The sequence below is a fragment of the Mesocricetus auratus genome, unplaced genomic scaffold, assembly GCF_017639785.1.
Source record: "Mesocricetus auratus isolate SY011 unplaced genomic scaffold, BCM_Maur_2.0 Super-Scaffold_100055, whole genome shotgun sequence".
Taxonomy (NCBI): domain Eukaryota; kingdom Metazoa; phylum Chordata; class Mammalia; order Rodentia; family Cricetidae; genus Mesocricetus; species Mesocricetus auratus.
Genome location: NW_024429232.1, coordinates 2,199,082 through 2,343,260, shown reverse-complemented (window position 1 = coordinate 2,343,260; position 144,179 = coordinate 2,199,082).

Below are 144,179 nucleotides of genomic sequence, written 5' to 3'. Positions count from 1 at the left end.
GGAGCCACTGAGGGTGTGGCTGCCCATCAAGGGACGGGCCTGCAACTGTGAATGATCTTGGCACCTGGACCCTTGCCCTTCCCAATATTCAATTAACCCCATCCACCCAGAGTTGTGCTATATGTAGCTCCCTGTTTTTAACTAAACTTACACTTTTTCTTTCTTTGTTTTAAAGCTACCACACAATCATATTGTGGAATTGTAAGTTTGATATATGATTGCTTCTCCTTTTCTCCCTTCTTTCAGTTCTTTCTCCTTCCACCACGTAGATACCGAGGACGGAATTCAGACCTTCAGTCTTTGTAGGGAGTCCCTTTTCACCCGAGCATTTCATCATTCGTATCATCTTGTTTTTCGTGTTTATCTATTTACATAGGATCTCTCTATGCACCCAGGCTGTCCACAAGCTGGTGATTCTCCTGCTGTCACTGCCCAATGGCTGTCACTACACCTGGCTGCTACATTTTCTTAATAGACATTAAAATAATCCTTCAACTGGTCACTGCAAAGTGTTCTTGCAACCTGTGGATTGGTAGCATGATGTAGCCTCCTTGAAGAGTCCTGAGATTTTGGAGAAGAGAGCAATGGGGTTCAGAGAGGGAAGCAGCGTTCAGAAGTCACATCTGTGACCTCGGAGCAAGACAGGCAGGCAGCAGGCCCGCTCCGGGTGGCAGAAAGCCAGGCCAGCCGAGGGTTCCCTTTGTCTCTGTCTCATCATCCTCTCTAGAAGTATCCTTGGTTCTACCCAGGCCTGAAACCAAAGCAGCCAGGGAGAAACAACTGCCGTCTTGAGTTGGCCCCTCTGGTTCATGTGTGAGCATATGTGAAATGACATCCGGGAAGGTTCTGGCAGAAGGAGAGGGGAGCCAAGGATGACTGGCTGGGATGAAGAGACCCCACCCTACCCAGACTGCTTCATTAAATTCTTACAGGCCTTGTCTGGGTCGGCTCCAGGCCCTGCCTGCAGTGCACACCTGGCCGCAGGGCACACCTGGCCGCAGGGCACACCTGGCCGCAGGGCACACCTGGCCGCAGTGCACACCTGGCTGCAGGGCACACCTGCCTGCAGTGCACACCTGGCTGCAGGGCACACCTGCCTGCAGTGCACACCTGGCTGCAGGGCACACCTGCCTGCAGTGCACACTTGCCTGCAGTGCACACCGCTCTCATACTACCAGGACACCTGGATCCCAAGTCCAGTCATGGTGGGCAGGATTTGACCCTCTAACAACAGCAGGGCAGTTAGGGTATGGGATGGCTCTGGCAATATACTGCAAGCAGCCTCATCAGCCCTGCTCTGCCACACACCAAGTCCACCTTCTCCAAGCTTGGCTCATCTCCTAGATGCCACCACCAGAGAATGTGAGTTGGTCCTTCTATCTGTGTGCTAGGCTCCCAAGAGAGAGTGCCCAGACTGCCTTGACACTGCTCTCCAGGGATCTCCACCTCCTGCTGGGCTTAGCTCTGAACACTACCCTAGGGATGGAGCCTCCCTTCCCCTGGCTTGTGCCTGGCTGCCTTTCCTGACTCACCTTGGTGCAATGGCCATCAGCCTGAGCAGCCACAGCTGCAATACAATTCTTGTCACTTGGTTTCCACTCTGGCTAGTTCCCTGGTCCCTGCTTTTAGCTGGCAGATTAGAGAAAGAGAGATTTGCATAGCAATAAAAAAGTAATTAAAATCACCAACACATGAAAAGCCCATTATAAGATTCCCTGGGAAAGACGCCTCCCCTGGTCAGGAAAGATACAGTGAGCGGGTGGGGGTGGCGAACCAATTAACCAAGCCTGTTAGCTGTCCATTATCAGCACTGGGTGCTGCACATGTAAATATTAATTGCAGCAGGGCCAAGTTGCTAACAGCCAGTCAAACTCATAAATATCCCAAGCACAATTAATGGTGACCAAGAGCGTGTGTCTCCATGGTGGGGCTTGGTGAAGCGCCCGGGGATGACGCCGGGCATGAAGAAGCTGCGTGCTGCTGCCACAAATCTGTCCCCCGCTCATCCATTTCAGACATGACCATGTTTCCCTCATGTATCTGATTGCATTCTGAGGCCTGAGTTATGATGTGTCTGTTTACTCATTTATTCATTATATACGGCCACTTAGGAAGAGTGTGCAGGCGCCCGTGTGCCTGTTACGAGTACACTTGCGGACTGGTGCCCCGTCAAAGCACCCATGAGTTGCTGATTGAATTAAAGCCGTCTGATGCTTACAGACAGTAGGAAGGGCCATCTCTCTTTGGAGGGGGAGCTTTCTGTGAAGTCACTTCAAGGAATGACACCCATCAGGCATGAATACTGTGGGGAATGCAGAAACGGGCTCCAGGCTTCTTGCTGACATGGTTGTAATCCCAGGAATGTCCTAGAGGTGTGCTGTCTCCAATCCCTCTGTGGTCTATCTACCCTAGGAAACAAATGAAGAGATGAGCCTTGTCCTCTTTCATTCCAAAGACTCCAACCTCAGTGGAGGTCCTGGTCAGATGGCTGTGGTAGGTTATAAGCCAGATCCTCTTTGCTCTTATCCCAAACCTGCCCTCAGGGACAACTGGTTGACCTCTCCCACCCAAATGCCAGCCCATGAGTCCTTGAACTTCATAGTCCTTGAGCTCAGCATCCTTGAACTTCATAGTCCTTGAACTCAGCATCCTTGAACTTCATAGTGTAGACTGTACTAGGAGAACGTGATCTTGAAAAGGCCCCAAGGCAGGGCCCTCCCACTCTGGTGGCTGTCACTCTACTCCTTGTAGTTTTCCAGGGTAAATGGCAGTTATGGAGAGCAGAGTTTACTCTGTGAACTGGAGACAAGAAACACAGACTGACCTGACCACCCTGATTCCTAGAGAAAAGCAGTAATGGCGCATGGCCCGTGTCATCATTCTCTCCTATCCCTTCCGCCCTCTGCGCACAATGTGCACATTTTAGAACAGGGAACAAGATGGGGGGCTCTGCCCCATGCCGCTTCCATGTGTGGAAAGCAGACAGGAAAAGTGGATCAAGTGACAAGATGTGTCAAAGACAAAAGGAACCATTGCAGAAGGCACCTGCTGATGTGACCTTTGAACTGAGAGCTGAAGGCTGAGAGGATTGGAAGGCATTGGGGGAAGAGTCATCCCTGCTGTCAGAGGGCAGCAAGAGAGAAAAAAGCCCTGGGAACACGTCATGGAGTGTGTGTGGTGTGTGCGTGCGTGTTTGTGTGTGTGTGTGCGTGTGCATGTGTGTGTGTGTGTGTGTGTGTGTGTGTGTGTGTGATGCTGAGAGATTGTGAGGGAGTCCTAAGACTTTCTAGGAAGTTCTAAGGACTCAAACTACATTTTTAGAGAGGTGGAGGCCATCACAGGGTGTGATCAGAGAAGGGGCATTGGCCTGTTTGCCAGTACTGTCTTGTAGTTGAACTGAATATAGGAGAAGAGAAGGAGGGAGTAAGGGAGGGAGGGAAGAGAGAAAAGGGGGAGGAAGAGAGATGGAGACAAGAGGAGGAGGAGGAAGAAAGAGGACAGATGAAGAGGGGTGAAGAGAGGCAGCTGGAGAATGTGAGAGGTTGTTAAGGAGACAGGGGGAGCTACAGAGATAGACAGAAATGGAGGATAGAGACAAAGAGAATGGGAGATGGAGGGGACCAGAGAAGGATGGAGAAAGAAGACAGAGAATGAGAGAGGCAAAGACACATAGAATGAGGCAGGGACACATAGAGAAAGGGGCAGGAGCGTGTGGAGATGAGAGCAGGGGACAGAGCGGGGTGGAGAGTGGAGGGGCTAGATGGGGGAGCAGAGAGGAGTATGGGAAGGCGAGAGAGCAGCAGTGGGCCTGAGGAGCCAGCAGGAGGCAGTGAGAGGCAGGCAGGCACCCTAGTTTATTCTGACAGCTTTTCTTGAGTTGTGTGTAGCTGCTGTGACACCAAGAGGCCGGAGTATCTCCAAGGCTTCAAACACAAGAGACCACTGGGAAGATCCACCTTCAGTGAGATGGAGATGATGTGGGGAGGAGCAGCTGCCTGGGACGGCTGGGATTGGACTGGGCTCTCGGGCTTGTCATATCTTTCAGACCTCTGAATGGAGTTGGGGTTCAATATTCGGATACATGAATCAGAAGTTTAGGGGGAAAAACTAGAGCTGGACACTTGTCCCATGTGAGAAGTGAGTTAAGAGAGAAAGGATTGGCCTGACGGTGATTCCCAGGGAGTATGGCCAGCTGGGGGAGAGCCGGGAGTGCAAGGTGTCCTGGGAACAGAGGTGGTGTGGTGGTTTGAATAAAAATGCCCCCCACGGGCCCCGGGGAGTGGTAGTGAGAGACCCGAAGAGCTGCCTGCTCAGAACAAGAATGGCTAGAGGAACCTGACCCCTTGACCTGTGTGCTGACAAGTGGCCTTGTCTAAGCCCTGGAAAAGGAACTCACCCCAGGCTAAGTCAATATCCAAATGCTGGCTCTTTGTTCTCAGAAAATGAGATAGCTACCTGACTGCTGCGAGCACACCTGGTTCAGGAGATGGGGCTATAGAAATCCCCCAGCCTCCTCCCAAGATAAATGACCAACCAACCTGAGACCCCATGTCCCTTGTTCAAACTTTGCTCAACCATATGGTTATTGCTCAACTGTGTGTACCTTCATAGTTTTTGCCTTTATAAACCCCTACAATTGAGGCACAGGACTTTCCCCCACAGCTGTTGTGCCTGTTTGGTGGATGAGGTCTCTGCTGAGGCTTTTATCCAATTAAAGAAACCTTGTGTGCTTGCATGGGTGAGTTGGCTCCTTGGTGGTCTTTCTGGGGGTCTTTCAGACTGGACACAACAGTAGTACTAGGAGGTGTGGCCTTGTTGGAGTAGGTATGGCTTTGTTGGAGGAAATGTGTCATTAGGAGATGGACTTGGAGATTTCAGGAGCTTAAGCCAGTCACTTCCTGCTGCTTGCAGACCAAGGTGTAGAACTCCCAGCTCCTTCTCCAGCGCCATGTCTGCTGGCGCACCACCATGCTTCCTGCCTGGATGATAATGGACTAAACCTCTGAACTGTAAGCCCGCCCCAATGAAATGTTTTCCTCTGCAAGAGTTGCCATGGTCATGGTGTCTCTTCACAACAATAAAACCCTGATGAAGACAGGTGGGCAGGGCGGGTCATCTTGCTACTAAGTACCGAGGTCTGAGAAAGGGCCATCAGTCCTGGCCACAGGGAGTTGCTGACAAGCACTGTCTGTCTGGTAGAATGGAGGGAATTCCCAGATTAATGCTATAGTTGCTAACAGAGGAAGAGGAGGAAGAAGGAAGCAGAGCATCTGCTTGGGGCATGTGATGGCCAGGAGGGTAGTAACAGAAGCATGGGGTCACATTTTGTATGCATGTGCACATACATGTACATATGTACACAAGCATGTATACCACATGTATGTGCAGAAGATAATTATATGTATTTCTGTGTACTAGGTGTGTGTTTATGTGAACATATGTAAGTGTGTACATGTTGCTCGTTTGCTTAAGATTAGAAATTAGGAAGTTAGAAGGGGCGAAAGGTAAAACATGAGCGTGAGCACAGACCCAGGACCTGAGCCATGGGGAGCACGTTAATCACAGTTTATTATAGCAGGGAAAGTGGGGAGGGGGAGACGACACAGGAGAGAGAGAGAGAGAAACAGAGGTGGGTAGGAGAAGATTGAGAGAGTGCATAGAGTCAGAGAGGTAAGAGGACGGGGGTCTGCCCTTTTAAGGGGCCCTTTGCACCTGTGTGCAATCTAGCTCTCATGGAACTCTGGGCTGGCCAGAGAACTGCCTGAGTGCATCCTCCCAGGTAACAGGGGCAGGCAAGTATGATGCCTGAACCCTTCACATGTGAAAGCCAGAGGTGCACCTAGGCTGTTATTCCTAAGTAGCCTTATACCACTTTTTATGAGACAGGGGCTCTCACTGGGATTTGGGGTTCACTGATCAAGTTAGGCTGGTTAGCTGGGAAGCCCTGCAGAGCTACGTGTCTCTGTCTCCCTGTGCTGGCATCACAAATACGTACTACCATATTGCATGGGATGTTAAAGATTAAACTCAAGGTCTCATGCTTATGTAGCAAACGGTTTACTGACCGAGCCATCCTCTGGACCACAGATGACCATATGTATTTCATAGACACTACATAGACTGCTGTATGCAAACATGTACACTACGCATGTGCGAAAGATACTTAAACAGACAATTATAACTCAGGAAGAGTGGAGCAATGTCACAATGCGAGACGTCAAGTGGCCCCACGATGGAATAATGTAAGGTACAAGCTTCTTTGGCTCCAGGTCCTTCCGCTGTAGCCTACTCTGCATGCAATGTTATCCATGGTTCTGAATTCAACTTTCAGTTTAGGTTGCCCTGGGAGCCCAGAGAAGGTGCTCAACGTGCAATTTATGGCTTGGTGTGTGGCTACATCCGCCTGAGTGTTTAATTGCTATTTTATCACCCATTAAATCACAAACATTACATAACTGGTTGGATTCCATCTGTGCGGTGGGGTGGAGACTAGAAGCGAGGGGCTGGCTTGGAGGAAGGAAGCACTGTGGGCACGGAATTTGTCATATGCAGGCACACTGAAGGCCAGCTTTCAAGGCTCCTGTAGCACTTGCTGGCCACCCTACAAAATGGGTTTCACAGTTATTTCTATTCAGAGTGGCTCAGGGAAGCCAACGTACTAGACTATTAACAGTAATGTCAGGGTCGGACACGGCAGCTGACGCACCCTGCTTGCACACACCCTTACACATTTGCAAGGACTTAGCCACCGCCCACAGGACGTCTTATTCCCTGTCTTCATCTCCACATCCACTAACATAGTTTCCACGAAATCATGCCATCAAGATGAGGACAGAGGCCATTGGTGTACTTAAAGTGCGTGGGGCAAGCTTGTGCTCCGTGTGGATTACTACCTGGAGGGAGGGTTAGTTCATCAAGCCGCTACACTCCTCCCACACACTGGACAGTACTGACAGCTGCACCCGCTCTTCTCTTTAGGACAGTCATGCATAGCCTGTGGTGGCCAGGGGGAGGTTCTCAGAATAGACAAGACAGTGGCTCAGATGTACTGCTCAGATGGATAGCCATGGGGGACAGAGTCACCTGAGTGCCCCGTGTGCCTTTGGGGCCCACCCCACTTGTATACTCCTCAAGGTCTCCAGTCTCTTTCTTCCTGGTTCATCAAAAGTGCTGAAAGCCCCTCCCCCATTTCCCTTCTTCACTTTCTTCTCTCTATCGTCGATTGCTCCAAACTAACTTGCACAGAGCTCTGTCACCAAGGGCACACTCAGTGCCATGCTCCTCTAGATCTGTGTGCTCTGGTTCACAGTCCATTTTGCTTGCTTACATGTTTGTTTGTTTGTTGTTTATTTGTTTGAGACAGGGTCTCACCATGTAGCTCTGGCTGTCCTGTCCTGGAATTGACTATGTTGAGCAGGCTGGTCTCAAACTCACAGAGATCTGCCTGCCTCTGTCCCCCAAGCTTTCCAAGTCCCTTTACCACCCTTGAAAGATGGGGGCTCTTATAATATCTATATTTTAAGGTGTTATGGTTTAGTGTGACTTGTCTAAAATCCACTTTTCTCCTAGATTATAATCAGAGTCAATCTACATAGAGAGAGAGGGTCTATCTGTCTATTATTCTTTTTTTAAATTTATTTTTCAGTTTAAATTTAGATAAGAAACAAAGGTGCTTCACAAGTCAGTTCCAGGTCCCTCTCCCTTTCCCTCCCCTCCCCCCCGTGCCCTCCCCCAACCCCCCCCCATTATCCCCTCATTTCCCCAGGGAGGGTGAGTCCCTCCATGGGGTGTCCATAGTCTGTCATTTCATATAGGGCAGGGCCTAGACCCTCCCCCAAGAGTTCAGGGTGAGAGTGCACCTCACACATCTCTATTATTATGTATATCTCTCTGATCACCTATTTGTCTATCCCCTACCTATTATCTCTATATCTATCATATCTATTTAACACATATACCTATTTTTCTCATTCCTACCTATCATGTCTATCTCCTATTCATCTAATCACCTGACATCTATATGTCTCTCACACATTGTATCTACTATATATACCATGTATAGATATAGATATGGATATATACCATATCCATATGATCTATCTGATCATCTATTTACCTACCAACCACCATTGTTCTCTTTTAATATCTATTACACCTATTTGTAATCTGTATATTTATGATAAACACATGTTTATCTACCATTGCTTTATATCTATCATCAACTTGTATCAATTATCTAGTCATCTGTTTATTATCTAATTATCTAGTTGTCTATCATTGGTTTATATCTAGTCATCCACCTTCTATCCATCCGCTTGTTTATATCATTTACATCTATCTATCTATCTATCTATCTATCTATCTATCTATCATCTTCCTGGTATCTATCTCACCCACACATGCATAGAAAACGGTGTCTTGGGTCAGAAGAACCACAGTTGGAGCCCTGTGGTACAGGCGTGTACCCACGCTATTTCCTGGCTCTGAATTTGCTCAGCTTTGCAAAGTGGGAGGAGGATGGACTTCAGTTTGGCATAGAGTCAAACCCTTTCTCCTCTCTCACTGGCGGGGAGAGTCATTAACCCCTAGACTCCTCTCAGCTTCTTATTTGGATGATGAGGACAGCCACCACATTCTGCAGGACTGCTAAGTGAGTTAGGGAGGCACGCCTTTGACAGTCCTGGTCTCTGATCTCAGAGTGCCCCAGTGTCCCGTGTAAAGCAGTAGTGGGTCTTGGATCACACCTCTAGGTATGTATTCATGTTCCTGATAGATGGTGACCTCAGCTTTGCCAGGCAGGGACACATCAGTATGGCTCTCTCAAGTGACTTTCCCAAGCCTTTTCCCGTCAGCTGACCTCTCTCTGATGCGCCATGGTTCTCAGAGGCACGTGCCCTTGCCCTCTTGGGCCCTGGCATCCTAGTTAGAAAGAGCGGCTGATGGCCTTCTCTTACAATTAGCTCTGAGTGTCAGACTGCAAATTGACAAAACTGTCAGACAAGCAACAACAGAAAAAAAAAGTCTTAATTAGTTCTTCATGAAGATCAGGAAACATGGTAAGAGAAAAATGCCTGAATCTGCACGAGGTTCTTTGAACTATAATTAGAATGTGGGATTTAAAAGCCGTGCGGGCCCATTAGCTCTGTGCTTACTGTTCAGAAGCTGAGTGGTGGGGGCAATGGGAGAAGCTGGTGATGGTCATGTCAGCCTAAAGACACGTGTTCATTCTGTTATATGCCTAAGATTTCTCTTTTCATCTGTGCTCCTGAGAGTCCCTGAAGCCGGGAGTCAAGCCTAGAACAGAGATACAGTATCTGCTCATGAGGCACCACATCCAAGCCAGGCACTGGATTCTCCGGCAACAGAATCTGGCAAGGAAGGAAGAGTGGGTGCAGAGTGTACTGGGGTAGCCTGTGGAGCTCAACAGCAGAGACCAGGACCCTCCCAGGTCAGGCAGAACCAACCTGGCCCCTCCCATCTCAGGCTGAACCAACCTGGCCCCACCCACCCATGTCAGGCAGAACCAACCTGGCCCCTCCCATCTCAGGCTGAACCAACCTGGCCCCACCCATCTCAGGCTGAACCAACCTGGTCCCTCCCATGTCAGGCAGAACCAACCTGGCCCCACCCACCCATCTCAGGCCCAACCAACCTGGCTCCTCCCATGTAAGATCCACCCAGAACCTGGAAGGGGTCCCTGTCTCTCCCCCTGGAGATTCCTTCTCAGGAGATGGAAGAGGGTAGCTCAAAGCTGGGCTGCCAGCGTCTATGATTTTCTTGGCAGAGAATCCTACTTGGATCCTGGGGTAGGGGAACAGCGGAGGAAGCCTCAGTTCACCTGAGTTAAGAGCCACAACTCTCATCTACCTGGAGCCACCTGAGGTCTCCTTATCTCCAGCCTCCCTGCAGCGTGCCACCTACAGGGTTTCCTTCCCCAAGCTCTAATTAGAATAATTACCAACACGGAGTTCTGTGTGCTTTCTAAGCCTTAACTAGGGGAATTCTCACATCATTAGGTGCATTTCATAGATGAAGAAGCAGAGAGCAGAGTGTGGAGTAACTTCCAAGGTCAGGCAGCTGCAGACATGGGGCTTAGATTCCCCGGCAGGCAGCTGGATCCAGAGCCTCCACACTCGGCTCAGCCGCAGCCCCGACGCTGGCTTGTGATTTTCTCTCTCTTAGAGTCTGAGTTGTAGACCGGATGCTGACGTGGGGGCATTGGTTGTGTAGCTGTCCTGAGGCCGGAAGATGGGGCCTCTGTAGTGGAGGAAGGGAAATGTTTTCCCTTGATTTATGGCCAGGTGACTGCCAGTCCTGCATTTGAACTCAGAACTCTGTGAAGCATCCAGGCTGCATGGTTCGAATCCTGTTGTTGGCTAGTTCACATAATAGCCACATTTTGTTTAAACGGAATGAGCGATCTAAAGGTGTCAAAGTCGTAAGTGAACAAGCAGGCCGATAAGACATCACAGTGACCTTCCAGCTAGAACCAGGCAGGGCAGCGGGGCCCAAGGCCTCCATGCCTCCTGACATTAAACATCAGAGCCCAGCTCTAACTGCTTAGTACTTCACCCATGCCTTCCTTCTCTACCTGCTACAGAGTAGCTGGGTTTTTGCAACTACTTTGCGTACCGTGTGAACCCATGAAGATTCATGTCCATCTGTGCCATTGCTGACAGGCAGCGTAATTGGCTCTTATTTTCTGGCTCTTACAAATACAGCAGCTACAACTCTTGTGAATGTATCTCTTGGTAGAAAAGAGATGTCACCATGAAGGACCAAGCCCTGAAATACCACGTGCTCAACAGAGTTCTGAGTTCAAATCCCGGACCTTCATGCGCTGAATCCTGACCTGGCAGAGCACATTCAGCCTTCCTCGGTTTTTGCAGTTCCCTCTTGCAGCCCCAGAGCAGGCTTGTTGGGGGCCAAATAGGCAATGTGTCTGAGGGTTTCTATTGGTCACAAAACACCAAGACCACAAACAACTTGGGGAGGAAACGGTTTGTTTCACCTCACAGCTTTCAGGTCATACTCCATTGCTGTGAGGGAGATGAGGGTAGGAACTCAAATAAGGCAGGAACCGGGGGTCAGGAGCTGACACAGAGGCCGTAGAAGAATGCTTGCCCTCGTGGCTTACCCAGCCTGCTTTCTTATACACCATCCAGGACTCCCTGCCCTATGGTGGCACCACCCATAACTGGTGGAACCCTCCACATTAATCATAAATCAAGGCAATACCCCGCAGACTTGCCTACAGACCAGTCTTATGGAGGTCTTTTCTCAATTAAGAGTCCCTCTTTCCAGTTATGTCTAGGTTTATAGCAAGCTGACAAAAAGCTAACCAGAACTGAAGCAACTAATGTACTTAAGTCGACTGATTCCACACATTTGACTTATTGAGAGGACCATCTGTCTCCTCTGACTGGACGTTCTAGTCACATCGCATCTCTGTCATCCCTCCTGGAGACATGGCTCAGTGTGGCAGCACTTGCTTGGCATGTTTGGGGCCATGGGGTTTGGTCTCCAGCACTACAAAGTAAATAAAACACTTTAACGAGGAGGTGTGTGTGAGCATAAGAACCTGAGATTGAGCAATAGCTTGTAAAACAAAAATTACCAGATGTGGTGGTGGGAGGCTATAGGCTGTAATCCTGCCGCTGGGGTTGGGGAGACAGAAGAACCCCCAGGAGCTTGCTGGCTAGCCAGTCAAATATGATCTGAGAGTCCCAGGTCCCAGTGACGGACTGTTTCAAAAATTGATCTGGATAGTTCCCAAAGAATAGCATCAAGGTTGACCTCTGGTCTCTATGCACATGCATGCACTCACACACACATACACACACACACACACACACACACACACACACACACACACACACACTCATTCAAACACTTACCATTCTGGGTAAAACACTGTTCTGTAATCCTAATGTGTGTGCTCCTGATGACTGACAGACCCAGCACTCTGATGACTATCTGGACAGGCACAGCCAAGTCATTTGCCATCAACTAAAAGATGGTTGCCTGGTCTCTCCATTAACTTACAGATGTTTTATTTAAAATATGAGCCTTTTGATCAACATAAAGGATAGATTCTAATATAATACAATGTATGAATCTTTTCCTCCCTGGTGATGCCTTCAAGGTCATGAAGATAGTGGCCTGCTACCTTCTAGAAGCTTCACTGTCTAACTTTTCCCATTTAGGATTAAAATCTGGAACTGGAGTCCCAGCATGAGTTTCAAACAACTTGCAGGCGGTGTGAAGGAAGGAACATTTATTTTTCCCCCATTTAGGCTACTATGGTCTTTAGAAAGGGCCATCTCTCTCCGCTTCCAACTGAATGAGGGAGTCCTTTGTGGGGAGAGCCACTGGGCAAACCCAGCTCCTTTCAACGGGGAAAGGCTGTTTCCCAGGGGGCCTTGGTTGTTTGTAGATTTAAGTGCTCTGGGTTGTTTTTTTCCTGTCAAAGTTGTTGGAGTTCCCAGTATTTCCTGGATATCCCCTCGGAGTCAGGGTACCCAGTCCTGACGTCATCTTTCTGGCTCCTGATGTTTACAGTTCGCTGCTGCTTTTCCCCTGGGTGGTCTGGTTACGTGTTGAAATGGTCTCAAAACAATCAGCTGTGGCTTCATTGATCGCTTCGCTGTTTTTCTGCTCTGTCTCATCGATCCCCCTCTCTTTGTTTCCTCATTTCTGCTTGACACCAGCTGAATCCTCTCCTCTTCACGTGCTTCTTGGAGGGAGAAGCCGCGGGTCCTAATTTGACGCCTTCTTTCTGACCTAGGACTTTCTCTCTGAGATCCCCCCACCTCCACTCCGTGTTTCCTTACACATCAGCTATGCTTGCTGGAAGCCCTGCTCTTCACAGCACTCTGAAATGTCTCTCTGGACTTCCTCCTTGGTGTGTGCGTTATTTACCAATATGTCCTTGGTATTTAAAACATTTGGGGCCTTTCTGGGGATCCTATTGTTACGGGTTTCTGATTTAGCTTTGTTGCAGTCACTGAACGTACGATGTATGGCATCTTTGTCCATTGGTGCAGCCAGAATGAAATACCCGAGTGTGGATAATAGTCTAACAGTCCACCGCTCACAGTTGTGGTGGTTGTGAGGTCCTTGTCAGTGGAGACTAAATCCCCCTCAGGTGAGAGACGCTAGCCACATGCACTGGAAAGCAGAAAGCCATTGGGCAGAACATAGCTTGAGACCCAGCGTTTCCCACCAGCCTGCCTTCCTTCTGTTTTTGGTAGGTTTGTTTCACACACTGTGGTTTCTGTTAGATGCAGAGACACCTGGGATAGTCAAACCGTCTTTGCAAGGTGACCCTCTATCCCTTTAAAAACCTTCTTTAAGTACCTCGTGCCATTCTCTGCTCTGGAAGCCACTTTGTCTGATACTGATGCATTAATGGCCTCTTTGTGGCCTGTGAACCTGGAACACTGTCCCCTAATGTTCCTGGGAGGCAGTGCATAGTGCCTCCTTTAAACTCCTGAAAACCCAAAGCCAGGTCTGACAGCCTGGTTTCACTTTGATATGGATAAGACCTAAATTAAAAGTAACTAAAGCCTGTCTGAAGGTCAGAGAATGGAGCTTGCTACTAGCTAACCATGGACAGAATGTAAGATGGCTGGGCACAGACAGGAAGTGAGGTGGCTGGGCACAGACAGGAAGTGAGGTGGCTGGGCACAGACAGGAAGTGAGGTGGCTGGACACAGAGAGGAAGTGAGGTGGCTGGGCACAGAGAGGAAGTAAGTGGGAAGAAACAGGAACGTGCACTCTTGTCTGCTGAGACACTAAGGCAGTAAGATGTGGCTGTGGCTTGCCCCTTCTCTCTGATCTCTCAGCACTTTGCTCTGTTTCTGACTCTGGGTTTTTATTATGCAGACCGATTAAGAACTTCATTTGGAATAAAGTGACTGATGTATGGAATGGTGGAGATTTTTTATCTTTACAGACATCCTTGACACCCATGATTACTTGAATACAGTAGAACCTTCCCTATCTTCTCTGAAGTCTGGTGAGTGAAGTCAAGTGTTGCTCCAGGGCAAGGTGAGGCCTCTGAACCCTTCAGGCCTTGAGGTTTGAGGTCTTACTGTGGAGAAAGGAATCACTTGTGACAGAAAACTGTCCACCAGAGCCTGAGGGGGTCAAGCTGTGTTCCTTAGGGCCATCCTTTCTGCAGTCCTGCTAGTTCCCTCGTCACATCCAGTCACAGGCCTTTTGTTCATTGTGTGTCAGAGCCCCTGTGATAGTTGGTGTTGTCAAGTTGACAGAGTCAAGACATGGGTACTAGGTTTCTGGCCGTGCCTCTGGAGGCTTCTCCTGGTTATGTTCACTGAGGTGAGCAGAGTCTCCCTCTGTAGGCGGCACCGTTCCATGGCTGGAATCCTGGACTGCATAAGTGTAAGACTGTGGGTGTGATGTGAACAGCTGCTTAGGTTCCTGCCATGACGGACGGTGCATTGTGGGCAAAAATATATTTCCCTCATCACTGTGCTTTAAAAAAAGTAATAATTAAGAAACCAAGACAATCCACATTGCATTGCTATTTATACTTTAAAGTATCCACTTATTTTTATTGTTAATTTTCATTTACATTAAAACAATCTCATTTTACATACCAATCCCAGTTCCATCTCCCTCCTGTCCTCCCATTCCCCCTACCAATCAATCCCCCATCCCTCCCCACAACCTCATCCATTCCTCAGGGAGGGGAAGGTCTCCCACGGGAATCATCAAAATCTGTTGCATCATCTGCGTCAGGACTGAAGTCCTCTGCCATTTTTCTAGTCTGAGAGACTAGAAAAGTCCATTCGTGCACTAGGAATAAATACTGGTTCCACTGTCAGAGGCTCCATAGACTGCCCAGGGCCCCCAACTGTCACCCAGGTTCAGGAGGCCTGATTCGGTCCTATGCTGTTTCCCCAGATTGGGGTCCATGAGTTCCCACCTGCTCAGGTCAGCTGTCTCTGTGGGTTTCCCCAGCATGGTCTTGACCCATATCAGCTTATTTTTAAAACATTATATTGTAGGATAAAACACATACAGAAAACCAAATAAAACAAGCATGTGGTTAACACATTTTTCAACAGCAGACATGAATTCAGGAAACAGCGCTTGCTTACCCAGGAATGAGCCCTGCTGCAGCCACCCCTTCACACTTATGGAAGCATCAGCTGGTCTCTCATGGGGGGTGAGCATCTAAAAGCCTGGTTTTATCATTCAAATGTGGATTCCTGGACATTACAGCTTAGTCCCAAGTGATTTTTGAAAGTCTGACATGTCCTTTCAGTTTCCTCCACCCTGTAAATTCTCCTCTTATTTCTTTCCTCTCACAGCCATTATCTGCAGGGAAGCCTGGCGCCCGCGACTCAGCACCTCCCTTCAGGCTGGATGTTGCCGATAGCATTCTCTACACCCGTCTCTGTCCTTTCTGCCTGCCTGTGCATTGGCGTCTGAGCCAGCGACTGGGTCAGGCCAAGGCTTAAGCCCTCTGTAGAGTCATTATTTGGTGTCTGGCCAAAAGTCGAGTGTATCTCATTTTGCCATACAAATAGCCCTGGGCTGTCAATGCACCCAGCCTCTCCTTCCCTCAGAGTTGCAAAGCATGCCTTTCCGTTTTTGTGTTTCCTCTCTTTTCGCCTTCTGTTTGTCAACCGGCTTTTCAAGAATTTAAGGGGAAAGTCACTGCTCATCTAAGAGGCACCTCTCATTTCTCCTTGGGGGGAAAGAATTTTTATCTTTCCTTCCAGTGTGGGAATCCAGATAGCAGATTATGTTCTCCTATTTATGAAAACATTTTTTTATTTTATCCCTCAGTTTTAAAGGCATTGTGTCTGGGTATGGATGTCTAGGATAAGATTTAAAGACGGCCTGTCTCGTTGTCTTCTGGCCTCACCATTCCTGACAACAAATCAGCTGTGACTTTTGTCTTTGTCACCTCCCCCTTTAACAGTGATGTGTCCCTGGCTTTGCTCCATGCCCTCTGTGCTTTCCCAGAACCCTTCATTTTGTTGACTTTCTTTTGGTTTTTACATTTTATCTGTTATTAATGCATTTGGTGTGTGTGAGCATACACATCAGGACACATGTGGAGGTCTGGGAACAACTTTATTGAGTTGATCCTCTCTCTCCTCCCGTCATGTGGGTTCCCAGGATGCAGCTCAGATTACCAGGCTCCTTTGCACTCCAAGTCACCTCACTGGACCCATGTGATTGAATTCTTAGATTAAAAAATGGGTATCTTAGACACAGTTGGGAAACTTCTGCTACCACGCATAAAAACGGGTGGTCTGCATTCTCTCCTTTGTCTTGTTCAGGAGTGTGTGTGTGTGTGTGTGTGTCTGTGTGTGTGTGTGTGTGTGTGTGTGTGTGATAGACAGCTCCCTGTGGGTCATTGACATCCCTCAGTCTTGACCCACAGTTAAACTTGAGCTCAGACTCTAGTCCTCAGCCACACCACCCTGACCATGCCCGAGCCTGTCTGCCAACACCACTGTTCATTTTAAAGGTTTAGCGGCCTTTCTGAGTTGGTTTTCCCACTCATTTCCAGACACCCCCTGATTGCCTCAGGCTTCCTGCCTCTCCACCCCTTACACACACTCCCCGCTTGACACCCAAAGTCGCTACCCATACATTAAAGTTATTTCCACCTATCTAACATCTGCACCCCGGCTGTCTCTGTTTCTGCCTTTGATTTCTTCTGGTTTGGGCACGGCGGATTCCGCCTGTGTCTGGTACTGTGCGAGCACTGGATTGTAGGGTCTCTGGTTTTCGACACCTCCTCCTGAAGGTGATGACTTTTCTTCTAAAGGGTCTAAAGGTTATTTTGATTGCCAGCTAGACTGGGCTGACTCATGGGTGGAAGGTCTATAAAGCACACCTCTGGGGGTGTCTGTGAGCAGGCCCCCAGAGACGTGAGGCAGGGAAACACCTGCCTGGGTGTGGGCGGCTAGGAACCCAGGCAGAATGAAGGAGGAACCAAGCCCTAGCTGGTGGCGTCCATTGTTTTCTCTCTGCTTCCCCACCACAGGGAGAGCAGCCCTGCTCTCTCACAAGCTCCTCACCGTGAAGCTCTCACTACATCCCAGAGACAAGGCAGCCAGCCAGGGGACACAAGCCTCTGGGAGTATGAGCGGAGAGGAGCTTTCTTTTCAAGTTGTTCTGTCAGGAAGTTTGACTCAGTGATGAAAAGTCAGAATATCCTATTGATCCTTCGGTTAGATGCAGGTTTTAGGATGTAGCTCTTTTTTCTTTCTTTTCTTTTTTTTTTTTTTTTTTGTTACTGTTCTGTTTTTTGAGACAGGGTTTCCCTGTGTAGCCCTGGCCATCCTGGAACTCTGTAGACCACAGGCTGGCCCCCATCTCAGAGAACCGCCCGCCTCTGCCTCCCCAGTGCTGAGATTACAGGTGTGTACCCCACCCCCAGGCCTAGGGTATAGTACTTAATCCTAACTGCTTCCTTGGGGATTTCTGTTGATTGCTCACGGTGCTTAAGGTCCTGGGAATTAGTGGAAATTGAGCTCTCTTGTGAGCACTTTGAAGTGTGTGTGTGTGTGTGTGTGTGTGTGTGTGTGTGTGTGTTAATCCAACAGCACCAGACCTACCATGTGACCTCTTTCACTGCAGGGGATTTTAGTCACCTCCAGCCTCCTGAAGTCCTGATCTTGGCTCCCAACCCCACCCCCCCACCAGCCTGCTGCCACCTAGTTCACACCTGCTGTGGGCTGTGACTGGGGATTCCCCTGGGAGAAAGGCCAGACAAATGCAGAGTTTGCCCAAATTAGATCCCTGATCTCTGGGGCGGCATTGCCTCCAGCTTCTGCCTGCTTTAGTCACTCGCCACTGCCTTCCAACAGTCATTTACATCCTTCCCCGGGGTTTATAATTGCTTTTGGCAAGGAGGTTAGTCTAATATAAGCCTCTTCCCATTCTGGGAGTGGGGAACTTCTCATGTCTTTCTGTTTTACATGTGTGTGCAGCCTGCCAGTTCTGGGCACCGTTACCCACACTCACCCTTCCCCTTACTTCTCCTTTCCCAGTGAGTCACCATGCTTCCCCGACAAAAGCAGAAAGCTGCACAGCCCTCCCTGGGAGTGCTCATCCCACTCTGCAGGCACCAAACTACTGCACCATGGCGGCGTGGCTTCTAGGATCTTTCCCACTTAGGAGTGGCCATGCACCCTCTTCTGTGAGGCTGGACCTGCAGCCGTGGGGTCTCTAGTGCCTTCCTTGATGGGGTGCCATGATCCCCTGGAGGAGGACCTCCCCTGAAGTTTTGGTCCCTGTGTCCCGAGTGGCCCTTTTTTAATAATTCTGTAGTCTTTTGTTATCAGGTCATTGTTCTATTAAAATTCCTCTGTGAGTGATTGTGATCTCCTGCGCGGACCCTGGTGCTCACATGGCCCTCCTCTGCAGTTATTACGTTTCTCAGCAGATGGGCTTTACTGGTTGTCTGATAAAATTCTCAATTTAGTCATGCATTTTCTTGAATGCGTTAATGAAAGTGGTTTTAAAAATCTGTGTCGGCAAACTTCGAAATCTAGATTCTGTGCAGGCCTGTTTCCATTGTCTTGTTTTTCTTTCCAAGTCATTTCACGCCTGATATGTTTTGATCGACTGTTGAGCACTGCGCACGAGCGGCTCCTGGTGAGGTTGCCTTCTCTAGGCATCTGTAGTCTCCGGCCCACGGGGTGTAGTCTCCGGCAGGAGCTGAGGGGTGAAGCGGGCCTGTGGATGCCAGCCAGGCTGCTCTACAGCACCTGGACTTTACTCTGGCCCACAGAGCTCTAGAACATCTTCCAGCGGGGAGGTGATTCCTGGGCCCTTACCCCCTCCCTCCTGTTTGGGTTCTGCAAGCCTCTTGCTCTTTGTGGCTTCCCAACTTTGTGAATTTGTTTCCTGTTTGCTTTCTAAGCCTCTGTGACTCTGAGACAGTGCAGACAGGTTTCTCTTTGGTCCCCTCCGTGTCCCCTGTGCTTGGGAACCAGGTTGGTGCCCTTGGACAGCACCTTCTTTGGCATGCCCAGCTCTCGGGCTGTCAGCTGTGTTGGGCTGGGCTGGTACATGGCACCCTAGCTGCAGTGGGCATCTGTTTCAAGCAATTAGCTTTCCTGTAAGCAGGCTGAGTGTTCCTGTCCTCTGAATTTTCAATTTCACACAACCTAATTTGGTCCTGAGCACACTCTGGGGGTCTGGCAAACATGATTTTTATGCTTAAAAAAATCTGAACTGAGGCAATTACTTGGATTATTTCAGTAAAGTCATCTTTGGTCCTAATTTGTACAGGCTGCTTGTACAGAGTCCAGTCAAAATGAGGAATAATTTGGTGGGGCTTTGAGTACAGACAACACAAACATTTGGATTTCTTAAATAAATATTAGTTGAGATCTACCGTAGCCAATGCTGTAACTCATATGAGCTCAGCTCCACCTGGACTCCTTTTTCCAGGGCAAACGATATAGCCCTGGTGTGACCACCACAGCCTGTCTAAGTCTCTCTCTCTCTCTCTGGTGTGACCACCACAGCCTAAGTCTCCCTGCTCCTGTGCTACAAGGCCTAAGAGGCAGATTTGGGCACAAGCATGTTCTCCAGTTAAAATCTCACCTTCAAAGGAAAGAGAGCACACTCTCAAGTGTCCATCATGTGATACAGAAGACCTACCCTTCTGGAACCATCCATGGCTATCACTTGCTGCTTAGGAGGTGACACAGGCTGGCATTCTAGTTCTAAGCTGATGGCCTAATGAAACTTACTGACTTTCTCCATTTTCTGGCTAGGTGAATGTGGTCTCTGCCACCAGGATTGCTCTTGAAAAATAGAAAAGACGGATGGAATGGTGTGTGAAATCATAGAGAGACCCACCACATATCCTGAGTTTTCCCCTGGTCCCCACAGAAAGCCCTGCCCTTCTGACTCCGACCCTGTAGCTCCTTAGAGATTCAGCCTGGCCGAGTGGGTGTTCATCCAGGTTCTGTGGAGGAAAATGAAGTTTCCTCCTATGCTTGCTTGAGCGGCATTCTCCACACACCTGCTCTATGCTAGAACTTGGGGATAGGAAGAGAGGAGAACCCCCTGGGTCCTCCTGCAGGGGTTAAGTGGTTGTCGTGGAAACACGGAGGCAGCTGCTCTGAGAGTGGGGCTGCTAGATTGGGGGGGAGGGGGACACTCTGCCACACCCAGGTGCAGAGAGGCAGTGGTGGCCGCTCTGGGTGCACGTGGGGATGGAGCAGTGGGAGCTGGCTCTTCCCGAGGAGCAGCAGCTTGAGATGATTGCCGGGGCTGGGGTGTGCAGGAGGAGTCGCTGTCAGAGCTACACCATCTTCGGCGGTCTCAGCATCCTCATTTGTCCAGATAGTTCTGACAACAGTCAACAGGAGACAAGTCTACCTTGAAGCCCGTGGGCACATGAGGTGCCAACCCTGTCACCAGCCAGATGTGCCCCACTGAATGGAGGCCAACCAGATGTGCGCCCGTCAAACGGAGTCTCGGGGCTCTCCTGTCTTCTGCTGATGCAGCCTTTACACGCTCCGTGGTGAACACCCGCTCACCTTGTCTTCATTCTCTGCCCTTTTCCTCCTGAACTCCATACGAGGAGCTTCGTTTACAGACACATGGCCTGGGAATTCCCAGCATGCTCAGGGTCCGGGACACAGCTTTACTGGCTGCCTCATAAGGGTCCGTGGAGGCCACACGCCAGGCAGAGAAGGCTAGGTGAGGGGCCTTTGGTTTGCTGCTGGACGCGGAAGAGTACTCCAGAAAGCGAGTTTATTACCATCTGGACTTTTCAGGGCCCTGGTCCAGGCCTGCCATGCCCAGACCTGTTGGGCCCCAGCCCCATGGGGTCTCTGTGAGTTGCTGGTCAGCCTACAAGTGCAACTTGTTTTCCAGTCCAAGTGCTTTCTGTTTTCTAGTCCTGGCTTACTGCCCTGGCCTTGACCCTCTGACATCAACATCTAGCAGGAGGAAAACAACGATCTCTTCTACCTGGGGTTTTTCCACTGTGCTGTAAACTTGTATAAAAAGCTCCTCCCTCCTACAAGGGAGAGACCTCTTAACACTTACAATGAAGACACACACACACTCACACTCTCCTGGCAATAAAGGTAACATGTGCATTCTCTTAGTACAAACAGCTGGATGTCTGGTCTCTCTTTTCCTGATACCCTGAGACTTGCTAGTGGCGGTGGTGCCACACAGACCAACTGCCTGCAGCAGCCCCAGCTTCACTGCCAAGGGCATCGTAGGAGCCCAGATGCCAAGGGCATCGTAGGAGCCCAGATGGAGCCATTTCCTCCTGGGAAACTCCACAGGGAGAAACATGCTGCTTTGGCTTGAGCTGAGACCTTTTCTCTGTGCTCTGGACATCAGCTACCGGGCTGACATTTGTAGCCCTGCTAGGAGAGGCGGCTCCTTCTGTCCTGTTACTTCCTATAGAAACATGAACACGGTGGACTTCCTTGTATCCCACGTCCCCAAATCACATACAAGCATACATACATGCGCACGCATATACACACGGACCCTGCATTTATGCACCCTGTTTTCATCTGACCCGGTCTGGTGTCACTAAGCCAGGAGAAGGGAGTCAGGGCACATGGATAGTCCTTGAAATCATCAGTGAAGCAACTGAAAGTCTAAGGAACAGTGGGAAAGAAATGACTAAGTAAGATTCTTTTGCCTGGGAGATGGTATACCCATTTTAAACCTCCACTCCTCTCTAAGGGTGTCAGATACCCTGTCCCCCCCACCAAGGAAACTGTGGACCCCAGGGTTGTGATCGCATTGCTTGCTGTTCTAGCTTGTTCGTTTGGCCACCTTCTGTTGGTGACAGTTGACAAAGGCAATGTAACTCACTGCTATACGTGGGCCTTTTCCTGCTCTATTGGTCACTACAGAGCCTTCCCTGCCCAGTCCACTGGCCCAGGAGAAGTGAGGACACTGGGAACAGCTCTTCATTCTCTAGGTGTCTCACCACCAGGCTCACAGCTCCTCTGTCCCACAGGCAGTCTTGTTGTTCGCTGCTGTGAAGCACTGGGCCTGGAGGTTTTGTTACACACCATCAGCACAGCAAGTGCTGACTAGTACAACCGTGTCAGACCCAGGCGACCATTGTGCTTAGGTGTTAGCGTCTCCTCTGATCAGCCAGGCTCGACATTATCTGATCAAACTCGAAGTCAGCATTTTTAGAACTGGAAAAAAATGTATTCCAATTTATGCATAGAAAAATAAAGTCTGTGAATAGCTTAGAACATTTTGAAAAAAGATGTGTAAAATTTGGGGAGAGGGATAGAGAAAGCTCTTTCACTGGACTTCAAAACAGAATGGGAAGCCACAGGCGCTAGGGACCATGGGTTTGTCAAGGAAGACAGCAAGGTCAGGAGAGAAGAGGACATGGAGAGGACACCACAACATGGACAGAAAGGGTAGGCCGTTTATTAAATAGGTTGAGGAAATGTTAGCAAATGTGGAGAAAAATAAAACATTTTATCCCTCATTTCATGCTAACTAGACTCCAGACGAGCACCAGCCACAAAGATAGCCAATAAAGGTATCTCTTTCTTTGCTTGACAAGATCTCATTCTGTAGCTTAGCTAAGGCTGGCCTGGAACTCATGAAATCTAAATTCAAGGGTAACCTTGAATTTGAGGCCATCCTGCCTCAGTTTTCCTAGTGGCTGGAGATATAGGGATGAACCACTTTTCTCATTAAGACCTTTGGTCCACAGAATCTGTCAGAGAAGATGACTTTTTATTCTCAAGGAGAGGACGCCAGAGAGGGCAGACAGAGTGATCACACTTTGCAATGTGTGGACCTCAGGCAGGATCTTCAGCAAGGGCAGGGAGGATGTCCCGCCCACATAGAGGAAGTGGGGATATCCAGCTGACTGCTAGCAGCACTCAGGAAGAGGTCTCTCTTAGAAGGCCCTGTCATCACGTCATGTACAAACCTGTTCAATGTCCCTCCTGGCACAAACAGCCCTTTCCCGCTGACATACCCATGCTCTGTAAAGTGGTTTCTGGCATGGGCAACAATGGGGAGCACACTGCCACACGCCAGTGGGTGGGGGCGGGGCAAGGCCCAGAAAGTCAACTAGCTCCGGGTGCAGGGTCATGGGCCAGACACTAATAAAAAGTGTCCTGGGGGCAGATTGACTGGGGACCTGAGGAATTTTCAAAAGAGTATTGTCTACAGGAAAGTGGCCTTGTGAGGGGGTTGGGGAGCATGGACCCACAGGTTCGCTCGGAGTCCTCAGCTTCTGCTGTGTTTATAGCCAGCTGGTTCTCTGGGGGTATCTCTGGGACCCAGATTGACCTTAGGAGGTCAATGGAGAGAGGTGGGAGCATTAGAGTTGAAAGTACACCTAACTCAACCACCCAACCCACCCCTGAGCTCTGCACTCTGCCATGCTGGTCTTGGCTTTTACCTCAGCTTCCTCACTGAGTCCTCAGAACCCTGCCTGCCTATCTGGGACTGTCGGTCACCGTCCCGAGGTTGGGACACCTGCCTGCCTCACTCCTAGTGCCACCTCAACTGGCCTTGTGACTTCCTAGCGATGGGGCCTTTGATTGTTCTTCTTGTTTGGGGACAAGGTCTCAAAGAGCCTGTGACTGGCCTTGGTCTCTCTATGTGCTAACCCAGTACCATCTCATGGGCACATCCCTTTCATGTACATCACTCATCAGGAAATCCTCATGGGCTAATGACAGCTGCACTCTTCAGTCCCACTAACATGAGCCTGGCTTTCCCTCGGCCTGGCACCATCTGTATCTGGGTTTCCAGAGGGCACCTTAGCACCCAGGAAAGCAGGTTGATCCCAGTACCAGGAATTAGGCGCCTCAGACAGGCAGCCACCATCTCAGTACCCTTAATATCACTGGATGTTTGTTGATAGGAACTCAACATGATGCCCAGCCTGGTCAGTGGTGTGTGACACGTTGCAGATGAGTTTCTCTGGCATGGATCCCGCTCTTCTGCTTCCCCTGATGGTGTGGCCTAGGGCTCTGAGCAGCTGTTCTGAATAGGCTGTAAGGCGTCTTACCTCATCCTCCTACCAAGATCCGTACAGGGTTTGAAACTGCCATTTTGCTCCCCTTGAAGCCAGCACTGGCTCTCCACAGGTATTTATTGGGCCTTAGACTAAACTTGACCTCTGCCCTGTTGCTGCCCAAGGCCTGGGTACATCCTCCGAGCCAATAAGTGAGGCTCAAACTGAAATTTCTGAGACATGTCTTAGGGGTTTTATTGCTACGAAGGGATACTATGACTACGACAACTCTTATAAAGGCAACATTTAATTGGGGTGGCTCACTTACAGTTTCAGAGGTTCAGTCCATTATCATCATGATGGGGAGCATGGTGGCGTACAGGCAGATGTGGTAGCAGCCGAGAGTCCTGCACCTTACAGTCCACCGTGACACTGGGCAGTCTCCTGAGCAGAGGACGCCTCAAAGCCCACCCCTACAGTGATGCACCTCCCCACGGTGCATCACCTCCTCCAACAAGGCCACACCCACCCCAACAAAGCCACACCTCCTAAGAGTGCCATTCCCTAGGAGATTATGGGGCCAATTACATTCAAATGACCACAGGGGCTATCAGTCTTGAGGGCAGGAGTCCAGAATTGCTCACCACACATGGAAGATGCAGTCTGAGAGGGAGTGAGACCAACCTGAGCTGCCAGACCTAATTGTTGAAGTGGAGATGTGCTGTCCTCCCAGCCATGCTTTGATCTGGAACCTTCTTTTCCCTCCTTTCTCCTCCCTTCTCCTCCCACCTCCCCCTCGGCTCCTGTGTGTGTGTGTGTGTGTGTGTGTGTGTGTGTGTGTGTGTGTGTGTGTGATGCATGTTGATGTGTGGTAATTTGGCTATTATTACAGTAGACAGCCATGAGTAATAGAGCTGGGCAATGCATGATTGTCTCTGGTCTCCATGACCTCGGGAGACTTCTATGGGAGGTCTTAGCCAGGCCTTATCCCATGATCAGATATTTCCTGGTCACTTCATGTCCCTCTTGGGTAGCATCCAATGGTCCTCCCTCCATATCTGATGAAGCACTGGAGGGGCATGTAGGGCGCATTTGACTTGAGGCTTGCTCCACAGAGGGACTTTAGGAAGACAAGGCCCCTGGGGAGGCTTTAGTCTGGCCCCTCCTGCAGAAGCCACGGGAGTGAATGGAGTGGGGAGAGTGAGACAGCCTCTGAGCCTGCAGTACTACATAAATGGAGCAACTTGACACGGTGGTGTTTCCCATCTTCCTGTGCACAGGTGAAGCTCCAGTGACCAGAATACATCACTGGATGGCCGGCAGCCACGGCAGACCATGAGGGTCCCTGTTCAGAGCTGGCATTTTCCAAAATGCTGATGTGGCTGAAAATGAGCACACGTGGCTGGCAGCAGAAGGTAGCCCACAGCAGGGCAGATGGTCCTGGCCAGGCCTGGGGTCTTGCCGGCTGCCCCAGGCTCCCCGGTGCCATCTGCTTCCAGGATCTCTCGGCACCGAGAAGCAGGGTCGGGGCCTGGTGGAGTGGCGCTGGGCAGGAGTGAGGCGGAGGAGAGCGGGGCCAGACATCAGCTCGTCTCTGTGAGCAATGGTGAGTAGCTCAGAGGAGTGGGCACTGCCTTTCCTACAAAAGCGTCGCTTCCGAGAGGGTAAAGGACATAAGGAGAAACAGGAGGCAAAGGCTGCTGCAGTCTAGAACTCTCCAAACCTGAGCAGCCTTCCGTCTTTGGAGTTCCAGAGCTACATCACCCAGGGCAACTGCTGGAAGGGGTTTGTGTTTATGGAGGCAGCTGGGGGAGGTCATGAGTCTGGCCAGAGCTGGACTTGGGAGCGGCCTCGGCAGTTTGGGTGTGAAGGTCAAGAGAATGGGGATGGCTGGAAGACCCTGGGCTAGGAGGGAGCATGCGTGTGTATGCGTGTGTGTGCGTGTGCATGCGTGCATGTCTGGTGCGTGTGTGTGTGTGTGTGTGTGTGTGTGTGTGTGTGTGTGTGTGCATCAGCAGGCTCCATCCCCCACCCGGCCCCCAGAGGCCTGTGCTTAGCTCAGGGCATGGAGGGAAGGGAGCTCCGGCAGGGAAAGAGTACAGAAGGGAAAAGCAACCAGAGGGGGAGGGGCCTAAAAGGTGTTCCCAGCACCAGGTGCACCAGACGTTTGCCTGACATCTCGGAAGTTCAGCCCATCTCATGCCAATAAGCAGGTCACCCATGCCACACCCAGGGACTCACATGAACTTGACCAAAAGGCCTGGAAAGCTTTTTCTCAGCCTCTGGCTTTGGTGTCTGACACACACACACACACACACACACTCAGTGTCTTTCCTCTAATTGTTTACTCAGGGCCCCCCATACACACACACACACACACACACACACACACACACACACACACACATACACACACAGTGCCTGACGCTCGCCTAAGTTTTCTGTTCAACCAGTAGTGCTGCTCCCAAAATGTCAGGGCATTTCCCAGGAGCCCAGGCCCAATGTCTAGGACCCCAAGGGGAGACTATAGTACCTACTTAGGGTCCAGGATGCTATCCTCCTGGGTACTCACTACCCCAGCTTCCTGCTGCTCAGTTTGGGTCTGGCTACAGGAACGGGTGTAGGAGGGAACAGAAGTACTCCAACTTCTGCTCCTGTCACATCACCTGTTTAGCTTGGTCACCTGACCCTTCCAGGGTGACTTGTCTGGTGGTCTGAATAAAAAGGGCCCCCATAGGAGCCTAGGGAGTGGCACTATTAGGAGGTGTGGTCTTGTTGGAGTAGGCGTGGCCTTGTTGGAGGAAGTGTGTCACTGTCTCCTCCCACCACCTGCAGATCCAGATGTGGAACTCTCAGCTCCCTCTCCAGCACCACATCTGCCTGCGTGTCACCATGCTTTCCACCATGGTGACAGTGGACGAAACCTCCGAGCTTAAGCCAGCCCCAATTAAAATGTTTTCCTCTGTAAGAGTTGCCGTGGCCATGGTACCTCATCACAGCAATAGAAACACAAACTAAGTCCTCATGGCCTGTTTCTCCAAAGCTGCCCCTTCTTCAAACCCTTGCCCAGTACACGCACCTGCTCCCTGCTCTATCAGTGGCCTGCGGGTGGCCAGGGTGCCCACTGTCAGCGGCGGTGGGTGTGCAGAGTGGGTCAGAGGGTCATCAGCAGACACTCAGCTCCACACCCATAGCAGCTGGGCTTCTTTTCCAAGGTCTTCCCTCGGGTCAAGATGGGATGATTCTTAATCACAGAAGAGATATTTAGGGCATGCCGGTATGAAGCAAGGCTGGAGTTTATTGGGAAGTTTTACCATAGATTTCAGTGTGGGGTCAGAGAAAGAGAGACAGGTGTGTTCCCTAGAGTGCAGGGAGTCCCAAGTGTCTTTACAGCATTCCCATGAACAATCTGGGTGACTGCCAGTGCTTAAATGAGACCACAGGGAGGTCCCTAAGGTGCACTGGGTGGGGTTGCAAAGCAGACAGGCTGAAACCTTGCATTGAAGTCGGAGTTCGGTTTTTTTTTTCTGAAAATAAAAGTTTATAGTCTTGTTTGTGAGACTTACAGAAAATTTTAAGTGTGCATCTGGGGAAAGAACATGGCTGTATATGCAGGAAATATACCTTCAAGCCTTAACCATGGCTCACTGCTAACACTCCATTATGGAACTATCTCTATGTGACAGAAATACTGTCTCCACGTTGGCAACTTTGACAACAAGTGTTCATCGTGTTGGAATCTATGACTTGCGGCTGGTGAGAGACTTCTACTGGGCTCTGGGGTGAAGGCTTCCACGTGTTCGTGATTTTCCCTGTCTTTCCACCCTACCCACTCATCTTGGATTTGGACAGTGGCCCTTCAGCCTTGGTGGATCTGTGGTCTACGTTCAGAGGAAGTCTGTCCTCACTGAGCTGAGCCGTCAGTCTGTGTTGTGAAGCCGGGCAGGTATGTCCGGAACTCAGGACCTCTATCACTGTTACCCCCAATGTTACTCCCTGATGAGCCATGGACCCACCCACCAGGGTGAGTGCTGGGTTCACACTGTCTTGCTCGTTCTCTATGTCTGGTGGGCTGATCCATGGCTGGGGTATGACTGTGACCTTCAGCCACAGGCTAGAGTGGGTTCTGGAGATGGAGCAGTCCCAGCCAGGACCTTGGGATTGACTGGTAACTGTGAGAAGCTTGAATGGAGAGAAATACAGATGGTGTTCCAAGGAGCAATCAGGTCACACACCACCCAACCACCCAGCCCCAGAGGCTAGCACAGGGGTTCCGTGTCTGGGGTCAACTGTCTGAGCCATGACTACAGCACTAGAGACAGCTGGCTTGGTGATCTCATACATGGGCAGGCTGCTGGAATTCAGGTTTGTGGGGATGGCAGAGTATGCACCACATCTCAGCATTGCCTCAGTTTCCCCATAGCTTGCTCGCCAGCTTGCTGCAGCGTGAGGCTAGACTTCCTCTTTTTATCTACTAGAAACAGCCTGGAGGCCTGAACTGGCTTATAGTGGCCACTGTCCTAGCGTGCCTTTGGCAGATGAGACTGGACAGGATGGGTGGGGGCCTGGAATCTGGCAGGTCTGTGTGCACGCCAACCCCTACTGTGGCAGGGCCTTTTAAATTTGCTTCCCCTGTGACACCCTGGTAGCGAGTGACAGCTGTAATTGGATCTGACGACACGGTTGTCAGCTGTCAAGGAAGAGAGAACAGGAGATGACTCGGTGGCTCATGACATCCACGCGGAATGCAACAGCCATCAGAAACGTGGTTGAAGTTGAGGAATGGGGGCCTCAACCCAAGAAGCCTCCATGGGCTCGGGGAGGCAGGAGGGGGCATTCAGGACTATCCTCGGAGTCCTCGGTCTCATTCTTCTCCTAGACCTGTTGTAGATTTGCTGTTAGGAAGCCATAGGAGCGCATGATAGCAGTGGTTACACAATAGGGACAGGAAGAACCCATGCTGTCACAATACACCATGGAACACAATTTTCCACCAACTAGATGGTCCTCTGGGGGCATACTCAGAAAGAGGCCAGGAAAATCCAGCTTACGATTCCTGCTTTGATATGTGTGTCCTACCCTGACGACACTGTGGCACTCCTGGCCAGATCTTCTTGACAAGGGGCCTATCCATCTGTCCAGACAGGGACACTGGCAAGAGCTGAACGATGTTCCCAGTTCTGATGGAGAAGCCCCAGCTCAGTACCTGGGAGCAGACTGTGGTGGCAGGCCCTTCACCAAGAGCATTCAGAGGTCAACAGGGTGGCCTTAACTCTGTGGGCTGTCCGCTTCCAGAAGCATAGAGGTTTGACTGTTTAAGGAGACCGGACAAAGATGGTGGACACAGCCAAGGGTAGGAGTCTCAGGAGGAGCTTGCCTGCCAACCTTTCTCTTGGACTAGAGCCACCAGAATGCTGAGAGTCAAGTGTCTTCTGTATAACCACTCAGTGTGGTATTTTGTCACAGTGACTTTAGTCACACAACACATGAAAGGACAACGCCCTATTCAAAATCCCAGGTCAGGCCAGTACAGTGAATGCACCCTCCTGTATTTTCCCACTGCATGGAAGGTTCTGTGAGCTCAGAGCTCCCTGATGGTTGTAAGATGCTGAAGATGCTGAATATGATAAGGCTGAAGAAAAGTCAGGACCTATTGGGAGGGGACAGCACCTAAGAGGACCCTCCTTTCATCTGACCATGTGGTGTATAGTGTGTATGAATGCACATGCTTGTGCATACATACCCAAGAGTGTAGAATGCACATGAGTACACGCACAGACACACACACACACACACAGACACACACACACACACACACACACACACACAGAGGCTCACACATCTTGTTGAAGCAACCAAGCTAAGTGAGGCCAACCCTCCCCAGGAAGCTCACTGCCCAGCAGTGATAAAGATGTGAGCAGGGGCCCGGCAAGACGCTATTATGCAGCTATTAAAATGGATGAGGCCCAGCGTGGTGCGCTGACCCGAACGATGGCCTCCGCAGATTATTACGTGAGCCAAGAGTCCCTGGGGACAGAGGTTGTGAGATTCCATTCTAGCTAAAAAAAGGAAGGCTGCACACTTACACGGCTAAATGTGCATACATATATACATACATATATATATACTCATATATATTCATATATATGTGTGTGTGTGTATATATATATATTTGTACTGCCCTGTTTGTATGAGATTAAAGAAAACAAGCCAGTGCAATTGGTACCATTGCATCTCTGTGGTGACCTTGGTGGAGCAGGGTGGGGGGAATGGGGGCTTGCTTCTTGTCTATGCACAGTCCTGTGATCTTGGGAATCCTGAGGGCGGTGGCATCTGTTGCAGAAGAAACACACGAAGAGGAGCTGACATGGCCGTAAGGACTGGTGGGGAGGAGCCATGCTAGGGCAGCTCCAGCCTGGGGTGAGGAAGCAGCCCACAAGATGGGCTCTGGGGCTCAGAGGACACTGCCTGGCTGCTGTCTGTGGCGAGGGAGGCCTCAGTATTACACCTCTCGGGTTCTCCATGGAGATCAGAGCCTGGAGGAGATAGGGAAGGAGCCCCGGGGTAGTGGTACTGACAAGGCTACCTGGAAGCATTTCCATGGGGCTCTGCGGATATACGAGTTTGGCACAGGATTCACAGGACACAGAGGGTGATGGGCCTCCAGGAAGCAGCCTCTAAGCCCGGGCTTCCAGTGTGTGATAGCCAAGCTACCAGAAGGGCAGGCAGGGGCTCCTCAGAGGGGTCTTCAGGCTCTGCCCAGTAGCCAGGGGCTCTCTTATTGGAAGGCCCCTCCCTGAGATGACCCCTGTCCATCCACTCTGACTCTGCTACCTGGTTCTCTCTGCGGTCTCTGAGGGTACTAGAGGAATGACAACTGTCAGTGTTCCCCAGGGTGGCTTCTCTTTTCTAACATCCATTGTCCGGCCTGGCTAATGTCTCCGGCCTCTTCTACCTGTCCCTCCTCCTCCTGACCAGGCTTCTCTGGTTCTCACAGATTCTGGTTTCCTAGTGGAGCCTTCCCAGTCGTAGCTACCCTTTCTATGTCAGGTGGCCCTGGCACATTCCCGAATAGCTGTGGTCTGACTATGTCTGGGCAGTAGCCAGGTGGTAAGGGCAATGCTGGCCTGCTATTCCTGCACCTCAGAAAACACACGAAAGGTCACTGCATGCTCTGAAGCCAGTGAGCAACATACAAGGTCACTAGAGCCTCATGAACTCTTGCCCAAGTCTCCAAGGGCTTTTGCGGATACCTGGGAGACAGGAGGCCAGCTGGGCAGCGGGCCAGTTGCACTGTGCAAATCTGACCTGTCTCTGTGAGCATCAAGACCTGGGCAGAAGTAAAACCTCTGCCTTGCTTTGGGCCTTGGTTAGAAGGACACTGTACGGGGTCCACCAGAAGCGAGACCCTAGCAGCCCACGTCCCAGCCCCAGCACGGTGATCAAGGTTTGGTAGCTCCTTGTTGACATAGATGCCCTGCATTATAAGGTGTGGAGCGACAGTCCTGGCCAAGAGATGTAACTCCATCTGTAACAGTGCCACCCGGCACCGACACATGCTGGTGGGGGACAAAACTCCCCAGTGGGGTTCCCTTGCCCCAGAAGTCTCTTGTGATCTATGATTTATGATGCAAACCTAGATTTCAGGGGTCCCTGAATCCCCAGATGTACATGCAAAACACCAAGCATGCAAACTTTTAGAGAAGAGATCTTAGGGGTTAGAGACCCTGAAGGGGTGTGTGAACCCCCAATTGAGAATTGCGGTGTCTTGTGTGCCTGCTCCAGCGTCCACGCGCAGAGAAGCCTGTAGACACGCTTGTTCCTGGAAAGCTGGGCTTCTTCTCAGGCTGTCACATTTCTTGACCCTTGTCATCCTTTGTCTTTCTCTCCCTCCCTTCACCATCCCTCAGTCTCCTTAGAAAAATCTCTTCCGCAAATTGTTCCTTTATCTGAAGTATTCCTACCGGGTTTTTAAAGCCAGTTGATGGAAGAGAGCTATTACATATGCGATCGCCTGCATTTATTTACATATCAGCAGCAAAAGGGGGGCCGATTTTTCATCCGGGTGACACAGCTGTGCTTGTAAAAAGGGCGTCTATTAAAAAGGCCGTCGCTGGGTACAAGCTGCAGAGTCTAATTGGCTTCTTGGGGACATTTTTTTTATTATTATTATTTGCTAGGGGAACTGTTCATTTGAGCAAACGATATTAAACGACTATTGTCTCTGTCTTTAAGGAATTACCAGCTGAAAAACAACGCAGCCATGTCAGCCGTCGCGTAACAAAGGCTGGCTGTGTGCAGGCCTGTCGTTGCCGATCGATAATAAGCTGGTTTCAATGGTGACGCCTCGAACTCTACTTCTGCAGAACCTACAATTAGCTGCACGGGTTTTCCCTCCCCCTTTACTACTCCAAGGAGCAGAGGGATTGGGTGGGAAAGAGGGTGCTCAGGGACGCTCGCTGAGTTGTGTAAAGGTGAAGGGCCCCACAGGGTGGCCAGAGGGCCTCGCTGTGACAGTGCAGCCGTGGCAGACCCCGCCCTTCAGCGGAGTCTCTGGAGCCTCCCCAGCCCTGACAAATGGCAGAGCGGGGCTGAGGGTGAGGCCCACACAGTCAAGCACTTAAAATCCTGTCGCCTACCAAAATTACTCCGGCTTTGGGTTTCCGCGCATGTAAAGTGGGGATGACAGTAATTCCCACCTCGTGGGCTGCTGCGAGTGTTACAGGAACTAATGAGTGTGACAGCCGGGACAGGCTCTGGGACCTGTATTTGCTATCGCTACTCATGGCTTCACTCCTAGAGGCTTGCAAGGATGTGTGTTTCCATAGTAAACGTGAGGCTAGGCCAAGGTTCCCAGTGGCATGGTTTTATCCCCAGGGCACCATCTGGGTTTGGGGACACTTGGCTGTCACACATAGATGGGAGCAAAGGCTTTAGTGTGTGGAGGTCAGGACTGTTGCTGGGCACGGTGAGTGCATTTGCTGGTAGGATGGTCCTCCCACAGTGAGCAGTCAACTGTGGCCAGGTTGGTCCTCCCACAGTGAGCAGTCAACTGTGGCCAGGTTGGTCCTCCCACAGTGAGCAGTCAACTGTGGCCGGGTAGAGCAACCTGAACAGGACATAGCAGATGAGAGTGGATGGCAGGAAAGTGTTTAGAGTCAGGACGGGAGGCTTTGGAGCCCAGGTCTCTTCTCTACAGTCCCACCAGAGTCACATGTGTGAAGACCCCTGGTTACGAATAGTTCCCTATACCTTCCTCAACTCCCCCAGTTAACAATGTCTAAGAACCTAGCACTCCAGGGTTCCGAGAGACATAAGGCTCGGGGTCTATGCTGAGTGTCCTCCATGTTGACCATCGTTCGTCCATCTCCGCCCCCGTGGGGCTCCAGCTGATTCCCTACTGTGGACTTTTGAGCTTGTAGCATCTGTGGGGTGGGGCGCATGAGCAGAACCATTTGAATGGAGCAGCCTAGGCCAAGACACGTGCTCAGAGACAAATTTGGGGTTACTGGGCTGCACGGCCTCCACAACCACAACCTCAGAGTGGAGCGAGACAGTGGCCTTTCTCCAGGGAGTTGACCTGCAAGCCCTCAGCTCCCACCCCCAAGTGCCTCCAACACGGACAAGTAACCCTGGAGTTGCAGCATTGCCCCACTTGATTCAAGCAGACAGGTGCAGCTCACCCTGGCTGAGAGAGAGGCAAGGGGGATGACTGATGAACCCAGTAGACCCACCAGACTCCAGGGGCCTGTCTTGTCACCATCACCACAGCAGAAGTCGGCTACAGTGACCAAGGAGTCAGCCCCGTGGAACTATCCCATGTGTCGCCCGCACCAGGGCTGAGAGGTGAGGTGAGCTTCCTGTGGAGGTGAAGACAGAGCACAGGCCTGGGTGTGCTGTAGGCAGAGCTGGGGTCTGGGCCTCCACGGAGTCCATGTTCTCAGAGCTGCCTCCTGTGAGCGGAGACTTTGGCCTCCTTGGTTCCATCTGTAGGGCTGTCAGCGGGGCTCTAATTAAGCTCAGTGGTGACACATACAGAGTTTCTTGTGACTCCCCACCACCGGCTCCTTCGTGCAGCTCACGAAAAGCCCTGAGGTGGTTTTCATCGCACTCCTGAGCCGCCTCTGGGGAGAAAAATCTGACAAGTGGGATGCACGGCTGGGAAGCAGGTTTGGGTCCTTGAAGGCTCATACACACCTGGAAAGAGGTGGGAGGAGAAGGAAGTCAGCCATCAGCCCGCGGAGGAGCCCACTGCTCCCCTGACACCGCCTGAATCTCACTCCCACCCTGTCGGCTCAGGTCGGAGCCCCTGTCTTTAGAAACTTCCAGAACCATGCACAGGCACACAGTAGTTGGCTGAAACAATTTTGAAGCTCCGGGGAAGGGGGGGAATGACCCCAGAGTGAGCCTCCAGAATGAAAACATAAGGTTTCATCAGACCGATATGCCATTGTGCGGATTTTAATTGCAAGGTTTAAAATAACAATTGCTCTCACATCACTTGGACCAGGGATCTGCAGGCTTCCAAAGAGAGGATATGAATGGCCAAGACAGAATGTTCCTGAACCTCATGTGGAATCTGTAAGGTGGTGGCCCCTGGTGACAAGCTCTCTGTAGCCACTAAATGGGCTTCCTGAGAGAACAGTGGCCTCCAGAGGTTTGTCTGGCTTGTTCCACGTGATGAGCAGGGCCTCTTTCCGGCCGTACCTGACGCGCAGTGAACACAGGCAGGCTGTGAACAGTGTGTGTGGATGGGATGGTGGAGGCTGGCATCTCTCCGTCCTGTTGTGTCCCCATCACTAGGTAGGCAGTTCTCGGTGGGGGCCCATGTAATAACCATGGTCAAAGACGTAGTGCATGCGGTAGATTTTTGGCGAAGATGGCTTTAGCATTCTGCCACGTGCTTCCCATGCCCATTTTGCCCTGTGATAATTGAACCACTTCCCTAACCCCACCCTGGAGTTATTTCTATGTTGAATCCAGGCTGGCTCTGACCCACAGAATTCAGCAGAAAGACATGTCCTGGGGTGTTGTGGCTTTGCTCTGGCCACTGGAAACTCATCCCCAAGTCAGTCGGCACGAGCTCCCATGAGTCTGAGAAGGCTTAGCCAACAGCGAGTGCCAAGTGCCCCCACAGGAGGAAGGCCCGATAACATCAGTGACTGCATAGAGGGGAGCCTGGGAGGGTCCATCCCTGGCTCAAAGGGCATTTGTTAAGCCACAGTGTATAGCAGTGTGTCTCTGAGACACACGTCTCCACCTTGCCTGTGTTTGTGTAGCATCTAGCTCAGAGTCTCCTCTTTATTAAGGTTATTCCCAGTTTGACCCAAAGAGCCCAAGGAAGCCATAGACACTCATCCTGGAGAGAGAGAGAGAGAGAGAGAGAGAGAGAGAGAGAGAGAGAGAGAGAGAGAGAGAGAGAGAGAGAGAGAGAATATTATGTGGCTTCCTTTGCAGCAGTCAGTTCATCTGAGCTGAGCCGAGACTTTAGGACAGGCAGAGGGTACAGGCTAGGAGTGAGGGCTTTGGGTCCACATAGCGGACATTGCTGCTGTCCTCAGACTAAAAGGGCCTTGAGACTCCTCACTGGCCTTGTCTGTTGCCTAGAAACCAAATCCTATTCATTCCCATGGGTAGAGCCTCAGCCAGTCATACTCTTTGGACCCTTCTGTGAAGGGCCCTCTGCTGGGCAGTTGCCTGGGGGCCTGGGCAGGTGGTCAGGAAAGAGCAGAGCCAAATTCCTACAGTCCTCTCTCTTCCCACTTGGAGATGGAACCCCTGCCAGTGGGATACTGGGTCAGCAAGAGCATGGAGTGAGCGCTAGGGGACAAAGAGCCGCAGCCAAGGCAATGTTTCAAACAGTTGTCTAGCCAGTCAGGTCATTCCTCTCTACTCTGTGCTTGGAAACAACCAGCATTTAACGGCCTTCCAAGTGCAGGACATTGGGCCGTGGGGCCACAGCAAGGTCCCTGGGCTCTGTCCTGACATCCAACACAGCAGTGAGAGACCAGACTTATAGGAGTGCCCCACACCAAGTACCCTTCCACACGCTGTGTCGTGATGCCCCCCCCAGCATAGCAACACCATGAGGTGCTGACAGGTCCGTGCCCCCGAGCTTTACCATTTTGCCCATGGTCACTTGGAGGCAAGCCAAAAGCCCTACAATGTGCTAAGTGCCATTTGCAGGCCTTGCTCGGCTTTAGGCAGTGGCAGGAGGCAGTCTGCAGCTCTGGCTACCTTCCATTTTTCCTGGGAACCGCTGGGAGGCCCCAGGGGAGCCATTTCCTCCTGCAAGAGCCCCTTGCCTCCTTCGGAGTGCACATTGAGTCCCGTTCCGCCTTCCCGCAGGGTCCCCCAGAGCATCAAACGAGGTTAGGCAGGTGGAAGCCAATGCGACTGCAGAGCCCTGCACACACGGTGCAGCATAAATCATCATTTAGAGCAGGAAGCCGCATCCCGTGTGGGGTTAGGAGGGGAGGCAGTGCAGGGGAGACGCGCGAAGCAAGGAGCAAAAGAGAAGGCTGCACCAAACTCGGGCACGTGCTCGCATTTATAAAAGCGTGCAGAGGTGGGTATCTGTACGGAGAAACTAAATAACAGCTTTAAATAAATTCGTTAAGCATCTCGAAGGTTCTGTGAGAGGGAGACATTTGGGCAAGTCCCAAGCCTAAAGCCCATGCTCTCCTTCTTACTCCAGAGTACCTTAGGGCAGTGGTGCTGGCACCGTCAGTCCGCGGGGAAGAAGCCGCTCTGACCCACTGGTCACAACAGTACTGTCTTGTTATTTTATTCCCATCTCACTGCACTATATTCAACAAAGACTCTAGGTTGCCTGCTTACCTGAGACTCAAATTCTACCTACAGGCGTCTTGGCACACATGCCACCGAGGAATGCCCAGATGGCAGAAAGAGGGTCCTACTATGGGCTCTACCCACGTGGTCCCTGGCACCTTCCCAGGGGCAAGCTCTCCTCCTTCAGGCATCTGCCCTGAGGTGGAACTGCTGCGGGGCGCTCCTGGGGTTTCCTCCTGATCTCCCTGATATCAATGATCCTTGAATTAGCTCATGAATGACCAGTAGTCACCTCTGTCATCTCCTGCCTGGTCACAGGCAAGCCAAGAGCCTGTATGCATTCCTACCCAGCCTTCACTCTGACCTTTAAAATATGCAAATGTCCCTATCCTTGCAATGGCAGATGGAAGCAGTGATTCCCAGAAGGGAGTCCTCCCCTTTCATGGGCCATTCCTATAGCCTCACATGGGAAGGGGGCGCTGTGGCTGTGTCCCCCTGCTAATCCAGCTCACAGATGTGCTCACTGGGATCTTAAATCTGGCACAGAAGCAAAGAGCTTTAATTGTTCCCTGGGGAATCCAGGCTTCCCTCCCCGCCCCCATCCTGTACAGGGCAGAAGAAAAAAACACAATAAACCTTAGCGAAACATCATCAATCCATCAGCCTGCCCGTGAAGCCACCAAAGGAGCTTGGTGCCGGGAAGTTATTAAGTGTGGAATGACGAGTTCAAATTAATTGGTTCAGCTGTGACCTCTGGTCCCTGGGAAAGGTTGGGAGCGCTGACGACACAGGGTAGAAAAATCCATCCAGGCAGACACAGTGATTGATGGCTAGGAGAGAGCCGGCTGGGTGGTCTGTAACTAGCACTTTCATGCCTGGCTCCTACCCTCTAGGAAGTCTGTGCTGCTGCCAAGTAGGGAGGGAGGCAGGAAATTAGCCCGGAAGAAAGGGGCCACAGGAGGCAGGTGGGAGCTATGGGAGGCAGTAGGGACCACCAGGACAGGTGGGCGCCATGGGGGAACAAGTCAGAGCTACAGGGTGTCAGGTAGAAGCCACACACAGCAAGTGGGAGCCACACAGAACAGTCGGGAGCCATTGAGAAGCAGGAGGGAGGCGCGGGGAGCAGATGGGAGCCACGGAGGACAGGTGAGATGGACTGTTGGTGTGACACATGGCTGTAGTCACAGTGCCTGCTGAAGAAGACGTGGTGCCTTCTCACCCAGACACAGCCACCACTGATTGGTGCTCAGGTTGGGCACACACAGCCTTGTACTGGTCCTAGCTCTCAGCACAAGCATCATGGGCCTCAAGTATGCTCTTGCTGCCCCATTCTTTCCCGCTGCGCTCTGGGGGCTCTCAGTCCCCTGGCACGCGCTGTACTGTGTCATCTCAGCTCCCTCCGGCCATTTCTGGGTTCTCAGGAGCACGCTCAGGGCTTCAGCCCCATTCGTCTGTTTACAGTCTTCAGGCTGGATCCCGCTTGGACCGACTCCTTCCCTCCCCCGGCTTATTTGAAGCTGTCGCCCTTCATTCATCTCCCATGGAGACCTTTCTGGAAGCACAAACTGGACGCCCCTTGAATACCTGCACACCTGGCTCTGACATCGTCTGGCATTTCTCACTGTGGATGAGAAATCAGAGATCTGTGTTATTTTTGTGCCTCTGTCGTATAATTCTTCTCCCTGACAGAATGCTGGAGGATGACATATTCCTTCTTGGAATCTCAGAAATAGAGCAGTAACTGGCAGGCCCCTGGCACTCTTCTGATGGCACTGGGGAAGGACGGGTCCTTTGACCTTCCTGCTCTGTTCTCTTTCTGTCTGGTAATGTTACTTCAGCTGTGCTCTTCGGAATTGTTCCAAGCATCCTCACAAGCATTTCTATACATCGAGCTTCCATTGCTGTTTTCTGTCCATGCTAGCAAAAAAAAACCAAAAAAACAAAAAAAAAACAAAAAAACAAAAAAGCTCTCCACTTAAGATCTGGGATTTTATAATTTTTCCCTTAAGGCTGGAGGATGCAGCGTCGCTACTGACTCGGTTTTATGGCGTATCCCCTTTCCCTCCGTCCCCGGGTACCTTTAACCCACGGTCGCATCCTGCCTTTGCCTGCAGCCTGGGCTTCTCTCCTGTCAACTATCTTTTTTTTTTTTTCATCTTGGCTCACTTTGCAAGTGCTCCTGCACCTGCTTTAGAGAACGGGTGGTGTGGTGGATGACCTAAAGATGCTAGCTTTCTAGAAACTTCTGGTTTACATGTAAACCTCTCCCAGTGTTCAGGGAAATATTGATCATTAATCCCTGTAGGAATTTCAAATGTATCGCATGCCCAGAGCATGTATATCCATGATGACCTGAATGTCCACAGCATCTCTAGGGGACTAACAAGCCTGAGTATTTCTTGCCAAATGAGGTCGTGAAGCCACTCCACTGCCCCTCACAGGCTCTGATAGTCTTCTCATTACAACTCACAAATACAGTCTAGCCCCTGGCCAACCCCTTCACTGACAGCCCTCCCCCCAGCCATGGCCTTCACAAATTGTCTGCATGACCAACATTCTCATTTTATTAAAAACATCTTTCTGGATATTATATTTATTTTTATTTTATGTGTATTGGTGCTCTTGCCCGCATGTATGTCTGTGCAGCACGTGTATGCTTTGCCTGCAGAAGCCAGCAGAGGGCATTAGACCCCAAGACTGCAGAAGCAGATGGTTGAGAACACAGTTGGGTGCTGGGAATTAAACTTTTGTCTCCTGGGAGAGAAGGCAGTTCTCTTAGCCTCTGAGCTATCTCTGCAGCCCCCAAATTCTCATTTTAACAAATGTTTAAAAAAAAACCCAGCTTCGTCCTTCTCTCTTATCTGTTGGTCTCCCATTTCATTAATTTATCTTCTCTTTATTATTAATTTTGCCACTCTATTATTCTGTGTTGGGTTTAATTTGGAAGGTTTTCCTTCCTAACTTCTAATGATTGATGTTTTCATCATGAACTATGGTCTCCCTTTTATCCTCATGGTGGAGTCAAGGCCATCCATTTTTTTCCAGTCTATTGCTTTGGCTGCAGCAAGCTGGGAACATGTTCATTTCAGGCAGTTCTCACTATTCTATTGCCATTGTGGTTTTATATTTGACTCCTGGTGACGGTTTGTCCCCCAGAGGGCCATGAACCTGCTCTGTTGGGGTCTTGAGACTCTGTCATTCCCTTAAATTGAGTTATTGCCTTGATGTCTTCCAGAGCCCACACTGAGTATGAGCTCAGGCTCCAGGCCCACTTCAGGACTGCCTCCTGCTTTAATTTTCTCTGCTGGTGCCGGGGTCTGAGTCAGTTCATTTTCCTTGAAGCCTGCCAGGACAGGGGGTGGGTTGGTACCTGGTTCACAAGATGTGGAAGGTGTGGTCTGGTGCAGGAATGGCTTGTTGGGGAAAGAGCCTAACAGAGCCCACTCACTGGATAAATCTGGCACTCTTCCTATAGACCCCAAGAACTGAGTTCAAGGTCATCCAGTTGCCACCCTCACAGGCTGTCCTTGGTGCTGAAGTTCCTTCCAGCCGTTGGGATGGTGGATGCCATTGAAAAGATCTTTGTGTGTGAGAGCTGGTATCCCCCTCCCCCACAAACCTGCCCCCATGTGAGACCTCAACTAATAGTAGGGTTGTGACTTTTTGGATAAAGGGTTTATCAGTTCTCATCTCTGAGAGTCACATCACACAGCCTCCTTGTGGAGGGACTTCTTTTCTGCTGCATCTAAAGGTTGAGATGGCAGCTTGCAGACCACAGACTGACACCTGGGGAGTCTGCATGGGACCAAGCCTGGCCCCCCGAATGTGGGTGTCAGTTGGGAGATTCGGGCAGTCTATGTGGCTGCTGGCAGTGGAACCAGTATTTATCCCTCGAGCATAAACAGACTTTTGGATCCTGTTCCCTATGGAGGGATACTCTCTCAGCCTAGATACACAGTGGGAAGGCTTGGTCCTGCCCAAAATGATGTGACAGACTTTGATGATCCCCCATGGGAGGCCTCACCCTCCTTGAGGAGTGGATGAGGGTGGAATGGGGAGATGTTGGGGGAGGAATGGGAGGAGGGGAGAGAGAGGGAACTGGGATTGGTATGCAAAATAAGATTTTTAAAAAATTGAACAAAAATAATTTTAAAAATTTGAGATGGCTCAGCAGCTCAGAGCACTTGCTGCTATTCCAGAAGACCCAGGTTCGGTTCCCAGAACCCATAGGTGGTCAATAGCCACCTATAACGAAATCTCAAGGGGCATCCACCATCTCTGAGCTCCATGGGAACCTGTACTCACTCCCACACATGTACACATAATTCAAAAATAAAATACTTTTTAAAGGTTTTCTCTCTTTAATATTTCCCATATCTGTATTCAACAAAACCAGGTCTTCCCCACATAAGAAACAAACCCAGAGCCTTGACTTCGGCTTGCTCCCTTGTGAGCCGTAGCCCTGCTCCTGCATTGGCAAGCCCCTGTCCTACACTGTCCTCTCTCTCTCTCTCTGACCGTCTGCCTAGAGTGCTGCCCAGTGATGCTCGTTTTACACAGAGCTATGGGAGTTCTGGAGTGTGGGACACCGGGCATCTTCCTGACATCTCCCTTGCAGCCTTGCCCTCCCTTCCGGGAAGCACCTGCCCCCGTAAACGTCTCCAGCAGGCACCACGCTGCACCTTTTCCTACGGCTTCCGACCCGCCCCGTCCTCTGCCAGGTTCTGCCTGGGTTACAGCCCGTTGCTGGCCTCCAGAACTGCTATTCTTCAAGCCTAGTTTTCACTGCTCTACCCACCTAGTGCCTTCAACTTTCCCTTCCACCTACCCTTTGTCTGTGCCCCGCCCCTAAACGGGCAATTGGTCCTCAGGAGGAGTGCCCCACGGGATTACTATACTCTTGCCCCACCTGCCCAGCAGGGGCCTGCTCTTGTCCCATGGAGAACCATATGGCATTCTTGCCAGGCCTTTACTCTACGCTCCACCCTCTGTGATGGCCAGCATTGCTCTTTGGACACCCTGGCCAGCAACAGTTCATGCCTACTGTAAAGCTCCGGGTTCCTTCCATACAAACTACATCTCCACGGGAATCTGTCACCACAACACTTCAGGATCATTTGTTCTGGGCTTCCAGATGTCAGGACATAGCTACCCCAGGGTGGGGTCTCCAGACCTGGAGAATGCGGGATGATGCCTGGCTCGTCTCCCTCACTCCAAACCCTGTCCTGAGCGCCTGCCAGGAGCCTCCTGGTTCTTAAAAGGGGCAAGCTTCCTGTTTACCTGTTTACCTGCACTTCCTGCCTTACTCCCCTCTGTTTTCACAACTTCCTCCCTCTTTAAAGGATCCTTGGCCACAGTACCGCCTTGAGCATCTCCAAAGACGGTCCTGAGCTCCTTCTATGTGCTGTCGCTGTCTCCCCACCTCCAAAGTGGAGTCTGGGTCCTTTCCTTTGCCAGGGCAGAACGGTGTTTACTAGTTACCGTGTGAGTGCCTGGATGACCTAGTGATACCGAGCAGCAGGCAGCAGCTTCTATCTACCCTCTGACTCACGGGGCTGGGATACCCGCCTCATCCTTCACGGTTCACGTCTCACTCATGGTATGTCAAAATAACAACGACAACAGAAAAGTTTACTAACCCTACTTATGCATAAGACTCAAGCTGAAGACCTTTACACACAGGGACTCAGTCATTTAATAGTTCCGAGACCCTCCAATCCTTCACCAAAGGGTCAAACGGCCATTTCCTGCAGTCTCAGACACTGCCATGGGCAGAAGGGCTACAGGCAGGACAGGCAGAGTTGCAGCACACCTGACAGGCCCTCCCCAGCTCAGGGTTGTCCTTTCATGTACGCTGAGCCTGGTGGTTTCAGTTTGCTTGTCTCTGAGCTCCTGGCTCCCACTGCAGATACTTTCCACCCAGGGAACACTGTTGCATCTGTCCCCTGAGAAGACTCAATTAAGGGTCTCAAAGATGGCGAGAAAGGGCCAAGGAATAGAAGGAGCATGGCTTGACAAAATTGCTGCAGATCGAAGTGCCTGTGGCCAAGACTCAGTACCAGCAGATCCCATGGCATTGGTCCCTGAAGACCAAGGGCAGCATTAACCCGTGGATGATCCATCAGCCGAGTCTCAGAGATCCAGTGAATCAGGAGAAAGGAAAGGAGAGGAAACCCTTGGGAAAACTAACAGCCAGTGTCCATGTCTCCTTTCAGGGACCCTGAGACAGGACAAACACAGAGGTGCTATGTGGGCATTTTACGTGTCTAGAAAGTGTGATTCCCTTGGGAGCCACTGTTGTGCCCAAGTTCTGAACCCCAAAATCACCAAGAGGCCCATTTTGATGCAAAAGCAAAGAATATTTTATTGTAGAGGTTTAACGAGCTAACCCCATTAGCTCGGACCCTTCACCCCGCCACCATGCGAATGGCTGGAGAAAGACCCCGAGCAACCTCGAGGCAGGGATCTTAAAGGGCAGCATAAGGGGAGTGTCTAGGGGTATGAAACAGTCTCAGGATTGGTGTGCTTCCAGGTTTGGGTGACCCGCCCTGTATTGATTGGTCAGCTGGTTGCTATGGCCCATAGGCCTTCCAGGGCGGTTGCTATGCTCTGTATGTCATTGTTGTGCACTTGTCCATAAAGCACACCCAGAGTCATAAATCACAGCCCTGCCAGCTAACTTCTGATAGGTTCCTTGCCACGAGGAGGGCATCTGACCTCCTAGTGACCAGGACAGGAGCGGCAAGGTCATGCAAGCACATGTTAGCCTGTCATGGCTGCTAAAATGGAGGACTGGTCACTACACTATGACCCGCCTTTACCATTCCTAGAGAGGTGACCATGTATAGGAGGGATGCCCCTGAGCTAGTTTGCATGACCATGGATAGGAGAGATATACCATGGATAGGAGGGATATGCCCCTGAGCTAGTTTGCATGATGCTCTTGTAGGAGGTGGGATTGATGAACCTGAAGGGAGAGAATGGGAGGTTCCAGGTCCCTGGAATATTTCTCCTTCTGGTACTTAATGGAACCCGTGGAGCGAACCAGCTCTCCTCTCTGGGGATTCTGGCTGATGCAGTGACTACCTGAGTCTAGTGTGGAAGACAGATTCTGAGGTGAAAGGGGGCGTAAGATGTCTGCAGGTTGTGAATCCATTCTTTATAACAATGTTGTCCTAGCATGCCCTACATCCTTGAAGAAACTGTGACCTAATAGGAAAGAGGCCACCTCCGATGTCCCAGTCCTAGTGCTAACTCTCTGAGGCTCTGTGCTACCACAGATGCTGGCCCAGAGAGGGAACCCTCATATCTGCGGGCTGGAGGGGCTGGGATGTGGTTGGGATGTGGTTGGAGATGGGTATTGGATATGACCTAAGTAGAGAGCCCTAGGGAGGACTAGGCCAGCAAGAGGCATGGGAGCAGGGTATCCTGCAGGAGGTGTCGACGTCCCATCTAGTCTGGTGGACATCATGTTGTCTGGCAGTCAATAGAGCTTCCTGGTGGCTGCAGTGACCTCTAGCTCAGCTGACTTCCTCTACTTTCTCTTCCTCCCTTCCCCTTCTCCTCACTCCCTGCCTCTGGCCTCAGCACAGCCTCAGGACTTGATGCCCCCTCCCCGTACCTCCCTGAGCTGTGCCCAAGGCAAGAGACCCTGCAAGAAGACTCTTCAGGAAGAGATGCTGAGGGGTGGTATGACCTTGAAGAACTGGGCCACCTATCAATTCCTGCATCAGGGATGCCTCTGGCTCAGGCCCTTGGACACGGAGAAGACCGTTGCCATCATGAGGCTTCAGAAGGGGCCTCTTTTATATTCTCTGTCCCTAGAGCTATTGACCCTGGTTGTGACCTCCCTCCTGTCAGTCTTGAGCTTCCCAATCTTTTGGTTCCCATGGCCCTGTCCTGATGTCCTGCTGGTCGGTCAGCATCAAGCGGAGGTCCTACAGGCTTCTAACTCCTTTCTGATGGCTGCCTCACGGCACTGTCCTCACTGCTCTTCCGCCCAGGCATTCCAGTCAGGAGCCAGAGGTCTGCCCACTGGCACCCACCCTGACCCTTCCCCGGCTCTGCAAGAGTCTCTTCTCTGACCCCTCTGCTGTCCCCCACCTACAGCCCATCCTCGAGTTCCTCCGTATTGCTGAGACTGTTCCTGGGGAAGGAACCCTAATAGGACCTATTAGACAGGAGGGCAGAAGGAGCCACAACTTTGGCCCTCTCTCTAGCCTGGCTTCCTTTTGAGCATATCTGAGGAGAAACAGAGCCAAGGCACTCTAAGTGTGGGCCGCAAGGTACCCATATCCCAGGACAGAGCCGCGGCAACGGGGCAGAGGGGAGAACCAGCCTGCTCCTGCCTTCTCTACTTTCCGGGTCATAGCCCTGTGACTTCCTTCTTCCTGCAGCTTCAGTTCCCTGGAGAAGCCCTATCTGTCACCTCCCTTCCATGTTCCATATGGCCCCTATACTTTGACCCACTTGTAAACTGGCCCTGCTAACATGGCTGGGAGCCAGTGTGAACAAGTCTGGCCTTAGTCCCTACCCTAGGAGACGCAGTGTGTCCACGCTGGGTGCCTCTTCTAGGTAGCACAGCCCTGTTCCTACTTTCCCAACACTCCCTCTGCCTCCTGCTGCTCCCCTGCCCCTCCATGCTGATGTCTCTCAAGGGTGGTAGGAAGCCTTCATCCCTCCATCTCTGCTTGGAAAATCTCCCTGATACCTGTAGTGCTAATGGCTGTATTTATGTTAACGACTCTCCGATTTATCTCCACCGTGCTCCACCAGGAAACAGATGGCGTGTTCACACGGGACGCATGGCAGGGACTGTTTACACGCATGTAGGCTCTTTTGGGAAAGCCAACAGAATCAGCAGCACAGGCAGCCAAGCACACCCCAGAACTGGGGGTGCGAAGGGAGGGGTGCAGAGTGCCCAGAGCAATGGAATGGGAGTCAGTGTGAGGTGCCTGGCCCAGCATGGCGAGGGGGGGTTGGGGTACCTGTTTTAATGTGCACGGGAAACCTTGGAGGCTTCCGCAACAGGCGAGAGTGACCAAGGTAGAGGACAAACACGCCAGGCAGCCAGAGCTTAGTAAGAAGTTTTATTAGAAAGGGGAAAGGGGGAGGAAAGACAGAAGAGGTAAAGACGGAAGAGAAGAGTGAGACAGGCACAGTCCTGTCCACCCCAGGGGAACAGCAGGAAAGAGAGAGGGAAAAGAGAGTAAGTGGGTAGGGGTCTTTCTTTTAAAGGGTCCTTTGCACCTGCGTGCAGACTATACAACCATGGAACCCTTGGCTGACCAGGGTGCTGCCTGAGTGCGTTCTGCCATGTGACAGGGGTGGGCCAGCACAGTGCCTGAATCCTTATAGTACCAACATCCCAGTTTACTCTTCTCCCACCCCCAAGGTTCCCAGAAAGGGAGGGGGCTAGCCTCTTGGTCCCTAGCAGGAGGTAGAGTCTAGATCTCAGGTCAGACAAGGCTGGGATGGAGCAGAGACCATCTGCCAGGACCATGGTCCTCCCAAGTCATCTTCCACTACCTGTGTGATGTTGGCTTGCATGACTTGACTGCTCTTTGCCTCAGTCCATTTATAAACTGTGTGTGTGCAGGGGGTAAGTGTGGGGTCTATGGGAGAATTACATGGGTAGGGTATGTGATTGGGGGGGTGAGTGTAGGGTGCATGGGAGTCATTGTGACTCACCTTGAACGGTGTCTCGTAACAGTGAAATTTAAAGAATGGAAGAGTGATGACTTGATCTCTCTGTCAATTAACTGGGGCATTTTAAATGTGGCTTGTCTAAAACTGATTGCAGTTATTTTACTCGAATTCCCAGCAACATCCGTGTCTGATACCCACTGTCCTTCCTGGCCAGCGTTGCTCCCTCACCCCAGCCCAGCCTCATGTCAGCCCCAGTGAGTCTACTGTCTGCACAGACCTCGCTTCTTGTTTGCGGTTCTCCCATTCACAGATACAGCTTTCGCAAGAGGATTGGCCTCCTCTAAGTGTGAGGAGCATCCCCCACATCCCTTTCCGGCTTTGCCACTCTATATGGGTCCCTTGCCCAGGCCTGAGCAAGGCCATGACCCAGGGAAAGAGTCACGCTCATCAATGGCCATTGTCTTCCATGTCTGTTCCTGGGGCAAGTGCACATCCTCGTGATCTCAGTCCCACAAGCCACCAAGCCCGATGCTGGAGGAGGCTTGTGACACCCGTGTCAACTCTACTTAGGACAACACCGACTTTTATTTTATTTTCATTTCCCCTGCCTGTGCATCTGTGCACCAATACACATAGTACATACAGAGGACATAAAAGGTCATCAGATACTCTGTGACTGCAGTGACAGACAATTGTGAGTCACCATGTGGATGCCGGGATTCAAACCCTGGTCATTTAGAAGAGCAGCCAGTGCTCTTAACTGCTGAGCCATCTCTCCAGCATCCAGAAAACAGATTTTCTTTTTAAAGAAGGGGGGTGTTTTCGTGACTAAATATCGGCCAAAGGAAACTAAAACAAGAAGGGTTTATATTGACTCACAGTTGAAGGACATATCCATCACATTATGGTAGCAGGAGCATGAGGCAGCTGGTCACACACAGTCAGGAAGCAGAGGGAGAGGAGTACTCAGCTAGCTCTCTCTTTATGTTCAACCCCATACACAGCTCGTGGGGGTGGAACCACTCACCATTAAGGTGATTCTCCATGCCTCAATCTAATCCAGACAACTCATGGCAGGTGCATCCAGAGGGCGGTCTCCTGAGTGATTCTTGATCCTATCAAGTTGAGATATTAGCCAGCCCAGAGTGCAAGTGATGGAAAACTAGACAGTCACGAGGCAGGGGCAATTCCAGTGCTCTGTGCAGAGCACACCTGTGTCTGCCCCACTGCCAGCTAGGCAAGGACAGCTCAACTGTGATGTCTAAAGGGTGTGTCACTCAACAAGTGTCATAAACCAAGGAACAGTAGACAGCAAAGAAGCCACCAGTTTATGATAAAACAGCTGCTCTTTACTGTCCCCTGGCCCCTTCCTCATCCTGCCTCCACCCCTTTTAACCGGTGTCCCCAAATCTCCTAGTGGCTGTCTTCAGAGTTTCAGTGGTGTTGCTATGCACATATGCCACCAACCTTGTCAACCAACAGTAGTTACCCCCGGGTTCCCCAAACTGCCCCCAACACTGATCTTTCATATTTTCTCAGTTCAGAAGTGTTCACTGAGTCCTGCTTCATCAAATGATGACAGTGACACCCAGTTCTAGTCTACAGAAAACTTCCTGCCAAGATTAACAGTCACGTCAGTCCTGAAGGTCACATGCAGACATGTTCATCCTCAGGTGATACTTCTAGAAGGCAGGACCTTTGGGTGGCTAGACTTAGAGGAGGGAGCCTCATGGTAGAATCAGTGCCCTTCTAAGACGAGGCCCGTGCGACAGCCATTCTCTCAGAGGTAGGCATATGCCGCAGAGGTTGCAGGTGGCCTTCACTAGACACAGAGTCTGCCCAGCTCTGAGTCTCAGCTTTTGGACTTGGGAGTGAGCAGGAGGCTTTTTGGTGGCTCTAGTCTGCTGTTCTGTTGTGGCATCCAGGTTGGGTGAGGCAGCCCTCCCTGTGAATCCTGGCCCGTCACTCTCAAGATGCAGGCGCCCGCCTGGATGTCCGAGGCAGGATCTTCCTCAGCCAGTGTCTACCCACTGCTACTCCGTTCCTTTGTTCCTTTGTCCTTTCGTGTCCCACAGGGTGAGCATGAAGGTGAGTGACAGCATTTTGGTCTTCATTTCCGAGAACTGGTGGAAAAATGAATAAGCAGGCTGCAAAACTGACAAGGCGACTGTCCCCGGCAGGTTCGTCTGTAATTAAAAATCACCCAATTTGAATTTTGCCCATTGCAGCTGCCTCCTCCCTGAAACTTTTTACAAAGCTCGGTGTGCTAATGAGAATGCTGGCTAATTACTTGCGAGATGATTAAGAAATCACACTGGGACAATTGATGGTTCTCTGCAGGGGGCCGTCAGGCATCGCTCAGGCCTCCCATCCTGCTAGGATCCTGTCAACAGCTTCTTCTGTACAAGAAGCCCCAAGGTCAGGATGGTGGAGGCAGCCCTGACAGCGAGGGCAGGGAAGCCCCTGTGGGTCTATTTATCTCCCCACCCTATAGAAACCTCAGAGAGCCTGGAGCATCCCAGACCCCTTAGCCTGTAAGATGACCTCCGCTTATCTCGTTTCTAGCAAGTTCTCTAGCTGGGTCAGAACCCTGACAATCAGTTCTCAGATGGATGATGGCTGGGTGGTATTCTGCTATTGGCTAGTCTGTGAAGCAGAGGGAGGTGAGGGGTGACAGAGAAGCAGGTTCAAATACAAGGACAGGGACCCTGTGGCCAGGAGGCCCCCGAAAGGAGATAGGTCCAGGGTCTGAGCAGCCCAAAGGGCTAGGTCAACAGTGGGTGAGGCCAGCGCATTTGAGCTGCTTAAGGCAGGGCTGGAGGACAAAGGATGGTGTCTGCGGAGACAGGCAGATGTAGACTAAAGATGGCGGCTTTACACATGGCCCTGAGAGTCTGCTTGGGTTAGTCTGGGTTCCAGTGAAGGAACTCAAGGCCTCCTCTCTTCACCTGCCGGGTGCTCTCAACCTCTGGCTGAGTGTGGTTCTTGTGCCCAAACTCAGCAGCCATCTGGAGCTCTCTACCTTCCAGAAGGGCCCTTATTTCTCTTAACCACGGAACAACTTGGGCTTCCAAGGACTTCCCCTTTGGGAGGATGGGCAAAGGCTTAACACTGCCCTTGCTCAGTCAGCCATGGCTGAAGGGGTCAGAGGTTGCTTTCTCCAGGGAACACACTTAACAAACGGATATGAAGCCACAAGATGTTTTCAGGAGAATCCACAGAAGCCAGGGAGGTGCTGAGCTCAGGGAAGGCAAGGAGTCTTCACAGGAAAATGAAAGTCATGCAGGTGTGTGTGTGTGTGTGTGTGTGTGTGGTGGGCACACATGTGCACTAGCACCCTCTCCAAACCCAACACACACCACACATACACACACACACACACACACACACACACACACACACAGCCCTGTTTAATCATGATCTCCAGACAAGGCCTGGCATTAGACAATTTAAAAATAGTCCTGTTTGAAGCCATCACTGGGCTGGGCCTTTCTTTGATTTTGCTTCTAATTATGAAAGCTCTCAGGGGGAGGCCTCCAGCTGTCCAGCTCGCCCTCTGTGCTGCTCTTTGGAAGGCTGTAGCTGTCACCAGCCTCCCACTCATGTCTGCCATTTCTGAGGCCCCGTGAACAGAGGTGGGGTACCTCACCTCCTTGCTGCAGATCCCCTGCAATCAGAGATAGGAGAAATGACACCTCCATGCATCCTCCCGTCTGAGAACCGAAGCAGCTCTCCTTTTCCCTCTCCTGAGGCCGAGTCAGCACCCAGGATCCAGGCACACACAGCACATACCTAGGATGCCCTTGGAAGCTGGGCATCGGTGATCTTGCTCTCCCAGAATCCCATCTGTTAGTGTCTTTCATTGTTGTGACACCGGACAGGAAGCAACAGAATGCAGGACCACTTGTCTTGGCTCACAGCTAGCGGATACAGTCCGTCGTGGCGCGGAGGGTATGGATCTTGCCTACAGCTTTGGGGTTGTCGGGTGGACAGGGATCTGCCTAGTTCACGTCTTGGTGGACCGGGAAGTGGAAAGTGGCATTCAGCAGCTTTCTCGTCTACTCTTGTGGATTCGGTGCGAGACCATGGCCCGTGGGATGGTGTCTCCACACTCAATCAGTTACTCCCCTCCGGAATGTCTTCACAGACACATCCAGAAAAGTGCCACATTGATGCCCAGAGCATTTCCTAACCCAATCAGTCTGAGAGCGGAAATTAGCCACCATAACACCTTTCCAATCTGCAGAGCCTGACACCTGTCACCAGCCTTGTTTCCAGTTACCTTCATCCCTCTCCACAGACGGGACCCGGGAGGCACAGTGAGAAATCACTAGATTTTTAGTGATCCCAAGCCACCAGCACTAGCATGGGGCTCCTCCCAACCCTCTGGTAGCTACATAAAAAGATCCCAGCTCCCCGATCCCGCCCAGAGCCTTGGTGGCTGTGGAGAAGGCATAGGAAGAGCCCCATGTTGGGGCATTTTTAGGAGCTGTTTTAGAGTGTCCTTTAACTTCTGTAATCGTCACTCTCAAACTTTTTATTTTAAAATAACTGTAGATTCACAGAAAGATTGCACTGGATGCGGCACCAAGATCCACTGTCCCCTTTACCCAGATCCCTGACAGTCACACCGGACACCACTCTGTGCAGTTTAATAGTCAATAACTCACCATTGTGACCGGGAGTCTGATATTGGAACCAGATGTGTTGAGTTCTCTGTTACTCGATGGCACACAGCCTTCAGTGTGATAGAGACAGAGCCACTTCTCCCCAACAGAGACCCTCCTGTAACCCTTCATGGCCACCCTTACCCAGCAACTACTTCCTTTCCATCCCTGATTTTGCCACATCGAGAATGTTCTATGCATGAGTTGCTACAGCGAGAGAATTCAGGGCTGGCTGGCTCTTGTCCAGCGCACCACTGAGAGCCAGCTGAGTTGTTGTGTGTTGGTGTGTTGCTCTTGAGTACTCCTGGGTAGTGCTCCTGGTGGTCTTCTTGGTCAGTGTTTCTGCGTGGTCCTCCTGAGTCACACTTGGGCTGTGCCCCACAGTGTGGAAGGTCGTTTGGACTCTTTGTGGTTCGGGCTGCTGAAAGCTAAACTGCCCTGGACATTCTCGTGCACAGGTAGACAGACGCTCTGATTTTCCTGGGAGGGATGACCAAGAGTGTAGCTGCTGGGTCCTACGGTAAATATTTAACTGTTTTTTTTTAAAAGAAACTGCCTGACCATATTCTGAAATATCTTTGCTATTTTACCTTCGTACCAGAAACCCACGGGCACTCTGGTTTCTCTGCCCCTCCGACTGTTTCACTCTTTATTTCCACACAGAGCAATTTTAGCTCTCCTCTTCTCTGCTTCACAGTTTGTCTGTCTCCAGAGGTCGCCAGCACCTTTCCAGAGCTTCTGTGTCCACGTGTCCTCCTGGGGGCGTGGCCCCCCAGCACCTTTCCAGAGCTTCTGTGTCCACGTGTCCTCCTGGGGGCTTGGCCCCCCACAACCTTTCCAGAGCTTCTGTGTCCACGTGTCCTCCTGGGGGCATGGCCCCCAAGTCCTCCGCTCACTTTTCTAACTTAGTTTTTGTTTTCACAGTAATTACAATTTGATAACTTTTCATATATCTTAGATATGAGGCCTTTATTATATGTGTGGGTTTCAAATATTTTTTCCCGGCCCATGGGCTATATTTTTATCTCTTAGCAGACACTTTTATGCAATAAAACCTTTTAATTTTGCTGAGATCCAATTTATCTTCTTTTTCTTTTATGGGTCTTGCTTTTGATGTCAGATCTAAGAACCATTCATCAAGATTTTCTCCTCTGTTATATTTTTAAAACTTTATAGATACATTTAAAACTGTGGTCCATTCTGAGTTAATTTTTATTTAAAGTTTAATCTTCAGACTGGGTTTCTTATCCTTTCCTTTGCTGCCTTCCTCCTTCTTCCTCTTCCTCCTCTGTTTAAGCTATTGTAATTTATTTGCCTTGCCATACGAACTTTAAAATAATCTTAACCACATCTACAAAAACATCACACTAGAATCTCAGCTGGAATCCGTTTAAGTCTGTGCACCAATTTGGAAAAATAAACGATATGATCATTTTGCTGAGTCTTGCGATCTATGCTACATGTCTCTTTGTAGATCTAGGTCTTCTTTGATTTCTTTAATTAGTAGTATTTTCTTCAGACTGTAGGATAGTATGTTTAGTTATAGCTATACAGCTCATTTGGGGAAAGCACTCAGTGGGCTCTGGAAGTTGTCAAAGAAGATCTTCCTTCCACCTCTGCTGACCGGTCCTCCAGCAGAAGAAGCTGGTGATGGTGGCTTGCCAAGTCTCAGCCCTGGCCCCACAGAGCAGGGCATAGAAGATCATGTTAGAGGTTGAGACAGGGGAAGCCAGCTGTGTCCACAGGAGGGGGATAGAGCATCTTTTACTAAAAGGACCCAGAGTAGATTGAAAACATATGCCAGCATCCATCTACCACGAACATCTACACAACCAAATAAACATTATATCTGCTCTTCTTGTTTTTTTTTTAGTTTAAAAATGATTTATTTTTGTCTTATGCGCACGGGTGTTTTGCCTGCATGTGTATATGTGTGAAGGTGTTGGAACTCCTGGAGCTTGAGTTACAGATAATGGAGAGCTGCAATGTGGGCGCTAGGAATTGAACACGGGTCCTCTGAAAAGAGAATCCAGTGCTCTTAACCACTGAGCCATCTCTCCAGCCCAGCCATCTCTCTAGCCCCATTATACCTGTTTTTGCTTCAGAGTTTTGCAACATAAAGAAATGGGCAATCCATCCCCCCCACACACACACACACTCACATGCTGCCAAAAGTTGAAGTTGTCTTTGTTTTCCTGGAGTCCAGGAAAATGACTTTCTTACCTGTGGAGACTGGCTTTCTGGAGCTTGCCTTTTTACTGCTATGACATGTGTTTTGGTAACCAGCACGTGTGCCGGCCTTGGAGGTTTCAAAAAGTCCCCAAGGGTTGGTTCCCTTGTGCAGTGTGCCTTCCATGGGCACCGCCTTCACCTGGAGTTGCTTTTGGTACTGGTCCACAGTGTTCACATCACCCCAAGCCACCAGCACCCCAAACTTGCATCACAACATTCACAAACAAACACACCCTACTTGTAGACTTCCGACATTTGCAATTCTAAACGCTGAAGCAAACACTCTCCAGCAGTGAGTTTTGCACTGCCCGTGTTAGACTCTAATCAGACCTTGTAGCCCTCTAGACCCAAGCTTTATAAACTGTGGGCCAAGACTGCATGGGCTGTGTCACCGAATGTGGGGCCATGAAACCGCCGCAGCAGCTCAGGAGCTCTGACTGTGGAACACCCAGAGATTAATCCAAAATCGGTGTGTGATGAACCTGGGGTGTTTCTGAGAGGCATAGCCTGTGCCACACCTCGGGATCTCACCGCATCTTTGGTTCTGGACGCACACTGTGTATACCATCATGCCATGTGTCATTTCATGTAACACCACTGGCAGCCGCCTGGCATACCTTGGAAATGCCTCAGCTCAGTCGCAGACTCTGTTATGACTGCAGTGTTTTTACTGTACAAACTATTCTGCTTGCACAGAAATATAACAACTACAGAAAACAAAGACTTTTGATATTTTTGTACTGTCATTCCTCAGAGTATAAGTATCAAATTAGTGTTTCTTTGGACTGTGTTGGGTTATAATGTCTGATTTCAAAAATTACTGTCTGATATGGAAACCTACTATTTTATAAGCCAATTAAAGCTCTGAGTATTTAAAAAAAAGGGTTGGGAGGGAGACATTCTGCATGGCTGGGTGCTGCTGTTCCTAGAAACCATGTTGTTAGACAGAAATCGGCCTGCTATATGTGGGCTACCTCCTCATGAAATGTAATTGGTCAGACAGGCCTCAGAGGCGCCAAACAATACAGATGAATGCCCTTCCTCTCGGCTGTTCTCAGGTGATAAAAATCCCGTTGCTGAAGGCACTGCATACTTTGGTTGTAAGACGCAGAGAAACCAAACCTGGAACAGAGCAGGAAGCTTCCTCCCTACCAGCTAACTTTTGTTTCGCCAGAAGGTGCTGCGGAGGTTACTGGAGAGAGGACGTCGGTGTTCTTATCCAGCTGTGAACCCAATGAACTACTTACAATCACATACTTACATGGCAATAGTTCCACAAGCGCTATGGGACAACTCTGCTACGGTGTTGCTGAACACTCCTCAGTGTGGTCCAGTTTCTAACAGCATGGTCCTGCATCCTGTGGCAGATGAACATTCCACGGTATGACTGAGTATCTAACTATGTGGACCAGCATTGCGCGGTAAGGCTGAGTACCCTGTGGTAAGGTCCAGAATTCCACAGTGAGTTTGACTTGAGCTGTGTTTATTCTTCCCCGGATAGAATATGTATTTGGGTGGTTTCCAGAATAGGGTGGTTTCAGTAAACAGACGGATTTTCATGGGATAATAGGTTCTCATATGCCCTGGCAGAAATAACTGGGGGTGGCTTTGCTGAACTGTATGGTAAATGCTCTGTGTATTTCTTCAGAATATCCCAGACTGTTTGCTCTATGGTGCATTCCACCAGAAAAGCTGGGGACTCCAGTTGCTGTACTAGGAAGTGTGTGTGCATGTGCATGAGAGAGAGAGAGAGAGAGAGAGAGAGAGAGAGAATACAAAAGATCATATTGTTATTTAGATGTCTCCATGGGCAAATTGTCTGCTCCAGATTCTTGCCCGATTGGCCTATTAGCTTCCTGTTAATAAGTTGAAGTGATTTTAAGTGTATGTACCAGGTCCAAGCTCTCTATCAGCCATTCAATGCTTTCCAAACATATTCTTCCAAATAAAATAAGTCATCTGTGTTCTCTTAGTTGCATCTCTCTTCCAACAAGAGCATAGGTTTTGGTAGAATCCAACTCACCCAGGTTTTATTTTGACTTGTAGTTATATCACAGTGAATACAAGGAGAGTCAGCAAACCATTTCTGAAAGGTCGTGAAGTCAATGTGTTAGTCTTTGCAGGCTGTTTCACCTATCTCAGTGGCACAGTCTGTTTTCTTGAGTGGTGTGTGTGTGTGTGTGTGTGTGTGTGTGTGCGCGCGCGCACGTGCAGATACTTAAAATGTAAAGAAACAACAACAAAACCCAGCTCGCTTAAAACTTGACTGTATTTGGATCATGGACCATAGTCTATTCCTGGTATTTCTCAAGATCACAAAAATATTCTCTTATGTTTCCTTCTAGAAGCTTTAGACTTTCCCACATCACTCCTAGGACTGTGTTCCATTCTGAGTTAATGTCTTTTGGATATTGGGCATCAAGATGCAAGTTTTCACACAAATGTCCACTGTTTCAGCACAACTTGTTGAAAAGCTTTATCGTAGAAGCACCTGCTATGTTGTCGTAATTGAAGTTCCTTGACTAGATTTGCCTTTCTCCGCTCCATTGCTCAATGCTTTTAGAGCCTGTTTAGAGATTGCTGGCAGGTTTGGGAAAAAACCAACACAATCACTGATTCCCAGCCCCATTACCCCATCAGCACCCACAGTTACGAGAAGCAAAAGTGTCCAGTTTGTTTTAGTGGTTATTTGACATTCCAGCACACGTGATTACTCTATACGTGTTCCCCATCATAAATACCACTCTAGACAACTTAATACATAGCTTCCTGTGTGTACCTGAGAAGTCTGCAGGGCACTGGGATGTGATAGGCATTATTGTCCATTGTCAAGCTGCCTGCACCTGTTTATGGGAGTGTCCATCCTACTGGTATATAGAGTTGAGAGGCTAGACATCATGACAGATGGTTATGTTTAGGAGAATCAGCCTGTGTCATTTGCAATATTGAGGGCCCTATCTGAGTATCCACATAGGTTAATTTCTATCCAACCTGGATGTGGTTTGACCTTGTGGTGGTTTGAACAAATGACCCCCACAGGGAGTGACATTATTAGTAGGTGTGGCCCTGTTGGAGTAAGTGTGTGTGGGGTCAATTTGGAGGAAGTGTCACTGTAGGGGTAGGCTTTGAGGTCTCCTTTGATCAATATATGCTGAGTGTGACACACAGTTGCTTCTGCTATCTGCAGATCGAGATGTAAAACTCTCAGCTCCTTCTCCAGCACCATGTCTGCCTGCATGCCACCATCCATGACAGTAATGGACTAAACTTCTGGAACTATAAGCTAGCCCTACTAAGTGTTTTTCTTTGTAAGAGTTGCTGTGGTCATGGTGTCTCTTTGCAGCAATAGAAACCCTAATTAAGACATAACCTCAAGACGTTCATGTGCTGGAAGCCTGGTCCTCAACATGGTGCTGGGGCACTAAGAGGTGGGGCCTAGCAGACGGGCTTATATCGTGGCGCCTTCAGCACTCTCAGTGATTAGTGCCACCCTGCAGCAGCATGCCATGTCTCAGGGACTGGGCTAGTTCCCACAAGACCGGGTTACTATGAAGCAGGGCCCCAACGCATGGCCTCTTTGGAATGCACCTGACTCCCTTTCTTCTTCCTTGTGTGTTGTGGTGAGCCAGGCGCCCCTCTCCAAATGCCAGTGCCACGCTGTTTGGACCTTCCAGCAACCTGGATCATGAGCCAAATAGTATCTTCTTTACCCAGTACTCAGGGACTTGTGTTCAACAACAACACAAAATGGATGAAGACTCTTATACATAAAAAGACACACTCCGCACCTTCTCTGCAGAGGCCAGACTGAGCCTCACCTGGCTCAGAACTTCATGAGGCAGGTTTGCTGTCCAGGCAGTCATGACACTGATGGGTACGGCTCTCAGGGGTAGGACGGTGACAAAGCATCAGACCATGCGGTTGCCACTCCTTGAGGTCAATGCCACCAGTCGGAATAGCTCCCACTTAATGTTCACACTGGCTGGGCAGTGGGTGTTTCTTCCTCTTGTATGGTGGCCTCTTGTAGTCATCACCAGCCGTTGGCATCCAGGCACACTTTGGTTTTGTTCCCATGGTCGTGCAAAGCGGTGCGTGCTCCTAACGTCACGTTGGCCCAGAGTCTACACAGCTTTCTTTCCCTGCCGTTGGACGGGCATCTGGGAACCTTCTTTGATGGCTTGAAATCTATATTCTTTGCCCATTTTTTTGGCTATACAATTTAGTTTTTCTCATTGGCTGCTAACAGACACTAGTATGCCTTTGTCTCTCAATTGTTTGGGGCTTGTTTCTGCTGTAGCATTTTCTGAGCTTATGGGACTTTTCTGTAAGGTATGGGGTGAGGGTTCTCATTTGTTGTTTTCATTTTTTCCTAGTTAGACATTGTTCTTTGTCTAATAATCCATTATTTTTAGGTCATCATGAAGATATTCTATAATTCTGAGAAGTTTTAAAGCTTCTTTAAAATACTTAGGATTTTTGGTCTTTAGTCATGTGAAATTCATTATGCTGAACATAGTAAAAGAAAATCTAGTTTTTTTCTGGTGGAGGGTTCCACATGAAGCCATCCATCTCTTCCTCACTGACTCCCAGTGCCTCCTCTGTAATCCATCAGATGCCCGTGCGCGTCATCCTGGTGCAGGCTGCTCTGTGTTTTGTTTTATACCATCGATCCATGTGTAATCCCTGTACCAGCACAGCTCAGGGTGTTTACTCTGTCTCCGTAATGCTTCCTGGCTTCTGTGCTCATGTGTTCTCCTGAAACCTATTCTCCTCAAAATCATTCTATTCATTTGCCTCTCCACATACATTTTGGAATAGATTCATCAATTTTTACTAACAAGACTGCTGAGATTTTGATTGAGGAACCATTGGATTTGTTAATTAGTTTGAGGGCGGGTGTCACATTTGTGATGTAGTGTCTACTCATCCGTGAAATGTGTTCCATTTATTCAGATCCTTGTATCCATTAATAAACTTCATAATTTCACCTTCCTTCCTCCCCTCTTCTTTCCTTATAAACCAGGGATTGAACCCAGGGTCCTGCACATGGTAGACAAGTGTTTTTGTTGCATTTGTTGCTAAGATAAAACACTCTGAAAAAAGCAACTTAGGGAAGGAAAAGGGGTTTTTGGCTTACACTTTTAGGCCACAATTCATCACCGAGGGAGGTCAAGGCAGGAACCCAGTGTAGGAGCTTGAAGTGGAAACCATGGAGGGATGTTGCTTACTGCCTTGTTCCCAGTCTCAGGGTTAGTCAGCTTTCATTACATCCTTGACCCACTTGTCTAGGGGTGGTGCTACCCATGGTGGACCTCCTGCATCAATTGTCAGACAAGGCAGTCTCTCACAGATGTGACCACAAGCCAATCTGGTCTGGGAAATCTGCCAATTGAGACCTGCTCAGATGATTCTAGGCTGTGTCATATTGATAACAGATCTAAGTAGGGCAGGAAGCATGCTGTCACTGAGCCTTTTCCTCAGCCCTCTTTTTCATGATATTTTGAAAGAGTATGATGGTTACTCTTAATTGTCAACTGGACACAATCTAGAGTCATGTGGGACAAGAGTCTCAGTGAGAGCCTGTCTAGACTAGGTTGGCCTGCGGGCATGTTTGGGGGGGTTCTCAATTAGTAGGAAGACCTGTCCACTGATGGTGGCACCATTTTCTGGGCAAGGAAACCTGGATTATATAAGAGTGGGAAAGGCCACCTAAGTATAGGAAGGAGTGCATTAATCCATTGCTTTCTGCTTTTGGCCATGGATATAGTGTGATTCAAGTTCCTACAGTCTTGACTTCCCTGCCATAACTTGGAATTGTGAGCTGAAAAAAACCCTTTTCTCCAAGCTGCTCACAGCAAGTATTTTATCACAGCAACAGAAAATGAAATTAAGACAGACAGGGTTTACCCGGGCAAGCCTTGAACCTGCAGTCATTTTTCCTCAGCCTCCTGAGGAACTGGACTTTCAGGCTGCACCACTAGACTCAGTTAGCAATTTTCTTCATAAAAATTCACATCCTTTCTCACCACATCTATTTCTCGGCAGTATGTAATTGGTGTTGCCTATGAGAGCAGGAGTTTTTTTTCTCTATTATGCTACTTATTTGCTCCTTGATGGTGCATGGGAACAGCATTGATTTTTTTAAGTGATAGGTCCATCATCAGCTCCATTTTTCTGTGTTGGTCACTGTACCAGGAACGCTGCCAGATCCTCTCCTCAGCTCTAATAACCTGCCCACATGTTCCAGGATTTTCTAAGTAGACAATCATGTAATTTGCAAATACTCACATGAAGCCCTCCCCTGTCTGTGCTTCCCCTCACGGCACACAACAGCCTCCCCTGAAGAGCCCGAGAAGAGCACCTTGCTGCCTTCGGCCTTTTCCCGACTCAAGTGGGACTTCTCAGGCAAGCGTTCTAGAGTCAGTCTCGCCTGCCATTGACACTGCTAGAATCGCTGTACTATAATTAGCAGTCTTTGCATTTGTTTTAACCTTTCCTTCTACACACACATGAATTCTACTTAGACTCCCGTTTTGTAATCTGTTTTTAGCAGTTATTGAAATTCATTGCTGTTATATTGAACTTGCATTTTTCTTTTTTTCCCCCTTTCCTTTTTATGCCCTGTCTTGGTCTATTTGAGATAGCATTACAGATGCCCTGGATGTGTGGATCAAAGAATCCTTTGTCCCTCATGATTGGAGTACCTGAGGTCAAGGCACGGCAGATCTAGTCTTGCCAGTCTGCAGATGGCCACTTTCCTTGTGCCTTCTGTGGTGAGGACCATGGAGAACACAGCCCCTGCCCTGCCTTTGCTTGTAAGCATGCTAACGGAATTGGGAAGGCTTCATCCTCAAGACCTAGTCTCCTGCCACAGACTTCCTCCAATTTCCTTCTTATGGAAACAAAGGTTTCTCCATATTAATATGGAGAACATTAATATGCATCCAGACCTCACTTCCTCGCCTGGCTCCTGTTGTACTGATACCCTGCAGCAGGTTTGCAGGAAGAGAGTTCTATTGCCAGCATGTTAGTGATGACTTAAAATTACAGTGTGCATAGTTACTTCAGCATCTCAAGAAGAATGGAATTGTTCAGAATTCCCATTTTTATCTGATCAAGGTCAGGAGCCACCACCCACTCCCCATTTCACAAACCCACCCTCCCACCATTAATTACTGTCTCTTTGGTTATGCTGCTATTGTACACAAAGCCTCACATAGCTCCAGATCAGCCTTGAGCTTACTGTGCAGTCAAGAACAGCCTTTAGTTTCTGCTTCTCGTGTGTCCAGCTCCTGAGACCTGATATGACAGGCATACACCACCACATGGTGCTGGGGTAGGAACCTGGGGCTTCAGGCATGCTTGGCACCATACCGATTCAGCTATAAGCCTAGACCATTCCTGGCTAGGTAAAGAATCCCAAGCTAGACGCCACCTTCCTGGGTGATTTGATTGTACCATCTTGCTTTCTTCTCTCTAGCATCCCTGTGGGCATCAGAACTAACCTTTCCTGCCTGAAGACTTTACATCTTTCTTTTGGCTCAGGGTGCTCTTAGCCGTGTTCTCCATGGATCTCTCCTCTTTCCAGCTCACCCTGTCCTTCTGAAGGCATGTTAGCTGAGGTCCTTTCCCCGTTCATCCGCCAGCACTCCAACGGTCTTATTTAATTTGTGCATCTCTCTCCTTCTCGTTTTAAAATGATGGCTTGTTTATTGGTGTGCATCTCTCTCTCTCTCTCTCTCTCTCTCTCTCTCTCTCTCTCTCTGTGTGTGTGTGTGTGTGTGTGTGTGTGTGTGTGTGATGCATGTTAGGGGACATGCAAGTTGATGTCAAGGGTAGACTTTAAGTTGTCAAATCTCTCCTTTCACTTTTATGTGAGCAACAGGGGTCAGACTCAGCTAACCAGACTTCCACAGCAGGCACAGTGCCCACCCACTGAGCCATCTCCACAGCCCTCTGTGCATCTCTTTAGAGTGCTTGGGGGTAAGCTTTTCCACTTGTTTATGACCAGTGAGGTCTGAGGCTCCGATTAGCTTGGCGTGTGTTTCCCCATCAAGCTTAGGCCGCTGCTCTGCACCCAGGCACCTTCATTCTTCCTTTGTGCGTTCATTGCCCGCCAATTAGGTGTTCAACCACAGCCATCGCTTCATCCGCTGTGAATGATGGGTCTAAATCCCGGAGAGCGTTAGTGCAACTACTCCTTCGATGAGGAGGTCTTCACTGCAGCGGGGCCATCACAGTAGCAGTTGGCGGTATGATAGCGGCAGCGGTGGGGATGCTGTGTGGTGGTGACCACGGTGCTGCAGGAGTGGCAGTGACTGTAATGGCAGTGACAGCGGCTGTAGTGGTGGCAGTAACAGGAGCGGCCAGTAGCAGTAGTTACACAGCAAAGGCAGCAGAAGCCATCATGGTGGTAGCAGTGGCAGAGCCAGCAAAGTTGGTAGGGACAGTGGTGGTCCTAGGGGTATCACTCACGGTAGTACTAGAGTGTCCACTGTGGCAGCAGCCCCAGCTCACATAGAATAACCAGTTCTCCGCTGCAGTGTGCCATCTGTAAGTCTGCCCTTGTCTGTCTCTGTCAAATACATCACCTGTTCAGTTCTCACAGCGGTCTAAGTGGGTGGCAATGCCAACCCTCCCCTTCTAACAATGGCAGCCTGAACTCAGAGTGGCCGAGTGGCCATAGTCACATAGACAGAATTCCCACCCAGAGATGAAGGGCCTTAACTCTGGTGTCTGTGGGTAACCCTGGAGGAGCAGAGAGCTGTGGTTGGCACCCTGTGCTAATCTCAAGCAGGGTGGCTTGAACCCTCAACCAAGCTAAATAGCAGCTGGTACAGAGCTTTGAGAGTTCATGTTTGAGTCAGCAGTGACAGTCCCTGGTGCTGAGTTAGACAGGAATCACCCACCTAAAGAGAGGTGGGCCTAGGTGCCCATCGGGACTCATCATAGGACTCATCGCTCCTGTAGGCGTTAGGAGGTGGCACCTTCAGATGGACCATCACGAGCTGGTATACAACTGTGCACAGAGTATGAGCTGTGGTGAAGGCCTCAGAAGAGGGAGGAGGGAAGCTTCCAGAGTCATAGGGAAGCTGCCACAGGTGCCAGGCCTCTAGCCTCAGGCAGAAAGCTTTCAGGTATGTGAGACACTCATGCTAGCTAGCAACCAGGGAGGCTTTATGGAGGTCAGGACCATTGAAAGCCCTCAGACAGAGCTCAGGTTCAGAGGGGCCGTGTGCACCTCACACAAGCATCTTCACATCTGAACCTGTTTCTTCTCCACTAACGGGTCTCCTGGGGTCACGGTGGGTCATCTGTGGGTTTTGGCTGCATCCTGGCTCTCACAGGAGGGAGATAAGCAGCACCATTGGCAGCAGCTTTTGCCGTGGGAATGAAAGACTTAATCTAAACAGTGATGTGGCTGTGGGTTAATTTCAGCCACCAGATTAATGCGTTCCCCCTCATTTCAGCCTTGGGTGCACCGCATTCATCTGCTCCGGCACTGGGGTGTCTGTGGACACCCTCTAATCACGTCATTCACGATGACATTTGTCCCTAAGTAGATTAGGGACAGCAGAAGGCCATGCATGCTTCCTTTAGTCCAGCACCTACCAGGCAGGACCACACCTCCCGGCAGGATGCTGCCTGACCTTCTGTTCCTCCCACAAGGGTCTACTCAGGATTGGCTCTAAGTTCACTGCAGACCTCTGGTCTGACTACTATGGTGAACGCAGAAGAGCCAGATGTTCTGGTTACGGGAACCCCAGTATATAAGTGGGGAGAGCGTGGGCCTATGCAGGTAAGTGGCACAGTTTAAGTTAAGGGCTTCCCACTTGAAGACACAAGTCCAAGTGCCCCATAGAAGGCAAAGGGCATCCCAGGAAAGACCCTGACTGGTATGTATGCTATGTGTCTTGGAGGAGGCTATGTCATGTCTTTGTGCCTTTAAACTAAAGTTCAAAGCCGTGACTTCCAAGGAGGGGGTTTCAGGAAGATGTAATGAGGCCATCACGCTCTGCGGGATACTATTCTAACTGCTTAACGATGCACGGCTCTGTAATGAAGAGAGAGTCTACCAGACCCAATACAATCTGAAATTAAAGAAAAATGGAATGTATTAAAAAATGTATTGTAGCACTAATGGAAGATGTCAGCCTGACAGTCCCAAAGTCCATGTCACCTCAGACTGCAGAAAGCATATTCTGTGCTATCAGCTTGAACCCTGGGCTTTGCCCTGGTCTGCCCAATGGGTTCTAAATACCAAGAGGACAACAATCATCAAGGCCAGGGTGCCAGCCACTTACAGATCACCAGGCCCAGTTGCCTAGCTTCTGCCCCCCACCTTGCATCAATCTGGACTGCTTTTTCTGCTGTACTTGGGCATATCAAGTGGCCCCACCCCACACCCAGAGAGCTATTCCTGGCTTGCCCAGGGACTGGCCCTCTGCTGTGTTTTTCTGGGCACATGGGGCTTCACCCTAGGAGCTGTTTCCAGAGTCATTTCCAGGCAGCACAGATTGCTCTCTTCTGTAGAGGTGAGCTTAAGCCCAGAGACTTCTGTACTCTAGACTCTGCCACTGAGCCACACCTTGGCGCCTTGTGTTCCTTTCTCTTCCTTGTTTTATCGAGGCAATGTCTTCCCATGGAGCCTTGCCTGACTCGGAAGTCATCACAATCCTGGTGCCTCAGTCTCCCGAATGCCCACATTGCAGGTGTGATCACCACTCGGCTTCAGAGTCATTTCTTGAGGGATCTCTGAACTTTAAGAGAAAAACACGGGGCTCACAGGATAGATATTATTACCTGGATAAACCTTCCTAGGCTGAGTCCCTTGAGTAGCATGTGAGTCTTCCCCACTAGCTGGACAAGGCCCATTCCTTAGCGATGTATGGCAGTTCTCCCTGCATAGGCTATAAGTAGATGCTGGCTCCTCGTACACACAGCAGAGGCTGCTTTCCAGCCTCTGAGGCCTCCTCCTGTGGCACCTCCCCAGCCCAGTCTTGTTGCAGAATCTATCTCCACCATGATGCCATGTGACCTAAGTAAGTCCAAGACTTAGAGACAAGCATGTAGAACATGCCTCACTGGTTACATGTAGAACATGCCTCACTCATTACATGTAGAACATGCCTCACTGGTTACATGTAGAACATGCCTCACTGGTTACATGTAGAACATGCCTCACTCGTTACATGTAGAACATGCCTCACTGGTTACATGTAGAACATGCCTCACTCGTTACATGTAGAACATGCCTCACTCGTTACATGTAGAACATGCCTCACTCATTACATGTAGAACATGCCTCACTCATTACATGTAGAACATGCCTCACTCATTACATGTAGAACATGCCTCACTCATTACATGTAGAACATGCCTCACTCATTACATGTAGAACATGCCTCACTCATTACATGTAGAACATGCCTCACTCATTACATGTAGAACATGCCTCACTCATTACATGTAGAACATGCCTCACTGGTTACATGTAGAACATGCCTCACTGGTTACATGTAGAACATGCCTCACTCGTTACATGTAGAACATGCCTCACTGGTTACATGTAGAACATGCCTCACTGGTTACATGTAGAACATGCCTCACTGGTTACATGTAGAACATGCCTCACTGGTTACATGTAGAACATGCCTCACTCATTACATGTAGAACATGCCTCACTCATTACATGTAGAACATGCCTCACTGGTTACATGTAGAACATGCCTCACTCATTACATGTAGAACATGCCTCACTGGTTACATGCCTGCACTTCCAGCCGCAATGGGGTGAGGGGTGAGCAAGCTGCTCCCACCAGTGAGTCTGTCAGCTGCTCAGTAAGCTTAGAGTCAACTATGCTCCTTCAAGGTGGACTGGAAGGCTGTGGCTATTCTGCACCCGAGAGGAATCTGAAGATGGACTGGGAGATTCAGAGAAACAGAGTTCTCAGACATCACTGGGCGTTGGAAGTACCTGAAGCGAGACCTGTCCCTGGACCTTCTCTCTCTCTCTCTCTCTCTCTCTCTCTCTCTCTCTCTCTCTCTCTCTCTCTCTCTCTCTCTCTCTCTCTCTCTCACACACACACACACACACACACACACACACACCACATCATTTCCTCCTTCTCTGAAAAAGCTGCTTTGAGCCACGCACCCACCCTCCTACCACTCTTGCAATGGCAAGGTCTTTGCTTCTGAATGAGGCCTGAAGTGTTCCACTCACCCAACCCAGCACAGACAGGATACTCAGGTCCAGGTGACTCCACACACAGTGGCAGGAGGAAGGGCAGTGGGTGCCATCCTGTCACTCAGATGGAGAGAGAAAAAGTAAATGAAGCATAACCTAAGGGCGCAGGAGGGGCTTGCTGCAATCCACAAGTAGAGCAGGGACTACACCAGTGGGGTGACAAAGGATGATGCTGGAGTGGTGTGCTCCTAGGGATGAGGAGACACCTTCAGGAGACTACAGCCTTGCTCTATCCTCAGCACAAGTCCTGCACACTCTTTGGTACCCCACCCACGTTCCCTTCACCTCAATGTGTAAACACTCTTTGATAGTCCATATCCAAAAAATGAACTAAATCGTTGCACCCTGTTGTGACTAGGAGCTTTTAGCAAAACACTTCTCTTCCCTCCTCCCAGTAAGGCCAGCATGCAAGTTCCTGTTTTCTGTCCATCCTTACTGTCTAAATGCTAATTCCTGTTTTGGGCCCACCCTTTGCTGGAGGGCCCTGGGAACATAGGCTTCTGACCTTGGTGGTTTTCCACCATGCCTGACTTTGCTATATAAGGCTCCACCCTTGTAAAAATAAACGCCATTCTCCTTGTGAGAATGAGCCGTTGTCTTTGTCTTCACTTACATCCTTAGCCACCGATCGTTGTGAAGTAGTGTATCCCCATAGCCGCGGACACCGGCGGCTCGCTGCACTAAGTTCTCCCCAACCTGGAGTGCGCTGGAGAGAATCCTTAATTCTAACAGGTGGAAGGAAGCAGAAGTGAAGTTTGCATGTCAAGGCTGAACACCAATGGAGGCCCCCTCCCTTCCTGCCCACTCTCTTTACTGCTCCAGGGTAACCAGCCTTGAGCGAGGACACTCAAGTTCTCAGTGGTGAGGGTCTGAAGTCTCACATCCAGAGGGATGGTGATCATCCCACGGGCAGGTGTGCCTGCGGGGCTCTCCTGTGCTGGGCTTGTACTGTCATGGCCCCCAGGGGCCATCATGGCCTCCTTGTGCTTTCCTGGTTGCATCCTCAGGATGGCTCAGACCCATGAGCTTGACATTTCTGAGTTCTTAAGCTAAAGTTGTGAGTGCTCAGATTCTCTTTGCAAAAGTCATGGAGGTCAGGAGAATGAGACACAGAGATTTGAGCTGGGCCACCAGTGGTCAGCTAGCTGACATCCCCAGATTGACTCTCTGAGTGTGTGCGTAAGAGTTGACAACATCAACTTTGCAGCACTGCCTGATGGGCAAAGGGAAAGAAACCCTTGGAGGGCCTCCACAAGGTTCCCCTGGCAGTGAGAGTCGGTACAGGTTAGTGCCAAGAGCTCAGAAGCCTCACGGTGTACCTGCAACCAGTGACACTGGCCACAGCAAAGGCACTCTTTAGTCTGCTGGGATAGACCAGAGGGCGGTTCCCAACAACACAGCAGCACGAGGGCCTAGCATGGATGCCAGACTCAGAGGCTGGGACGCCTTGGACAAGGCCTCACCCTCCTTCTCATCTTCCAGTTGGAAAGGGACTACGGATCCTCATGAGGAACGAATGGCTTAGTGTGACTCTGGGCACCTATCAAGGAGCAGGGGAGTGTGAGCATGTGGCTCAGGTAACACTGGGAATCTCATGGACACCATGGGAGTGAGGTGGATTGTGGGAGCAGCAGGGTGGGGCTCGCTGTGGGAGTGTAGAGCCTGCCCCAGGAAGGCTGGCACAGGGGCAGGTGGGGTAGGTGGAGGCAGGTTTCAGGCCGTGATGAGTGGACAAGAGTCGCATGCAATGTGGGGGCTGCCTGCTCTGCCCTCCGTCCCCACCAGCAGCACTACTTCCCTTGGCCAAATGGAGACAGCCTTTTCTTTCTTCTCATCATTCAGTCCTCTGGCCAATTAGTGTATTTCAGGCCGGAAAACAGTCAGGAGGGCACCGCGAAAACTCCAGGCGGGGACTTCAAAGCAAGCAGGCATTTTGCCAAACACACTTCTTACCTGCTTTTCTGGGCTCATTACCTGCTCTTTCTCCTGTGCCACTGTAATTCTAGTCGCCAGAACCTTCTCTCTAGCTGGGAGGGGGGCCACTACAGAGCCAGCGGGAGACACGGAGCACCTGATGTCATCACATCTGCTGTTCATGTAGCTATGCAGTAAGGGGGGTCTTGTAGTCAGGGGGGTCTTGTTCTTTGTCCCAGGTGAATCCAGGAAACATGCTAGGTTCTGAGAGCCCAAATGTGACCCAGACCATATCTAAAGAGGGGAGGATACACTCTGTATCCAGGTGGGGGGTGGGTGACGAGTTAGAGTCTCTGTCTTTGTCCCCTTCCATCTGATTATGGCCAGAAGATGCCATTGAAAGCAATTCTAAGGGTCAAGAGACTAATAGGAAAGGACAGGTGGCCTGCGAAGCAATATCTTAGGACACAGCAGGAAGTGAGCAATTTGAAGGGTGCTTTTGATGGATGCCACGCTTGCGCCACCCTTTGTCCTGGAGATCCTTGGTGCAGGGTTAGAGGATGGCAATGGAGTTGTGCTCTCCATGGGAAGGGAGGAGCAGCGGGGGCCGTGAGCAGAGAAAGAAGCAGGAAAGAGATGGGGGTGATGTTGGCCTGGCCTTGAGCAGCAGCCAACACTTGGTGGAGCAGGAGGCTCTGCCTGGCCACAGGACGCTAAAGAGCTCCAGGTGCCCGAGCCACGTCTCTAAGAGAGGCTGTCCTGCTTCTTTGAAGCATCAGGATTCGGTGAGGACTATGTTCATCCCTCTGGCTGCCATCCACAGTCAGCTCCTCCAGCCAGGCCACCTGGCCTGCCACAGACCCTGGACTACACTGATGGCTAGTGAGCGGCCAGAAAGGGACTACCTGAGTGTAGTCACACCTGGTCACCTCTAGTGTCCCAGATTCACTCAGCCTCCTAATTTAAAATTTTGTTTTTCATACAACAGATTTTGGTCCTATTTTCCCCTCACCCAACTCCTCCCAATCAGTCCCACCTTCCTATGAACCATTCATTCTCTCCCTTCCTCCCTCCCTCCTTTCCTCCCTCCCTCCCTCCCTCTCTCAAACAAACAACAAAAAAGAAAACAAAACAACAACAACAAAAAATCCAACACAATTTTAAAAATCCAAAACAAAAGAAGACAAACCAAAAAGCCCAAAAACCAAAACAAGACTCAGTTTTTCTGCTGGCCAACTGATCTTGGGCATGGGGTGTGGCTGATATAACTGATCTACTAATGATCCATTAGAGAAAATGGAGTTCCTTTATGCAGATTGGCTAGGGGTGGAGCCCCATGTCCATGTCCTCCCTGTCCGAGGACCCTGCCACCTGGCTTGAGCTTGTACAGTCTTGTGCCTGCTGCCACAGTCTCTGTGAGTTCATGTGGTCATCAGTCCTTTTGTGTCTGGAAGACACTGTTTCCTTGGTGTCATCCCTCACCTCTGGCTCTTAAAAATCTGCTTCCTCTTTTGCATGGCTCCCTGAGCCTTGAGGGGAGGGGATTGAAGAAGACACCCATTTAGGGATGAGTGCTCCAAAGTCTCTCTTTCTCTCCAGCACTGACCATTCATGAGTCTCTGTGTTAATTACCATCTGCTTCAAGAAGAGGCCTAGCTAAAAAGAGCTGATCTATAGACACAGCAATACATCATTAGGAGTTGTTTTATTGCAATTTGTTTATTATTTATTATTTTAATAGAACAATAGCAGTAGGTTTCCTTAGGCCTATGACCTATAGAATCTCACTTTCTTGGCCAGGTAACTTGGAAGCTCCCCCCCCAACACACACACAGAGTAAACTGTGAGCCCAGAGCCACCAGGAGCCTAATCCAGGACACCTTCACCACCTGCCATTCTCATCCTGGAAAAGTACAGGCAGCCAAGAGCTACCTGACCCTAATGACAGACTGGATGACTCCCCTAGCCAAACCAAGACCTCCCCAAGGTCATACCTCTGCAGTCTCTGTTGGTCCTCTCCCCCAGACTAGATCACACCCTCAAGAGAATGATTAACATCTGCTGCCTGAGTGCCTCTCACCTTCCATGGCTGTCTTTTGTCCTCTGTGATTCAGGGATGCATGTAGGTCACGCTGTGAGAACCTACAGGAGACGCCACAGGTCCCTGCTTAGCTGTAGCCTTGGGCGCTTCTTTCTCTGGGTGTAGAGTCAAAGGCAAGTTGCCCAAGGCTCTTGCCAACTACATTTGAAGACAAAGTTCTGTCTGGGAGGAGCCGCTACTCACCAGCAATCCTCCTTGGGAGCAGTCTTGCAGTGCCTCTAGGCTTGTCTTCTAAAAACCACTACATGGCATTCCTTTTGTCATAGAGTGAGACGAGCCAGGGCTGTGTGGGGTCTGGTTTCCCTGCTCACTCTCTGCAGTTTGTTGAGGCCCACGCTGTCACGCACATGGAAGGCTGAGAAGCTTCCATCCACTTCAGCCTGAAGCTGGCAACATGGGATGCTGCCTGCGCTCCTGTTTCAGGAGGCCAGTGTGGGCATTCTGCTGACAGCCGGCCAGTTGCACCTCTGCTAAGATACTTTCAGGTAGCAACTTGACCTAGTGGTTCTTTCTTTTCTGGAATGTCATACTGGAAGCAGCTTCAGTCTCTGCATTGTCTCCCTATTTCAAACCAGAATTCCACTTTCATGAAGATGACTGGGGGGCTGAGGTAGGGGAGTGAACATAAATGTGACTTTTATATGAACAGTGCAAACCTCCCTGCCTTGCTGTGAGTTCCATGCTCCTGGGAAGGAAACAGAAAGATCTGACAAATGTGGTCTTGGCCATCAGTTTGGAGAACTAGAGAGAAGATGGCACTCCCTACAGAGGTGCTCCCTACAAAAGTGCTCCCTACAGAAGTGTTCCCTCTCCCTGGAAGTGCCACAGGAGGCCACCATGTCTGTGTGAGAATTACACTTCAGGATAACTCTTGAGAGATAGTATGTTGAAATTTTCAGATGAAACTTGCCAGCAGCTCCTGTCATGAAGATGTGTGTGTGTGCACTCATGTGTGTGAGAGTGTGTGTGTGTACATATGTGTGTACATATACTCTTACAACAGCACTATTTGTGAAAATCAAAAAACCATCTATGTGCTCCTCAGTATAAGGCATCACGACCCTGGCTCCAGACCTTGGGACAATGGGGCCAGAAGGAGGCAAACCCACTTCCTGACAGGTGCCACCTTCCAAGCTCAATCATATTTAGGAAAAAAATTATAGAAGCTGCACTACCATGTGCCCCAATTTTGTTGGATATGTGTGTGAGGAAAGACTGAGTGTTTTAGGGGCCCAGAAAGGAGTGGGGGGACAGGGCTCCCAGGACACTGGCAGAGAGCTTCTCAGTGGACATGTTTCCCATGTCTTCTGCCTCCATCCTCCCTCATCAGCAGCAACAGGCACACCCTTTCTAGCAAAAAACCAGGAGGAAAGCCTGCCACGCAGGACAGGAATGCATGAGGAGTCCCCAAGTGCGGAGGGGAGGGATATGAGAGGGGTGGAGGATGGCCCGGGGATGGGCTTGGGGGTTTGTGTCCTGGGTGGGGAGAGGAAAGGCTTGACCCAGCGGGGGGGGTGTGTCTTTAACGAGGCTTTCCCAAGTGACAATATAGGCTACCTGGTCCTGATGACCGTGGGGTCTGGGTTGGAGGACCCGTGCTTTAACCTGCAAGATAGTATCGAGTTTAAAAGTTCTGTCCCGGCCGGGTGGTGGTGGCGCATGCCTTTAATCCCAGCACTCAGGAGGCAGAGGCAGGGCTCTCTGTGAGTTCGAGGCCGGGCTGGACCGATAGTCCCTCGGCCAGCTGACCTTGAAGGTGGGCCATTCCGAGGGGCAGTAAGTCCACCATTCTTTCTTGCGCACTTCTACTGACTTGTTGCTCGCTCGGTCCAAGTCCTCTTCCCGGTGATCTAGAGTGAGACTTAAGGGGGTAGTTATTTGTTGACCCATGGGTACAGTGACTAAAAAGTGGAAAAGACACAGAACAATTAACAGGCAGACGGACAGAGCAAAAAACCCAAGCTGCACAGTAGCTGATCAGCAGCAAACGGAAAGTAAACGCCGAGAGGGGAGTGGTCGACTGAAGCCGGACTCCCCGGGGAGGAGAGAAAGCTGGTCTCTCTCTTTCCCCCAGACTACTCTGGAGGGGGACTCCAGAGTGGGATCAGGGGTCTCAGGGCGTGTCTGCCTTCCCCACTGATCCAACAAATTTTACAAGTCCTGTACAGGCACAAATTCAGAGCCAGTCAAGCAGTAGATGGACGCACAAAAACACGTATAGGTACCAAGAAAAGGGGCGAGCTCGCTCTTACCTCCAACCAGTCCAGGAATTGAGTCTGGGGAGGCAGTCTCTCATCCCAGACAAGCCCCCAAATGTTGGACCCCCAAACTTTGGGATTCCAGTGTATCCAGGTGGGCGCCCCACAGACTCAGACTCCAGACCAGAAGATGCAACAAGCAAGAGAATTTTATTCCACATTTGCAACAACGGGCTCCTAAGCCAGGGGAGGCAGTAAAGCCCTGAGCAGCTATTACAAGCTCTTTTTAAAGGCAAAACCCACAAGATTATTAAGGTGTCACAACACATGCAGCGCTTTTCTGAGGAAATTTCAGGCTGGGAGGGTTTGGAGAAGTGGGGGCCATCCGTCCTTCTGGAAAAACCACAAAATGTTCTGTCTGTTCTATCTCAAGGGCCATCTGGGTGCCTGTTGGGTGGAACAGACTTTACTACCTAAAACTGCTTCTTCAAGTTTAGATCAGGCAAAGGACAGATCTTGCCTCCTTAGCTTGTATTTGAGTGGGGGGGTCTTTCACCTCAAGGACTTCCACACTAAGATGTCAGCAGGCCACAGAGCCCCAGGCACTGTGTGGGAGGCTTCTTCCTGCTTTGAGGTGGAGTCTCAAACTCACGATTCTCTTACCCCTGGCTCCCAAGCACTGAGATTACAGGCATGTGCCATCACACCTGTCTTGCTTTTGGTATCTTTTAGCCATATATAGAAAATTTTTAATCATTTTTAAACTTCAATTTATCAAATATCCAATATTGCACACCTTTGTGGATTGCATACCTGAGGAGATTTCTAGACTTGTTTTAAGTCTACAACCTCATACTTTCTTTTTGTAGCTTTGTGTCCTCATTCACCTGGGTGTGTCTTTCAGGTGATGCAATGCCCATTGATCAATGCTTACCTTAGTTTCTTTTCCTGATGCTATGAGGAAACACCCCAAGAAAAGCAACTTAATGGAGAGGGGGGATCATTTGGCTCACAACTCCAGGCAACAGTAGCCCTTCCTTGTGGGAAAGGCAAGGCAGCAGCAACTTGCACAGCCTCACATCGTAACCACAGCCAGGAACAGAGAGCTATGTGTGCTAGTACTTGGCTCAGTCTCTCCAGTCAGTCTGGTGGGGTGGGGTGGGGCAGACAGTAAATGTCACTATCCATGCTCAGATCAAGTCTCCCCACCTCAATTAACCCAATTCAGTGGATTCCTAACATAGTCCCAGATCCCCCTCCAAGGGATTCAGCACTGGCCACTGGAACCCCCCCTCACTCGCATTGCTGATAAGACTAATGAAAATACCTGCCCAGTTTCTCCTGTCCTCAGCAGCTAAGATGTCATCCCCAGATGTGCAGCAGCAGCTGCGTGCACAAGGACCTGGATTTGGGCTCTGTGTCACCTCCATTGACAGCTTCTGCACTGAAACCCACTCAGGAGCTGAGCTCTGCTTCTCTTACCCCTCATTCTGTCAGCATTCCCAACTTTGCCCAGAGCTAGTTCCAGCACAGGATCCTTGGACGAAGAGCACTGTGTGAGGCCCTCAGGTCACTGTCCTCAGCAGCACCTGCAGGTTCTGGATGGGGATTTGGGCAAGAAGTACCTCATTTTGGTTGATGGAATGGTTGTCTGGGTTGATTTCCCTCTCTTGGTGCTATAACAAGGGTCCAAGAGAGTAAGTAAACTACGTGTCTTGAATCTCATGACTCACAACACACAGTATTGAAGCCAAGATTCAAGTGTCCCCTTAAGAAGAGGTCCAGTGTGTAGATGGAGTTTTGTTCCTCCTGGTCCTGCAGCCATTTAGCCCCAAATAAACACACTGCTGCCTCTATTGATTATAACTCTTTAGCAGATGGCTCAGGCTTCTTATTGACTAGCTCTCTCTTAACTATTAACCCATTTCTATCAATCTCAGTATTTTCACGTGGTTTTATCTTACCAGAGAATGTCTGGACCTGTTACTCCTTCATCAGCTACATGGTGTCTTACTGGTCACTCTTCCCTGTGTCCTCTCCCCAGAATTCTCCTCGTCTGGTAGCCCCGTCTATACTTCCTGCCTGGCTACTGGCCAATCAGTGTTTTAGTCATCAAACAACAAGAGAAAACATATATTCAGAAGGACATCCCCCATCACCAGTGGTATTTTTAGTGGAAGCACCTGCAGCCGCCCTACCCAAAACCTTGCTGTAGTTCAGTTCTCTTTGATAGCGTCTATTTTCCAGATGAGAAAACTTGGTGTTAGAACTGTTTAGAGGTTGTTCTGTGAACTCAGGTTCCAACTAGAGCAGTGGTTCTCAACCTTTGGCTCCTGACCCTGGGAGGATTCAAATGACCCTTTTACAGTGGTCAGATATCAGATACCCTGCCTATCAAATAGTTACATTATGATTCATATCAGTAGCAAGTTACCGTTATGAAGTAACAATGAAAATCATTTTATGGCTGGGGTCAGCACAGCATGAGGACTTTACTAAAGGGTCACAGCATTAGGAAGGTTGAGAACCACTTGGCCTAGAACATGATGCACTATGATTCAAATGGATCTCAGGCATTTGATGTTGGCTCTTATGATGCAAGGTGCCCACCAGCAACAGATTGGGGCATGGTGAGGCCAGGGTCTCTCTGTGTGGGAGAAAACACCCACCCAGGCCCAAAGCAGGTCTGCTGAGTGGTCAGCGGCTTGTAAAGTAGTGGAGCCTGTTATCCACCTGGGAGTCTCCTACTTTGCCCAGTCTTTGTGTATTCTTAGGCCAGCAACACAATCTGCTCTCCAGACTGTGGAAGGGCCCACCCAGTGCTAACTAAAGCTGTCCTCAAGCAAAGATGTGTAGTAGCCTCTGGACAGGTCAGGGCACATCTGGGAATGGTGACCAGAAAGCAGTGTGGTTCACAAAGCCCCTTTATCTCACACCTGGCAGCAGCCTAGCACGCCTACAGGACTGGAAGACAGGCCTGCCAGAAGGCTCCTCCCTGTCCTGCATGGGCTCATTGAAGCTCAGGGATGACAGTGTGCAGGATGCCTCCAGGCAAAATCCAATGCAAAACCTCACCCCTGCCTGAGTGAGGTGTCTGCTCACGAAATCAATTTCTCGGCTCCTGCTCAGCCCCAAGCAGAAGCGACAGGAGTTTTATTGATCCACGCCCTCAGCATCACGCTTGCTGGGTAAATAGGAGCCAGGCAGCTTCCCTGTCTTCCTGCTCCTCCTGTCCTGCAAGCACCCATGTCCACACATCTAGCAAGCTTGTCCCAGAAGGCAGGGGGACAAGCTGTAGTCCCTGAGAACCCCAAGGTATCAGGCCCTTTCTGCTGACCATGAGGTACCGACCACAAGGGTTATCCAGCTCTATTTACTTATAGACAGGTTGGCTTTGAACTATGTTGACTTTGAACTTGTGTTCTTCCCCCCTCACTTTCCAGAATGCTGGGGTTACAAGTACCACCCTCTGTTTATGGGATACTGGGGATCAAACTGGGGACTTTCTGCATGCTAGCTCAGTACTCGGCCAGCTGAGTTGCTTCCCAGCCCTGTGGTGCTCAAGCCTGCATTCTTGCCAGCATGCCCAGCATCTGCCCTGTAAGCAAGCCCCACCCACCTCACCTGTTACCGTGCCTGCTGTGACCTGCATGCGACCTTGGAGCCCTGAAGCTCTGCCTTTACATTTAGTTCATTTCTAACCTCACACACTTTGTCTAACTATTGCGATTTGGGATCAGGCGTTGTTTTGTTATGCTCATTACCCTGAGAATCGGTAAACAAATGCACATTGTATTCAAACAATGGCTTGACTCTTAAGAGAAGTAAACCTGGACTCTTCGACAATAATGAACTCCCAAGTGAGCTGAAAGGAAGGATCGGCCTCAAAGGGACCTTTTTTATGTCTGACTCCACTCACTGCAGTTCTAGAACAGTCTTAACTAACCAGGGTGTGACATCAGAACCATACGAGCAGGCGCCTCTGGGTGAGAGGGGGCATGCTAAATCGTGTGAGAGGAGTTTAGGTTCTGAGGATTCTGGACAGAGCAGTCACACCTCATAGAATTGAACTCTTAAGCTCTTACATTTTATCTGGCATAGGCTGTATCTCAGAGGTCTCATGTGTCTACCATGAAGGAGCTCGAGGTGCTGAGTGGCCACACTCATCTGCAGGCTTTCCCACAACAGGCGATGGACCACAAATCTAGCAGGGGGAAGGGGGACTTAACCACCCCTGCTGGAACAGTTGTCCAAACAGGCATTGAGAACTGGCTCCGGGCAGAGCACCGTGGACATCTGAGCTGAGATGGACATGGGTCTTTGGGACTCTAGGGAGAGCTGGCACCAGATGCTGCAGTTCAGGCAAAGGCCAGACCAGAGCAGGGCTCACCATAGCTAGAAAAGTGGACACCGAGCTGCAGACGAGGGCGGCCAGTGGCAGGGTGCAGGGGCCGGTGGGATGGCTAGAGGCTCTTCCAAATTGGACAGAAGGCAGCATGGGCCCAGGTGACCAACCTGGGATTCACTGGCAGCCCCAGGGGAAGCAGAAAGTATCAGAGAGAAACGGAATTCAGAGGCTGCTGGTCCAACCTGGAATCCAAACAAAAGGCACCCCACAGAGCAGAGAGGAGCCCCCCAAATGAGATTCACAGCCTAGAAAAAGGAAAGCATCTGTGTGGCACAGGACTGACATGGCCCTCTGCCTCCAGGTAAGGGGGCTCCATTGGTGGTCACAAGTTCCCCAGGGAAGATACATTCAATGGGTTAAAGGAAATCAGGGCGTGACCAGAAACACCATCTCTTCTGGGAAGTAGATGTCACGAGGCGAGACAGAACAGGGGTTCTCTCTTCATGCTGACGTGTTAGGCTGTATGGTCTGAAGGTGTCTTCTTAGCAGCAGGGATCACGTCTCATGACTGTGTGTGCCTGGGAGCACAGGTGCTGTTCTGACGTAAGTCCGCAGGTCGGGGTGATCACGTGGCAATCGATATCTCCATCTCTCTTTGGAGAGCACCCAAAGTCCTCTCCTCCACCGTTTTTTGAGGTTTTTCGTAGGTTCCATTAACTATAGCTGCCCAGCTGAAACTCTCCTCCTGTCTGTCTATATCTGGGTCCACACTGCCTGTTCTTGTTGCTTCCCATCCCCCTCCTCCTCCTTCCCTCTCTTTGGACTCCTTCTATTCAGTGAAGCAAGCTTTTAGCGTCCACTTCAGAGGGAACACACCCTGCTTGCCCTTGTACATCACATGGATTTCACCCCAGCAATATCCTCCAGGCCCATTCACTTTGCTACAGATGATGGGATTTTGTTCTTTTCTATGGCTGGGTAATATTCCGTCATGCATCCAGTACACATTTTCCTCCTCCATCCGTCTATCTCTGTGGATTCTATATCTTGGCTCTGTGAAGGGTGGTGCAGTTAATGCATAGGATGTCTTCAGCTGAAAGATACAATAGCTGAAATGAAGAATTCGCTGAAAGAGCTTGCTGAGGATTGGTGCTGGCGGGAGAGTAAGTGAACTTGAGGACAGATCAATAGAAATTATCCAATCTGCAGAACAGAGGGGAAAAGACAAAAGAAAAATGAACACAGCCCTGGGGACACACACAATAATATCAAATGGAAATAAGTACTTGAAGAAACAACGGCTGTAAACTCCCAAAATTTGATGAAACTATCACGATCCTTTCACACACACACACACACACACACACACACACACACACACACACACACACACACACGAGTGGAGATTTAAAAACCACTGGAAAGGCAAGGATAAAAGAACACTGACTCTTGCTGCCAAATCTTAGCATCTGAGGCATTTAGCAGGCAATTGGATATCATAAAAATGGTTAATTTCTTAGTTCAAGGGGCTAAAAAGAAAGAACAATCACCAAACAACGTAAATCATTGGGAAAGAGAGGATGATAAAGGATGGGAGCAGACCTTCAGAAACGGCACAAAGCAACCGCATCCGTCTTAATTCGGGATTTGTTTGCAGCTTTTTTTTTCTTTTTGGTGAAGGATGACAAGGTGGACTGACCCCTGACAAGCACAATAAAGAAAACAAAGTGAGAGCATAGAAATGAGCCTTCCAGAATGCTAAGGGAGAGACTGGGAGCCACTTGGAACAGACCAGCGGAAACACTGCAGGCCACACACAGAGCGCACACAAGCAACACAGTTTAGCAGACATGATGCAGCGGCCAATTCTGAGCCATCCAGAAGCCACATGGTCTTGTTGAACATGCAACCAGTGCAGCCCAGAACCCTCGAAATAGGGCGGAAATTCACATTTGAGTCCAGTGTTGTCTGCTGCCTCCAAATGTGAGATGGCAAAGATCTAACGCTAGCAGCATGGGACTGAGCCGAGGGACGAGCCTACTCTCCCATAGGACACCATGATGGGGCTGGATGAAGGGTGCAGTGCAGGAAACTCTCCGAATGGTGGAAAGCAGAGGCATGCTGGCGAGCATAGCGTGATGCTATTTTGGTGAGGGTTAATGCCTTCAGGCCAGCCAGTCTCCCATTTTATGTGTGGATGTTGGATGCTGGCTGGATCCTGATGATGACATCTGACGATGCCAGGAGCATGAGCAGGTCGAGGGCGCAGGCCATGAGCAGCGGGGTGGCGGTGGGGGGAGGCGGGGCCGGGAGGTACAACAAGTGGAATGGTGGGCTGTGGGGACTGACTCGCGCCTTACCCTGCTCTTTGTACACTTGAAGCGTTTCCACTCAGGTTCACTTTTGGGGTCAGCTGCAACATAGAGTGGAAAATACAGAAAAAATAACAGCCCTGTGGTTCCTGGGGGCTAGAGATTGGAGGCGGTAGAGTCAGTGAGCCTTCTCATAGAGAGGACTGCCCCAGACACCTTCTGGGACGTGGGGAGTTCTCACTCCACCTAGAAATAGGGAGACTGCCCTCCTTTTTCTGGCAAACAGAGGTCTTGTAACTGAAAAGAGTATCAGGAAGAACTAGCAGACCCCAGGCAGAGTATGAACCTCCATCATTAAGTGTGCATCAACACTGGTACTTAACACACAATGAGCCTTTGAAATGTGACAAACTAATAGTCATGTGCCAGGTGCATGTGTGGAAGCCCCAACCTGTGTCTGTGGGCCCCAAACTAGCCTAAAGTTAAACATTTATTAAGTAAGCAAAGGCGTGGGTCTTTCTGTGTCCCATAACTCTCTTCCCATGTGCTAATGCACCTGTCTGACCTGGTCCCATATGTGCTGGCAAATCCTGACTGTCAACCGGACTTGACTGACACCCCGAGGAGTCTCATGAAACAGCCTCTGGAGTATCTGTGAGGTGTTTTCAGAGAGGTTAGATCATGATGAGCTGGTCAGGAGAAGTATCCTTGGGGACCGAGTCTCTTGATGGCCACTTCCTGCTAATGTGTTTCCTGTCTTCTGGGATGTGAGCTGCTCTGCTCTCTCTCTGCTCCCCAGGGGCTATGAGGTGAATGGTCTCCCACCCCCATGATCGTCTTCCCAAGGGCATGGGACCAAGAAATCATGGACTGAATGTTCTGAAACTTAATCCCAAGTCGTGCCTGTACCTTGGTTTGAAGCGTGGCACTGTCACCAGCTTAGCCTTGCGCCTCCTGGCTGCCTGGCCTCTGGAGGGCCACCGCCTCTGAGCGTCTTCTCCTGCAAGGTATGCTGAGGATGCTGCTTCAGGGTTGCGGTGACGCTCCTAAGTAAGTGCACCGATCTGCAAGGGCCCTAGACTCCCTTGAGGTTAGCATACCATCACCAGCCATTGTCTCCTGTTACCGGAAGCCTGCAGATTGTTTCTCAGCCCTGAGATGTCCACTAAATCCTCCCAATGGGCCCAAGCTTCTGAGAAGGTGGGTGGGGCTCAGAATAGCACAGAGGGAGGGGCCATGTCCTCTCCATTCAGTGGAAGAAAATCAGCCCAAATCAAGCCTCTGCAGGAGATAGGCCAACAGGTAGGACTCCAGCCAATACTGATGTGGCCCTGAGTGAGGGAATGTCATGCTTGCTCCCCAACCTTGAGTCCACACTTGAGGTTAACCATGTCACCTTTGCTTCTTGATAGTATCTTCCTCCAGGGACACCAAGGCATCTGAGTCAGGAGTCTTTCTTGGGTTTTCTGTGTCCTAGGGTCCTCTCTCTGCCTTGAGTCCTCTTGTGTCCTAGGTCTTCTGCCCCTCCAAGTCCTCTGTGTCCAGGTTCTCTGTTCCCTAAGGCCAACTGGTAAGTGGTGTCTTTCTCTGAGATGGAGGAGGCAATGTGATACTGGAGAATCTTTTTTCTAGGGGTCTCCAATGGAGTGCAGGGAGTGAAAGGAGAGAAACCCTGCATCCCTGCAGCTCCTGTTAGCAGCCCAGGGCCCGGAGCTCCCGCCTGTGGCAAGGCTTATGCAAGAGTCTTAATGAACACCAGACAAGACATTTGCGTCCTTTGCAAGACATGGAAATTTTTTTCTTGGGGTTCCCCCCCTCCGCCCCTCTGGGAAAGAAACTTTAACTGGCTAATATGTTTGAGATTGACTGCGCATGTGTGTTGGAAATCAAGTTCTGCCCCTGGAAACAGGCGTGAGCCAAGGTGGGAAGAGTCTGTGACTCAGCATACAAGACACGTGACTGCTCCTGTGGCTGCGGGAACCAGGAAACCTGGCCTTGTGAGGACAGCTTTGGGGGTGTACGTGCCCAGGTGTAAATGGCCATTGCCGTTTTGGGGGAGGTGGAGATATGGGTGAGCCTTGGGTTCAGCTTTACTCTAGCATTCTTGAGAGACTATTCTGGGACACCTCTCTGACGTTCCTGCTCCACCTGGATTAATCAAGATGATGACAGAGGGACAGGACCCACCCATTCTCACCACCCCTACCCAGCCAGACCCCTTCAGCCCTCCCTCTGTCTTCCTGTTCAGGCTACTACCCTGCTCCCCCAAATCCTCCCACCCCTGACACACAGCAGAGGTCTCTGGGAGTCAGCTGGCAATGGCTCACATCAGGGATACCTCAAGACATCTGGAGAAGCAGAGGCTTCCCAACTCAGCACTGGCTGTCCTGGGTCTCCCTTGACAACAGCACATGTGCCCCAATACCATAGTCATGTGTCTGCTCTCAGGTGGCCTCACAGGACAGATCCACTATCAACACCAAGGAGATGTCCCTTCCTTGGTTTGTCCTAGGCCTCCTGTCAGCAGCTCATGAGGCTGGGACGGGGAACACTGGAGTGACAGCAACAGCCAGGCTGGGTAGATCTTGTAGGGCGTGTTGTGATCTTGTAACTTGTACATGCGTCCCTCCTTTGCTGGATACATGGTAAGAAAACTGTTGTGTGAGGTTCCTGGATAATGTGTCTGACAGAACCAATGACTTCCTTGTTTGGGCTCTGTGTCAGCCTTCACGGGAGGCTAGCATAGGTGGAGGACATTGCATTCTGGCTTGATGGCTCGGGCTTGATGGCTCAGTACCCAAAGCTGCAAACTTCTCAGTGTACATTCCAGTGGCCACCAGCTACCCAGGCCAGCTGAGGTCATCTCAGACCTGGGGCTTCCTGCAACATCAGGCAGTGTCTCATTGTCTCATGTTTGTCCATGCACACATCTAACACACACACACACATTTGTTTGCAGAATTGCTGTTGTCTGTGGCTCAAAAATCAGTCTGGGACTTCAAGGACAGAAGATGGCTTTCTGGGTAAATTACACTGGGGGTCCCATCTCCCCCCACACACACACTGTGTCACCTTTCTCCTGAAGTGCTATGGTGTCTTAAGTGCTATGATTTGATGGAGTCAGTCTGATATGATGGATCTTCTGTGATGCAGACAGATGATGGTGGGGTGCTCCTGCCCCCCAGGAACCTTTGCAGGCTCTTCCTCGCCCTCAGTGGTCCTGAAGTGCGTGCATTTCTTGCTGCACCCCTCCTTCTTCCGCCCCAGCCCCGCATGGTTTGCTGGGATTGTGCCAGAGCTCTCAGTGGCCTCACCTTACTCCGTTATGAACCCCAGGGAGCCCTGGTGAGCCACTTGAACCACTCTGATCCTTGAGCTCTTCTTCTGACGCCTACCCAGGTGTGGGCTGTGTCAGATACGATGAGGGGATACGAGGTGGCTTCCAGTGGGAGGTGGGGACCCAGTGACGGTAGAAGGCACAGTGTGGTAAGGGGGCCCAGAGGGCCTGGGGAATCTAACGAGGGACTGGGAATCCCTAGAAGGAGCACCTTGGATAGCAGCTGACCTGCTCCTCAGGCTTCATCCTTTCCTGTGCCTTCAGGTTTCAGCTGGGCTTATAGGGCGGGCCCTTTCTGGGGTCTGACTTCTGGGGATGTTGGTTGGAGACTCACAGAGGTTAATAGCTTGCATAAACTATGTGGGCAGTAGCCATTCCCAGGGCTACCCACGCTGCCCTTGTGGCTGCTGCACATGGCCACCCGGAGGTCACTACTGGGAAGTGACCTTAAGAAGGTCACAGTGGGGACTTGTGACTAACCCCTTTTCAGAGTTCATCTAGAGTGGAAACATGGCTCTTTCAGATAGGCCCATTTCCCTCCCCCCACACATTATCGTGGAGATATGGCCATTCCTCAGCCTCAGCGCTAACGGGTCACCACAGCAGCCGCTGCTATCTGCTCTGTCTGTTCAGAGGCCTAAATTACCGGCAAAGGGAGATAGATGGCCAGCCCTTCCCGGCTCAAATTGATTCTCACCCGGGGCTCCCAGCCCCTCCCCTGCTGATCCCTGGAAAAGCCTCCTCCTCCTACACATAATGGCCCCTCATGAGCACCTGATAGGAACAAAGATGAATATCCAATTGCACCCTGATGGGGTGAGCCAGGCGCAGATGCAGGGGTGGGGTGCATTTCAGGGCTTTCCAGGAAGACACTGGTTCATCAGAGCTCAGTTTGCCCTGAGTGGTGGTGCCCTGTCTGCTTCCTTCAGAAGAAAGGGCGCAGAGGAGGCCAGCAGCACATACTGAAGTCTGTCCTGTTCCACACTGGCTCTAGGCAACGTGGAGTTCCGGAGGCACACAAAGGCCAGGGACTTTGGCCTACTACTAAGGAAGGTGGGAGAGCTGGCCCTGAGGTCATGAGAGCAGGAGAACCCTGCCTGCCCCTCATCAGCTGCAGCACCCAGGGAAGTGGCCCCTGCACCACAACCGGGCAACACAATAGAGCTGTCCTTGAAGGTGCAGATATGTGGGAACCAACCCTGAGGACAAGAAAGCAGGAGGACTGACCCCACACTTTGCTCATTGTTGCAAGGGATGAACTTGACAGGGCGATACAGGAGGGCTCACCCTGGTGGTGAGGGCAAGGGAGAGCGGGTGGGCTCACCAACCTTGCAATGACCCAGGCCCAGAACCAAGGTTATGAGTTGGACCACCCCAACATCCACCAAATCTGTGATCTGCTGGAGCACATGAAGGGACCAGCCATTCAGGCCCAAAGCTGCAGGATCTCCATGACATAGGCAAACGACAGGATAACCAAGAGGAGTTCCAGTGAGGGACCAGCACCAATAGTATAACAGGAACCAGAGGCCTCTAGGCCAATTTACTGGCAATGAACACTTGCAAGTAAAGACATATGGATAAAAAGGCTCACTGTGTGACTCACTAGGTCACATTACAACTTCCATATCTCTTTTATTTTTTCACTTAAACTTTTGATTTTATTTTTCAGGAGAGGTTGCAAGGGCAGAGGGAGGATACAAAGGGACAGGGAAATGGATGGGATGGAGATACATGATGTGAAAGATACAAGGAATAAATAAAAAGAAAGTAAGTGACGGTGATGGCAGTAAGGGCGTTGAAGACAATAGTCCAGAGCCCTTAGACCAGGCAGTCTGCTGAGGACTCACCAGTCTCCGCTCCTTGGGTCGTCATAGCCTGCCCACAAGGCCCCTGCCTTCATTCGCCCGCCCAATAGCATGATAAGAATACAACACTTGGAGCTGCATGCCTGTGGTCACCGGCAGAGCACAGGATTCATACCTCTTCCTTCCAACCCCAGAGCCTCACTCCCATCGGCCCCCCATTTCCTCCTCCAGAAAGCACCTGCCTCTAACTAGCTCCCTTACAAGCTGACAACTGATCCCCATTGGGTTTGGCGCCTTCCATTGTCATCCTGGCAGCCAGTGTCACACATCTGCTAATTACATGTTTTATCGTCTCATTTGCTGTTAAGTATTGCCTGAGTCTATCGTTAAGCAAACCTACCTCCTCTGTGGATTTATCCTCTTCTGAACTTCCAAATACAACCCTTTGGGGCTTACTAGGGACATGTCCCTTGGCGAATACCCTCCTGACATGCTATTGTCTCCAGGTTACCATGAACTCATCCTTCCTCCTACCTGCTAACAGTGATGTCTTTAAGCAAAAGCCTACTCACAGCCCATCTGTGTGTGGCTCCTTTGGGTTTTCTACAGGATAGATACATGGCTGCACTCTTGTCACGGCTTCAACCCTTTTCTGCCAATTGACCCAACAAGGTGTTTCTACTGTATGAAGCTCGTCCCCTTCAGGAACAACGGCTGGCCTATAGGTCTCCCCATCCTTCCCCAGAGCTCCTGGACTCCCTGTTCCTGTAGGGGTCACCTCAAGCCAACTCCTTCCTCCAAGACTCTCTCACTAAGCCATGCCCATCTCCTTCCCTGCTTGCGCCTACCCACAAGGCTTTCTACCTGGGCCCCAGAATTTCCACACAGTATGGAAACCATCCAGGTCTCCAAACACTGCCTTCTGACCTCTGTTTGGCTTTCAACTCCCCATTACCCAGTGCAACTTCAGGATTCCATCAGGGGAGGCTTCTTACTTCTCATCTTTTCTGTTCCGGGCATCCATAGCCATTGCTATTTCTGGCATTGTTGGCCATCATCTCCTGCTGTGGATGTCCCTGCCGCAAATCCACCTGGGCTACTTGCAACTGTCTTTTCAGAACTGCCAGGAGAACAAAGGTCAGCTCCAAGGAACACATCCCCAGCCCTACTTGTCCAGGCTGTGGCCCTGATGGGGTGGCAGCTCCTGTTCTCAGGGAGCCCTGTGTGCTTCCTGACCTTCCCCTCATCTCCAGGACCTGTAGAGTATAGTCTTCCTAGCCAGCCACCTGGGCCCTGCCACGCTGTCTGTGCCATGACACAGGACGCTATATTAATTATGAAGCTGTTGGCCATTTGCTTGTTTCTTACTGGCTAGCTCTGACTTAAGTATTTAACCCATAATTGTTAATTTAAGTATTTCTCTTACCAGAGAAAAGGGTCCGGACCTCTTACTCCTCTGGTGCCTACATGGTGTCTCCCTGTGTCTCTCTTTCCCAGAATCCTCCTCAACTCCTAGTCCCACCTATCTTGCTTCCCTATTGGCCAAAAGTGCTTTATTCAAACCAATCAGACTCATTTTTACAGAACGACATCTCCCAACAAGGACCCCTCCAGGAGCCCCATTTCCCAGTCCCTATAAGATGGTAATGTTCCAGAAAATTCCATGTGAGACTTGCAACCAATACCATTATTCCTTTTCCTAGAGAAAATGGCCAGGCATGCACCTTTGATGACCTTTGAAAGGTCCACCGTGGCACTGGGGTAGAAATACTCAATATAGCAAGTGGTCCCACCAAGTCTACACAGGAGAGATTTTCTATCCTGAAGCAGCAACAGGGCTGCTTCAGGCTTCTGTCCCAGCCCCCACACTCTGCTAGGAAGATGACACCACATCTGCCCTTGACTGGATTTTCCTATACCACAAGCAGGGGCCAGAGGTGCATATTGCTGGTGCTTTTTCTTCTCTCCCTCAACCCTGGGAATGTCCCTGCCTCTCTGCCAGCCTTTCAAGACTCCTCTTGGGCCTTTCTGACAGACTCCAAGGCTCTTCCCTTCCAGTGAGCTACTGAGGGCCATCTGGGAGATGGTCAGGACCCTTTGGACCTCTCAAAGGCTATTTTGATCATCAAAGTGTTTCTCAACTTAATTCTCAACAAGCGCAGCACAGAGAGGTTAATGAACTTTCCTAGGCTCACACAGCTGGTGCCAGGAGGCAGAGGCCTCACCATCTCCTGAAGACAGACCACACCCATTCAGGCAGAGACAGGCCATGCTTTTCCACAGCCAGGCTGCCCAATGGCTGAAGACGCTGCAGCTCTAACATAGCTTGCCTTGTCCCGTCCTGTGTGGGTGGTCCCCTGAGAGACCACTCTTCACATACCCATGGCCCTCAGGGATCAGGGGCTAACACCTTCTCTGGTGAGCATCCCACCTGTCCCAACGCTCTGCAGGAAGGGGCTATGTGTCCCAGGCCATGCCATGAGGTGTGTCTCACCTCAGCACCTACCTCTGCTGTGATTACCTTACTACAGGTCCTCTGTGTATGTGTACGTTATGTTCCAGGGGGCCTGAGATCTCCTTGACATTTGATTATCACAGCCCCAGAAATAGGTGCAATGTACCCCACTGCGAGAGAGAGAGAGAGAGAGAGAGAGAGAGAGAGAGAGAGAGAGAGAGAGAGAGAGAGAGAGAGAGAGAGAGAGAGAGAGCAGCATTGAGGCACCCCAAGGTCTGGGTAGTTCCGAAGGGGTGGGAGTTTGTTCATCCACATCATATCTTCCTGTCTCACTGCGTGTGTGTGTGTGTGTGTGTGTGTGTGTGTGTGTGTGTGTGTGTGTGTTTGCACATTGCAGCAGGCTTTTCGGGAAGTCCTGCAGGGGCTACAAAGCTTCTGGACAGCTGGGGCAGAGCTGCCCAACTACGGGAGACCTGGGTGGTCAGTTGATTAGATCTAGCAAGACAGAAATGAGGAGGCTTTGTTAGTCACTTTTATTTCCTTCATAATACATTTCTTTAGATTACATGATCAATATTTGTTCAATACAGAACTTGGGCAACAAGCAATAGAAGGAGAATAATGCCTGCAATTATAGAGACAAACACTGGCACTTTGGGGGTGTATTGCCTCCCCCCTTCCATGCTCCTCTTTCCTCTCATACATATCAAAGCACGTGGTGGTGAGGGTGATCTCGGCTTCTGGAGGTCAGAGTGAGGACACCTTCTCATCCAACCACAGATGCTCACCACACGCCTACACTGCACTGGCTTGCCCTGCCTCCTCCTCTGGTCTCTGATGAAGGTCCACACTGTCTGCCCCTGCTTCCAACAACCTCCTTCCTGTCCAACCCGTGCACAGGATGGAGGCTTCATTCCTGTAAGGGCGTCCTGGGGCACATAGGATAAAGACTGGTCCCTGGGTGGGTTGAGAGTCTCATGGTGTCCTTGGCCATACCTCAGTTCTCCTCCATCTACTTCCCTAAGGTCGGCTTGTTCTCATTCATGTACACCAACCATCAGCTGTGGGTCTTTCTCTAAAAAGACCACCTTCACCTCCACAGCCCTCTAGATAGAGTATCTCTACATAGTCAATGTCCCCCAGGCTCTCCAAGGGCGACACTGACTTCCATCTGTCACTTCATCGCATGTGTTCATCCTAGTTCATCGCATAAGGCAGGTACAGTAGCAGATGAACTAATGGGGAAAGGACTCATGTTCCTTAAAAGCCCATCTCAGTCCACACATTTCCACACACAGCCCTGGCCATCTCTCCAGGACAATCTTGTCAGAAAGGTACCACACCTGCCCCCTTCTACCTGGCCACAGGAGGCCTGTCACATGGACACCACATGTTGCATTGAGCCATGGCTGTTACCATGTTTGGTGACATTGAGAATAAATCTTTTCCTGCCCACGTTTGCAGCTATCCCACAATTAACGTCCGTAAGCCATTCCTCACGTTGGTGCTGACCACTTGTGCAACTTCTCTTGCCCACTTTGTGCCCTGTGCCTGTGTTTTGCAGGTTTTTCTTTTCAAGACTATGTTTTTTGCTCATTCACCCTTCCGTCTAAGCACATCATGAAATACTCCACCAGCACCGCGTTCGGGTGGCATTGGGCAGGGAAATGCAAACATCAATGCTGTCACACCTTCTGCCGCTGTGAGTCCTGGTGAGTTTCACCTTCTGCCTCCTAACTAGAGCTCCGTGACAAGCTGACATGGCATGGGTGTTGTCTGTGCCGGGTCACAATGGCTGGTCTGTTCCCAACCCGGCCAACCTCGGGGGAACTGAGTTTAGCATCTAGCTTTATAAAGCTTCCCAAATAGTACAAACACTTTCCCTTCTAATTTTAGTTTAGTTGTTTCCCCCTCTTGGAACAGCCATGAGGCAGATATTTCCAATTCATTAAACCTCCCACATGTGTTTTAAATTTCATTTCCAAGATAAAAAATCCCAAAGACAACACAGAAGACGAGAACACACATTCATTAAAATGCGGTTGCCTCCCACGCCCTTCTTCAGCTCCTTAGATGGGTCCTTCTCCACCCCAGAGCCTTCAGGGAACAGCTCTCTCTCGGCCATATGTAGTTTGTGCCACAGGCTCACAGGTTAAACAGCAGGCACACTGCCTCCCACTCCCGAGGTAGAAGTCAAGGTCAAGGGCTGGCCCTCTCAAGGCTATTTCCTGAGGTCTGTAGGTGGCTGCCGCCTCTCCGTGTCCTGACATGGTCGTCCTGTGCCTGTCCACAGACAATCGTCCTTGGAGGGCACAGTCAGGCTGGGCTAGACCTTGCTCTGGTGACCTCATTTGACCCTTCATCCTTTGGAAGACCCTGTTCCAAATCCATCCCAACTCTGGGGTTCAGGGGTTCAAGAATTTCAAGGGATGAATCTTTGGAGACAGTTCTGTCAGACACCCCACATAGCAGACACTCAAACTGGAGGGTCACCCTGACACACCTCTCTTTTAGTTACATATGACGAAAGACTCTGAAAAAGGCCACTGGGTTCTCCCAAGCACTAAGGTACAGACATGGGGATTTCCAGCCAGCGCTGGTGGGATCCCCTTCTGTGTTTGTAGCGTGGGACTGATGGTAATTCAGAGAAGGTTAGCCCAGAATTATCTCCCACAGAGGGACAGGGACATGATGGGATTTCCTGTCTCTGCATAGAGCCTTTCCTTTTCCCTCATGTTTGATTCTAAAATCCAAGCTCATTCATTGGAAGCAGAACAGAATGTGGAACAAAGGTGTCCTAGACTTACAGCAGCCTCAAGGGCTACAACGCTGAGGATTCCCCCACCCGTGTGTGTGCGTGCGTGTGCATGAGTACATGTGTGTGAGTGTGTGTGCTGCACACACTGCTAAGAGCTCATCCACCTCCCTTTCCCTCCTTACTGAAGTACGCCTTCTGCTTATGATGATAAAGATTTGCCTTGTCAAGCATTAGCCAGTTCCAGAACCTTCTCCTGGCTCCACCTCTCAACTTCCTGGAGCTCCACTGAGTCAGATTAGCAAGAAGGATCATAGCTGAGCACTCTTGATGTCTGCAGAGCTTGATCAGGATAGCTAACTTGATTGAGATGCGGTCAGGGTGTTAATGAGGCGTGCTGCTGAGTGTTTCTGTGGTAGCATCTCAGGGAGGATGAACTGAGAGAAAGATTTGCCCTGAATGTGACCCCAGAGCCTTAGAGAGTCCTCTTGCTGCCTGTGTTCACTGGTGCAATAGACTTGGGAAGGGCCCACAGGAACAGCAGATAGCAGGGACGCAGGGATGAAGGACCTCAAGTCCTGATCTTCACTCTGTCCCCACAGGTCCTACAGTGACCTGAGCGCTTTCTCTGACTCAGGTGTAACTGGTTGTCTCAGCTGATGACAACTTCAAGGGACATGGATGTCATCCAGCTGTTTCTTGAGCAATAAGCTCACAGATTCTCACTCATTATTATGAACTGTCACCTCACCTGTCACTTCTTAACTTCATCAAACAGTGTGTCATTAAAACTCTTTAATGCACCCGGCTCATCCCAAAGCTATGTCTAGACTCTAGACTCTGGAGTGAGTGTTTCCTGTGGTAGCAGTTGGCGACCCTTCTCTAATGAGACAGTAGACATCTCCATTTCTTCTTAGGCAGTATTTCACTGCCCTTACTAACCAAGGCATGATGTATTTTTAATCCAACCAATAAAACATGAGGGTGAGTTTCAACCTGCCATTTTCCTTCTCTGCACCCCAAGTCCTGAGCACCCCCATTGGACTGTCTGGTACTTTGAGTGGGTACATCCTCAACTTGAGCCCTGTCCCCTTTCCGTCACCATCCGTCATCCTTGGCCTCCACACCGCTAAGAATGACAGCTCCTCCTTGTTTGGCTCTGTGTCTGCGTCGTGCTGCTGCTCACCGGTACCTACAGCCCCTGCTCTACCTTTCACACTTTCTTCCACCACCAGGTCGGGTGCCCCAAGCAAAGCTCTGCTTCTAGGATGCTCTTAGAAGGGGAAAGTTAAACTCCAGGTAGACCCCACAGTGGCAACTGATTTCCCTTGTCAACTTGTTTGGACTAAGACGTGGCTCAGGGGTAAAGAGTGCTTCCAGCTCTTCCCGAGATCCTGTGTGCAATCCCATACCCTGGGGCTCACGCCCATCTGCCACTCCAGATCTAGGAAGATCTGATGTCATCTTTCATCACCCACAGGAGCACACGTGACAGACATGGCACCCATGTACACATAAATAAAAGTTAAAAAAGAAGCACCTAACAGTATGTTCATCCAGCAGTCGATGCTGCACGCCGTGGAGGATAGCTTTAAGCTCTGCCCAACATGCACAAACTTAAAACATTATGGGATATTTTTTGCTTTTTTCCTCAGATACATCAGTTGTTATTAACTGTGAAATTTGTGGATAACAATGTGCCCATCCCAATGTGAAGAGGCCGAACACACCTGCGCTGGCTAGTCTTATGCTAACCTGACATACATGCTGGAGTTACCTGAAAGGAGGGAAACTTGGTTGAGAAAAATGTGGCTCTAAGATCCAGCTGGAAGGCATTTTGTTCATTAGTGATTGGTTGGGGAGGGTCCAGCCCATTGCTCATGGTTCTATCCCTGAGCTGGTGGTCCTGGGGTTCTATGAGAGAGCAGGCTGAGTAGGCCATGAGGATCAAGCCAGTAAGCAGCACCCTCCATGGCCTCTGCATCAGCTCCCGCCTCCAGGATCCTATACTGTCTGAGTTCCTGTCTTGACTTCCTTCAGTGAGGAACAGTGATGTGGAAATGTAAGCCAAATAAACCTCTCCCTCCCCAACTTGCTTTTTGGCCATGGTGTTTTGTTGCAGTGATAAAAATCCTAACTAAGACAACACCTGAAGGGAATTAATGAGGCATTTACTGTGTCTGTGAGGGCATTTCCAGAGATGATTAACTGGGACAGATTATATACCTTGAATGTGGTGGCTCCATTGATGGGCTGGGACCTTGGACTGAATAAGAAGGAAAAGGAAGAGTTGGCTATATGCAGTATCCCCTTCTCTGCTTCCTGCTGCACCCAGAGGGGGACAAACACCCTCCCACAGCAACAGGCAGGAGCTGGACTGGACACCTTACATTTCCCACCATGGTGGACTGTGCCCCCATGTTGAAAGCCAAAATGAAACCTTCCTCTTTTAAGTTGCTTCTTGTCAGATCTGGGGTCACAGCAATGAGAAAAAGTAACAGAGCTGTGGTCCTTAGGCGGGAGGTGGAGGCGGTCTTCACGGTAGGATGCAAGCGCTCCCTTCTCTAAGGCCAGCACCTCATCCCCACAGAGCCGCTACACACAAACCCAGCCCATCCGGGCTCTGTTTTCTCCCTTTCGCTGGCCCACTGTCTGGGGCCTGTGGTCTTCCCCTCGCCTCTTCCCTGTCCTCCTCTCCCTCCTCCCTCTTCTACTTCCCTCCCTTGTCCATCTTTTAAACCATTATTCTGGGGTGTGATGAGCACGGCCCCGGCCTGCATTGGAAGTGAGAAGACAATACTGCTGAGTGGCTCCCTCCTTCCACCTCTAGACTGGTTCTGAAGGTTGTACTCACCTTGTCAGGCTTCAAGACAAGAGTTCTTAGCTGCCAAGCCGTCCAGATGCTCCACCCCGGCTTGTTCTGAAGGCTTGATGGACTCCTGCGGCCTTTGTGCCTTTCACAGCCCGGGTGTCTTCTCCCAACACTCAACTGTTGTATGCATGGCATGGGTTCTGAACTCTGCTCTTTAGATCCTGTTCACCACTGTTTTCCTGAAGGGCATTCTCAAGTCACTTCCTAAAAGACTTCAGACAAAATGGTCTTTATCCACTGCCCCACCGTGAACGGGGTCCATAGGACACCAGGGGCCTGGGTGAGAATTCGCTCCACATTGGCTGTGACAGGAAGCACGCCAGTGTGCCTCATTTCCTGGCAGATGACTCTTCCCTCCCTGGGAAGTCCCCAGCACCACTGCTGCTGTTGTCTGTCCTGGTGTGGGACAGCTTTGTGACACTCGTCCTTGCTGTAATTCTGGGTATGCCCCCACCTGGCACACTGCAGGCCCTTCCTTTTCAAGGCTCTTTCTCTCCCATTTGGAAACAAAAAGGTTCATACATTCCACGTCAGCTTGCCCCCTCCACCCCAACCCCGCTCTTGGACTCTTGGAGACGTCGTACTGTGTCTTACCTATTTGCTTGCAACGCTATTCCTGCATCTTGAGCTCTGTGTTCTTAAGTGATCTGCGCCTGCCTCCTACCCTGTGGCGTTATGACAGGGCCACAGCCTGTGCCAGAGCCCCAGTTCTGAACTGGGAGGCTGGCTAGGTTTTTCGGTTGTCCTATGCTCTGGCTTCTCCTGTTTCTAACTGCTGGTCCCTCCGGTGTGCTGGTAATCTATTTGCACAGGAAATTCAAGGATGAGGGCGACAGCCTCCTGATTGTGGCTTCCCAGAACTGGCTTTTGACTCAGCCGGATACCATGCTGACTCAGCAGGGTCATGAAGATGCGTGGCTGCTGTGAGAGTCTCCATGGGGGTAGGGTCTTGTGCTCCCTGCCAGTGTGCCTGTCTCTGGGATCCGCCTAGCTTTGAATGCTCTCAGGGGTAGCCACCTGAGCTGTGGCCACCACGCCTGCTGCAGCGTGCCTGAAGGATGCTTGACTTATGTCACAAGCTCTCCAGATTGTGTGCACACCTGGGATGTGGTGGCAGGCCCCCGGAGGACTGTCCCCAGGGAGGGTTGCCCCATACGTAGCTCTATGATGACCCTTGCACCTGTCTTGGCTTACTAGACTCTGCCACTCCTGCTTCTGTGGGCCTCTTGCCTCCCTTGGATTCCAGGAGATTTATTAGCACAGGTCGTGGCCTCGACTATAGCTTCCTCCATGGTTTTTTAGGTCAGCTCCTTATTCCCTCTGCTCTCTGCCTCCCAGAAATTCATTTAAACCTCTTAGTCATTGTCGTGAGGATTAAAATGCAATCGCGTATGCAGAGCACGGGAAAGCCTACCTGCCACAGAGACATGAGTGCTGACGATTATCAGCTGACTATGTCATGGACTCAAGACCCAGTCCTTCTTCAAGGAGGCTGTCTGAGAAGGCAGCCGCTGGTCCCAGCAGCAAGGACAGTCCCCAGCCCTCTGTGAGACGGTGCCACAAATCACATGTGGGGTAACAGTCCTGCCGAAGACACTAGCCTCTCCAGCTCCCAGGAACTGGCATTTTGGCAGAGGGTTTCTTGGCACATGAGCCTGGTCTTTAATCATTCAACTGTCTTTCCTTCTCTTTTCTGGGACACACCACTTAACTGTGCTTCCAAGAAGGGACAAAGGAAAGGAAGGCAGTGCCAGCTCCTTGGAGGACACAGCTCATTCCCATTTAAGGCACTCATTGAGGGCTCCTGCAGGGCAAGCAGGCGGGGAGGAGGCTTGTGCGGGGACAGTCATCAAGAGGGTCTCGACTAGGGCTTCCTTTGGTTGTCTTGGGAGCTGAAGCACAGCTGTCATTAGGGGATGTTTCTAATTCTGAGGGGTCCCTATGTTGCCTGAACCATGGTTCTCTGCCCTCCCCAATAGTGTGTGGAGTGATGACTAGCTTCTAGCCATCTAATACAGCAAAGATGACAGATGCCTCTCTGTAGTAATGTCACATTGAATGTGACTGGCTGCTGCCCCTCACTGGCCCACTAAGGTCACAGCTGTGTGGACTGTCACAATCTTCCAGATGCTGCAGGTGGCCCTTAGGCACCGTGGTAGACTCAAGGCAACAGCCAGCAAAGAGCCAGGGCCACACACACAGGGCAATGTATCTGACAACCTCTTGAGGGAGCTAGGGGAGGGCTTCTCTGCCGTAGAACTCTGCCTATGAGCTCAGGCCAGTCTGCTGCTTGATGGCAGCCTGGAGGCTCCAGCAGAGACCACAGCGGTGTAGTTCACCCCTGCCCCTGTCTGACCATGCCTGTGTGTTCAGCTTTCAGTTGCTAGAGGCATGGCCGTGAACCCACCATGGACACCAGCCATGACGGGTGCTACAATTCCTGCAGGACTGCTGCCATTGTCACCTGGCTCTGCTTTGTTTAAATCTTAGTCAGCTGGGCAGTGGTCCAGACAGAGACCAGAAGCTCACTGAATTCTCAGAGCACTGTCCACTCTACGGTCCCAAAGGACTCTTCTTTCTACCCATGCAGGAAAGACCTGAGAGCTATTGGAGCTGATACAGACAAGCACAGAGATAAACGACTTTGTTCTGCCCACTTGTTCTCCTGGCACAGGTGGCTTGGGTGGGGTGGGGTTTGCTCCCACTGACCGCTCACCCGCTTGGCTGACTGGAATAACTGTGAAGGCTGACATTTATGGAGGCACAGGCTACGTATTCATCGTGGGAAATCACGTGTATTAGGAACCTGTCTAGGTCTCACTGCAGCCATATGTGAGGGGATCTCTTGGCAGCTGTGTCCCTGATGGGGAGACAAAGTGTGGGAAAGTTCAGTAGATGCCTCAAGGCTGCACAGCTGGAAAGATTGGAGCCAGGGCAGACGCCTGTGATGCTTAATCTTAATTGTCAGTTTGCCTGGATTTCAAATCACCATGGAAACACACTCTTGGGTATCTCTATGAGGGTATTTTCAGAAACTGAAGAGGGAAGACCCATTTGGGATGTGGGTGGCATCATCTCATGGGCTGGGGTCCCTTGCTGCTTAAAAAAAGAAAAAGTGACCTGAGTACCAACTTCTGGCTTTAGACACACAGTGACCAGTTGCCAGGTTCTTCTGCCATCGGGCCTTTCCCGGACATGTGATAGACCATATCCCTTCTCACACTATGAGCCAGAATCAACCCTTTTCTCCCTTAAGTTGCTTTGGCAGGTATTTTGTTAGGGCACGGAGAAAAGTAACCAGTCCACGCACACACTGAGCCGTCCTGCCTCCAGCCAGGACCGCCAGGGCTGGGTCAACACCAGCACGTTACCGTAAGTGTAGTCCTACCCACAATGAGCCTCTGCTCTCACCCCAGACTCAGGCTCTGCACCCTGGGTTCCCATCTCTTGGGGTTATTGCAGGAATAATATAGCACTTGTGTGACCTCTGCTAGGGTCACATGTTACTGTAGGGGCTTCCCCATGTGCCTGGAGGATGCATGCTGTCCCCGGGGTGGAGGATAGCCGCTCATGCAGACGAATCTAGCAGTCTGTAGAAAAAAAAGACAGAGTTGGGCAGCCAGCTTGGTATCCAGGCTTCTGTGACTAGGAAAAGCAGCCTGAAGTTTACGATTGCACTGGTCACCCCTCAGCTGCGTTGCCACCATTGACAACCTCTGACTAGGTAGCTCACCCAAGACACTGTCTCCAGGTGCATAGAGCAACCCTTACTCAGGACACTCTGCTCTTCGTGGTGTGAAGAGGGAATGCGGCCATCATGGACCCTGGGTGACACTGAGTGACCCTGGAATTGCCTCTCTGCTAGACAACATGGAATCATCCAGCGACCATAGCACATGCTGGGAAAGCAGACACCCCATGTCATCTCTGTGTGAGAAGAATCAGCCATTTACTCACCTGCCCCATGCTGGAGGTCACCGGCCCTCTGTCTCCACCACAGCGTGCTACTGTGCGTGCTTTGCAGTGGAGGAAACAAGCTGGACAAACCCACGGAATTACCCAAGGTCACACTGGTGAAGGACTGTCTCTCCACAGATTCAAAGAGCCACAAATCAGGGACAAGTGACAAGGATCAAAGCTACATAGATGAGATGAGTCACGGCCTTTTATCTTTATCGGCTGCTTGCCTGGAGTAAAACCTGCTTCTCAGGGTTTTTGTGGAAATTCTATGATCCATCAAATAAGAAATGTGTCTAACACACGTAGGGCTACATAGTAGAGACTTTGCTGATGTTTAGGGACCAGAGTCTAATGAGGACTGATTTAAGGCAATTTTAGGGCAATAAAAAGGAATATGGCCATTTTAGCTGTGGAGCAGGGATCAAGAGTTTATGAAGCAGAAAAGGGAAATGGGACTTGGTGGAGGAGGAGAGTAGTGGCCTGAAGGCTCAGAGCTCAGTATTTTCTAGAATGAGATTCACTGGACTGAGGAGTGCTTTGAAGAGAGAGGGGTGGATACCTTGGACTCCCCGCTGCAGAAATCCATGGTGGGGAATCCAATGAGGGAGTCCAGGGTGGCGATGTGGCCATTTCTGGGTGTTTCCCATACAGATTGGGACTGCCATTTTCATCAGTGGATCTGGCAATTTTCTCACAATCATGATTGACTAACACACCTATCTCTTGCACACCACCACAGCTGACCTCTAGGGAATTAAAATGTATTCTGAGTGATTCCAGCAGACCAGAGCTGATAATGCCTCATGCCAGCGCCTCTCACTTCAAGATCTCAGAACTCACTGAGGGCAAGAAGAAAGGTCTGCAATCAGAAGGCAAAGTCCCATCTCACTTCTCACGAGGGGTTAACAAGGCTTGGGATTACTCAATGCTAGAGACAAAACAAACCCCAGAAGTCTGCACAAATAACAGACACACATATCTGTATACAGTGACAGTCAAGCAGCGAAGACTGCTCCCAGAAGCGATAGAGACAGACAGACCTGCCGCGTCCTCCCCACCCACCTGAAAAACACTGCATACAGCACAGAGAGGGGACTCAACACAACCCAGAAGCTTTGCTACGCTGAGTCGACATGTGAGTTTGTAGAGTGGAGACACAGAGCAGGGAGTCTTTTACAGAGAGGTTCTGTTCCCTGTGAACAGGTGCGGGGCATCGAACAGGGACCTAAGCAATGCCAGGGCTCCCAGAGTGAGTAGTTCTCTCCCCTAGCTGAGAGACCTTAGTAAGTGTCCCAGAGGCCCTGAAATAAATTCTAGCATTGACTTTAGTGAGCCAAAGAATAAGAAGGAAGAGGGTGAGAACAGTCCCGACATAGGCAACATACTAGGCTGTCAGAGGCATTCATATAAGGTATCTGACAAAACTCAGCACTCCAGAAAAGTGAGTGCACAGTTTACCTGGGAACAGCTGCTGGGAGGAGCTAGAAGCTTTGATCCTCATGCAGGAGGAAGGCAACCCAGTGTCACAGATTTGGAGGCAGAAGATGTAGAATCATAGAAAAGCAGAGCATGACAGAATGGAACTCATGGGTTCATGGACGGGAGTGGAATGCAGAAACCACAAGGGAGGGAATGGAAAATGTCCTACAGAACAGTTAGGCCTCAACAACGTAGTCAAGATGTGACACAGAATTCACCAGGTAGAACTAGCAGCAGGTGGGACACAAGAAAAAGCCTGGTAAGCATGCAGACACAGCAAACTGTGTGAAGCAAAACATACTAAAACATCAAACCTGAAGGCAGGTTTTTTGTGGAATAATGTCAGTTGTCTGGTAGCTGATAATTATGATTATAGAACATGAGTGTGTCAGTGAGAAAAACGGGAAGCATGCTTGAGGGAATGATGGGAAGTTTTGTCAATTAGAAAGATTCCCACAAACTCAAATATCCTTTAACAACCAAGTTGAAAATACATGCATTATATTACCACCACCACCATCACCATCATCACCATCGCAATTACTAACACCATCACCACCATCACCATCACCATCACCACCACCATCACCATCACCACCATCACCACCACCACCATTACCACCATCATCATCACCACCATCACCACCATCATCATCACCACCATCACCACCATCACCACCACCACCATCACCACCATCATCATCACCACCATCACCATCACCATCACCACCACCATCACCACCATCATCATCACCATCACCACCACCATCACCACCATCATCATTATCATCATCACCACCACCATCACCACCATCACCATCACCACCACCACCATCACCATCACCATCATCATTATCATCATCACCACCACCACCATCACCATCATCATTATCATCATCACCACCACCATCACCACCATCATCATTATCATCATCACCACCACCATCACCACCATCACCATCACCACCACCATCACCACCATCATCATTATCATCATCACCACCACCATCACCACCATCACCATCACCACCACCACCATCACCACCACCATCACCACCATCACCATCACCACCATCACCACCATCATCATCACCACCATCACCATCACCACCATCACCATCATCACCATCACCACCACCATCACCATCATCACTGTCACAATCACTACCACCATCACTACGTCACCATCACCACCACCATCATTTTCACATCACCTTTGGAACTACCATTACTTATGACACAAATAAAGTGAAATTTTTTAATTAGTTGGGAGAAAGACTGTAACAAAAATTAAAGATAAGAATAATCACAAGTCCTTGTCATGATTTATGCAAGCTAGATGACAACAGAATGGTTCTTTCAAGTGTGAAAAAAAGAGTGAAAAAAACCTGTCAATCTAGAAATCTATGTGCAGTGAAAACCTTTCAGAAACAAAAATCACCATGCAATTCTGTAGACAAACAAAAGCTGAGAGGAGACGTCGCCAGCACAATGACACTTCAAAAATTGCTACAGGAAGTCCTGCGGATAGAAGGAAGCTGACACCAGATGGAAACTTCAGTCTGAACAGAAAGAAGACTGCTTCAAACTAGAAAAGGAAGCCATAAAGAACTCTCTCAAATTATTTCAAGGCTCACTCACTATTTAAAGTGGAAGTCATAATGGTCTTGTGGGGCCATGACAGAGATGCCAAGTGTGTGTCGGGAAGAGAGCCGGTGGGGCTTTTATATTACATGTGACATGATGCTATCTGAAAATGAGTTTTAGTAAATAAGACACAAGCATGGCAAACACTGAGTCACCAGAGACCAAAAGACAAAGAGTTAGAGCCAAGGAGCTCATTGGAGGTCGACAATGACATCCTAAAAATATCCACCAGAAAAAGAGGTAGATGATCCCTACTGAACAAACAGCAAGGTCATAGGTTTAAATCCTGTCACACAGAGGACAGCATTCTCTATAAGGCATGTGGGATGACCTCTGTAGCTCAACAACTTTTGTGGGAATTTGATTGCACCAAAAAAAAGGAAGGGCAGGCATTGTCAAGTCTGGCAAGAAAGAGTGAAACGTGGCTATCTTCTGTTTATGGGAATCCAACTTTTAATATAAAGTCACATGTAATTATTAAATAAAAATTCCTTGTCACTCAGACTCTGAGATAAAAAAGGATATTGCAGTAGTCACAGTAATACCAGAACAGTAGACAACATACACATATTAGTGAAAAAGAGAGTAAGGTATAATAAAAAAGTAAGATCAGTCCATAACACCACAGAGGGGAGATTGCCATGATGAGAAAATTATCTCAAACGTGTAGACACCAAGCAAGAAGAAGGAAAAGATGTAATGAAATTTAAGGAAAAATCCGCAGATGCATTGAAAGGTTTCAACACCCAACCTCACTAATTGACAGGACATATGGAAAGTTAGAGCATTGTATAGTTTCAGTGAAAACATCTAATGGACTTGACCTGTGGACCTTCAGGGAAGGCACTACGAGAGATTGTTCAGTAAAGTGCTTGCCTTGAAAGAATGAGGATCTGAGTTCAGATCCCAAGCCCAGGTATAAAAAGCCAGGAGTCTTGCTGGAGAAGAAGGACAGGAGGATCCTTGGAGCTCACTGGCCAGTCAGTGTAGTCCAATGAGTGAGCAGCTGGGGAGCAAACACTGACTCCTGGCCTCCACAAGCATATATGCACACCCACATGAACACGTACATACCACACATGTATGTACACACAAACAGATTTATCAAGAACTTGTTATAAACAGGACAAAACATCTTTAGAATCTGAAATCAAACAGAGTGTGTTCCCCGAATAATAAAAGGGTTAAATCAGAAATAAAATAACAAGCCTATCAAGAAAAGGGCCAAATATTTGGAATTTGAAATACACTTCACAATAGAGCTGGAAAGATCATACAAATTGGTGGAGATTTAAACGGCCATGGTCCCAATCATGGGGATCCTATATAATCAGCCACCAAGGAAAGCATAAGCACCGGGTACTTGCTTTAGTAAAGAAACAAGTCAGTGAGCTCCTACACTCAGACCCTGGAGAGGGCAAGAGAAGCACAAGATGGACCCACTTAGTTGCTGTAAAGAAAAGTGAAGTGAAAGGCAAAGTAAGATGGCAGTTAGCGCACAAATGAAACAGTTTATTTAGAAAGATCAATAACATTTGAAGGCACCAAGCTAGGGTGTTGTGAAAGGAGGGAAGCCACAAGTTTCCACAATAAAGAAGGGGGTGCCTACTCAGACTCCTGATGGGGAATGTCCTTCTGTATATGCTTCTCTTATTGGTTGACGAACAAAGCACTGTTCAGCCAATGAGGCAGGAAGATAGGTGGGTCTAGGAGATGAGGAGAAATCTGGGAAATACAGGCAGAGTCAGACACTATGTGAGACTGCATAGGGGTAAGAGGTTAGTACCCTTCTCTGGTAAGATAATACCACGTGGGAATACATAGATTAATAGAAATGGGTTAATAATTAACACAGAGCTAGCCAAATAAGAAACCCTAGTCATTGGCCAACACTTTCGCAATTAATATAGCGTCTGTGTGTTCATTTGGGGCTCAAGGGTGGTGGGACCCTGCTGGGCCAGAAACATTCATGTAACAGACTCCACAGACCTAGGCAAGGGAGGAGGTGAATGACTGGACACCAATGATCCTGACGATCTCGGGTGAGAGGGACAATTCCCTGGGAAGAAAATAATCAATGAAAAGGGTTACAAGAAACACTGGCATATCTGGGTCACCTGTGACTGTGAAAGAATCTTGAGCTGGGAGGTAAAGTCTCTGCATGGAACCCAGGAGAGGTGGCTTCCTTGGAGAGTCTACCAAGTACTTAGGGTACCTGTGTTGAATGGGGTCCACAGGAAACAGAAGGGACAAACGGGAACAGCTTCATTGGTGAGAGCAGTGTCTCCCAACACTGTAGGCAACACTGTGATACAAATCTTTATGGACTCATTGGTGCCGGAGAACACATGTCTGCAATCCCAGCACTCCGGATATGAGGGCAGAAGTATTAAGAAGCTCAAGGGCAGCATCCATTTATGTTGAACTTCAGTTATGTGAGACCCCGCCTTTAAAAAAAAGTAGCATCAAAATAGCATATACAAAGGAAACTAACCTGCTACCCACTCCAGTTGCAAGGCTCTGAGTGTGAGCTAATACATAAAGTGTTTACAGTGTTGCAATGAGAGGAGACAAGGGTTATCCTGGTAGACACAGAAAGAGCACATGATGAAGCTAAGAGGTTGACACGGGAGCACCCTGAGTTCCTTCCACCGCTCAATGAGGGTGCACGGGGGAGAAAGTGCAGCTGATGTCCCCAAGTTGACGTTGAGTGCCCACCACCTGCCTGCTACTCAGAATTGTGCTGGGATCCCTGGTGAGTGGTGGACACGGTGAAGAAAACACAGGCTGAGAAAGAAGAAATGAAGTTTTATCGGTGAATGACCTCCTGTTAATCGAAAACAGGAAGGAAGGTGTGGTAGGACGGCTCAGTGGATAAAGGTGCCTGCACCCACAACTGGTGACCTGGGTTTGTTTTTTCTGGTCCCACATGATAGACAGAGAGAACTAATTCCTCCAAACTGTTCTCTGACCTTCACACATGTGCCATGGTGCGTGAGCATGTGCACACACACTTGCACCCCCACACACATACACACACACACACACACACACACACACACACAACAAAAGTAATTTTTAAAACTTGAAAAGAGCCAGAAAAATTCATTAAAAGCATTGGGAACCTGTGAATGACCAGTGAAACACAGGATACAAGATCACTACTCAAAAATCTGTTTCATTTCTGTGTTTCAACCACTATTCTGAAATTTACACAAATGCTCAAAGCACACTGGCCGCTCAAAGCAACCGGGGAGAACAAAGCTAGAGAGGAACATTGTCTAATTTGCATAAAGCCTAATCAAGAGAAGGTGACATCCCTGTGACAATCGACATTTATACTAAGCAAAATGGAAGGTCTAAAAATAGACCCACCATGAGCTCTACTGGTTTTTACACTGATACCCAGTTAATTCAATGAAAAAGAACATCCTTTTTTCAAGAGATAGTTTGGAACATGTGACTATATGTGGAAAAGTGAACCTTGACCCCAACTTCAAGTTATTAGCAAATATTGAAATAGATGACACAATTAAATGTAAGCCCCCAAACCTTAAAAGTTCTAAATAAAATCAAGGGGCACCACCTTGACCGTCTGTCTGTCCAGCACTGTAGTAGAAGAAGCAAGGGTGTCAGTGGTAGCTTCCAAGGAGGTAAAAGAAATATTAGCAAATTAGACTTCAGTGGATGCAGAAGCAAAGACCTTCTGCACTGCAGGGACACCATTAAGAAAATAAAAAAGAAAGACACAAAACGCAGGAGCTGTTTTTAACACACGTAACTTCAAGAGGACTTATAATCAGGGCACACAATGTTCCCCAAGCTTTAGAAAAGCCATGCAATGAGAAATAGCCCAAGCACCCAGACATTTCAGAGAAGGAAAAGACAGACTTATGGTCATTGGGAACACGAAGAGAGGCTCTTTACAACCACACCCCAGGAAAACACACATTGAAAACTACAGAGAGTGCCAGGCTTCCTGGAGGTGATTACACAGCGAGGCCTCTGTGATGGTCTCAGCCATCATTGCAGAGGGGGGGCAGAGAGTGTGTGGGAGCCAGACGGAGTGATGGCAACAATGTTTCTGAGACACGGGGTGGGGCAGCTCTCATAAGAACCCACTGAGCTTGTCACAGCATGCCCATGACATAGACAAGATCAAGCTAGACCTGATCCCAGCATGGAAAGGGGAGGTGAACACAAAGTCTAATCAAGGAGTTATTGACAGCCGAAAGCTCTGGGAGAGGGAGAGTCAGTTTTCTCTAAGAGTTCAGCCCCTGGTAGGTTGGCCATGCTCCAGTGGTCACATTCGATAGTATACGGGCAGCACAAATTGGACTTGATGGGTTAAAAAAAGAAAAAATAGGACATGAAATTGGGTGAGCAAGGAAGGTAGAGTAATGTGGGAGGAGTTTGGGATGTGAATACAATAAAAACACTTTGTTTGAAATTCTCAATGGACCAATAAAGAAAAAACCAAAAGAACAAACTACAAAACCAACCTGGAACCCTTTTGAGGAAAAGTTGGCAGTTTCTTGCTTAAATATCCACTTACTGGGCAATCCAAAAATCCAAATCTTAGATAATTAGCAGTTACAAATACACACACACAAACACACACACACACACACACACACACACACACAGAGAGAGAGAGAGAGAGAGAGAGAGAGAGAGAGAAATACATTCTTAACATTCATCACAGCTTCACTCAAAATAGCCACAAACTGGAAACAACCCAAATGCTCATCAGGAGGTGAATGCAACAGCAACCAAAGAAAATATTAGCTAAATTGGGCTTCATCAAAATTTTAAATGCTTGTGCTTCAAAGGACACCATCAAAACATTGGGAAAAACACAGAAAGTGAGACAATTTTTGCAAATCATGTATCTGATAGGATCAAAATTTTAGAATATACTAAAAGCTTTCACAAGTCAATGGGAAAGGCAAACAAACCAATTTAAACATGGACTAGACGTTTACCCTGGGAGCTGACAAATGGCCACTAACTGTATGAGAGGATGCCTAGAGTAGTTACCAGGGAAATGTAAAAGAAAACTATGAGTTCCTACACACACACACAGACACACACACACACACACACACACACACACACACGGTGGTAATATCTGCAGAGACAGTGAATGGCAATGCTTCCTTGATATACTCTTGCTTGTACGAATTGAGTCAGTCAGTTTCTTATCATTGTGTTAAAATACCTGGCATAAGCAGCTCAAAAAATTCCAGCCATGGTGAACTGCAATCAGTCAGCCAATCTCACTGTTTGGTGACCTCAAGGCTTAATGAGAGACCTGTCTCAAAAAGTAAGCTTGAGAGAAATTGAAGAAGGTACTCGATGTCAACCTTTGTCCTGTACAAGCAGGGAGATGAACACACATGAGTATATCACGTGTATATGTCATAAACACAGAGAAAGGAAGGAAGAAAGGAGGAAGGAAGGAAGTGAAAGACACGAAGGAAGAAAGAGAAAGGGAGGGAGGGAAAGAAACGGAGGGAGGAAGAGAGAGAGAGAGAGAGAGAGAGAGAGAGAGAGAGAGAGAGAGAGAGAGAGAGAGAGAGAGAGAGAGACTGAAAGGTAGGTTTGTTCAGCCTCATGGTTTCAGAATTTTACTCAGAAGTTGCCCGACTCCATTGTTTATGGGCCTGTGTGATATAGAGCATCATGGGACAGAGTGTCTAGTGGTGTCAAGAAATGCATCTCATGGCAGACAGGAAGCAAAGAGACAGACAGGAAGGAGCCAGGGCAAGATGTCTTTAAGAGACATGCTCCCCAATGACCTACTTCCTCCACCAGACATACTTTTATAGTTCCTCTATCTCCCATGGACTATTGAGTTGGATTCATCATTGGGTGGATCTGTGGATGGAGACAGAGCATGATCCAATTCCAAAAGCCCCAGTTATGAATACCTCTCACATTGAGGACCAAGCCTTAAAGACATGAGTCTCTGCGGGATGTATTTCATGTTCAAACCATACCACAGACACTTCAGAAAACATTAGGCAGTTCATAGAAAAGTTTAAAGGAGACATTTGGATGCAGAATTCTAATCCTTGGGTTTTTACTCAAGAGTATTGTACATGTGTGTTTGGTGTTCACACAAAACCTGCATTCTATCTTTATAGTAGCATTATTCATAAAAGCCTCAAAATGGAAAATAGCCCAAACACAAATAAATATGTGACAACTCCATGCAATAGAATATTACTATCCCACGAAAAGGAATGAAGTCTTGACACATGCTACATTGAGGATGACCTAGAAATAGCATACCACAGAAATGAGCCAATCACAAGAGACCAGTTAATGTGTGATCTTATTCACAAGAAAAATTCCCAAATGGGTCAATTTGGAGTCAGCATGCAGGTTAGGGAATGTCAGAGTGTGAAAAGGAACAGGCGATGACTGCTAGTGGGCTCATGGTTTATTTAGGGACTGATGAAACTATCTAAGCTTAGATCGTGAGGCTGGTGCTCAGACCCTGTGATGTTACTGAAATCACCAAACTGTGCATTCCACTTGAGTAGATTCCATGGTGTGTGAGCTACAGCTCAATACAGCTGTTATTAAAATGAGGGAGGGGCTGGAGAGACGGACCAGTGGGTAAGAGTACTTACTGCTCTTGTAAGAGGATCCAAGTTTGGAGTTTATTTCCCAGCATCCATATGAGACATCTTACAGCCACCTATAACTCCAGCTGCTGAGTATCTGACACTCTCTTCTGGTCCCTATGGGAAACTATGCACATGCATGCATGTGCATGTATGCCCCCCTATGCAAACACACACACACACACACACACACACACACACACACACACACACACAACACCATTAAAAGGGGAAAACACTGGAGAATGGATAAATGAGCCATAGGATGCCCATACCACACACACACATCATGACAAGGAAGAAGGTTCGCTATATAGGGTCTATTTATGTCACTCTGAAGGACGCAGACCTACACTGTAGGGAAGTCAGACACTGTTTGCCTGGGGCTGGCTGGGCCTGGCTGGTAAAGAGGAGAAGGTTGTCTCATAGTAGATGGATGTGCTCTGCGTGATGGCTATGGTCACTGTAGTCTGTATCCCCTCAAAGTCACTCCGTGTACACTTAAAACATCTGCATTTTGCTATATGCCACCCCATGGAGGCGTTGGCCCTACAACTTGTGAATAAATTGATGCAGTTTATTGAGAGCTAAAGAAGTCTGTAAACTAATAGTTAACACACTTGTGACAATGACATTCTGGGGGTGCTCACTTGAAATCTGATTTCATCCTGCTAGGGAAGTTGTAATGTCCATACAGTAAATTCACGTTCAAGTCACATGGCACAGTTGCCAGATACCAGGAGTGTGAGGCACATCAGAGAACCAGGTGTCTCTGTGCTGCCCTTGAGTGACGTCAGACAGAGAGATGATATTATAATGAGAAATGAAGTTTCTGTAGTGAATTGTATAGTAGCATTTGGAAAGGCCTTCAAGGAAAGTAGATGGTCATCGCTTACTTCCTAAGATGGCAGGCGTAAGCTCTGGGTGGAGCCTCTGAGGAGCTCTGGGAAGGCATGGCTTTGAAGAAGCAGTTCAAAGTGGAGTTTTCAGACGGCAGAGGGGACAGTAAAGGGGTCCAGCAGGGCAATAGTGCTGCCCTGACAAAGCAGTCTTCTCTGTCCTGGCCATTTCTTCAACCTGACCTTGTATAGTCAACAGCTGGAGTGCTCTGCATTGGCAAATAAACCCCACATGGTACACGCATCAGCAACCCTCACATCCGACACAGACAGGATGGACCAACAGCCCTTCTCCACGGCTGTTCCTTAAACATAGCCCATTTTATGCCTTAATTCTGTTGTCTGGGCCCAAGGCTTCAGGCCCCCGGGTGACCATGGTCTGTACCACTATGACAGATGGGTTTGGTCAAACCCATCATATCCACCGACCTCTATTGGCCTGGACTCTGGTCCATAGTGTCCACCAGACTGAAGGAGAAGGCAGCAGTGGTGTCTATAGTGCTGCCTGTGTGTGTGGTGTGGGTCACGGGGAAATCTTCACCTTCCATTATGCTTCTTCTGACTTCACTGGCCCTCCTCATGCAGGCAACACCCCTCACAGTGGATCAGCACCCCCCTGACGTGGGCCTCCAAGGGCTGCTTCACTGAAGATAAACACCAGACACAAAGCTCTGTGACCTGCACCATTTGAACCCCTCAGCCTGTCCCAGGGGGCCTGCCTGGCCAAAGGTCCACAGTGAAGGATGTGGAGTTGGACTCCTCCAGCTACTGCTCAGCAACCTAGAGACCAGAGGTAAAGCCTTTAGCTTGTGAAATGCCCGTGTGCCTGCGCCAGTGAAGCCTCCATGAGCTGGTGCCCATGGCACTCATGGGTAGCGACATTTTTTCAGCTCTGTGCCTAGCTCCTCCTCCCACCAATGATGTACCTCAGAACTCACTCACCTGTTGCAAGCTTTCCCTGGTGATGCTGTAGGGAGATTCTGAGGAGTTAGGCGGGACCTTTGATAGTACCTGTACCCTTTTAAAATGAGACCAGACAGAATCCGGCATTGTCTCTTGCTCCTCCCAGCTAGGTAAAGATGTGGTGAGAAGATGGTAATCTGCATCCTTGTGTGTTGTCCCTGATCTTGGCCTCTGACCCCCAGAGTCATGAATATATTGCACCTGTCCCACGACAATACAGCCCCCCTGTCCTGCCTCCCATCACGCATGGGCAGGGGAGGCTGAGGTGTTGGACATGGTGTTACACTCCCAGGGAAGTTCCGACTACAGCTTGCCATTGTGTGTGTGGTGGCTATGATCACCGTGATCCAGTCCTCTCCCTGGAAAGGCCGTGGCCTTCTGCAGACCCAGCTCAGCTCTTGAATTTCCCCTAGGCCCACTCAGCTTGAACGCGTACTTCCCTCCCTCCTCTTAATGGGGGAAATATAAGCTAATGAGCTCGCAAATGAGCATTGGGCAGTTTCTGGGGGAGACCCCAGCACAGTGTGCACGGAGCTGCGAAGCTTCGCGGGTAATGGAGAAGATTAAAGGGAAGTGTGTGAATCTGTGCTCGCCTCTCACCAAAGCCATAAATGGGATTGTCCTTAAGCTTGAACTTTTCCTCCTCTCCAGCAGCTATTAAATGTCTCCCAGAAAATTGCTCTGAAGGAAGATGTTTAACTCCACTTCCGTGTAGAGCCCGCAAGTGGGCTCTTGAGAGGCGGTCCTCTCTACAGAGAGCCTGTCCTGGGCCCTAGCATACCTCTTTTCCTTTCCACTGTCCTTTCTGGTAAAGTGACACACAAGTCTGGGTTTTTGACTCATAGAAAGTAGGAGATAGAGAAAAGTGGCATTTATTGTGTTCCATCTATGATCTGAGCCTTCCCACAAAAGTCCTTCAACCTTCAAGGACAGTTCGCAAGGAGGCATTATGCCCACTTTATAGAAGTGACAACCAGTTCTACGTGCTAAAAACCAGACCAAGATAAGACTCCAAGATCATGGTGGTTGCTATGTGCTCTCCTACCCCCAAAGCAAGCAGTGGTACATGACACTGGCTCCTGGGACCAGTAGACAGATGGATCCACATTCATTTGCCTCACAGTGTAGGCTTGATGGTAGGGAGCTTAGGAGGCATAATTCAGAGTTCAATTAAATTTAATAAATGTTAGTGACATTTTTCAAGGGCAAAGGGGAAGAAGGAGACCACTTGAGAGCTGTGGACCTGGCCTTCAAGGAGCTCTTGTTTTAATTGCAGAGTGTAGGACAGAGAAATATCAGCAGACAACAGCAGCGATCTGGTCCCACTGAGAACACATAATATGTCACAGAGACTTTGGCTAAGCTGGTAGATTGAGCACAGGCATGTCTCAAAAGTTTCAGCAAGGCTTGTTACAATGAGAGGAAAGGAAGAAAAAGATACACAATGATAACCACAGAGTGGCATCAGAAACAGGACAGCCAGAAACCAGCACGGTTGCTGGCCAAGAAGAGGGAGGCAGGGCAATAGCAGTCCCCAGCCTCAGACAGGAGCCCAGACGTGTGTAGTGAGGAGCAGAGGTGGAGGTAGCTGAGAAGAGACATCGTTTTTTACAAAAGAGGATAGGCTAAGATATTCCTCCTGCTTTCCCTTCAACATCCAGCCTGGTTCCGAGATGTTCTGTAGGCAGTGGTGAGAGTTTAAAAATCGCCAGTGAGGCAACTCACTGAAAAGGCAGCTACACACTCTTCAGACACCACTTCACCCAACTCAAAGATGTCAGCAAGCCAGGCTTGAGGCCACCATGCAGACGGAGCGGTGCTCTCCTGGGCTCATGCAGACGTGAACTGTGAAAGAACACCTTCGTCACAACTCAGTGATCCCCCAGATCTGCACAACTGCACTTTTCAGGTCTCCTCAATCCAAGGAGGGTGTCTCAGGTGGAAAATAGAAGTGCGCTGGGCCTGGTGCTGCAGCCCCATCACTCCAAACACTCTGGAAGCTGAGACAGAAGTTCAAGGCTAGCCTGGGCAAACTCATTAAGACCCTGCCTCAAAACAAAAAGCAAAGAGAAATAACTCAAAAATAACCAGTATTCCTCCTATTTACAGATGACAAATGGGCTGAGAAGTAAATCAGAGAAACATCACCCTTTATAATAGCCACAAACAACATAAAATATCTGGGGGTAAGTCTTAACTAGTGAAAGAACTTCAAGCCTTTAAGGAAAGAAATTAAAGAAGATATCAGAAAATGGAAAGTTCTCCCATGTTCTTGGATAGGTAGGATCAACATAGCAAAAATAGAAATCCTACCAAAAGTAATCTAGATATTCAATGCAATCCCCCATCAAAATCCCAGCACAACTCTTCACAGACCTTGAATGAGCAATAATCAACTTCATGTGGAAACATATTAGAATAGCCAAAACAATCCTGAACAATAAAGGACCATCTGGGGGCATCACCATCCCTGACTTCAAGCTCTTCTATAGAGCGATAGTAATGAAAACAGCTTGGTATTGGCATAAAAACAGACAAGAGGACCAATGGGATCAAATCAAAGATTCTGATATCAACCCACACACACCTAGGAACACCTAATCTTTGACAAAGAAGCTAAAAATATAAAATGGAAAAAAGAAAATGTATCCAACAAATGGTGCTGGTATAACTGGCTATCAACATGTAAAAGAATGCAAATAGATCCATATCTATCACCATGCACAAAATTCAAGTCCAAGTGGCTCAAAGACCTCAACATAAATCCATCCACACTGAACATCATAGAAGAGAAAGTGGGAAATATATTTGAACACATGGACACAGGAGAGCACTTCCTAAATAGAACACCAGTAGCACAGACACTGAGAGCAACAATTAATGAATGGGACCTCCTGAAACTGAGAAGCTTCTGTAAAGCAAAGGACACGGTCAACAAGACAAAACAGCTCCCTACAGAATGGGAAAAGATCTTCACCAACCTCACATCTGGCAGGGGGCTGATCTCCAAAACATACAAAGAACTCAAGGAACTAGAAATCAAATTATCAAAAAATCCAATTAAAATGGGAAATAGATCTAAACAGAGAATTCTCAACAGAACAGTCTCAAATGGCAGAAAGACACTTAAGGAAATGCTCAACATCCTGAGTCATCAGGAAAATGCAAACCAAAACTCTGAGGTACCATCTTGCATGGATCAGAATAGCTAAGATCAAAAACACCAATGACAGCTTATACTGGAGAGGATGTGGAGAAAGGGGAACACTACTCCATTGCTGGTGGGAGTGCAAACTTGTACAGCCACTGTGGAAATCAGTATGGCAGTTTCTCAGAAAATTTGGGATCAACATACCTCAAGACCTTGCATTCCCTCTGTTGGGCATATACCCTAAGGAGACACATTCACATCACAAGGACATTTGCTCAACTATGTTCTTAGCAACATTATTCGTAATAGCTGTATCTTGGAAACAGACTAGATGCCCCTCAAGTGAAGAATGGATAAAGAAAATGTGGTATATTTACACAACTGAGTACTACTCAGTGATAAGAAATAATGACATCCTAAAATTCCCAGGCAAATGGCCATAACTAGGAAAAAAAACATCCTAAGTACGGTAACCCAAAACCAGAATGACAAATATAGTATGTATTAACTCATAAGTGGATTCCAGACATAAAGCAAAAGATACCCAGACTACAATCCATAACCCCAGAGAAATTTGAACCCTCTTCCAGAAACAGATGGAAGCAGATGCAGAAATACACAATTAGGCTATTAGGCCGAGCTCCTGGAGTCCAATCGAAGTGAGAAAGGAGCGATAATATGAACAAAGGAGTCAAGACCATTATGGGGAAACCCACAGAATCAGTTGACCCGAGCTAGTGAGAGATCACTGACTCAGGTCTGACAAATGGGGATCAAACTAGACTCCCTTAATATAGGTGACAATGGTGTGACTGGGACAATATATGAGGCCACTGGCAGTGGGTCTAAGACCTAACACTAATGCACAAACTGACTTAGTGAAGCCCATTATATATGGAGAGACACCTTGCCCAGCCTAGACACAGGGGTGTGGGGATGGAGAGGTACCCTGGTCTTGCTTCAACGACATGATGGGACAGACTTAGATTTCCTAGGGGAGGCCTTACCCTCTCTGAGGAACAGATGGGAGGAGGGAAGAGTGGGGGAAGCGGGAGGAGAGGAGGGAGGCAGAACTCAGATTGGAATGTAAAAATTAATAAAAAAATAGATAAATCTAAAAATTATTTTTAAATAAAGAAAAAAATGGATAGCCAGGTACAGTTGTAGCTCATGTCTGTAGTGCTGGCACTCAGAAGGCAGAAGGATCACCTTGAATTCAATGCTACCTGGGCTACAAAGTGTCGTACACAAACCTGAGCTGCATGAGACTATCTACAAAAAGAAGCAAAGAGAGAGCCAGGAAGAGGCCTCAGCAGGTAAGAGCATGATGACTTGAGTCGGTTTCTGGAACTTACTGTGGAAGGAGAGAACTGACTCCTGAAAGTTGTCCTCTGACCTCCACATGTGTGTCACAGCACATTGATGCTCCCATGTGTCATACACAATAGTAACAAGAATAAAATTGTTACATTTACTTATTTCTGTGTATGTGTATGTGTGTGTGTATATACGTATACATATATGTATGCTGTATATATATACACACATGCATATGTGTGTGTTTATACACACATACACAAAATGGGGCGGGGTCAGAGGAGGATATCTTGTGGGAGTCTGTTCTTTCCTCCCACCTTGTGGGTTTTGGGCATCCAACTCAGGTTATCAGACTTCGCAGCAAGCACCTTTACCCAGTTAGCCCCTCGCTGCCCCTAAGAAAATATAATTATATCACATCCCCTTTACCTTTCCTCCCTCTAACACCTATTCTGTCTCAGATTGATGGCCTCCTTTTCTTTGATTATTATTATTATTACATGTATGCATAAGTATGTAAATACAACCTGCTGAGTCTGAATTTACTGCTTGTGTGTATGGTTTCAGGGACGACCACTTTGTATTGGATAACCAATTAGGATTAATTCTTCCTCTCTCAGCAGTCATTAGCTGCCTGTAGCTCTTTGTCTGGGGGTAGAGCCCTGGAGGTTTCCCTCTTCTGAATTAGCATGTCCATTGATTGTCGATGTTCAGATCTTGTTTAGGCAGGCACATTATTGAGGCATCACGGGTGTAGCTTCCCCGTCATTTCTGGGAGACAATCTCATAGCAGACTGTCTGGTCCTCTGGTTCTTGCAACCTTTTCCATTTCCTCTTCCACAGTATTCTCAAAGCCTTATGTGCAAGAGTTGTGCTTTAGATGTATCCATTGGGTCTGGGATCCCCATAACATATTGTTTTCTGTATTGTGTCTAATGTGGTTTTCTGTAATGGCCTTTGATGCAGGGTGGCAGCCTCACTTACCTGTGGTATATGGATAAGTATCTAGAATGCAGAGAGGAACTGTGCTGGTCTGGTAAAGTGGCCACAATGGGTTCTCTTCAAAGACAATGTCTTCACTGGCCCAGTGTGGTTGGCCAGCTTGCTAGAATCAGGTATGATTTCCTCTCTGTTGACCGAACCTTAAGTCTAGTTGGTAACCATCGAGATGTAAATGCCGCTATTGTACCTTGCCGTTTTGGTTACTGTTGTGGTTCACAGGCATCACACTTGGATAGAACGATGATTGATTGCTTCCCTCTCTTTGCAGCATGTGTAGGACTTTATGGTGCTATGAAAGATGGACTAAAGAAAGGACATTTTCAGGTTAGATCCAGCTCAAAACTTCCAAGTCCTGTGTCCAAGATGTGCAGTGTCTTCAGCAACAGGGTCTTTCTTACCTTCAACCTCTGAGAGGTAACCAAGGACAGCATCAATAGCCTATATTGTTTTGGGAGTCACTTGGACTACCATGATCAACAAGTTGAATAGAAGGTTGAATGACAGTTTCCTGTGCCTAATATTGAGGTTTTTATTAGATAGTCTATGGCTCTTGTAGGGGGAACTCTCACTTATGAGGCATAACTACATTTAAGATACATATTGCCGGGCAATGGTGGCGCACGCCTTTAATCCCAGCACTCATGAGGCAGAGGCAGGCGGATCTCTGTGAGTTCAAGTCCAGCCTGGTCTACAGAGCGAGTTCCAAGACAGCAATACAGAGAAACCCTGTCTCAAAAAACCAAAAAGAAAAAAATGATACATATTAATGATATATATATATATTATCCTAATGATATTAATGTATCTTAACTCTTAAGGGATATGTCTATATACTAATGTATGTACATATATTGTATATAATTTTAGGTAAGTATAAAGTAATGTGATTCTTTGAGGCTCTATTGAACATCTTCGGGGTTGTCACTCCTCCCTCCAATCTTCCTTCCCGATTGACATCCTTCCACCTCCCCATTTAGAGTCCCTCCCTGTTTTCCCAATTTCTCCCTTCACATCACCTTTATCCCGATATTCCCTTCTCTAGCCTGACTGCCCTCTATGATTCCACTTTTACTTTCCTGGTTTCTACAGATTCTCAAGTGATGTGTGCATACCTAAAGGCCTGGGGCGATGAACCACAGATGAGAGAGAATACATGACATTTTCCCCTCAAGGTCTAGGTGACCTCCCTGGATACAGTCTTTCCTAGGTCCGTCCCTTTACCTTCAAAGCTCGTGATTTCAGTTTCCTTTACAGCTGGAGAGTACTCCATTGTGCATTTGTACCACATTTTCAGCTCCCATTCATACAGGACATTTAGTTCGTCTCTATTTTCTAGCTGTTGTGAATAGAGCAGCAATGGACAAGTCTGAGCAGGTATCTGCAGAGTAAGATGCCAAGTTTGTTGGGCTTGTGCCAAGAAGTGGCATAGATGGGCATACAGGAAGATTTTCATCTTTTTGAGAATTCTCCTCACTGGTTTTCAGAGTGACTGGACCAGTTTGCATGATGAACGAGGGTTTCCCTTTCCCCACAATCACCAGCATTTGTTGCCAGTTGTTTTGTTTATCTTAGTCATTCTGGCTGGGTTGAGATGAAATTTCAAAGTTGGTCTAATTTGAATTTAATTGCTAAGAATGTTGAACATATTTTGAGATATTTATTAGCTATTGTTATTTCTTCTATTATGAACTCTCTGTCTGGATCCATAGCCCACTTTTTAATTGAATCATTTGCTTTATTGACTCTGTGTTTTGACATCTTTGTATATCCCGAATACTAATCCTCTGTCAGATATATATCTGGCAAAGATTATTTCCCGCTCTGTTGGTTTCTTATTTACTGGGCTGATTGTTTCTTTAGCTTTTTAGTTTAATTGGGTCCAACTTGTCATTGTTGACCTTAATTCCTAGAGAAATTGAGTCCCTCTCAGAAAGTCCTTTCCTAACCCTGTAGCTTGTAGAGAACTTCCTAGGTCTTTTCTAGCAGTTTTAGCATTTGGAGTTTTAAATCGAGACATTTGATCCCCTTGGAGTTAATTTTTGATCAGGGTGATAGATATGGATCTTGCCCACTGAGCCATCTCACCAGCCCCTAATAAAATATTTTTTGAGTGTAAAGAAACGCTAGTGATGTCGTTAGCTCAGTGAAAAAGCACTTGCCTTGGATACATAAGGTGTGTCCCCAATACAGGAAAAGAGGAAGAGGGAGAAACGAACCAATGCAGATCGTGTGACTGAAAACAATGCAAGGGGGGAGAAACAACACTGAGTCAGTGTGCTCCGGAAAGCAGCGATGCTGCGGCCTTCCTGCGGCGATGCGATGCTGCGGCCTTCCTGCGGCGATGCGATGCCGCAGCCTTCCTGTGGCGATGCGATGCTGCGGCCTTCCTGCGGCGATGCGATGCTGCGGCCTTCCTGCGGCGATGCGATGCCGCAGCCTTCCTGCAGCGATGCGATGCCGCAGCCTTCCTGCAGCGATGCGACGCCGCGGCCTTCCTGCAGCGATGCGACGCCATGGCCTTCCTGGCCTTCCTGCAGCGATGCAACGCCGCGGCCTTCCTGCAGCGATGCTGCGTGACAGGCATGCAAGCCACGGCACAGAGCAGTCTCGGGAACTGGAAAGTGAGAGCGACTTTTTCAATCCTACAGACTGTTTTAGAGATGAAGTTAGAGGCAATTTCCAGACAGACTAGCAAGACAAAAGACACTAAGAAATGGCAATGTAGCTGGTGACCAGCTGTAGGCAGCAAAGCCCAATAATGACACTTTCAGAAAAGATAGCAGAGGAGCAAGGGCTGGGAAATGGGCCAAGAAACAACCAAAGAAAACTGGCTCCTCGGTGTTGGACAGGACACCACCGGCGAGGCAGCATGAGTATCAGGGATGTTAAGAATACCATGAAGAATTTTAGGGAAGAAACATCTTTAAAAAGAAATAATAGGACTGGAGAGATGGCTTAGTGGTTAAGAGCACTGGCTGCTCTTCCAGAGGACCAGGGTTCAATTCCCAACACTCACACGGCAGCTCACAGCTGTCTGTAACTCATGTTCAAGGGGATCCCGCCTGCTCACACGGACACATATGTAAGCAAAAAATAAATAAATAAATAAAAATAAACTATTTATTTAAAAAGATATAATAATAAAGGTATTTTGAAAAATAGGCAGAAACCAGTATCTAGGAAACAGAATTTCTAAAAACAATTTGCTTTGAAATAGGATCTCACTCCATTCCCTGGACAGCCTAGAATTCGCTATGTATAGACCAGGCTGGCCACAAACTCACAGAAGTCTGTCTGTCTGGGTATACCCATATCCACATGTGTGCAGTACCCTGGGAGGTCAGCAGAGGGCGTAAGATGCTCTGGGACTGACTTTGCAGGTGGTTGTAAGCCACCATGTGGGTCCTCCAGCCATGCATGAGTGTGTGTGCTCATAGTCACTGGTATGCACACACACCCACTCTCCCCTCACAGAACAAGTATTGGTTTGGAGAACAGCATTCAAATGGAGGAAAGCTGAATCTGTCTTAAGGACAAGAATTCCTCAAGCTGCAGGATTTAAAGTTCTGAAGACCATAGTTAGTTATCCACTGAACATAAGGGTGGGCTGAGAGGTCCCTGGGTGGGAACAAGGTGATTTGGGGGTGGTGCTGGAGGGTCTGAAAGCAGTCCAGAGTGTATGGTGTCTGCGGGGCAGGCAGGAGAGGATGGGATTTCTCTTCTACACTGAGTATGCCTTGGGGGGTCACACAGGTCATGGTCAGATTGAGGCTGGAGAATGTTTATTTTCCCGGCGCTATGGAGGCTCGAAGGCCCACAGGTAGAAGGCAGATGGCAGAGGAGGAGGGTGTGGCACTCCTCCAGGCGTGAAGATAATTCCTTCTCAGCAGCAGCAGTGGGCTCAGTCAATGATCACAGCTGCCACAGGGTCTGGGAACAGCAGAATGGGGTTGTCCATCCTGAGCAGCATATGCTGAAGGCAGCTTGGTGCCAAGCAGTGTCTCTGTCCCCCACCATGTCAGCAAGAACAGGAAATGGCTTTTCATCTGGTCAGTAAAGTCATGTGGGCCCAGAAGTAAGACCCTGAGTCCCGACTGGGCAGACAACACCACTGAAGGTGTGACAGTCACAATCTGTCTTCCATTACTGGAGGTTTTCTCCTGGCCACAGATATGTGAAGACCACATCAATACGTTTACTGCCATGAAAATTCCCTTGGAAAGAACTAGGAACTGGGCATGTGTGCAAAGGTCTTGAGGAGAAGGTGAGCCTTGGGCCAACCTTGATAAATGAAGTCGGGGCAGAATAGATGGAACAACGTGGAGGAAGGGGAATAGACAGCTTACAGGAAACAAGACTAGCAGCCGGGCCACTGGAAATGGAGCACGAGGCACACGATGGAAATGATGATATGGAAGAGGTCTAGTGTGAACGGGAGATGCAGGCAGACCTGCATTTTATAAAATGTAGTCCGGAAGCAGAGTAGAGGTCGGATGAATGGTGGTGAGCTGGGGCAGATGGGAACCATTTGGAATACTTCAGTAATCCAGGTGAGCAACTGGCTGAATTCTGCCAGTAGCCTTGCTGTGAGACAGGAAGGTTGGCAGGAGGGACGGAGAGGTGAGCCTCAGGCATAAACAGGTCTGTGCTTTATCAGGATGAAATCTAAGGCATGGTGGTGTGTTTGGGGTCAGTAAGGGGTGAGAAGACCAAGAAAAAGAAGTGAGAAGTTCAAGGTCAAAGCTAGGATTATTGCAGGTCCTATTTAAAAGGCTTGTCCAACTTGGGACACATCAAGAGTTCTTTTTTATTTCTCTACTGCTAGGCAGAGCAGCAAAGCATCTGCTTCCCTGTTTTCCAGAATCTGGCAACAATGATGGTAGGGCCGGGCGGTGGTGGCGCACGCCTTTAATCCCAGCACTCGGGAGGCAGAGGCAGGCGGATCTCTGTGAGTTCGAGGCTGGGCTGGACCGATAGCCTCCAAAACAATACAGAGAAACCCTGTCTCGAAAAACCAAAAAAAAAAAAAAAACAATGATGGTAGGTGTTGTCATTTAAAAAAAAGTGGCATATGAGAGAAAGACGTCATGTGACAAAACTCGGGTGGAGCAGTTTTATTGGGGGAAAGTGAATGGGAAACAGGGGATAGGAAAGGGGAGACCAGCCTTTGGGGACAGGAGTAGCAGAAGAAAAGAGAGAGGCAGAGATGGAGATATAGAGAGAAAGGGAGAGAGAAGGAGAGACAGAGAGACAGGCAGAGAAACAGAGAGAGAGAGAAAGAGAGGAAGATGGGATGTGGGCATGGCCCTTTTAAAAGGGAAAGTGGTGAATATGCACTGGATGTGCTCTTAGTGGCTGCAGCTGAGAGCATATCCTTCAGAACCCCAAGAACAGGCCAGTACAGATGCCTGAATACTAACAGTAAGCAAATCCTGGAAGCATTGTCTCATCACCACCCAATAGCTGCAATGGACGGGAACTACAGCCTGGACAACAGTCCTGGCTAATAGATTCGTCATCTGAAGTCAATTACTGCTTGACAAAGTGGTTTAAGTGTCTTCTTAAAAGTTGGAGAGGTAAGAACAAACACTACTCAGCCCAGAAGAAGCCACTAGCAAAAGGAAAAGAAACCATTGCCAAATCCTTTGTGCAAGCCATGGCTCTGTGCATAGGCAGAGCATTGATTCACCCACAGGCACGAGTAACAGGCATTTACTCGAATAAGGTCAGTTCTCCTAGGGAAATATTAGTGAAGCAGGAAAAAATGTTCAAATAAATGCTGATGGAATTAATACAGGGACAGGGATTGCATCATTAACTCACTCATTTGCAAAGGGAAAGTAAGGAGAAATGCCTCCAGAGCACCCATTGAAGGCAGGCCTGATAGGTACCACCCACATCCAAAGGGGTGGTTTTTCTGTCCCTATCTACCAAATAGGAAGTTAAGACACAGGACTTTAAGTGGCTTGTTCAGAATTAGAACTACTGATCTGCCAAGTTGGAATTCACCTGAGTGTGTTTTAGAGCTAGAAATCTCTGGGTAGAAATGTCCTAATGGTGCAGAACACAGGGAGGCAGAGACTTGAGCAAAGGGAGACTAGAAGATGTATTTCCAGAAAGGAAGCATGTTCTCTATTGTAATTTGGGGAGCAGTCTGGGGGATGGCTGGGGTGCTGCAAAGAGTGGGGTCTATAAAACCAGAGACTCCTCAAGACTAACTTTATAGTTTCCATCTTGGCCTGACTTCATTTAAACATCACTGCCAACATTGTATATCCAAAGCCGCGCCCCTCCCTCCTCCTTGCGCACCCGCTCGTAAAGATTCTGGGCAGCAGCTGCAGCCATTGAAACGGTTTCATTTCCTTCCTTTGTGTGAGATGCAAGGAAGCACAGAACGAGAGAGTGGGGGTGGGTCTGATAAATGATTCACTGGAAAGGCAACTTCATAAATGGGTTAGAATTAAAATACAAGATGCTTGAAGCCCTCCTACTCGCTCATGGTTAATGTCGAAGTGCGCTGGGGCCTTGGCTTTATTCACTTGACTCTGACGGCTTCACTTATGAGTTGTAAATCTGCTGGGAGAAAGTGAGTTTGGAGCAACAGACGGCTGCAGTGCTCTCTCTAGTTGATGTGCTCAGAAATGGAGTAATTCTGCCAGTTGGGCTCAGCAAATTCTCCTTAGTGTATATAAGATTCAGAACCACGGACAGCGCCCACCCCAGGAGTCTGTTCCGGCCAACGCGGCTGTTTCAGAACCTTGGACAGAATCCTTCACCGCTTCTGGCCATCTAACCTGGAGTCCTAGGGAAGGAGAGGAGGGTTAGCTGGAGAAGCATCCGGTCTTAGCTGCTCTTAGACTGGGGGAGCCTGGCACAAACGACAGAATGAGTTAACAACAGATGGTAAAAAGGGCTACATTTCATGAAATAAAAACGGTAACTTCTCACACCTACAAGGCCAAGTGCCGTGGGTAGCAGTGTACACAGCTTCTGCCAGTTCCTAACAATACTCAGTAAGGCAGGTCGAGCCATTTCTGAATTTGGAGGTGAACTTGAGATGGCATTCCTGCAAAGGTCACTCAGAGAGTCACAACGCGCCCTCCCAGAAGAAGAGGAGCAAAGGGAGGTGGGGCTGGTAGGGAGCCTGGCTTATGGCATCACTGTCTGCCCTGCTTTTTTATTAATAATGGAGGTGCCAAGTTCTCTCTCTGTAACACAAATTGCATCAAGTCACTTCTCCAGGTTGAAGCCTTTAAGGGTTCCCTGTGGTCACAGGAGAAAGTGAAAACCCTTTAAAAGACATTCACCGCCTTTCTAGGCCTAACTCCAGCCAGCACCAGCATTTGACACTCGGGAGCAAGTGCTCAGCTTCCCGGTAGTAGGTGGCAGAGAACCCTGAGCAGTGGCCGAGTGAACCCTCTGATCTTCCCACCTACAGGGATCTTCCGGCCCTACCCAGCCGAAGGCGGGTGATGAACAGACTCTGTCTCTTAACCAAACTTCACCACCAACATCTCAGCCTCTGTGCGGCTTATACCAGCCCAACGGGCACAGCTGAATGTTCTGTTCTGTGTTTGCACATGGCTTTGTTTTTACCTCAATTATCACATTTATCACACTATAGTCTAATTATTTGGGCACATTACTTTCTTCCCAACTAAGCTGTGAGCACCTCCAGGGCAGGGACTACAGCAGATTTGTCTCTATTTACCCTGCCAATACTGAGATGCAAATGCTCACAGGGTGTGCTTGCGAAAAAGAACCTGGGACCAGAAGAGACAGTGTGCAAAAGCAAAATGATGACAGAGGCCATTGCACTTTAACGAGGCACCTCTTGAATTCCTGGGGATCTTGGAATGAGCGGGCCTGACAGAGCATCTACAAGCCAGGGGATCCACCGGCTATAGGGAAATCCCAAGCCACCCCAGAGATGCCGACCGTGGGGATCTGAATCCTGTCTACGGTGAAATGAGTGCTGCAGCCTGGAGTGTTGGATTGCCATCCTCTGCCCCTCTGCTCTCACTGGTTGTGGGGAGGAAACTCACAAGTCTCCCGTCCTATTGATCCATCTTGCAGTGGACAGAATCAACACTAGCAGCGTGTTTAGACCTTAGGTTATTATGTAAAGTTCATCCTTCAGCAAACCTTTCCTGAAAACTTGCCAAAATCTGCACTGTATGCCAGAAAGCTGAGAAAGCCAGATCTCAACCCTTTAAAGAGTAACCTGACTGTGAATACTCACAAACCATGGCAGGGCAGGTCTACTGTAAGGGGGTTAGGGAAAGCCCCTGTCCTTCCAAACCCATGGTCCCAAATCTGTAGTTAACCAACCATGGTCAGATGGGAACTGTTTTTTAAAATGCATTATTCTGAACATGTATGGATTTTTTTCTTCTAATAATCCCCTAAACAACACCACATAACCATTATGGAGGCAGGATTTACATTAGCTGTTGTAAGTCGCCTAGGGCTAATTTAAAGTACACAGGGAGTGTTCATAGCCTTGATGCAGATATGATGGCGTTTTACACAAGGATACGTGCACTCACAGGCTTTAGTATTCATAGGGGATCCTGAGACCATTCCCGGGGGGTCCTTAAGGACGTCTGTACCTACGGAGGCTCAGCTGGGACTGGAGCAGGGAGTGGTGGATGTGGGCTCCACATGGCGGCTTCATTTGAAGGCTTTGGGCTTTTAGAAGGTTCCCCAGCTCCTGCTGAGATGCAGCCTTTGGACCTGCTTTCCTAATCTGTAATTCTAAGCAGCCGAAAAGACAAGTCTGTCATTTTAAAGGCAACACTTAGATGAGGTTGGGGACAGAAGGAGGGTAAGTTCCCTCTACCTCATTAAACCGGCCCCCAGTGGCCCAGGAGCCTGCTCCAGCTCTACCACTTCAAGGGTGTTATGCCTTAAAACCTCCATCACGGTTAGACTCAGCTGCTAATGGGTGTGTAATTTGGGGGGATATTGGAAAATCTGTTAACAATTAGTGCTCGGGTGTGCTTGCAGATGAAGGGATGCACTGGGACCGGGCTGAAGGCTGCTGTGTTGCGCCTCTCCTGCCCATGAAAAGTACAAAAGTCACTTCAGTCTGTGTGGGTTGGTCCCATTGCTTGGTGGGGTGGGGGTGCTTATGCTCTTCAAAATACCCTTTGCTGTGTGCTTTTTCCAGATCTAACCCTCACAAAGTCCTCTTATATGGGCAGAGCATGTGTCATTACTTCCTGTTCATAAGTGGTGGGATAGAGGTTTAGCTAGAGTGAGAAGGTTTGCCTTCTCTCAATTCAAGTCATTCTGTAGGATCAATTTCTGAGCTTCTAGCTTGGTACACTGTGCCTCTATGGAATAACTAACAGGGTGACTCTTACTTAGGCTTGCATTTATTCCTACACGCCCAGCATATGGATGGGAGCACAGCAAGCTACCCCAGGTATCTGCCAGTGAGTGGTGCTCTAAGGACTGAGAAGTTCCTATTACAACTTCAGAGCTCCCCAATTAGTGTGTAGCTGACTGAAGTCCCTGGCTGTGCTTCTGTCCCTCCATCTACAGAATATTGATGCTGAGGTAGAAGTCCAGAGAGGTACCTGCCACTTTAGAAAGCCCCAAATTTACCTTCTCTTCTGTGTTGAATGCTGAGGGAAGGTTCTTAACACCATCAAGCTTCAGACTCCATCCGAAGACAGATGAAAGTGTCCCTCTTCATCTGAGAGGGACAATCCCTATGCTCAACACACTGTCTGGCTAGCTGAAGTGCTGGGCACATTCTAACTCCTTGGAACCCACGGTAGCAACACAGGGAAGGGGTTCCAAGGCCTTTCTCGATGAAGCCCCACAATTCCATAATCTGCCATTCAGTTCTCTGTTACCTACTGTGTGCTGGCACCCAGAGGACATGGAGATAAATGAGTCCCCCCAGCCTGCCACAGGTCGACTAGGACTGATAAGCGACAGTCACAAACAACCTCATCCTTCTCTCTTTGGCTCCTCACCCGAGCAACTGAACTGCAGAGATTGGAAGAAAAAATTAGGGATGAAGGAGGAGAGGGAGGGCCACGCAAGGCCATATCAGCTTTGCAACAGAGGATGATTCAAGTGGAATGCACTGCTAATTTAAATCCCAAAATGACTGATGTATTTTCCATGGTGTTTTATTAATCAGCCCCAGACAGAGCACAACTTGCAAATTTCATGTGGCAGCTATTAAACATTTTCTTCTACGTAAGTAAATGAAAGGGATTTACTAATTCCAGCAGACACTTTGTAGATGGCTGATGGGAGCACACATCTCAACACCAGCAGACCCCAAGATGCTCAAGATGGGAAGCAGCAGTAAGTTTTCTGCACTAAACCTACACACACACTCTGAGCCCAGAGACTTGATGAGTATTGATACAGTTGTCAAGGATACTAGAAGATTCCAAATGGAGTAAGGACTGGTCTGTAGGGAAACAGGGAAATAAAGCTGTTGGATAGTGTCCTGGGATTATTGGCCTCCTTTTGTTACCACAGCCTACTCTGCCTTGGGCATTCTGGAACATTTAAGCAGGTCTCTTGATAAGCAAGGCATAGATCTCTAGATCTCCCTCTGCTCTCTCACAAGCTGGCCATCTGGAAGAATCCTACCTCAGAGGCTATATTTTGGTGCCAATAATTGTTCTTTGCACCTTACACCTTGCAAAGAGCTAATTAATTTACTATTGAACACACTCAGTGATGTCACCACCAATGAGTGTTTATTAACTTCATTCAATGTGGAGGAAATTGGAAGAATAAAGAATAAAGTGTGCTTGGTCACAGGGTGTGGCAGATGTGGGAAAGATGACAAGACCCAAGACACTGGCTCAGGTGACCCCAATTTCCTGCTGGCAGAACCTGGGAGCCCCAGCATCATGGAAAACTGGAAGGAGATAACTTGATGCCCTACAGGTACAGCTGTATAATCACATCCCTCTCTGAGCCTCACTTTACCCATCTGTAAAGTAAGGGCCTTGGAATTAGGTCCCTGAACCATATGAATCTTCTCCCTAGGGGGAATGTTTAGCTAGGGAGGTAAGTGAAGCCTCAAGAGGGTGGAGCTGGTTAGTGGTACTAGATATGACCCTGACAGTTGTGGGCAGAGAGGCTGCCCTCCTAGTGAATCATAATCACCCCCATGCCCGGAGCCCACACTGTGGGATGTGATGGCCTAAGCTGTCTCCCAGAGCCTTAGCCTTGATTTATTTCATTCAACTGAACTGAATCCTCTCTGTGACTTCGTGGGCAGGCAGGCAGGCAGGCACTGCAAATGCACACTGCGCAGGTCTCTGCCTGGCTCTGAGGATGTGGTGGGAACCGGAAGGGCTCTGCTCCACATGGCCAGCAAGGGGCAGATTTGTGTGGCTGTCACAAGGACAGACTCTACCTCTCTTCCCATTGAAATCAGTTCCAGGTCAACTGCCTCTCCTGTTTTAGCCATGGGTTAACTTTGCCCGTGTTAACCATGATGTGTAAGGGTGCCTTCCCCTCCCTGTCTCTTCCTCGACATTCCTACGTGTCTCATTTGAGGGTTGCCCCTCCGCAGAACTGTGCTGCCTCCTTCCATCCATCTGATCTGTTTTCATGTCCAGCCACACTCCGCCCCTTCCATGCGGTACACGTCACACCATCTTGCTCGTCGTATACCAGGGTCCCCAGGCATGCAGAGCTTCTTGACCTCAGTAAACATGTAGTGACTAAAGGTTTTTCTTCTGAGATCTCACAGCAGGAGTAGCTAAGAAAAGGAAACAGCCCCAAACAGCCTCACATCCGAAGCTACAGTGAACATTCAAAACAAACGACCTCTGTTGCTACTGCTCAGTAGCATGTGCTAGCCTTCCAATAGTGAGTTCCAACGTGTACCAGGGAGCTGGTGTTCAAAGTTTACCCCGTTAGGAGACAAACCAAGAATTGAAAAGTGGTGTAGAGATGTCCCAGATACTGAAGCCTCTCAGTTGGGGTTTCTATTGCTGTGATGAAACACCATGACCACAAACAATTTGAAAAAGAAAAGGATTATTTGGCTTATGCTCCTGCACCACTGTTCGTCACCGAAGGAAGTCAAGCTAGAACTCAAGCAGGGCAGGAACCTGGAGGCAGAAGCTGATGCAGAGGCCAGGGAAGAGAGCTGCTCACTGGTTTGATTGCCTCAGCTTGCTCAGCCTGCTTTCTTATGGAACCCAGGAACCCCATCCTAGAGATGACCCCACCCACAATGGGCTGGGCCTTTCCCCCATCCATCATTAATGCTCTCAGGAGAGATTCAGTGTATGTTTCAGTTATTTTTGTATTTCCATGACAAATTCCCTGACATGAGTACCTACTAAGAAGAATTGCCTTCTTGGCTCACAATTTCGGAGGGTTTAGTTCATAGTCACTTGGTGCCTGACTTCTGGGCCTACGGTAAAGCCTAGCTTTATGATGGGAAGCCTGTGAGATATGAGACTGGTCACACTGTGTCAGGCATTCTGGGAGGAGCTGATGTTATATTTTTTGATATTTTGAATGATAAGTTAAATAAAACAATGAAAATATTTAAGTCAAGTATGATGACCTAACAGTGAAAGACCCAATTATGTGAGGCTAAAATGCACCATTTACATGCGTCATCATTCCTATTTTGAATTAAACCATTCTCAGAAAAGGTAGCCACAGGACAACTCAGAAAGCTAGAAGCGTTGCAGTTGGAATTTCAATAAAGACTAGCTTTCCTGTATATCTTGCTTATTTTCTATAAAAGAAAGGAAATGCTCCACAGGTTTGCCTGAATCCTGACCTTATGAAGACATTTCCTCAGTTGATGTTCAACTCTTCTCAGACGACCGTAGTTTGTGTCAAGTTGGCATAAAACTAGCCGGCACGTGGAGTGGCCAGATGAGGAATTTCGAACAACCCTTGTTAGTTCAAGACTATAATGGAAAGAGGAAGACCACATGCAAGAACAGATGATAGCCATGAGCTGAGAGATGACAATGCTGGCCAAGAAAAGAGTGCCAGGGAGGGAAGTATGTACAGGATGAAGGAGGTCTTGGGCAGGTTTGTGGCTGGCAAATTTTACTGCCAAGTAAAGGATTAAAGAGCTTGAGTATCAGTCAGTAAAAAATTCCCTGAATGGAACGAAAACAGGTAAAAATAAATTAAAATAACAGAAGAGAGAGGAGGGAGAGAGAATAAAATATACCCACAGCGGAGCCTTAGACAGCTAGGCGTGGTGGTGTGGTGCTCACCTACAGTCTCAGAATTTGAAAGGCTGGAGCAAGAGGATCACACATGTAATTCTAACCTGGGCTACATAATGAGTTCCATGCTAAGATGAACTATACAGTGATACTCTGGTGTCATGTATTTGTCATTGGGCTCGAAGAACAAGAGGAAACAGAGCAGGAGAAATGTCTGGTGTAATAGTCTGATGTAATAATGACGGTGGTCCCCAAATTACTGAAGAAGACAAAGCATCAGATCCCAGCAGCTCAGGTAGGACAAACATCCCGCTAGCACAGCTGGAGGAGACTGAAGAAGTCACAGCAGCAGTGTCAGGGCCCCATTCTGAGCCACTGTGCCAGAGCCATTACCACAGTCTGAATGGTATCACACCTGGAGGGACTTGGCCCGGCAGTACCCGCTGAGACAGCTGTGGAGGGCCTCCTCAGGACCACGAAGATGCTTGCTTGGTGGCAGCAACAGACTCTTCAGGCTGAGAGCTCAGTTTGCAGGCCACAGCTGCTTGCACACCAGAGCAGTTCATCTAGTAGATGTGGGGCCCCTCTGCGAGCTTCTTGTCTCCAGGAAGGTGAAGAAACAAGCAGGAAGTAAGAACTGTGCATCCAAGAACAGGGTCCTACACTGCACATCATTCCATTGCAGGATGTTCCTTCTGCCTCTACACTTACCCTAGGGCCCACAACATGGGTCTTCTGGGTCACATGCTCATAACCAATCACCCATGTCATCAGGGAAAGGCAGAGTCCAAGTCTCATTAGCTCAGTATCTGTCCCCCAGACTCGTGAAGTGAGACCCCCCAGACACAAGAAGGTACTCCATCTTTGGTACCCAGCATTATACCACCCTTGAAGAGTTCCAAGGAAAGACCCTCACTCTCAATTCACATGGGAACATCTATGGCCCTGTGTGGAATGAGAATCTACACAAAAGGGGAAGATGCCTTGGGTCCAAGGTTTGCAGCATCCCTTGAAATGCACCTGTAGGAGCTTCTGGCTGCATGGAGCTGGTGTGAGCATGTTCACATTGTCCTTGCTGTTTCCCTGGGAAGATGCTGCACAGCTGTATCCACCTCACGGAGTTGTCCTTGGAGCACCAGGGAGGCAGATGCAGCCTCAGAGCCTTGCAGAGCAAGGCATGTGCTTGTCTGCCTCTGTTTCTGCTTGCCCTGGAGGTCCTAGCTTCCCCATAAGGTTGGTTCTCACTGAGGAAGGGTAGCTGCAGACCTAGGGCCACTGCTTTGAGATGCAGCTCCTTGTTTTTGTTTTTGTTCTTAACTTTGTTGAGTGTCACATTTTGCAGAAAGAGCACTCTGTGCCAAACACGATTCAGGTTCATGCATTATTTACCAGCTAATATCACAAACGCTGTGTATACAAACCAACCCTCTTCCACCCCTGCCCTGTCTGCTTAAAATGAGCCTAGAGAATACCAGCTCCACTTGTTCTACACAACGGGGTCAGGCTCATCACCTCTGCCCCACCCCTGCCACCCTTTTGTGGCCAAGACAGAGGTCATGGTAGAGGAACACAGACTGACCTGTCAGCAGCTGGGCCAGCGACGATGAACAATGGACAGCGGATCCTTGCTGGACTGAAAACGCTTCTCTGCCTTTCAAATCCTCTCTCCAAATTCTCTTCTATCTTTTCCTGTTAGCTACTTTCTGATTCTAAGGATCATCAACAGATTTGCTCAGAGGTCTGGCTCATCCCTGTGCCCCTCCCTGTGCCCCTCCCTGTGCCCCTCCCTGTGCCCCTCCCTGTATCCCATCCCTGCAGTCCTCCCTGTGTCCCTCCCTGCAGTCCTCCCCGTGTCCCTCCATGCAGTCCTCCCCGTGTCCCTCCATGCAGTCCTCCCCGTGTCCCTCCATGCAGTCCTCCCCGTGTCCCTCCATGCAGTCCTCCCCGTGTCCCTCCATGCAGTCCTCCCCGTGTCCCTCCATGCAGTCCTCCCTGTGTCCCATCCCTGCAGTCCTCCCCGTGTCCCTCCATGCAGTCCTCCCTGTGTCCCTCCATGCAGTCCTCCCCGTGTCCCTCCCTGCAGCCCTCCATGCATTTCTTCCTCGATGTCCCTATCCCGACCTCTCTTGGCCCTTCCCACCTGCCAGCACCTGCCATCCTTCATTATAGCCTCTGTTTGGTGCCATCTGACCTTTCTCGACAAATGCCTCTCTGGCTGGAAGAGAGGCCACGCCCCAGTGTGCAGGCCTGAAAGCTGGTCCAGACGAGCAATGTGCAGCGGGTGGGAGGGGAGAACAAGTCTCCCAAGCATCAGAGTGGGGACAATGTTGTGTTGTCCTATCTATTAAAGTAGCCTGTCACACATGAGAAATCTATTGGATATCGACAGAATTGGAAGTACAATAGGACAGAGAGGCTGATGGGAGACCTTGGAGAGGTCAGGGCAAATTTAGAGGAGAAGTGCGTATACATGGGACTCTTGTGAGGTGGGGGTCGCAAAATGGGACTCAGAGAGGGAAAGAGACATGACAGAAGGGTGTCATCCCTCATGTGCTGAAGCCGGAGGGAGCAGAAATGCCCTGAATGACAAGCTTCCAAGTCCCTGGAAGCCACTTTTCTTGTTCCCCAATGGAAGTCATAAACCCTGCCTGCTGCTGGCAGTCTTGGCGGACACTCTGACAAAGGCCAGGGAGGCACATCATTGCAGGCTTCTGGGGGAGGCAGTCGCATTATTCACAAAAGGCATTTATTTCCATATGCCTCCTTGAAGACTCAATTCCCCTTGCCTCCTTGGGGAATCCACTTACAGGAACCCATTTGTGCCTGATTGCAGAGGCTGACGCTGACAGTCCCTGGCCTCTGTCTTACAGTTCTTGTCACATTTCCAAAATTACTGGGATCCAGCTTGTTTACCCAGCTTCCCCATCCTGTGCTACCATTGCAGGTGGGATCAGCAGGAAGGCTCCAGCCTTCCAGGGCCTTCTGCCCTATCATGTCTCCCTATCCTGTCTTGTCTCCCTATCCTGTCTCCCATTTCAGCCTCATTCCCTTTGTCTGCTGTGATCCTCGCTCTGGCAGAGATATGCTCAGAGCTGTCGAGTGCCCTCCTGGACCCACCACACCCGTCTTTGTACCAGCACTGGTGTGCACCCCCAGCCTTTTCATCCGCCTGAGCTGCAGAGTCACTGAAGCCCCACGCACCCTATTTCCTCTGTCCTGGCTGCTGCTCCGTACCCTGCAGGAGGCACCACCTGGTTTGCCAGCCGGGGAGGTCATTCTCCAGGACTAGCCACCTGTGGCAGACAGCAGCATCACCTCACTGCCTCAGCCCTGAATGCTGCCGCCTGAAGATGCTGAAGTGACTTCCAGGGTCTTGCATAGAAGAGGGAGTGGAGACAAGGGGCAGGCACCCATACTGCCTTTTCTCCCTCCACAGCCAACTCCCAGGCCTTGGACTCCTCCAAGTCATCTCTGATTCCATTTTGCTCACCCCCACCCCATGTTTCCATCTTTGAGCCCTCCTATGGAATTGCTGACCCTGGTGACCTCAGCCAGCGGCACAGGAAGCAAGCCTGAGCCAGGCTTCCAGCCTGGCATGTCGGCTCTGCTCTAGACCTTAAGGACCTAAGAGTCATCCCTGGCTCAAGGCTCTGCTCCACCGTCTCACCAGCTGCGTCCTGCTTCTCCGCCGTGGTGTCACCCAGGCTGGTGACACTGGGTGTGACATTGCCACTCTTCACCAGCCTTGGACTTTCCCCTCTGCCACAGCACTGTCTGTGTGGGAGCTGCTGTCCCCGCCCCTCTTCTGTATCCCAGAGCACCAGTCTTTCCAATTTCAAATTTCCCAGAGTTCCTGAGGTGAGATGCAGCATGTCATGTCCCGTGTTGTGGTGGAGTGTTCCAGATGGCACCAACGGGGCTGTCACAGTGGTGATGACAGTCACCAGTTTGCTTGAGGTTCTCTGGAAAGTCATACTCCCGAGTCCTTGGAGACCCCTGCAGGAGTGAGGGGGCCTTGGGGAGCGACACTCTTCTTCCTGCTGCGTCATCGAATTCCCCTGGCATGGGGGGCAGGGAGTAGACCAACTACCAACAGTTCTGTCTTCTCCTGCCCTGAGCCCTACACCATGAATTTAGCTGCTTGGTTCTCAAAGCCCAGACAAAAGAGACCAGCTTGTTGTGAACCCCCATGCCGTGGAAGCAGTGCTCCCGAACTTAGTGGGTGCAGACACGGTCCAGCTGGGTCCTAGTGAGACTGTGTCTGAGGGGCTGGCTTCCTCCTCACATCTGCATGCTTGCTGCAGCACCAAGCTCTGCAGCTGCGGGGGGCACCGGCAGTTGGGCTTCCTCCTCCTGTGACAAGCTGAGCACCGGGAGAGGACAGACGGCAGAGGCCTGGGCCGCTCCGGGAGGGTCCTCTGCGAAGACAGCTGAGGGACTATAGAGCTGCACAGCACGGCCGTTGTCATTGTGCCCTCATTTACATGTGACTCTGCAGACGTGGCCAAGGGCTCCCCAGACTAGGACAGGCTGCCTGATGTTGGGTGATGAGGCCTGAGGCATGGGGGGCTTTGCAGAAAGCAGAGCGATGGTGCCAGAGCTGTGGAAACAGTCTGAACTGTCCCAGGACATGGCCTGCTCGCCCTCCCTCACACTGCTCACTGCATGCAGGCAAGCTGCTTGGCTCCCTGCCTCGGTTGCCTTGACACCGGCATTAGGAACTGGACTGCATCTCTCTGAAATTCCCATTGTGAGGGTATAACCCAAGTACCTCTATGACAGGTATTTTTTTTTTGGTTTTTCGAGACAGGGTTTCTCTGTATTGTTTTGGAGGCTGTCCTGGAACTCGCTCTGTAGACCAGACTGGCCTCGAACTCACAGAGATCCACCTGCCTCTGCCTCCCGAGTACTGAGATTAAAGGCATGCGCCAACCAACGCCCGGCGACAGGTATTATTGATTGTCAACTTGACTACATCTGGAATTAACTAAAACCCAAGCATCTGGGTACCCGAATGGTGAAGATCTTCTTAATTAAAGCATCTGGAGAGGGAAGGTCCACCTTTAATCGGGGCCGCACCTTCTGCTGGCAGCTGTACAGAGGTCGCAGAAGAGGGAAACTTTGATCTTTGTCTGCTTGCTTTCACTTTCGCTGGCAAGTTTTCCTTCACTGCCATTAGAGGCTGCTTCTTCAGGATTCCAGCAGATACTGAAGACCGGCTGAGACATTCAGCCTCATAGACTGAACAGCTACTGGATCCTTGGACGTTCTGTTGGTAGACTACCATCTTTGAACTAACTGAACCACAACCTGTAAGTCACTCTAAATATATATATATATATATATATATATATATATATATATATTTAGGCATAATATATATTCCAGGCATAATTTAACTCACGTAAGATTGGGCATTGTCCTGAAAGAGAGAGCTCCTCAGCACCTGATCACCGCGTCTGGTCTCCAGGGCCAAATACGCTAGGTGTTCAGTTACTGAACTGTCTGGTGTGTGTTACTTTCTTGTGCCAATCCCAGGGCACCTATGCTCCCAGACCTGAGCATTATGGAGAGTCCTGGCAAGCCCCTGGAAGAAGCTTCTGGAAGATCATGGGATTCCCTCCACAGGATAGCCAGAGCTAAGGAGAGCAGGACCAGCATGTGTAGACACACTCCCTCACTTCCTTTGTGGACACTCAAAGGATCACCCCACTGTTCTTTCCCTGGGACCCTGTCCTCGGAGCTCCAGCCACCACCACGGTGAGGCACCCCACAACACCCCAACGCTGGCTGGTGTGCCCTGCTCCAGAACCCAGCCCTCTGCTTACTGATACTGAGGGTGCCTCGGAAACCCAGTGCACTCCGACAGAGGAAAGGGAGACCCTGGTGGCCATGCCAGCCAAAGGATATGAGGGCATGGGAACTTTAGTTGGAGGGAGACAGCTGCGTTTTTGCCTGATGTAGCTAGGGACAGGTCATGACATGCACTTTCGTGTCTTGAGAAAGTGAAGGCTCTCAGGAAAACAGGGACCAAACAGGATGCGGGGCTGTGGGATAATACAGCCTCATCCATGCTAAGAATATGAAGGAAAATCTGTCTTCCCATCCACGGTCTGTGCCACACCCATAGCAGGGATGCGAAGAAACCAAACAGGATATACTCCCACAACGTGGCGTCCTTAGCGGGGGGTGAGAGGAAGGTAGACGGGACATACTTGTACAGCTTGGGGTAACTCTGAGGCTCAGGGATGGGAGAAGACTGTGTTAGTTTTCTGGGTGAATTTGATGCATCCTTACAGTGTTGAAATATGTTTTATTTTGACCCTTGTACACACAAGGTTATAAGACACACCACTGATTTAACGAGGCCCATTGAAGGAAAATGGGGAAATGGAAGTTGAAGACAAACCTAAAGCCTTCCCCAGCCCTCACTGCCGCTTCTGGACAGCAACGCAGTCAGAGTCCTGGCTTCCTGGAAGCCCCACCTGGCTGGTGGACGCTATCCACGGACTCAGAGGACAGGTGGCTTCTAACATGCACGCAGACTTCTGTGGGCACCACAGTACATGTAAAGGGTGACTGGAGTTCTCCTGGTTACACTAAGTGTTCTTCCTCCCCCAGAAAGAAGCTCGGGACTGGGAAGTGGTTCTGTAGGCAAAGCACTTGTCACAGAAGCCTGGCAACCTGGCTTCAAGCCCCAGAACCCACCCAGAGGTGGGAGGAGAGAAATGACCCCACGAATTTGTCCTCTGACCTCCACCCCCGTGCTGCAGCCCCCATCACATACACACGCATACATACATCACGCACAGATCATGCACACACACACACACACACACACACACACACATAAATAAATAAATAAATAAGTGGAGGCATATTAAAGAGAAAAGGAAAATCTCTGGCTGTGTGGCCAGTGACCAAGTGACAGTCCTGGAGGGCAGAGGCTGCTGGCTGCCCGTGTTAGTTATCCGTCTCCCACAGAAAGTGTCCCCAGCACTGTGGCCTAACTGCACAGGTGTGCATGTCACTGTTCCTGTGGGCAAGAGTCATGGTGGGGATGGGCATCTGCTCCACTCAGCCTTCACAGGCCGTGGTCCTGGCTGGAATCTCGGTCCTCACTCAAGTTCCCTTTGGTACCTCTAGAGGTAGTTCACAGCGGGGCTGATGCCCTTCTTCTGGCTGGCTGGAAAGGCTCTACAATTCAGGTTTACACAGCACCATGTGACCATATGCCTTTGCCACTTGACAAAACCCACCGAGGGTGATGTACGATAGTGTTGTATCATAGTGTCTTCGGGCTCCCAAGGGAGATACAGCACAGAGAAGCAATGGAGGGGCTAAAATGGTCCACGTGGTGATGGAGTAGAGCCACAGACACAGGAGCATGCATGGGTGAGTGCACACACATGCACACACTCCTGGAAAATCCAGCAGAACCCTAGCTGCAGCAAGTGGCCAAGCAAGCAGAGCTTGCTTTTAGAAGCATCTCCAGTAAGAGGCAGGGTTCTGTGAGAGACAGCTGAGACTGGGACAGGACAGGAGCTCTGCAAGACAAGCCTAAGGCACAATGTCTTTGGGGCATCGGAGAGATCTGGATGAAGGTCCCACACAGAGCCTTCCAACACAACACAGTCGTACAGGTGCCATCCAGTCCCATCCGGCCACAGTGACCAGCTGACGGAGTTCCCCGTGACAGGGCCAGTGCAGCCTGTATGGCTGTAAATAAGCGGTGTTAGCATGGATGTGACCCAAGTCTAAAGGAGACACTCATGCTCCACTCGGCCACCGTAAGTTACTGAGTAAGAAAACTCAAGGAAAAGAAGCAGTCTCTAGGCCAGACAATCCCACCTGCTCCCACGTATTTCCTGCAGCCCTTCCCGTTCAAGCAGGCGGAAGGTGACCTGCAGCTCAGGTGGGGACTGCCCTGGGACTTCTGCTCCAACAGTAAAGCATGAGAGGAGCACGGCTTTACACTGGCAAACACAGCTACAGCCCAAGGACCAAGGTCAATGCCACCAGCCACAGTGATTTGAACACTTGTGTCCCCAAATTCATATGCTGACTCCCAGACCCCTGGGGACACAAACCATTTTTTATTATTCTGATTTTGAGGGCTCATAGCTACCCCACCCAAATTCAAGTGCATGAAATCTTACTTCAAACCTTACCTCAGTGCATGTCACAGAAGGAAAAGAATAAATAATCTGAAAGATAAAATTAGATGTCTATCTCATCGCAAACACAGAAATAAATTCCAGATGGATAGAAAACTTGTATGTGAAATGCAAAACTGTAAGGCATTTTTAAAAAGCATGAGAGAATGTTTTCAACACATCTCTGTAGGGGCGTGACAATGTACACACAGATTTCCAAAGCTAAGTAACAGTGGACCAGGGACAGGAAGGAATAGGTAGTCCGCAGGTGAGAAACGGAGTGGTCACCTCGGCATCAGAGACAGTGAAACAAACTGCCCCATCCACCACTTCCATCCTTTGGCAAGAGCTGAGAAAACTGGTAACACTGAACATTGGCATGGCGGTGGAGAAACAGGACCTCTGCCACAAACGGTGGGCAGTCAGATGTCTGCAACCACCACAGAGAGAAACTTGGTAATCCCTACACAAGTGGAAATCTCTAATCAAGATCTCAAACCAAGATGGCATGAACTCTTCCAGGCAAGTCCTTGCAGTCTTGATACTCTCCTGTGTTCAAGCTACAGGCTGAGACTTGTCATAGCAGAAATCCCTACCCAAGAAAGGATGCTATTTGGGGGAACAGGTTTGATCCACATTGGGATCCTCTAGCTAAACTAGAAGTGACTTTGGCCTATGTGTATTATCTAGGGTAATCCTCCAAAACAACAGTAAGAAGGGACATGAGGAATAAAAGTTTGTCAAGATAATTCCAGATGTGTACATTTTAAATGCACAGGATATTTTATTTTTAAAGAACATAGTGTAGTTACATAATCTCCTCATCCCCTTTCTCCCTCTAAACCCTTTCATATACCATTTCTTGCTTTCTTTCAAATTCATGGCCTTTTTTCCATTGTTTTTTGTTTTTACATTCATATACATATATGCATATATTTCCTAAATATAACCTGCTCTGTCTGTATAATGTTACTTGTATGCATATTTTCAGAGTTGACCATTTGGTACTGGAGAACCAATTGACACGCTCTTCCCTGGAGGACACTGTTTCTCCCCTCTCCGCATCCCTTAGTTGCCTGTAGTTGTTCTTTGTGTAGGACTGAGGCCTTGTGGTCCTTTCCCAACAATGTCTAATGTTGCCCTTGCTCAGTTCGTGTTTAGGCAGTCATGTTGGTGACAGTTGGCGGATTACTAGGAGACAGGCTCACAGCAAACTCCCTGATCCTCTGGTTCTTACATCTTTCCACCCCATCGCCTGCCATATTCCCTCAACCTTAAATGCAGGAGCTGTTTTGTAGGTGTATCTATCCATGATTGTGCATTTTGACTGGCTGTGGTTTCTGTAATGAACTCGGTCTTTTGCAAAAAGACGTTTCCTTGATGTAGAGAAGCATTGTTTATTTTTTTCCATGTATGAACACTGGTTTAGAGGCAGTATTTGCCTGGAGGACAAAGGCAGGCTGATGGCAGGGAGGTCAGATTCTCACTCAACAGTGGCCTCTCTCTGTCACTTTTAGAGACAGCAAGCTAATATAGCTAACTGCTAACACCTGTTTATTTGGGGTGACATTTATGTAAATGTCAGTTCTGTTTTATTTTATATTTCTCTGTGGGTTAGAAAAAGTGATGGCTCAATGGCAGGCTTCCTTCCTCTGCCCAGTGGAGTATCACACACGGCCAGGACATGGCATTACCAGAGCCTAGGCACTCTAGGCTGACCAAGGAGGACTGGCTTGGGAAGGAGGGCAGCCATGGAGAGGGTCCCATTCTGCCGGGGGTCCAACGAGGGCCCATCTGGCCATTGGCATCACCATCTATTCCAAGCTGGGCCTGGGGCCAGAAAGAAGCATAAAACGGGCCCAGCGCCATTTCACCCAGCTCTCTTGCCAACTCCTAGATCTCGCCCCATCCCTGCTGCTGGTCCACGTCTTCTGAAGGAATTTCTGTAACCAGATTACAATGAGTGTTCTTAAGGAAACAAAGAAGGTGCTATGAGAGTAGCCAGGACTGGTCTCTCAGAAGACCAGCATTTCAGTTGAGAAGTGAAACAGAGGAAGTTACAGACATCTGGGGAGTGGTAAAGACCCTTGAGCTTGGAAAGCTTTTGGTGTACTTCGCGGATGCAAAGAACTCCGCTGTGGCTGAAGCCTGATGGAATAGGAGGAAATCAAGTAGAAGGGGCTAGCCCTGACCCAGATCACATTGGTCCCTCATCCCAGGCAGACTGAGCCTTGGTCACCTGACTCTAACTCCCACGTAGAAACATGTCACAGACCTCAGTATAAGCCTCAACCCTGGTCACTGTGAACTCTGAACCTGATGTCACATGGAACCCTCAACCACATTTCATTCTGAGGCCCCATCATTTCTACTCCAGGCTTAGATCATAATATAGATTCACCCTTGATCTTCATTACAAGACAAACTGATCCCTGATCCTAGAGTGGGCCCTGATATCTGGTCAGACTGCCCCTTAATCTCTAGGTGTGGACTTGATTCTTTGTCAAAGATGGAACCCTGACCATTTCCTGGACAGTTAGCAAAGCCTGCTGCAAACTGCTGCTTTTGGAGATGAAAGATCCAGAGATGATTCTAGCTTGTTCTGCAGGATGGATTTCTACCTGTGCCCCCAGATCTGGCAGCAGCTTCAGGAAGGCCTGCCCTTCACAGGACACAGCGTGGGCATGAGTCACCGAGGAGAGTCAGGCAAGCAATGCCAGGCAGCGGCCTCTGCATGCCTCTTCGAAACCACCATTTGGTCCATGAGGCGATGTTAATTGCTCTCTGTGGTGCCTGGTGCTTTGTTAAAAAATTTTAATGTTGATTTTTATTGAAAAACAGAAATAGTACAGCATATGCTCCAAGTATCTACCTCGCTAAATGGTGCCTTGTCTGGGCCCCCTTCAATCCCTCTAGAGAGCCTGCAGGCGTGGGACTGTCAACAGGAGGTATTGCAAGAGTGGCTAGCTCTCCGGGTGTATCCTAGGGATGCCTGTGAGGTGGCAGGCAGGGAGGGGCCTCTGGAGGGTCTACCATCACATTTCTTGGCATTGTGATGGCTCAGGGCAAAAATGGATTCTGGGTGATTTCACCTGGGGCCTCGGACACTTATTGTCTACATCTAGTCAACAAACTGTGATGGCGGTGACCCGAAATGACGCATGGAGGACGGGCAGAGGGTGGTGAGGCAGGCAAAAGGGTGGTTGGTTATGGACAGGAGTCGGGCAGGACCACGCTGGGCCTTACAGGCACAGGCCACAGTGTCAGCAGAACTGAGCAGCGGAGACTGTTGGGCACAGTTGTTGCAACACTCTGCACTGTCACTTCTCTAGGTCTTATCATTTGACCTGGATTCCTCTAGTCTGCCCAAGCTTCATGCTCTGGTCCCCAAGGATCTTTCCTTTGTCCTCAGCCCATAATCCATAAGAAATCCTGGGAAGTGGTTCTGGTCTGGCTCCATCTACCAGCTCTGCCTGCATCCTTGCATCCCTGCCCCACCCCACCCCTGGGTTCACAGAGTGGCCCCTCCCAAGTCCTCACTTTGTGCATCAACCCTGAAGGATCCCAGTTTGCCCAACCCCGAGCTCTCAAGCATCTGGCTGCTTTTCTTCCTCCGCAGTGGTCCCTTCACCTCCTCTCCTCTCCTGTGCAACCTGGGCTAGGTCTTGTCAGCCAGGCCTCTTCCTGTAGTCACCTGACTGGTGCTCAGAGGCCTTCGGGATGTCCTGTTTGTTTAGTAGCGTGAAATTCAAGAATGAAATCAAGGGCACCATATTGATATTCACTACCCTTTGTAAGGCCCCTAACTCACCCCCACTAAATCCCCTCAAGGCTGCTGCTCTGCATCCAGAGTAATGTCACCTGTGCTGCCCCTCTCCCCAGCCTCAAAGAAAGCTCCCTCCCCCACCCGGTGCCACTCTCCTGCATGTCTATAGCTCTTGCAAAAAACAAAGCCCAAGGCTGACCCTGTCACTCAAAGCCTTCAAGCAGCTGTGCTGATCAGCTCCCGGCTTGCCTTTTGTGCTGTGGCATACCTCCAGTGCTCTGCCCCTCCCTTCCCCAGCTGCCCAGGGAGGAGGCCTAAGTCTGCTGGGTCTGAGAGCTTCCTTCAAAGTTAGGAAACTTGAATTTGAGGCTGTTTCCTCCCATTCACCTGTCTGGCCCCACCTCCCCTGGCCTTCTACTTGCTCTCAATCCAGACATTTTGATTTTTGAGCTATGGCTCCCCAAACACATCGCAACTCTGTTCCCTGGCTTTCAGACATGCTGTTCCTGTCAGGAATGTCCTTCCCTTCCTTAGGAAACTCTGAGAAGCCAGACTTGCTTTGATCTTCTACCTGATGGAAGGATACCCCATCTCTGCTGGGAATGTCTCTGGAGGCCATGCATGGCTCTCTATCTTCTCCACTCAGGATGGGGAACAATGCTCTCTCTCTCTCTCTCTCTCTCTCTCTCTCTCTCTCTCTCTCTCTCTCTCTCTCTCTCTCTCTCTCTCTCTCTCACACACACACACACACACACACACACCCTAGCTCCCTCTTCCAATGGTGTTTGATGCTCAACCTGCAGGAAGTGATTATTTGAATGTTAAGATTGACACTCACAACCTTTTCGGGTCCTCTGCTTGCCGGGTGATGAGCACTTGGCAGAGAAGTCACTGGCAGGAACCTTCACCTCCTATGCCCACATGTGGGTGCCCTCTATGGATAGCTCCTACTCTCTCCCACCCCCAAACAGCAATGCAGACTCGGCTTTCCAGGGTACAGGACATTCAGCCTTGAGGAAGCTCAGGAATCTGTGCTTCCCAAGTATTCCTGCTCCTTCACATAGAAATGTCAACCTCAAAATGATACCTAGATTGCCCACCAAGGGCACGGAGCATTTGATCAGTGCCTGCTTAGTCCACACACAATTATGCTTCAGTAGCTGGCACCCTCGGGCCAGGTGAGCTGTGCAAACCACATCACTCTCGGGATGACCTTCCTTCTGCTTCAGAAAAGCTGGACTCCAGTGCCTCCCCGAAGGGAACCGCAGCTCTGCCAGCACCAGGTGAAGCCCTAGGCTCTGTGCACACTTCATCCACCTCTACTCTGAAAGGTGCTAATTCTGACGGGCTTGACAGCTGAGCCGGGAAACTCAGCCTGCAAGGGTTGTAAATATGCCAGGCTGCTCCCTGCACTGTACAGAGCCCTGCTGCTGCCCTCCTCCTTCAAACCCTTTCCCGGGCCAGATGCAGACTTAGAACAGCAGCCCCACGGGAATGAGAGCCAGACCCATTTACATCTCAACCCTTCTGGGCTGACCGTGACCTAGTCAGCCTGGCTGCTCAGACCCACCCCGTGTCCTTGGCATGCAGAAGAGGCCCGGGCGGGGAGCTTGAGCTGGGACACAGGGAGAGGAAGGCCCAGGAGTGCCTTGGCAAGACTGAAATCTGCAGCCTCAGCAGCCTGCCTGGGGATGCCCTGCATGGAGCGGGTAGAGGAGCGAGTTCACTGCCAGTGAATGAGTCTGTGGAGTCCCACGCCGAGTCCCAGCCCAGGGAGAGATTGAAGGGCCTCATTTAATTGGAAACACCTGCTCTTCCATCTCATCCTGCCTAGGAGAGGGAATTAGAGAGCCTAGCGCCACAGTACATCTTAAGCTGCACTTCCCCGGAGCTAGAGTCATCCACGCTGCTCCCCAGACAAGACCTGTCACCTGGGGGAGAGGAAAGAAAGGCAGCCCTTCAGCCTCTGCTGGGCTCTTCTTTTCACAAAGGGCATCCTTCCTGCAGAGTGAGGCCCAACCTTGGGCAGAATCTACCTGCAGCAGGATATCTGGAAGCAGAAGGCCCAGGCTGGGAACAACCCAGCCATGTGCCTCCAGGCCCCTCTCTAATACCCAAAGGTCACAGCTAGAGCTCAGCATGGCACTGACTTTCCTATGCTCTGCCCAGGATGGGTGCAGGGTGCCAGCCAAAGTCTCTGTCTTCTCACTCACCTGAACTAGCAGACCTTAGACTGCTCCTCTGTCACAGCCTTTACCCTCACACAAGTCCGGGTGGGACACCCCACACACTCACCATGCTGACCACCCACACACACACCATGCTGACCACACACACACCATGCTTACCTTACTCACGCTCGCACTGTTTTCCCTTGACCTGGCGTGGTGCTTATAAGAAAGGTAATGACCTTCAGGGTAGGCCTGACGACTGCTACAGGGAGAGCCTGGGCCTGGCTCTGAGTCTCAGGCCTGCTATTGGCCTTGTACCAGGACCCCGTAAAATGCACACAGATGATTCTCATCTCTCAAAGGCAGTGTGGGACCAGTGGGTAGCTTTAATATCTTTGCCCACACCTCCCTCTTCCTGACCCTACCCACCCCTAGGAAGTACACTCCTTCAGGGTGAACGCCCAGGCTGTGGGTACAAGGGCTTCCTGATAGCCTTCTGCAATCTTCTGTGGGGTCTATGCTCTACCCAGATGGCTATTACCATCCTCCCTATACCAAGGCTAAGGGCCAGGTGGCTATATGCCTGGAACATCTCAACGCCACTGCCATCCAGGGCAGGTCCCCAGTCCTGTCCACACCTTGTTCTTCCTGGCTGGCTTCCCCATAGAAGGGGCAGAGGTTGGGTACAGCAGGAACAGTTAGCCTGGCTTTGCCTTCCCTTCCAGGAGTAGCTTCAGGCAAGGATGGCATGGTAGGGTGGGGGCTTTCCTTTTTCCAACTGCCAGGATGCGCTTGGGACATGGCCATTCATCTCTGGAAAAATCAGTGCCCGTGCGGGACATGGAGACACCAGGAGGGGCCGGCTGGGTCTAGGCCAGTAGGGTCTGAGCACAACACATTGCGTGAACCTTGTCGCCAGACACGGGGAGAATGGGTCAGCAGCATGGGAGCGGGGCCCTGAGAAAACCTCTTTACATCCCAGGTGCCACAATGGCAGGAAGCTCCCAGAACTAAGAGTTGGCAGAGGACGAGGGCCACAGGCTTCCTGGGAACAAGTGCAGACATCAGTAAACAGTCGTAAGTTTGGGGACAGCTGCCAGAAAGGGGTTGCCACAAGCCACCCAGCAGCTACGAGTGACCATGATGGATGCAGACACTCACAACACAAGGCCAGTAGAACACAAGCTTCAACCTGAGAAGCTCCTTCCCTGCCGGACTGGTTCAGGTCTGGGATAGAGCTCCAGAGATGTGAGTGGTACCCTAACCCTGGCCTCCGTCCACTGCTGCCCACCCTCCTAATGTTAACTGAGGCAGGCTCCAAGCGTAATAGTGAGGCAAGGACCCTGCGCCTGGCCTTGACCACCAAGCAGAACAATACCCACACCCCAACTTCACACAGATGGAACTGAGTACCAGGAGGATGTTTTGCATCTCTGTATGTTGATCCATTCCCTGCCCTTGGATTGGTATTAAATGGATGAATGAATGAATGAATGAATGAATGCAGGTATTCCCAAGTGAATTAACAACAGCATACAAGAATGAAGGAGAGATGTGTGGGGTACAGAGGTTTAGGTGTCCTGCTATCCCCCTAGCTCTGACGCTCCACTCAATGCAGAAAATGAGGTTTGCCCCATTTGGAAGTAGTTCCCTCCACTTGTGCCCCATGTCGGGTCCCCATGCACAAGCTTGTCTCTACAAGTCCTGCTAGGAGATGTGCTGTGGGAATTGTACCACTAAGGCTGCTCTGCCAACCTAATGGGCTGTCATTATGAGACTTGAGGTTTATCCCTGTGGAATGGGTGTCAGGGAGAGGGGCCTGAGGCACTCGGGAGACATGGGAGTGGGCCTGTGTGCAGCCAGAGGCAGAGCTGGCTTCTCCAGCCCGAACGCTCGTGTTTGTCCACATGCCGTGGTGCCCACACCTCACTTTGCAGGCTCCTCGCCTCCCCCTTCAGATCTTAATCACCCCAGGAGCAGCTGCTACCAGCTCCTCTGAGCCCCAAATCCCCAGCGCTCAGCAAAATTCCCCTCTGATTGAGGCAGCTGCACTCAGAAGCCGTCTGCCCAGAGCTCATCAAAGCCCCTCAAAGGAGAGATTAGCCGGCAGCCCATCAGCCAGGGCATTGTCCCTCCCAAGCCGCTCACTCGGCTGGCTCCTCCGCCCACCTCACAGAGAAGCAGAATTAGAGAGCCAGGGATCTAGGAAGCGAGCGCTGCCCTCTGTGGTAGAATCCTGCCTCCCAGTCTCTCAACTCAGCTTCAGTAGCAGAATTTAGGAAGACACCAACCTCTAAGACACTCTATTCTGACTAAGCTTGAAGTCAAATACATAAAGCTAATCTTTGACACTGTCTTAGGGAATCCAGAATCTCAGATAACCAGAAGCTGAGACTTGAAACATCTGGGGCCACAGAGCTGACTGTAGTGCATCCGCAGATGCTAGGAGCCAGCAGCTAGCCTTCTCCTAGGAAGAAGTCCTCGGACCCTGGTGCTCTCCCGATGCTAGCACATTGCCGTTGGGGAACAAATGCTGCCCTTACTCCTCTGGACCCACAAGTGCTGCTTCCAGCTTGAGGGAAGCTGTCTACTTGCCATGGCCAACAGTGAAGAGCCGCCCCCCCATCAAATCCCCATATACAGTAATGTCAGAGGCTAAGAGGGCTTCAAGCATGCTCACACTGCCTCCTGGGCCACCCATGAGACCTCACCCTTAACATCCAGGTAGCTTCCTCTAGGGACTGTTGGTCCCAAGGAAGCCTAGGAATCAAAATAAGTCAGGTAGATGCACTAAGATGGGATGCTGGAGTCTCACTGGGATCCACCAGCCCATACCCCAATAGTATAACTCCCGTGGCTTCCACACTGTGCAAGACACAGCTCCCAATATTGCGCATGCCACAGACTGGACACTTATGCCACACCCACGTTGGCCTTGACTGTCCAGGTAGCACAGTAGGAGAACAAGACTGTGTGCTACCTGAACTCAGAACCAACACTGTCCTGTAAGCACTGTGCACTTCACTGTAGACTGTGGGTTCAGGGAGGCATGCTCAGTAGGGAACAAGCCTTGACATCTAAGCAACCCTGATTTGTTGCAATACCCTCCCTCCTCTTTGAATCTACTTCCTCATCTATAAAATGGGTCCATTAGACCCCTCCCCATAAAAATAGCAGAAGCAGGAAGCGACCAGGGAATCTGGGTATCCAGGCATTGTCTATGCAGCAGGGGTGCAGTGTAGTTTTCACGGGAGGGTGTTTGAGCGCATCACAGAATGGTATGCCTCTGCTGGCCCCATCCATAGGTCCAGGAAAAGGACCACAGCTGTCACCAGGAAACAGGAAGTCTCCCAGCCCCATATTCCACCAGTCTCCAGTGCCATCTCCCACACAGAGCCCTACAGAGATTTACTGGGACTGGCATTCAGGACAGATTTTCAGATGAGTGGGGATGAAGGGAGTCCTGTCAGCCTGTCCTGACTGTCACTCCACAATCCATAACCCAGCACAGAAGGTTTGTTGGAGTTAGAATGTTTCTAGGGAGTTATCTAGGCAGAGCCCACAGGACTTGGGGGACATCTGAAGTTCTCGAGCAAGTTTTCATGCATTCCCTTTTCATGCATTCCCTTTCCTTCCCAATGACCTCTCACATGTTACCCAGAAATTTGTCCCCTGGACCCTCCTGCTGTGTGCCACCTGGTCCCAGAACCTAGTTGCAGAAGCCTGGTGCAGACAGAGTCCCCACGAAGGGAATAGGAAAGGACCGTTCCCATCCTGCAGCCTCAGCTCTGGTGCTGGGCCCACGCCCGTTCCCTACCACACCCTGCTCAACACGCCACCCCTACTGATCCAGTGCTCTTGAACCCCGCATAATCAGATTTTGATTTCAAGACTCCTGTTGTGTGACCAGATATATGGGCACCTCCTGTGCCCTCCAAAATCCTTCCTCAGACATACCCAACGTCTCTAGTAACTGACTGAATTCTGATGCGGAACTTGATGTTCAGACAAGTCAGGAAATTGTGGCAAGGCCCACGTTGTGCCTGTTCTCCGAGGCTCTGTAGCCAGTCTGGTCTTAAAGGAGGAGCTCACAGAGGCAGCTGGTGCAGAGGACCAGGGAGGTGCCCCAGTGGGACCTCAGGCTCCTCACCTGTGAGATGAG